This window comes from Lagenorhynchus albirostris, chromosome 11 (genome assembly GCF_949774975.1).
Source record: "Lagenorhynchus albirostris chromosome 11, mLagAlb1.1, whole genome shotgun sequence".
NCBI classification, from domain to species: domain Eukaryota; kingdom Metazoa; phylum Chordata; class Mammalia; order Artiodactyla; family Delphinidae; genus Lagenorhynchus; species Lagenorhynchus albirostris.
The window spans coordinates 26,215,261-26,359,439 of NC_083105.1; the positions used below are offsets into that span (position 1 = coordinate 26,215,261).

At 43.8% G+C, this 144,179-nt stretch overlaps 1 protein-coding gene and 1 non-coding gene across 3 annotated transcripts; both read left to right on the forward strand.

Moving 5' to 3' along the window:
- The first annotated feature begins 36,744 nt into the window (after window positions 1-36,744).
- On the forward strand, window positions 36,745-106,042 carry TMCC3 (transmembrane and coiled-coil domain family 3). 2 transcript variants are annotated; one of them, XM_060165025.1, is made up of 4 exons: window positions 36,745-37,005; window positions 95,102-96,018; window positions 98,791-98,926; window positions 104,022-106,042. In XM_060165025.1, exons 1-4 carry the CDS (start codon window positions 36,928-36,930, stop codon window positions 104,322-104,324), a joined length of 1,434 nt encoding a protein of 477 aa, XP_060021008.1. In that variant the 5' UTR covers window positions 36,745-36,927; the 3' UTR covers window positions 104,325-106,042. The 2 variants fall into 2 exon arrangements, with proteins under 2 accessions (XP_060021008.1, XP_060021009.1); XM_060165026.1 differs by lacking the exon at window positions 36,745-37,005 and adding an exon at window positions 68,041-68,105.
- Window positions 83,520-83,626, forward strand: LOC132530132 (U6 spliceosomal RNA). The gene has a single exon (XR_009543689.1). It is a non-coding gene; the product is annotated as a U6 spliceosomal RNA (small nuclear RNA).
- Window positions 106,043-144,179: the final 38,137 nt, after the last annotated feature.

Sequence of the window (144,179 nt, forward strand, 5' to 3'; positions counted from 1 at the left end):
GCAGGAGGATTATTAACCACTGTGCCACCAGGGAAGCCCCAACATTCGTTTTTTTTTAAAAATGTAGATAGTTAGAAAATTAAAAGAAGTTTTTCTGTCTTTTTCTAATGCAGGAAATAAACTTACCCATGTTAAGTATTTCTAAGGTGTCAGTTACTTCGCACCACTGTTATTGGAATCACCTGGGATGCTCTTTATTAAATCATAATGCTTGGGCTTCCCTGGTGGCACAGTGGTTGAGAGTCCGCCTGCCGATGCAGGGGACACGGGTTCGTGCCCCGGTCTGGGAAGATCCCACATGCCGTGGAGCAGCTGGGCCCGTGAGCCATGGCCGCTGAGCCTGCGCGTCCGGAGCCTGTGCTCCGCAACGGGAGAGGCCACAGCAGTGAGAGGCCCGAATACCGCAAAAAAAAAAAAAAAAAAAAAAAATCATAATGCTTTGTGGTGGGCCTGGGAATATGCATTTGTTAAACACCCTAAGTGATTCTTGTGGCCTCTAAAGTTTGAGAATCAGCATTGTAAGTAGCTGGGGAAAGTGGCTAGGCTCTTAAAAGTAGGACCTTAGGGGGCTGAAGTTGAACCAAAGGCAACATCCATATGAGGCATCTTCCCTTGGGTACAGAAAGGGGGGCTGCTAACAGTCTCAGATTTCAAGCAGCTTTAATTGTTAGATGGTCCTGCTACAGTTTATCTCTCCTCATTCTTTATGTTCAGAGGTGTGGGTGTCTATATTCACTGTTAGCTCTGTAGAGCAGAAAAAAATCACACTAACCAATAAACTTCAGTGAGGAATTTTTCAGATGAAAAAAGTGTTCCTGTGAGCTATAAACCATGACTTCCAACAGTAGCCATTTAATATTAATAATAGTAATTGCTAAATAATAAGAGCTAACGTTTCCTGACTATACAGTGCTGGGTGTTCTATAGGCATTATCCCATTCTGTCCTCCAGTCACCTTACGGATGAATAGGTGCTGATGTTACCTCCGTTATCAGACAGGGAGACCCAGGCACAAATGTTAAGTCGCAAAAGTGGGGCAGACTTGGGACTGATGGGGTTCAGGACACGCTACCCCAAAATATGGCACTTGGCATATTGAATATTTTTAGCTGAAGGAATTTGAGAAAACAGCACAAGCAGGAGGGTCACCCTGACCTTTCCTCTGTGTTCTCCCCTGACACAGGTTCTAAAACCCTCAGGGGAGAGGTGTCTTCCCTACACCTGGAGGAAAGGAGCATCCTTATCTCCAAAGACAAAGGGACCTCGGAGAGAACCTGAACAAACAGGATTTGCCAGGTTTCCCCCAGTTTATTGCAGTTACCTCACACTCCTTAACCTATCATATTCCTCCACCACTGTACAATCTCCACCAAACCTGGCGTAAGCATACTCAGGCTTAATTGTTTTGTAGGGCCTTCATTTCCATATGAAGGCTCTCGTGTCATGTAAAACTTATGTTAAATAAACATGTATGCTTTTCTCCTGTCAGTTTACTTTTCAGGCCCAGCCAGGGACCCTAAGAGGGTCGAGGAAGACTTTTTCCTTCTCCACAGAACATTCAGACCAAGTCCACTTAACATGAAAGCCCATCTGCTGTTTGAGCCATATTGGCATGTGCTCTCAACAAGAATTTATTTTTCTCCACGAGACTGAAAACAGAGAATATGAAGAAACATTGACTGCAACACACATACATTTATAATAAACTTACCTGCAAAGAAAGACCGTCCTAGGACTCGCCATTCTAAGAGTTCTTATATGTCTCAGATACCTGGTCACTAAAATTAGGAAACAGTGGTACCCATGCCCTGTGGGCCCCTTTGACGCTGCTTGAAAGTTTCAAGGGTCGTATTTCTCCTACTTCCCTAGGTCTTGGATTCTTGACTTTGGACGGCCAGTTATAATTGCTGCTCTTGACTTGTCCTAAAGCCTTTATGCTGGATGCAGTCGAGAGGGATCATATGCCTGGGAAAATCAGGCCCAGTGATCTATCTAGAGATGCATAAAACCACACCAAATTACTTTGGCTCAAATTCAGGCACCCACTTTGAGCCAGGCCCTGAGTTAATATAATGGGATATCCAAAGATATATGACCTCAGAAATTCATAGAGCAGGTGGGACACGTGCACAAATCATTACAATACAAGGCAAGATGCAGTAGAACATGTGAGCTCTGGAGTCAAACCGGCCCCAGTCCAGTGCCCCCACTGCCCTTTTAAAGTACCTAACCTTTCTCTGCCTCAGTTTTCTCATCTACAAAAGGGAACAATAGTAATAACGGTGTGTCCTCATGGAGGTCATTGTGAGGATTAAAGGAAATAAAATGTATAAAGTGCGTCGCATGATTCCTGTCCCCTAGTGTGTGCTCAGTAAGTAAGCTTATTACCAACTTTACTTACTGATGTAGGCAAAATGTTATTTGGTGTGAGAGGAAGAAGTTATTGCTTCTAATAATTGAGGAAGACTTCTTTGGGGAGGAGCATTTGATCTGGGCCCAGAGGGTGGGGTTTCTGTGAGAGAGGAGGGGTTATCCCATCAGCGGGAGTGCAAAGCGCGGAGATGGGGCAGGGTAGCACGTGTAGGGAATGGTGAGCGATGCAGGATGGCTGAGGCACGGAGGGTGGGCCAGTTGCAGAAAGGGAGGAGGGAAAGTCTGGTGAGAGGCAGTTTGTGGAAGTTCACCGATGGTGATAATCATCATGTGACCGAGCAAAGGGCTTGTGTGCCCGCAGCGCGGAAAGCCAAACTGACAGCAGGAGTTTGCAGCAAAGTAAGGACTTCGTGCAGGGCGCCAAGCCAGGGAGTGGGAGACAAGCCTCAGATACACTCCAGCTTGGTCTTTGAGGTAGGAGTCATTTTAAGGAGAAGAACAAAGAACCTGGTCGTCATTGTCTTGTGACATTTCTTAATGGTGCTTTCGGAAGTCAGTATGTCTCTGGTTTACCATTCTCTGTCCGGGTGGTCCATGGCTTGGGGGTGTGTGAGCTCATCTTGCCCTAGAGAAACAACCTGAGTTTGTACGTTAAAGATGACATCTAGAATAGCAATTTTAGTACATTAACAATGTTATTGACAACAGCAATCTTAGTCGTCGGACTGGTTGATTAGTGTTCAGTTAGCACAGAATTGAGGTCAGAGGGGACAAGAATGGGACTACAGTTTTGGAGAGAGTGTTTAATCATCAACTTGGTAAGGGAACTTTGTTTTAGGGGGACTTGGTTTCAATTATATTTATTTCCTAGTCCAACTTCAGTCTCGGGTGCCAAACACCCAGTAAAGCAGAATTGTACTGCCTTCTTTTTCCTCTCCCACCCGACTCCTCCCTTTTTTTTTTTTTTTGCGGTACGTGGGCCTCTCACTGTCGTGGCCTCTCCCGTTGCGGAGCACAGGCTCCGGACGCGCAGGCTCAGCGGCCATGGCTCACGGGCCCAGCCGCTCCGCGGCATGTGGGATCTTCCCGGACCGGGGCACGAACCCGTGTCCCTTGCATCGGCAGGCGGACTCTCAACCACTGCGCCACCAGGGAAGCCCTCCTCCCATTTTTTCCATTGAAAATACTCAATATCCTAGTCAGGGCCGATTTGGAGGCAAGGAGAATTCCCTGGCAGCCTTAGAAGGCAACTCTTTTAGAAGTCACCAGTGCATCACCGAAGTTCTACTCTCCCCAGCCCCACCTTGGCTGTTGCTAGCTACAGCCGCAGGAGCCCAGATGGTGCAATTTGAGTGTTACTATCATTGGGCAGCAGAGGACCCCAGGCTCTGGGGGTCCGGGAAAGGAAGGAGAACCAATCTTGTTTTGCAGAGAGAGAGGAGGATGCCGGGAAGAATTGTGTGGAAAGGGTGACTTAGCTGGTATCTGCTTGAATGTGGGATTGATTCACTCCTACTCAGAGGTTCTTGGAGCCCAGAATGTTACATAAGTGAAACGCCTGATGCATTTGGTCTCTGTAACACTTAATCCACCATCTCCACCCCCCCACCCCGTTCAACATTTTCAATGTTTGTAACATACAGTGATAGCTAAAGGGCAGGACTTGATGTTTCACATTTTAAAAATTAAAAGTAAAGCCCTAACCGTTCTCTTCTTTGTCCCTCTAATTGGAGGTGGCCATGGCCATGTCTCCATAAGAAATGAACGCATTCAGGGAGTTGGTACAGGGCTGGAGTCATGTGTGATCTTGCCCTAAGTAAGGCCTCAATTGGGAAGTGTTTAGGAGAGAGGCTGGAAGCTTGTTTAGTCTATAATTAGACTGGCTGTACTGGTTTTTCTTTGGTTAGTAAATGCACAGGCATTTAGATGTGCCAGGATCTGGGTACAGAATTGCTACATTGTCAGATTCAGAGCAAACTGAAAGTAAGTATGTCACAGTCAGCATTTTCAGAGAGCAGACAGCACTTCAAGCTTAGGCCTGGTTTAACCTGATTCACAGTCAGTCAGCTTCCACAGCACCAGTTGTAGGAATGAAAAGTAAATATGCAGGTCTAAATAAATGACCTTGTGGAATTGTTAAGAAACCGCTGAATTTTTTTTTTTTGTTCCCTTGAATCAGTTGGTGAATGTTTGTACACATATCCAAACAGGTTGCTTCCAGGCTGCATACATTATAGTAAGTATCATTTGATGCTTACTTACCTTCAGTCACAGGAAATACTGGCAATACCTTGCATTTGTTTAAAGCCTTTACTGGCTCCCCTCATCTGATTCTGCCCAGAGCCAAGAGAGCCATAATAAACATTATCCTGACACTGAAGTTGGGCAGATTGCACAGGGTGACAAAGTTCAACGGTGGCTAGCCCAGAAGGACCAGCCAGCTGGGTTTTCTGCCTCGGAGGTCCAGTGTGTGGGCCTCTCCTGCGCGTTGTCACAGAATAGTATGGCTCCATTGAGTCTTCTAAAGCCCTGATTTTTCAGCTTCCCAAGAGAACTGGAGCAGGTCTTTTTGTTTCTTTTTTATGTTGACCTAATTACACATCTTTTCTATAGATTTCTCCATCCTGTAGGATGTGGCAAGCAATTTTTATGCATAGCCAAGGATTTTTAAAAACCAACTTTGTAAGCAAAAATCTGAATTTCTTTGGAGCAGGAAACAGGGAAAACAAATACCTTATCTATGCTGATCACTCCCATAGAGTTGCTAAGCAAAACTCTAAAAGGGATTGTGTTTTAGCAATTCAAAGTATCTTGTTGTCACCTAAAATAAAACCCACCTTGATTCTAAATTAGTGTAGCTACTGTGGAAAACAGTATGGAGGTTTTGCAAAAAACTAAAAATAGAACTCCCATATACCCACTCCTGGGTACATCTCCGGAAAAAAAAACAAAACACTAATTCAAAAAGATACATGCACCCCAATGTTCATAGCAGCATTATTTTCAATAGCCAAGATATGGAAACAACCTAAATGTCCATCAACAGATGAATGGATAAAGAAGATGGTATATATATATATATATATATATATAGATAGATAGATAGATAGATAGATACACACACACACACACACACACACACACAGTGGAATACTACTCAGCCATAAAAAAGAATGAAATTTTCCCATTTGCAGCAACACGGAAGGACTTGGAGGGTGTTATGCTATGTGAAATAAGTCAGAGAAGGACAAATGCCGTATGATACCACTTATATGTGGAATCTAAAAAATACAACAAACTAGTGAATGTAACAAAACAGAAGCAGACTCTCAGATACAGAGAACAAACTAGTGGTTACCAGTGGGGAGATGGAAGGGAGGAGGGGCAAGATAGGGGTGGGGGAGTAAGAAGAACAAACTCTTTTGTATAAAATAAGCTACAAGGATATATTGTACAGCACAGGGAATAGAGCCATTATTTTATAATTATAAATGGAGTATAATCTTTTAAAATTGTGAATCACTATATTGTACACCTGTAACTTACATAATATTGTATATTAACTATACTTCAATTTAAAAAAGAACAGAAAAAAACCCACCTTCCCTTTAACTGTAGCCCTAGCTCTCTCTCCATCCTCTCCTTCACAGGCCAACTTTGGGGAGACCTGGCTGCTTCCCTGTCCTCGTTTCCTCCTCTCCCTCTCACCTCTCACTCTTCTCCAGTCTGGACACTGCCAGGTTTTTCTTAAGCTCACCAGTGGTCTCCATGTGAATCAATTCAGTGGGCAGTTTTTAGGACACAATTTAATTCCTCTCTCAGCAGGATTTAGTATACATAGTGACCTTGGGAAATTTACTTCCTCATAGGATTGTAGCGGGGTCTAAATGAGATAGTTCATGAGAAGTAGTTAGCACAGTGTCTGCTACAGCGATAAGCAATAATAAATGTTAACCATTGCTTTTAGCAGTACACTCTTCCTTGGTTTCAGTGACACTGTTTTCTTGTTTTCCTCTTAACACCTTCAATCCCTTCTACTTTTCTATGGTATCATGAAATGTTGGAATTTATTCCACAAATCATTTAGCAAGTGCATATTTCTTGCCAGGAAATTTTCTTGGCTCTCGGAATCCAGCAGTGAATAAAATTAAGTTGCTGGCTTCGTGGAGTTACATTTGGAGCTGGGAAATTATAAAAATTAATATATACTATACCAGATGGTGATTGACATATAGTAAATATAAATATAGTATATAGCATATACTACTATGTTATATAATACTATATTATATATAATGAACTATATGTCAAGTGGTTATATATCAGATATTAATAAGCTTTAGAAAGCAGCGAAAGGGGAATGGATGAATGCTTCAATTTAGGATAGGCCGCTCAGGGAAGTCCTCACTGGTTGGCTTATATTTAACTAGAGATCTCAGGAAGTGGGAAGTAATACACGTAGAATATCTAGAAGATCATTCAGGCAAAGGGAACAGCAAGTGCAAAGGCCCTGAGGCGGGAAGTACTTGGTACATTTGAGGAACAGCAAGAAATCGGTGAGGCTGGAGCAGAGTGAGGCCAGCAGGAGAGGGTAGACACGGAGATGAAGTCGGAGAAGCAGCCTGGGGTGAAGAGAGGGGAAGAGCAGATCCTGAGGCATTTTTCAGGCATTGTAAGGACTTTGCTTTACTTCGAGTGAACTTAGAGGCCATTGGAGGGTTTTGAGCAAAAGAATGACTTTAGTTTTAAAATAATCACCCTGGATTCTGTTTGGAGAATAGACTATTGGGGGCAAGGGTGGAGGCAGGGAGCTGGTTAGGAGGCTATCGAGATAGTCCAGCATCTCTCTGGGTCTGTTGCAGACCCTTCCCCTCTCATCTTGCTCTCTCTTCTAGACCACGCTTGGCTTCAAAGAGCATCGAAGTGCCTACAGCTCCCGCACTCAACTCTCTTGTTCCTCCCTTTCTTCTGACCTCCAGTCTTACTTATCCATCTGTTTACTTCCGTCTGCACTCGATGGCCACTCAGTCTGTCCGAATGTACCTACACTCCTGCACGTCCCCTCTGGCTCCTCTGGGGTTGCACCTGTCACCCAACCAATTGCTCGGGAGTCCTTCTCCAACCCTTTAGAACACCATATCTGAGGAATCAGTAAGTCCTATTCTTTCTATCCCACAGCATTTCTCAGCTGAATTCTCCACTCTATTCCAAGCCTAGTAGAGAGCAGTAGCCTCCTAGCTGGTAACTGAATCTACTCAGCCCCTCCAGCTACCACTGGCTTGTTAAATGATATTTTCCACAAAAATGTAGAACTCTATGAGAAGCAGCAGAAATTTTTTTTTTCTGTAAAGATGTGCCTTTCTCACAGTGGAACAGCCTTTTCAGTTAGTAAAGGGGAAACAATAACATCTGAAGCGTTTGCTTTTGGATTATGTTACTGGCTTGGAGAGCTACCCAAGGACAGTACGTATGCCACTAACATTTGCATGACTAGAATGCTACTTCTCAGAATAAAGAATGCTTTTCTTTATTATCATACCTGGGCAAACCCCAGATATGAATTGTAACGTTTTCCCTTGACCACAGGAAGCTTATTAACATCTGGTTTTGAATAATAGTTTTGTACCTACATCCTGCTACTCAGAGGACCCTGCTACGTAATTAGAGATTTTTTTAATTAAAAAAAGGAGGTGGAGTGGGTGTGGTACCTACGCATGTTCTCTTCTTTATTTAGTTTTATCAGAAGAAAGAAACTAGATTCTCTACTTCCACCCCAACTGTAGCAGGAGTGATCTAAAATGACCACAAACAATAATAACAATCAGATCATATGACTTCTCTGCTTAGAATGGATCAGTGGTTTCTAATTGCCCTGGCAATCAATTCTAGATTCCCTCCTCTGGCCCACCAGGCTCTATATGATCTGGTACTTGCCTTCTCTCCAGCTTTATCCCTTACTTTTTCCAGCTGCGATAGATTTATCTCCATTTCTCAAATATACACCACTCTCCTCTCAGCTGTCTTTCTCTATTCCTTGTGCACCCCCTTGAAAGCTGTTCTTTCTTTAAGCTTCGACTTAAATGTCTCTTTATCTGGGAATCCTTCTCAGCTGCTAGATCTGGTTAGGTCTCCTGGTCATAGGCCCCCGTCACAGCTCTGTTTCTTGCCTGGAGCCCACAGCATACTGTACTTACTTGCTTAGCGTCGTTCTGCCCCATCAGTGCTTTGCTCTTCTCGTCCAGGTGCTGCTGGTGGTCTCATTCTGCTGCTGTCTCCCTACAGCCAGGCCAAAGCCTGACACACAGTGGGCCCTCAAAAAATATCAACTGGCTGGTTTGCTTGGCATGTCAGGGTGTTTCATAAAACAAAGTGTTTTCCAAGCGAGGATTGCAATTGCCACTCTCATTAATTTGGTGATTCATTTTATTCACAGGAGAAAGGTGCAGTAGTTGTTTCAAGTGTACCTCTTAAAAAAATGGAAACAAACAAACAAAAAAAAAATAGAAACAGATTTTCCAAGGGGGATGGTGAACTAAGAAAGCAGGAAAGCTGGGATAATCCTGTGGCCGTTTATCCGCCTTGTTTTGGGTTTCATTTCACTTGGTTCTGTTTCATAAACTGTAATGACTTTCTATGCCTAATCCAGTAAAATAAGATTCCTCACACTCTAGATTTGAATTGATAAATGGAATATTTATAAATGGAATATTTCCTGCCATATCAATAAACAAAGGATTTCATAGTCACCAAAGATTGCAGCCCTCCAACATGAGCTGGTGAGCTCTGAGGAAACTCAGGGCTGAAAAGAATACCTGCCATCTAGCAGCCATCAGACTGCAGCCACTCCGGGCGGTGAGCCCTGAGGAAACTCAGGATGCGTCAGGATCCTGGCCCCGGATAGCTGCGGTGCATATCAAAGGAAGGATTTCAGTGAGCCCAGACTCTTGCATCTTCCCATACGTAGAAAGGCGCTAAATTCCTTAACTTGAGATATCTGGTTTTCTTTGACTAACAGTAATCCTTTGACGTTCCCGACTACCTGTCCTTTGTTGCAAAACTCCTATATATCCGGGCTCCTCCCCTCCCCTCCTGGGAGCAGTTTCTCAGAGTTATCTGAAACGCTGTCTCCTGGACCGCAGTCCGCATTTTGCCCCAAATAAAACTTAACTGGCAACTCTCATGTTGTGCATTTTTTTAAGTCAACTGAATGAATATGCATAATGTGCTCTCCCTGAGGTGAAGGTCTAGGGAAGTCTGGGATAGTGAAGATCGAAAGTATCCTCACAAACGCCCAAATCCAAAATTGTTACTTTTGGAGTGGGAAGGGGGGAGGGGCAATTTAGGGGTAGGGAAATAAGAGGTACAAACTATTATGTATGAAATAAGCTACCAGGGTATATTGTACAACACAGGGAATATAGCCAATATTTTACAATAACATAAATGGAGTATAACCTTTAACAGTTGTGAATCACTGTATTGTATACCTGTAACTGATATAATATCCTACATCAACTATACTTTCATTGAAAAAACAAGTTACTTTTCCCTCCCCCTGCCCAGGTTGCTATCAGAAACTGCAGATACACTCTGTGGAGTTCGTTGCTTGTGGTACCAGTATGTTTTATAATTTGTATAGTAATGTCCATGAAATAAGGGATGCTTTCCCCATTTCCATTGGTGTAGGAGGCGCTCAAATCCTGCCTGGATTTTTGGAAAAGTTTTTTCCATTTTAGAAGAGTTAACCCAAGCTTAAAGACTTCAGCTTCCTTTTTAAAACGTTGGCCCTTTTCTTCAGGAAATGTGTGTTCCTACCGGGATGCAAATGGGATTTCAAATACTGAAGGAAGTAGGTTTGATTTACTGAATATACTCTTGGCAACTGAGAGAAGGCTATCTGAGATTTAAAAAGAATAATTACCAGGTTTGTCAGTATACCACTTTGGGTTACAAAACTGCACAAGGTTACAAGGGTATCGTGCCTGGAACTTATTGATTCTTTTCTTTTTAAAAATACCACCTAATTATGGACGTGGTGACATAAAAACAAAAGCAATCATTCCCTTCCCAATTTCCATTCTAGTGAGGCTGACCCAAGGGCAGATTTAGATTTTCAACGTGTTCTGAAAGAAAATTGAGTATTTTAAGGAAAAACAGCTTTAACCTTAGGCTGTAACCTCATGCATTAAATGTGAGCAGAAGGACACAAAAAGTCTGCTAATGAATATTACTTGCCATCTGTTGAAAAATAATATTACGCCACGGGGCTCCTACAGTAGTAAAAGTACATGCTCTTTGAGTCGTTTTTTATTACAGTAATAGGTAATGGGTCACACTCTTACCTAATCACTCATGCAATTCAGATTTACCAAACGGAGATTTAAGGATGACCTTTGTGCTCACAGCACTTTGAGTCAACAGGTGTGAAGCATCAGGTCTCATTAGCCCTGGGGTTCAAGAGTGTTGAGTTGTAGGTACGTAGTTACCAAACTATTTTAAATAAATATAAATTATTTATTCTGTCTGCCAAATAAAACTATTTCCAATTAACAGGACCACAGAAATTGAGCACCAGGACTCAGTTTGATGAAACGTTTCCCAACAAGACTATAAGTTCTGTGAAACAAATACGAAGTTCTAAGAAGCTTTCACATTTAAATATGCTTGGTATATTTTAAATGTACATTCTGCCTTCCTTGGCTTGGTTTCTGGTGCCAGGTAGTCTTGAGTTTACATCAGTTACTAGCTAATTCTTGTACCTTTTTGTGTCTCTCACCATGAACATCAGGTGATGGGTATGTAAGATGTACTCAGTAAATTTCCCATTCAGGTAAGACATGCTGAAGTGTCTGCATTGCATTTCTTTCGAATAATTCAAGTAATACTTCAAAAGATTATGGAATTTTTCATCACTGACTAATTAAGGTCAGACAGCCAGGATTTCACTTGGTTTATACCTAGAGATTTTTTGTTTTTGTTTTTTGGCTGTATTGGGTCTTCGTTGTGGTGCGCCGGCTTCTCATTGCGGTGGCTTCTCTTGTTGCAGAGCACAGGCTCTACGCACGCGGAGTTCAGCAGTTGTCGCACGCAGGCTCTGTAATTTTGGCTCGCAGGCTTTAGAGCGCCAGCTCAGTAGTTGTGGAGCATGGGCTTAGTGGCTCTGCGGCATATGAGATCTTCTCGGACCAGGTCTCGAACCCGTGTTCCCAACATTGGCAGGCGGATTCTTTTTTTTTTTTTTTTTTTTTTTTGCGGTACGCGGACCTCTCACTGTTGTGGCCTCTTCTGTTGCGGAGCACAGGCTCCGGACGCGCAGGCTCAGCGGACATGGCTCACGGGCCCAGCCGCTCCGCAGCATGTGGGATCTTCCCAGACCAGGGCACGAACCTGTGTCCCCTGCATCGCCAGGCGGACTCTCAACCACTGCGCCACCAGCGAAGCCCAGCAGGCAGATTCTTAACCACTACACTACCAGGGAAGTCCTATACCTAAAGATGTATTAATTCGTACTTTCTTAAGTAAATGTCAATTATGCTGCCAAAACAGAAACCAGTAACAATCCAGAGATTGAATAGTAGGAAATAAACCCAAGGTTTGAGAAGCTCTTGAATCTAATTTTATATAATGCCATTATAAGTATCAGTTTTGAACTAAATATAACTTGGTCTGTTTATTTTCTTTGAAAGTGTAGGGAAATGGGGGAGCATTGGTGTGTGGTATCAGACAGACTTGGGTTTAAATCAGTCACTTCACGTGACAGTGGGCATCTCTCAGTCTCAAGCCCCCTGTCCCAGGACTATGACAAGGATGCTGTGAGGTATGTGTGTAAAAGTGTGTGGACATTGACCTGACCAGTGCCCACAGTAACCGCAGTCTCTCTTCTCTCTCTTCTCCCACTTCTTCCTCCAGCCCCCTCACTGATTTAGCGAGTCATTTTACACATCTGTGCCTCAGTTTCCTCATCAAAAAAAAAAGGCTAGACCATACACTCTTGAAGATTCTGAAAAGTTCTACAATTCTAGGCTTTAAATGTATAAATACTTAAAAAAAGTGTTCCTACCTGGAAAAAAAATATTGGTACCGTACTGAGAATTATGACTGATCTGTAAATGAAAGAATCTACAGACCATGAACTGTATTTACGCTAAAAGTAAATTCTTCTGAGAGGAAGTTAATTGGAAAATCCAGAAAGCATCAATAATTTCTTGCATTCACCTTAAAAGAGCAATGAACTTCCATATTCTGCAGTCTTGAAATGAGTAAAATGGAAGGATATAAATATTTATTGGAATGAGAGTGGAGCAAGAGAAGATCTGCTTTGTCTGCTGGTGGGTGGTAACACATCTATGGGTCATTGTTTGCACTAAGTATTTAATAATCCCATCTGTTGAAAATGTATATTCGGAGGTACTTTGAAATTGCTATAAGCTACCTAGAAATTGGCAGGGAAGTACTCCTGGAGAGATTCCAAACTCTGCAGCAGACCAAGAAGTCCAATATAAATCAGTATGTAATTATAAAATCCCATCTTTGGCCACAGCTCTTTAAATATATTTACTTAGGCCTGGTATAGACTTTTAACACCAGAATCTGGGACTGTAGAGTCCTTTGCTAACCTCAGCTTCAGTTCTGTTTATTTGACCTGAAAAATCCACTCCTCATTTGACCCAGCAATGGCAGAACTTCCTCCTGCCCCACCCCCCAGTGGTTGCTATGTCATCATCTCCTCTGATACCTCCATGCTCTCCTTATCTCCTGGGTCCTTTTAAGTAGATCATATCTCATTTCGAAAGTGAATTCCTGAGTTTTATAGCAACTTTATATTTCTTTTTCCTTCCCGTTACCTCTTTTTCACACCTGAAATTCACTTGGTCCATCCTGACCTAGCTTTTCATTCAGAGAAGCGCCATTGCCGTACATTCTTACCTCTCAATAGTGTATTTTATTTTTCTTACTGTACTTCTTTCTTTAAAAATCTCAATTCACCGGTTTCCCTTTTCTCCCATCTCTTCTGTTTCTCACCCCACACTCTTGCTTTCTGCCCATTTATCACTAGGCCCTACACATATGTCTTACACAGAAGGATGGCATATTGAGAATTGGGCTGGCTCAGAAGGAGAAAAGGCTGGATACTTTGCAGGAGCTGCTAAAGGCATTTAATGGACCGTTACCTCTTTGGGTGAAATCCTTTATGTGACTCTCTCTCTATGCGAAGTAGGAGTTTAAGAGAGTACCTAATGAGAATGAGCAGTTTTCTACAAAAGAAATCAGGATTTTATTTTCCAGGCTGTGGAGTTTCTCTGTGGGTTTAGAGATCCCTTCTCTTTCACTTCCCAGCTGCTGTTCCTCCTGGCCTCACAGCACAGCTGCTTACATATATTTACCAAATTAATCATACCGTAAGTGGTGTTTGGGGCTGCATTGTGTCCCCCTAAAATTCACGTGTTGAAGCCCTGAACTTTTGAACTTCAGGATGTGACTGTGTTGGGGAATTCCCTGGTGGTCCAGTGGTTAGGACTCTGCGCTCTCACTGCCAAGGGTCTGGGTTCGATCCCTGGTCAGGGAACTAAAATCCCACAAGCTGCGCAGCCAAAAAAAAAAAAAAAAAAAAGAATGTGACTGTGTTGGAAGATAGGGTCTTCAATGAGGTGATTAAGTTGAGGCCGTTAGGTTGGGCCCTGTTCCAATCTGACTGGTGTCCTTCTAAGAAGAGGAAGTTTGAACACACCGAGACACCAGGGGTGCGAGTGCACAGGGGAATGACCGTGGGGAAAGGCAAAGCAGCAAGGGGGCTGCCATCTGGAGGCCAAGGAGATTCGCCTCAGAGGAAACCAGCCCTGTTGGTCCCTTGATCTTGGACTTCGAGCCTCCAGAACTGGGAGAAAATAAGTTTCTATTATTGAAGCCACTCTATCATTGAAGGTATTGTGTCATGACAGCCCCACAAACTACTATAAATGGTTATAGTAACACCACATCTGTGTTATGAGGTCACTGCAGGATCAAACAGGAGAATCCAAGATATGAGATCTAGAAAACAGGGTGAAACACCTCTCCAGCAGGAAATAAACTCACTGGAGAGGGGATCTGGAGCATATGTGATACTGATGTGAAACGTGTTTGGAAGATTCTTTTTCTTTCCAAGCCCAGTTTTGGGGTTTGGGCCTCCCTGGAAGTCAGGGAAGAAATTCCACGCCAGGCTCAGAACTACAGAAGTGTAAGCAAACCTAGCAGTGTGCTGCCTCCACACTGATGCTCTGAATGTCTGCTGCATGGAGTTACTCTGAGAGTAACCGGCTTAGATCTGGGTGAGAGTGAGGGTCACACTGAGCTTGCCTCAGTGAACCAACCCAGATGGGGGTGAGTCAAGAGGTGCTGTTCAAGAGCGTGGCGCACTGTCACTGTGCAGCTGGATTTTGGTTCCAGCTTTATGGAGTTAGCTTCAAACAAGTCTTTAGAAGTACTTTATACAGTAACTGAGTCCCTCCATGGATTTACTGGCCTCCACCTCAGTTCTGCAGTTTGGACTTGCATAAAGCCACAGTGACTGCTGGCTTGATTCAGTATATTAAAGAAGAAACAAATGTGTTTTACGTACCCTGTTTTGTGGGCGTCTTTAAAATATGTCCTTACAAAACCTTCATTTTGGGCTTCCCTGGTGGCGCAGTGGTTGAGAGTCCGCCTGCCGATGCAGGGGACACAGGTTCGTGCCCCGGTCCGGGAAGATCCCACATGCCGCGGAGCAGCTGGGCCCGTGAGCCATGGCCGTTGAGCCTGCGCGTCCGGAGCCTGTGCTCCGCAACGGGAGAGGCCACAACAGTGAGAGGCCCGCATACTGCAAAAAACAAAACAAACAAAAAAAACTTCATTTTTGTTCCTTTTTATTTCCAACGGGTAGGAACAGTGTATTAATATAACTCATATGTTGCATAGTTCGCTTGGAATTGTCAGTGAATCATCACAGAAAATATGACATAATTTTCAGAGATGAATTGCACCAGAATTTTTTATTTTGGTGTGAGATAGGGATCTACTGCTGCTTTACTTTTCTCCACGTGAACTGCCGATACTTTCCTTTCCCTATTGATTTATAATGCTGCCTCTGCCATGGATTATGCTTCCAAATATGCTTGGGTCTCTTTCTGAGCTCTCTCTCTGTTGGTCTTTTTCCTGGTCATGGTAACTGAATACTACTGCTTATAAAATGAATTGATACCTAGAAAGGAGAATTCACCCTGTGTTTCCCCCACTCACCATATTTTTTCCCCAAAGTTGGATGTTTTCTTCCACTGAATTTTAAAGTAACCTTGTCAAGTTTAGGAAAAAACCCTTTTTGATCAGGTTCTGTTTCATTTCTCAATTGATTTAGGGGAAATTGACATCTAGTTGATATGGCATCTTTCCCTCCATGAGCATGGAATACCTCAATATTAGTTTTAGGCTTTCTTTTATAGAAGAATGAATTTTTTAAAAACCCACTCGTGTATACTATATTCAAGTTCCCAAACGTTTATGAAAGGATTTCCATTGTAAGAACCACATTGGGTACTGATGGATTTTTATAATGAGCAAGTTAGCCCTCCTATTTCAAAAAGCTCACAGTCTAGTAGAGAGGGGTGTGGTAGACATATAGACAATTTATTTAATATAAATTAGATTGTCAGAAATTCCCTGGTGGTCCAGTGGTTAAGGCTCCATACTTTCACTGCCGAGGGCCCAGGTTCAATCCCTGGTCCGGGAACTAAGATTCCACAAGCCACATGGTGCGCTGCCCCACCCCCCTCAAAAAAGGAGGCTGTCATAAATACTATAGTAAAATTATACATAACATGTTAGCAGGGAAGGAAGATTAATTTTGACCTAAGAGATCATTTGGGGGGAAAGAGCTATGCATAATATGAGTATTAGTATGTTTATATTTGTCTCATATTTTCTGTAATGAGATATAGAGAATACGTGTCAGCCTCTATGTTTTCATATTTTGGCAGCTAAATAAAAGTGGCCTTTGTAGTTTATGTTGGCATGTAGTCAGTATAAAAAATATTAATGAATATTTTGCATTTTGGGGGTCCTAAGTCTTCAAAATGTAATTTAATTAAAGTTAAATAAAATTAAGAATTCATTTCCTCAGTCCCAGTAGGCACATTTCAAGTGCTCACTGGCCACATGTGGCTAGTGTCTGCTGTATTAGACAGTCATTTGTTATACAATTAATCTTTATCTAAATAAGAGAGGGCTTCCCTGGTGGCGCAGTAGTTGAGAGTCTGCCTGCCGATGCAGGGGACACAGGTTTGTGCCCCGGTCCGGGAAGATCCCACATGCCACGGAGCGGCTGGGCCCGTGAGCCATGGCCGCTGAGCCTGTGCGTCCGGAGCCTGCGCTCCGCGACAGGAGAGGACACAACAGTGAGAGGCCCACCTACCACAAAAAAAAAAAAAAACCCACAAAAAATAAATAAGGGAAAATATTTAAAGCACAGTAATTTAAATAGGTGTTTCTGGGCTGGAATTTTATGATAATATACATTCTAATTGATAACGTGTATTCTAATGGGTTATATCTAAAACATTCTGCTATTTTTAGATTGAAGAAAATGCAATTCTGTTTGTAAAAGGATCAGATGGAGCTAATCAATAATGGGAAAAGCCTCATCTCAGTAGGGCTTTGTCTAGAGAATAGTTTTGCAATTAGGAGTGTCAGGAGGCTACAGTGAAATTTATGGATTTTCTCCTTCTTTGGGTGGAGCAGAAATTCTAAATCAACCTTTATAAGCTTGTTGGTCTCTTCTCTTGTGTTTTATTTGTTTGTTTTTCCTCTTATTACCTGCAAGGGTCCCGTTCTACAGTTGAAAGGATTATTGTTTTTAACTCCAAATGACCAAACCCTGAAAAACCGACATGTTGCATTTTTGGTAACTTCTGATAGTTCCTGTATATGTGTGTGTAAGTGCATGCTCATGCCTGTAAGCAGGGGTGCCTGCCTGCTGGGTACCTGCATGATGTTATTATATATTATATATATATATATATATATATTTTGTGTATGTGTGTGTGTGTGTGGTACACGGGCCTCTCACTGTTGTGGCCTCTCCTGTTGCAGAGCACAGGCTCCAGACGCACAGGCCCAGCGGCCATGGCTCACGGGCCCAGCTGCTCTGCGGCATGTGGGATCTTCCCGGACTGGGGCATGAACCCGTGTCCCCTGCATCGGCAGGCGGACTCTCAACCACTGCGCCACCAGGGAAGCCCCATATTAGATACTTTAAATCTTGTGCCTGGGGTAGCAGTTTCTTCCTTTAGTGAAAGACATTCCTTCAATGGAATGTCAGAAATATTAACTAGAAGTACATCAGCCCCAGCTGATCTGGCAAGGAGCAATGAGAAATAATAGAACTATAGGATACCTTTCAAAACTGTCAGCTAGGATGGTGAGTACTTCAAAATACTGGTAGGAAATTTACCCTTCATTCCACAGTGATATGAGAATTGAGTTCTCACTTTGTGAAACTTGAAATGCAAAACTGGACATATAGAAGTGCTTGGAAATTATTAAAAAAAAAAGAGGAAGATTTACAGGAGCCTTCAGATAAAGTAAAAATTATGTAATTTTGAATTTCAAAAGCCCTGTTCATTTTCTTTCATCAAGGAAAGAACAGGAAACATGAAGAATATAGAAATCATCTTCATGGGGCTCTTAGGAATGCCGCTGTTCATTAAACTGTTTGGGAGAAGCAGGAAAAGGTCAAGCAGGGGGTGGGGGCAGGTCAAGTTCATATGAGCTAAGTGTTAAGTGAGGGGCCATGCAACAGTGGAGTTTCCAGATGCACTGAGGTTCTTCCCTGTTCCTAGTCTCAGTGATGCCAGCATAAGCCTTTTGTTAAGAGACAGTTATTGTTTAATGGGTGCAATTATCCCCATTCTACAGGTGAGGAAACTGAGGCCTATAAAGGTTAAATAAATTGTTCAAGGACATATACTTAGTAAGTGAGCTTTGGCATCAAATGGGCCTGGAATTTGGACTCCACTTTTGCAATTTACTAGCTGAGTACCCTTGGTCAAATAACTTAACGTAATCAGAGACCCTATTGCTACTCAGTAAAATGAAAAACGAATAGCACCTACTATCACAGAGGTGGGGCAGGAAAGGGGTTTGGCATAACTCGGAGTTGATGTACTTAAAGTTCTGGTGCAGATGGAGTAGGCTAAATAAATAACTGTTGTCCTTTGCTGACTCCGTACAGAGTACGAGAGAGATGCTGCAGGAAGACACAAAAGAAATGGAGGAAGATTGTTTTCTTACTCTTCAGTAGCAAAATATTTTGGGGCTTCTGCTGACCATTTTGCTCTGAACATTTGAGGGGTGGAGTGGGGGTGGTGGGTCAGGGAGTGTTAGCATTTGTGATACTTTATACCAGGCATTTTGTTAGGCTCTGGGTCAGTCAGTATTAGGTTCGGCTACATATAACAGAAAAACCTAACATTGTAAAATGAGTTAAGACAATGGGAAATAGGCTCTAGTTAGCATGTTCATGCATTTGATTTTCAGAAACAGATGACTGACATTAACTGGAAAATAAATACAATTTCCAAATACAAGTACCACAGTTTATTTATCCATTTGTTGATGACAGCTGGGTTGTTTCCCCATGGGGACTCTTACCACCGTGAACATCCTTGTCTGTGTGTCCTGGTTGACTTGTGTCCTCTAGGACAGTGGTCCCCAACCTTTTTGGCAACAGGGACCGGTTTTGTGGAAGACTATTTTTCCCCGAACGGGGGTCGGGGTGGGTGAGCAGGGATGGTTTAGGCAGCAATGCGAGTGATGGGAGGGACGGTTCAGGAGGAAATGCGAGCGTTGGGGAGTGGCAGATGAAGCCTTGCTCGCTCGCCCGCCCGCTGTTCACCGCCTGCTGTGCGCCCGTTCCTAACGGGACAGTACTGGTCCTCGGACAGGGGGTTGGGGACCTCTGCTCTAGGATATATACCGAGGAGTGGAGAGTTTGGGTGATAGGGTAGGCATGGCTTCAGCTTTATGAGATGATGCCTGATCGTGCTTCAGAGGGGTCCTACCTGTTTATGTTCCCACCTCCAATGTGTGAGAGTTCCTGCTGCTTCAGATCTTTGCCAGCACTAAATACTATAATACTTCTAATTTCTGTCATTCTGGTAGGGTTATCCTGATTTTTTTGGTATAGTATTATTAAGTAAACATTTCCCCATATGATTACACACTCTTTCTAAGTATAATTTGCAATAGGTATACTGTATTTTTTGTATGACTATCATAATTTACATAATTAACCCTTTATTTTTTATAAACAATAAACAACTGTTTCATAAACAATCCTTTAGATTGCTTCAAACTTTTCAGAATGATAAAACACTGTGATGGGCAATCTTCATCTGTAAAACCTTTCCTGTATTTACTTTTTTTTTTAGGATAGAGTCCTAGACTTGGAATTATTTAGTCAAAGTGTACAAGCAAAAAGGAACTGTTTTAAGTGGGCATAGGTGCCTTGAGGACAAAGGGAATCAAAGATTAGTGTAAAGGGAAGAAGTTTGCCTTTCTTGGTCCAGAGCTTAGCCAGAGGCTCCTAGTTTCTTCTTAGTTCTGTTACTGAAATTTGTGAAGGTGAGGTGTGACATTGGAATGTACCCTCTTCCTTAATAGGACACTTTCCAGGAAAACAGCAATCCTTGAAGTCTTACTGATAAGGAGAAAAATATATCACGTGAAGACAGATTTTAGGTTTTATTTTGTTTTCTGTAGGCATTTATTGAGCTGTTATTTGGAAATGCTTTATTTCCAAATGTTATTTGGAAATCTGTTAATCCTCAGCAACAATGAGGTGGATTCTCTTATTATTCTCAGCTTACGAATGAGAGGACCAAAGATTTATAGCTAAGTAGGTAGCAACGTCAAGATTTGAATCCAGGCAATGTGTCTCCAGTGTACCATACCGTCTCCCTGCAACAGTATAAGAGCATTTCTACTTAATGTTTATGTGACTAATAGGAGCAATAGATACCGTCAGAATTCAGAGAAGGGATAGATGAGTGTGGACTGGAGTGCACGAGGAAGGCTTCAGCAAGCAGCATCTTCCCTTTTGGTTGGACTGTGACTTGGAGTGTTTTTTAGACATCACATCAGATTTCTCTGGCAGTATCATCTCTCAGCATCCTTATCTTGCAAAGTGAATTGATCAAATGCAAAGTGAATTCACAGACACTGCGTTCCTTCTGAAGTGCAGCTAGCTCATCCTTCAGGCTCGGTATGTGTTTGATGAGAAAGAAGTCTCTTTGGCTGGTCATGCATAGGGTGGAATCAGCTAGAAATCTCCAAAACACTGCTGCCCCTGTGGTGGAGGACAGTAGGAACCTTCAGCATCACAGCTCCGGTTAAAGACTCAACCGAACGGAACACTCTGTGCCGAGTACAAAGTGAGGCATTTTCCTCTATGTTTGTTTTCTGTCATTGTTGTGACTTCTGGGAAACTGCAGGAGCAGACAGCCAAGAGTCATACACAATGATCACACAGTGCAACCCTTTCCTAGTAAATGGTAGGGTCAAGAGGTTAGAAATAACATAGCGCTCATGTTATCATCTGTGTGTTACATGATGCAATACAAAGACTCAAGCCAATATGGGAACCCCACTGCAGAACAGGGAATTTGTGGAATTCTCTATTCAATTACATTCAATGTAGAGAATGTAAATGTTTGCATTTTACTAACAATGTACATTTTTACTAAACAACTCAGTATGTAATGAGTCTTTTTGAACGTGAACCAAATCTATGACCTTTGATATACACTCTTCCAACCAAATCAGGACTTGTCAGTCATTTATTCAACAAAAACCTTATAGAATGACAGCTCTGTGCCAGGTGTGATGCTCAGCACTGGCTGGCCCAGGATAAAGACTCTGCCCTTGGCCTCAAAGTCTTCACGGTTGACTAGAGCTTTCAGATACGGCATCGCTGCAGCCAGGTGCTGATATGGGTGGTCGCGTAATGAGCACCACCCACAGTCTTGCCCTTGCCCCTCGATTTCTACAGCTGGTCCCCTCTTCTGGTGCAGCGAGGGGCCAGAACCTGAAAGAACTCTGCTCTGTGGACCATTTCTCCAGAGAAAAAATTCCCTGTACCACCCACTCCTACTTGCTGTGTTTTCTCCCCCTCCCCAAACCCAAAGATTTTCCTGTGAAAATTATCCCAATTGCACCTACATTTAAAATTAAATTTTTAGTTAAATTTTAATTAAAATTTTTTTTTAATTTTTAATTGTACAGTCACATGCAGTTGTGGGAATAATACAGAGAGATCCCATGTATATTTTACCTAGTTTCCCCAAAGGTAACATCTTGCAAAACTAGTAGTACAGATAACATGTTAACATTGACACAATTCACAGTCTTACTCAGAGTTTTTCAGAGTTGCTTGTATAGTTGATCATTGAACAACACGGGTTTGAACTGCATGGGTCCACTTTATGCAGATTTTTTTCAATGAACACATTCAGTACTACACAACCTGCAGTTGGTTGAATCCGAGGATGTGGAACTGCAGATACTAGGGGCTGACTGGGACTTGAGCATCTCTGGATTTTGGTATCTGCAGCGGGTCCTGGAAGCAATGCCCTGTGGATACGGAGGGATGACTGTGTGTGTGTGTGTGTGTGTGTGTGTGTGTGTGTGTGTGTGTGTGTGTGTGTGTGTGTGTGTGTGTGTGTGTGTGTTAGTTCCCTGCAGTTTTATCATACGGGTGAGTACTGTCCACCACTGCACTCAAGATACAGAAGACTTCCATCACCACAGGATCCCTGGTGGCGTTGCCCTTTTATCACCATATCCACCTCCTCCTGCAACCCCCTCCCTCCAGGCCCAGTTCCTAATCCTTGGCAATCACCAATCTCGTCTCCATTTCTATCATTTTGTCATTTCAAGAATGCTAAATGAATGAAATCACATGGTATATAACCTTTGGAGTGTAGCTTTTCTCACACAGCATAATTCCCTCAGCACTCACCCAAGTTGTTGTATATCAGTAGTGTGTACTTTTTATGGCTGAATAGTATTCCATAGCATGGACGTCCAACAGTTTGTTGAACTGTTCACCTGCTGAAGGCCATCTGGGCCATTTCTAGTTTTTGGCTTTTATGAATAAAGCTACTATGAACATTTTTGTGCAGGTTTTGTTTTTGGTTTTTTTTGCGGTACGCAGGCCTCTCACTCTTGTGGCCTCTCCTGTTGCGGAGCACAGGCTCCGGACGCGCAGGGTCAGCGGCCATGGCTCACGGGCCCAGCTGCTCCGCGGCATGTGGGATCTTCCCGGACCGGGGCACGAACCCGTGTCCCCTGCATCAGCAGGCGGACTCTCAACCACTGCGCCACCAGGGAAGCCCTGCAGGTTTTTATGTGAACATAAGTATTCTTTTCTCTGGGATAAATGCCCACGAGTGCAATTGCTGAGTCAAATGGTATTTGCGTGTTTAGTTTTATAGGAAAATGCCAAAGTATTTTCCAGAGAGGCTGTACCATTTTGCAATGCTGCGAGAACTGTATGAATTATCTAGTTTTTCCATATCCTTGCCAGCGTTTAGTGCTATCACTATTTTTTATTTTAACCATTCTGATAAGTTCTGACAAGTATGTAGTGATGTCTCATTGAGGTTTTAATTTGCATTTCCGTAATGGTTAATGACATTGAACATCTTTTCATGTGTTGCTTGCCATCTGTTATCTTCTTTGATGAAACGTGTTTTCATGTCTTTTGCCCATTTTTCAGTTGGATTGTTTATTTTTTTACTACTGAGATTTGAGAGTTCTTTATATATTCTGGATACTAATCCAACTAATTTGTTGGATTGTGGTTTTGCAAATATTTTTCCCCATCTGTATCTTGTCTTTTCATCCTCTTAACAAGGTCTTCACAAAGTAAAAGTTTTTCATTTTGATGAGATAAAATACATTTTTGTACTTCTTTTTTTTTGCGGTACGTGGGCCTCTCACTGTCGTGGCCCCTCCCGTTGCGGAGCACAGGCTCCGGATGCGCAGGCTTAGCGGCCATGGCTCACTGGCCTAGCCGCTCTGCGGCATGTGGGATCTTCCCAGACCGGGGCACGAACCCGTGTCCCCTGCAGCGGCAGGCGGACTCTCAACCACTGCGCCACCAGGGAAGCCCCATTTTTGTACTTCTTAATGTAGTTTCATGTCTACAGGGAAGATAAATGTTAGAGACCAGTTTCCTGAACACTTGAAGTTTCCCTGTAGAATCCTCTTTGATTCATTGCTCTTGAGAAATCAATTGCATGAAATTGTTGCGTTTGCTAAAAAAGGAATTTTAGAAGGCAAGTTCACTAGCCTGCAGAGTTTGAGTCTTTCTACTTTCCTGTTTTCATCAAAATCTTGGCAAGTGAAAGTTTTGAGCTTCTGTGCCAGATGATTGCTAATGCTAAATAAATAGCAGTGATTGTTTTCTTACAGTCATATAGAACATGTTATCTTAAAAATTAAATATAAACATCAGGAGTGCTCATTTCCAGTTGGCTGTAAATCAGGCAGTTAAAATTAGAAATTCATATTCGCCTCAGCCCTGGAAGCTTCTGACCTGCAGTATAAACAAATTTTTATATAGATATAAATTTTAAATTAATTAATTAATTAACTTTTGGCTGTGTTGGGTCTTTGTTGCTGTGCACGGGCTTTCTCTAGTTGCTGAGAGCGGGGGCTACTCTTTGTTGCGGTGCCTGACCTTCTCATTGCAGTGGCTTCTCTTGTTGAGGAGTGTGGGCTCTAGGCGTGCAGGCTTCAGTAGTTGTGGCATGCAGGCTGAGCACTTGTTGCACACGGGCTTAGTTGCTCCACGGCATGTGGGATCTTCCCAGACCCGGGCTTGAACCCGTGTCCCCTGCATTGGCAGGCGGATTCTTAACCACTGTGCCACCAGGGAAGTCCCTGAATAAATGTTTAAAATCTGATTTATTCTTCTCTTTCCACGCTCTGTCCTTAAATCCTTTGGGGGAAAAAAAAAAGCTTGCTGTATTTTTTGTCCTATAAATTTTCCCTGCAGAAGGAACACTTTTCCTATATTATTAAATAAAAATGGAATATGAAAGGAAATTCACTATCCTTTACTTTATAAGAGGCTTACATTTTCATCTTTAAAGTCAGACTTTCCTTTATGTTTATTTCCTTCTCCCTGCTATAATGACATGAAGCCTAACATACCTAAGGAGCTGACTTTCACCAGGAGACCATTTTCTTCCTTTGCCCTACCACTGTACCAAGGATGTAACTATCCTTGCATCTCTAGCAACTTTTTTTTGGCAGTCTGTCTCCCTGTCTAAATGGGATGGCCTTTCAGGATCGGACCATGTCTTATTTGTTTTTATAATCCCCAGCACCAAGAACAGAGCCCATCACATCAAAGGTGCTCACTAAGTAATTTCAGAGTTCACAAACTTCAGTAACCAGTCAGTATCTGAAAAATGGCAGCATTCATCGTTCAGCAAATTTTCATCCCTACATATTGTTTGCTCCAACCCCTTGAGGGCAAAAGCTATCTTTTGCTTACGTCTTACTCGTTTCTTAAAACCCTATTGCTTGGAAAATAACTAGGCATTTCATAAATGTTGAATCTATCCATTCACTCAGCAAGTATGGACTGAATACATGATACTATGTTAGGAACCAGGAATATACACACTTACCTAGAAGGTATCGTCTTTTCCTTCAGGTAACCTACAATCTAGTTGGGGGGAGGGCACATATAAATTACCACATAAAATATTTAAATAGCATGATAAGATATTATAACTTTTGTGTTAAAATGAGAGGTACAGAATATAATTAGCTAAAGAGTCTGCAGGAGGTCATCTGGCATGGACTGACCAAGGAAGGCTCTCTACCTAGTGGTCTGAGAAACTCCTCTGCCCCCACTAGAATTTTCTGCTCACTTTCTCTCTATTCATGCTTTCCACATTTCCTGCTTTCTCTTGAAATGCCACCCTTTTCATTGTTTTCTTTCTACCCAGACCCAGCATTGAATGTTGTATTAGGATTTTTAAAACGGGTTTAAGTAAAAAGAGGAATGCCTTGCCTCCTATAACCAGAAAGGGGGGTCTAGCCACATCTGACGTGGTGGGTCGTCTGCCATGATGGCAGCCAACGATTCTCCCATCCCTGTATGTGCACACTACTCCCTACTCCTTCCATCAAGTGGTAGATACTGTTTCTCTTCCCCTTGAGTGTGGGCTGGACTTTTGACTCATTTTGACCAATAGAATGTGACAGAAGTGGTATTCTGCCAGCTCCAGGCTAGGCCTTAAAGAGGTTTGGCACCTTTTATTTTTAATCTCTCGGAAACCAGTCACCATGTAACGAAGTCCAACTACCCTGGTAGAGAGGGGGGAGCCCTGGAAGAAGAGACTATAAAATATAAAATATTTTGTTTACATGTATAAACATATACAAATAGAGACAGAGACCTGGCCAGCCCCATGCATTCCAGCCACCCCCATTCCTGTAGGTGCTGACATATGAGGGAAGCCATCTTGGATACTCCTGCCCCAGACAGTGTTAGAAGAGCAGAGAAAAGCCATCCCCCTTGGAGGCTTGCTCAAAATGCAGAATCATGAGCAAATGAATGGTAGTCATTGTAAGTCAGTATGTTTTAGGGTGATTTGTCATGCAGCAATAGATGGTGGAAAAAGCTGGATCTAGTGCTCTCACAATTCAGTAATGAGTCTTTCTCCTTCCATGGCTCTGTTTTCTTCTTGGAGGAGGCTGTCTTTGTATGTCTACCACATACAGCAGGGCCGCCCACCATAGCAGCAGGCTTATAGTCTACCAGCTTAACCATGCCTACTGGAAGGGCATAGTTCTTTCCCAGTAGTTACAGCAAAAGTCTCAGGGGAAACTCTGATTGGCTCTGACTGGGTCACATGTCTATTTCTGCACAACTTACAGTGACTCTGATTGGCCAAGGCTGGATCACATGCCTCTTCCTGGAGCCAGGGGTCGTGCATGGTCAGCCTCACCTAAACCTCTTGGACTAAGGGATGGGTCCCAAAAGAAAAATCCAGGCAGTATTTTGAGAATAATGGACTGGATGCTAGGCAGACAAAAACAACAAATATGTACTATAAGAGTCAAGTATAATCCTACCTCTTTTTTTTTTTTTTAAACATCTTTACTAGAGTATAATTGCTTTACAATGTTGTGTTAGTTTCTGCTGTATAGCAAAGTGAATCAACTATACGTATACATATATCCCCATATCTGTTCCCTCTTGCGTCTCCCTCCCACCCTCCCTATCTCATCCCTCTAGGTGGTCACAGAGCACTGAGCTGATCTCCCTGTGCTATGCAGCTGCTTCCCACTAGCTATCTGTTTTACATTTGGTAGTGTATATATGTCCATGCCACTCTCTCACTTCGTCCCAGTTACCCTTCCCCCTCCCCATGTCCTCAAGTCCATTCTATACATCTGTGTCTTTATTCCTGTCCTGCCCGTAGGTTCTTCAGAACCATTTTCTTTTTTTAGATTCCATATATATGTGTTAGCAAAGGGTATTTGTTTTTCTCTTTCTGACTTACGTCACTCTGTATGACAGGCTCTAGGTCCATCCACCTCACTACAAATAACTCAATTTCGTTTCTTTTTATGGCTGAGTAATATTCCATTGTATATATGTGCCACATCTCCTTTATCCATTCATCTGTTGATGGACACTTAGGTTGCTTCCATGTCCTGGCTATTGTAAATAGTGCTGCAATGGGCATTGTGGTACATGACTCTTTCTGAATTATGGTTTTCTCAGGGTATATGCCCAGTAGTGGGATTGCTGGGCTGTATGGTAGTTCTATTTTTGGTTTTTTAAGGAACCGCCATACTGTTCTCCATAGTGGCTGTATCAATTTACATTCCCACCAACAGTGCAAGAGGGTTTCCTTTTCTCCACACCTTCTCCAGCATTTATTGTTTGTAGATTTTTTGATGATGGCCATTCTGACCGGAGCGAGGTGATACCTCATTGTAGTTTTGATTTGCATTTCTCTAATGATTAGTGATGTTGAACATCCTTTCATGTGTTCGTTGGCAATCTGTATATCTTCTTTGGAGAAATGTCTATTTAGATCTTCTGCCTGTTTTTGGATTGGCTTGTTTGTTTTTTTGATATTGAGCTGCATGAGCTGCTTGTATATTTTTTATTTCCATTTCTCTAGGAGGTGGGTCAGAAATGATCTTGCTTTGATTTATATCATAGAGTGTTCTGCCAAAATGTTTTCCTCTAAGAGTTTTATAGTGTCTGGTCTTACATTTAGGTCTTTAATCCATTGTGAGTTTATTTTTCTGTATGGTGTCAGTGAGTGTTCTAATTTCATTCTTTTACATGTACCTGTCCAGTCTGCCCAGCACCACTTATTGGAGAGGCTGCCTTTTCTCCGTTGTATGTTCTTGCCTCCTTTATCAAAGATAATGTGACCATATGTGCATGGGTTTATCTCTGGGCTTTCTATCCTGTTCCATTGATCTATATTTCTGTTTCTGTGCCAGTACCATACTGTCTTGATTACTGTAGCTTTGAAGTATAGTCTGAAGTCTGGGAGCCTCATTCCTCTAGCTCCGTTTTTCTTTCTCAAGATTGCTTTGGCTATTCCGGGTCTTTGTGTTTCCATATGAAGTGTGAAATTTTTTGTTCTAGTTCTCTGAAAAATGCCATTGGTAGTTTGATAGGGAGTGCATTGAATCTGAAGATTGCTTGGGGTAGTATAGTCATTTTCACAGTATTGATTCTTCCAATCCAAGAACATGGTATATCTCTCCATCTGTTTGTATCATCTTTAATTTCTTTCATCAGTGTCTTATAGTTTTCTGAATACAGGTCTTTTGTCTCCTTAGATAGGTTTATTCCTAGGTATTTTATCTTTTTGTTGCAATGGTAAATGGGAGTGTTTCCTTCATTCCTCTTTCAGAATTTTCATCATTAGTGTATAAGAATGCAAGAGATTTCTGTGCATTAATTTTGTATCCTGCTACTTTACCAAATTCATTGATTAGCTCTAGTAGTTTTCTGGTAGCATCTTTAGGATTCTCTATGTATAGTATCATGTCCTGCAAACAGTGACAGTGTTACTTCTTCTTCTCCAGTTTGGATTCCTTTTATTTCTTTTTCTTCTCTCATTGCTGTGGCTAAAACTTCCAAAACTATGTTGAATAATAGTGGTGAGAGTGGGCACCCTTGTCTTGTTCCTGATCTTAGAGGAAACGCTTTCAGTTTTTCACCATTGAAAATGATGTTGGCTGTGGGTTTGTCATATATGGCCTTTATTATGTTGAGGGAGGTTCCCTCTGTGCCTACTTTCTGGAGGGTTTTTATAAATGGGTGTTGAATTTTGTCAAAAGCTTTTTCTGCATCTATTGAGATTATCATATGGTTTTTATCCTTCAATTTGTGAATATGGTGTATCACATTGATTGATTTACGTATATTGAAGAATCCTTGCATTACTGGGGTAAATCCTGCTTGATCATGGTGTATGATCCTTTTAATGTGCTATTGGATTCTGTTTGCCAGTATTTTGTTGAGGATTTCTGCATCTATGTTCATCAGTGATATTAGCCTGTAATTTTCTTTTTTTGTGACATCTTTCTCTGGTTTTGGTGTCAGGGTGATGGTGGACTCGTAGAATGAGTTTGGGAGTGTTCCTCCGTCTGCTACATTTTGGAAGAGTTTGAGAAGGATAGGTGTTAGCTCTTCTCTAAATGTTTGATAGAATTCGCCTGTGAAGCCATCTGGTCCTGGGCTTTTGTTTGTTGGAAGATTTTTAATCACAGTTTCAATTTCAGTGCTTGTGATTGTTATGTTTATATTTTCTATTTCTTCCTTGTTCAGTCTCAGAAGGTTGTGCTTTTCTAAGAATTTGTCCATTTCTTCCAGGTTTTCTATTTATTGGTATATGGTTGCTTGTAGTAATCTCTAATGATCCTTTGTATTTCTGCAGTGTCAGCTGTTACTTCTCCTTTTTCATTTCTTTTTTTTTTTTTTTTTTGTGGTACGCGGGCCTCTCACTGTTGTGGCTTCTCCCATTGCGGAGCACAGGCTCCGGATGCGCAGGCTCAGTGGCCATGGCTCACGGGCCCAGCCACTCCGCGGCATGTAGGATCCTCCCGGACCAGGGCACGAACCCATGTCCCCTGCGTCGGTAGGTGGACTCTCAACCACTGTGCCACCAGAGAAGCCCATCCTTTTTCATTTCTAATTCTATTGATTTGAGTCTTCTCCCTTTTTTTCTTGATGAGTCTGGCTAATAGTTTATTGACTTTGTTTATCTTCTCAAAGAACCAGCTTTTAGTTTTATTGATCTTTGCTATTGTTTCCTTCATTTCTTTTTCATTTCTGATCTTTATGATGATTTCTCTCCTTCTGCTAACTTTGGGTTTTTTTGGTTCTTCTTTCTTAATTGCTTTAGGTGTAAGGTTAGGTTGTTTATTTGAGATGTTTCTTGTTTCTTGAGTTAGGATTGTATTGCTCTAAACTTCCCTCTTAGAACTGCTTTTGCTGCCTCCCATAGGTTTTGGGTTGTCGTGTTTTCATTGTCATTTGTTTCTAAGTATTCTTTTATTTCCTCTTTGATTTATTCAGTGATCTCTTGGTTATTTAGTAGTGTATTATATAGCCTCCATGCGTTTGTAATTTTTACAGTTTTTTTCCCTGTAATTGATGTCTAGTCTCATAGTGTTGTGGTCGGAAAATATACTTGATACGATTTTAATTTTCTTAAATTTACCAAGGCTTGATTTGTGACCCAAGATATGATCTATTCTGGAGAATGTTCCATGAGCAGTTGAGAATAAAGTGTATTCCGTTGTTTTTGGATGCAATGTCCTATAATATCAGTTAAGTCCATCTTGTTCAATGTGTCATTTAAAGCTTGTGTTTCCATATTTTCATTTTGGATGATCTGTCCATTGGTGAAAGTGAGGTGTTAAAGTCTCCTACTATGATTGTGTTACTGTCAATTTCCCCTTTTATGATTGTTAGCATTTGCCTTATGTATTGAAGTGCTCCTGTGTTGGGTGCATAAATATTTAAAATTGTTTTATCTACTTCTTGGATTGATCCCTTCATCATCCAAGATCATCCATCATCCCTTCATTATTATGGAGTGTCCTTCTTTGTCTCTTGTAATAGCCTTTATTTTAAAATCTGTTTTGTCTGATATGAGAATTGCTCCTGCAGCTTTCTTTTGATTTCCATTTGCATGGAATATCACTTTCAGTTTGTATGTGTCTCTAGGTCTGAAGTGGGTCTCTTGTAGACAGCATATATATGGGTCTTGTTTTTGTATCCATTCAGCCAGTCTGTGTCTTTTGGATGGAGCATTTAATCCATTTACATTTAAGGTAATTATTGATATGTATGTTCCTATTACCATTTTGTTAATTGTTTTGGGTTTATTTTTGTAGGCTGTTTCCTTCTCTTGTGTTTCATGCCTAGAGAAGTTCCTTTAGCATTTGTAGTAAAGCTGGATTGGTGGTGCTGAATTCTCTTAACTTTTGTTTTGCTTGTCTGTAAACATTTTAATTTCTTCATCAAATCTGGAATCTGAATGAGATCCTTGCTGGGTAGAGTAATCTTGGTTGTAGGTTTTTCCCTTTCAGCACTTTAAATATGTCTTGCCACTCCCTTCTGGCTTGCAGAGTTTCTGCTGAAAGATTAGCTGTTAACCTTATGGGGATTCCCTTGTATGTTACTTGTTGCTTTTCCCTTGCTACTTTTAAGATTTTTTTTTGTATTTAATTTTTGATAGTTTGATTTTATGTGTCTCAGTGTGTTTCTCCTTGGATTTATCCTGTATGGGACTCTCTGTGCTTCCTGGACTTGACTGACTCTGCTTTCCCATTTTAGGGAAGTTTTCAACTATAATCTCTTAAAATATTTTTTGAGTCCCTTTCTTTTTCTCTTCTTCTTCTGGGACCCCTATAATTCGAATGCTGGTGCGTTTAATGTTGTTCCAGAAGTCTCTGAGACTGTCCTCAATTCTTTTCATTCTTTTTTCTTTATTCTGCTCTGCAGTAGTTATTTCCCCTCTTTTATCTTCCAGGTCACTTATCCATTCTTCTGCCTCAATTATTCTGCTATTGATTCTTTCTAGAGAATTTTTAATTTCATTTAGTGTGTTGTTCATCATTGTTTGTTTGCTCTTTAGTTCTTCTAGGTCCTTGTTAAACGTTTCTTGTATTTTCTCCATTCTATTTCCAAGATTTTGGCATCATCTTTACTATCATTACTCTGAATTCTTTTTCAGGTAGGCTGCCTATTTCCTCTTCATTTGTTTGGTCTGGTGGGTTTTTACCTTGCTCCTTCATCTGCTGGGTATTTCTCTGTCTTCTCATTTTGCTTAACTTACTGTGTTTGGCGTCTCCTTTTTGCAGCCTGCAGGTTCATAGTTCCCATTGTTTTTGGTGTCTGCCCCCAGCGGGTAAGGTTGGTACAGTGGGTTGTGTAGGCTTCCTGGTGGAGGGGACTGGTGCCTGTGTTCTGGTGGATAAGCCTGGATCTTGTCTTTCTGGTGGTCAGGACTGCATCCGGTGGTGTGTTTTGGCGTGTCTGTGACCTTATTATGATTTTTGGCAGGCTCTCTGCTAACGGGTGGGGTGTGTTCCTGACTTATTAGTTGTTTGCCATGGGGTGTCCAGCACTGGAGCTTGCTGGTTGTTGATTGGAGCTGGGTCTTAACGTTGAGACAGAGATCTCTGGGAGATCTCTCACTGATTGATATTATGTGGGGCCAGGAGGTCTCTGGTGGTCCAATGTCCTGAACTCGGCTCTCCCACCTCAGAGGCTCAGGCCTGACACCTGGCCGGAGCCCCAAGACCTTGTCAGCCACACGGCCAGGTATGTGGGAGAGTTTCTTGGCTTTTGGGAAGTCTGAGGTCTTCTGCCAGCATTCAGTAGGTGTTCTGTAGGAGCTGTTCCACATGTAGATGTATTTTTGATGTATTTGTGGGGAGGAAGGTGATCTCCACGTCTTACTCCTCCACCATCTTGAAGGTCCTCTCTGAGCCTCAGGGTCCTGGGCCTCCTGCGGCCTGTTCCCGGCTCCCGCCCACCTAGCCCTGTGCTGATGGCAGCATTGCGGCCACTGAAGTCTGGGCACCTGGACAGGTGCCTGCCAAGCCTGGCCTCTCCGGGTCTGAGGTTGTCTGCAAGGCCCCCGGCCATCCTCAGCCCGCTTCCCACCACGGTGGCTGCGGCCAAGGTTCCAGAAACGCCATACATCTTTTATGAACCTTTTCTCATCATTCCAAACTTTAAACTCTTACAGCTCAAAAGACCTGTTCCAATCCTTTTGTGCTTAGCCTGTGCCGCCTTATTGTACCACTTACACTTTGGAAGTAAATTCTTATTTCACACGCTAGATTTTGTACTTTTGTCTTCCTTATTGTTCTGACTGCATTCGCTACTTTAAAAATTGTGATTGTTTTAAAAATTACTTTTTTCATAGAGGCTTTTGGAGGTTATTATCAGAGGCACAGACAATTTCTTACATTGAAGAAGAATTTAAGTGTTCTGTCTGTCTCTGTCTCTCTGTCTCTCTCTCTCTCTATGGGTCTGACAAAATCCTGGGCATTGCCTCCAAAAGAAGGTGCATGGTCTCTTTTCCCCATGGATCCTAATTCCAAATAGGAGAGCCAAATGGTGATCAGCACTGCTTGTTTTCTTTCTTTTCTGGGGAACTTGCTCTTGTGCTGTTTAATTTGGGCTTTTAAAAACATTATTTTGTATGAGTGCCCAGTAGAGCAGCTTTTGGGCAACTAGCTTATAAAATAGATCTAAATGATCTAAAAAACAACATCCTCTGTTAATTAAAACTGAAGTGAGCCTAATAAAATTTTAATTCATCCTTTTTACGGAGGGTCAGCATTTCCGGAATGGAGCTCTTCTAAGCAATACCAGGACAGTAATAGAAATGGAAAGTAGATGACTGTTGTCACACCAACCAATGCCCAACCTTGATTTGTCAGGGACCTTACTTAGGTCTGCCCTCTCGAAAGTTACACACAGACACAGTTACACACACATTTACACACATACACTTGAGCAATATAATTTCTGTAGTCCTAAGTACCTGGAATAAATGAGGTATCAGGCAAATGGGGGAGGGGAACCCAGAGATAGACTCCTATAGATCTCAGAATGGATCTTTATAAGATTAAATTGACATAAAGACTTAATAATAACAGACTGTCTTGCCTTTGTATCAAAATTTATACCTGTAAAAGTGCTATTACATTTGTGTATTTGAGATTATACCACCACCACTGGTGACTTAAATCCAGGATTAAGAATACCATCATTGCATGTGTCCTTTGAGTCTTTGTTGTCTTTAAAATTTTAAATTATGAAATATTGTGTATGTGTGTAGGAGTGAATACATAGCCAGTATACCAGTAGTCTTTCATTAGGGAATTTCCTGGTGGTCCCAGTGGTTAAGACTCCATACTTCCAATGCAGGGGGCCCAGGTTCTATCCCTGGTCGGGGAACTAAGATCCCACATGCTGCACAGTGTGGCCGAAAAATAAAAAATAAATACATACAATAAAATAATATTCAAAAAAATAGCCATTCATTAAATATGGCAGTATTTATAATCTTGTATTCCTCTCCTACTGTATCCTTCTTTATCCCCCCACCAGAGGTAAATACTGTTCTGAAATTTGTGTATATGATGTTCTTACGTTTCTTAATAGTTTCTATATCTTAGGTCTCCTAAAAATTGTCATTTATCCTTCATATTTTAACTTTATCTGACTAGAATCTCACAACAGGTAATTTTACGTGGCTTGCTTTTTTTGTTTCTCAGTATCGTTGGTGAAATTCATCCATATTGATTTTCTTAGCTCAAGTTTTGTTTGTGGCTTATCTTTTCACTTTATTATTATTTCTTTTCATAAGCAGAAGTTTTAAAACGTTAATGTTGTTGAATCTTTATGCTTTTTTGTGAACTGCTTTTTATGACTTGAGATCATAATGATATTCTTCCATTTTCTTCTGGCAGTTTTAAAAATTGTGTTTTCTCCTTTAGGTCTCTAACCTATCTGGCATTGATTTTTTGTGTATGCCTTGAGGTAGGGATCCATTTTTTTTTTCCCCCAAGTGAAAAGGCAGAGCACGTCACTCCATTCCTTTGCTTAAAAATTTCCAAATCTTCCCATTTTCCTCAGAGTTCTTAAAATGGCCTAAATGGCCCTATGTGATCTAGTCCTTTGAAATGTCTCTGATTTCATCTACTGTTGTTCCAGAGAACACTAGCCTCCTTGCTCTTTCTTGAACACTCCCAAATGTTCCTGCTTCAGGGCCTTTGTACTTGCTGTTCCTTCTTTCTGCAGTGTTCAGATATCTACATGGCTGGCTTTCTTTTTCCCAAGTCTCTGCTCAGATGTCACCTTATCAGGGAGGCCTTCCCTGGCCACCCTAGCTAAAATCACACACGCGCACTCACATTTCATATCTCTCTTCTCTGCTTTGGAGTAACTTACCTGAAACACTCCCTGGGCCTGGTGCAGTTGTATCATATACGGTGGGGGGTGGGGGGAGTATTTTAAAGTGTTGATTTAATGTTTTGAACGGTTTTAGGATTGTATGGGCTTTTCTATTTCTTCTTAAATTAGTTTTAATAAGTTTATCCTTTTTATTTAAAAATATATCTTTTTATTTTACTTTTTGACTGGTTAATATATGTACACAGTTCAAGCATTCAAGTTTAAAAAACATATACAGTGAGAAATTAATCCCCAACCCTCCTTTTAGCTACCTAGTTCCTCTCTCCTTCCATCAGTTTCTTGTCTATTTCCCTAGTTTCATGTTAATCCTCCCAGAAATATGCTATGCATATTTAAGCATATACATATATTGTTTTTATATAAATGGTGGAATACCACATATATTATTCTGCACATTGCTTTTTTCACTTAATTGTATATGTTAGAGATATTTCTGTAGCTATACATAGAGAGCTGCCATTCTATTACAGGTACCTAACACTCCACTGGATGCCTGTATCATAATTTATTTATTGCGGTGCGCGGGCCTCTCACTGTTGTGGCCTCTCCCGTTGCGGAGCACAGGCTCCGGACGCGCAGGCTCAGCGGCCATGGCTCACGGGCCTAGCCGCTCCGCGGCATGTGGGATCTTCCCGGGGCACGGGGCACAAACCCGTGTCCCCTGCATCGGCAGGCGGGCTCTCAACCACTGCGCCACCAGGGAAACCCTATCATAATTTATTGATACTTAGTCTCCTTCTGAAGGACATTGAGGTTGTTCTCAATTTTTGCAGTGGCCTTCTAACCAGTGTCCCTTACCCATCTTTAATCAGTGTTTCACACAGTTATCAGATATTTCCTCTTCTTAAATTTCCATCCTGATACTGTCATGTCCCCATTCAGAAACCTCCAGCAGCTGCCCAATACCCAAGAATAGGGCTGAACTTCTTAGCCTTGAAAGTAGAGCCCTGCACCACATGGTGTCCACCTACTTTTTCGTCTTTCTGTTCCTGAAGAGACTCCCTAAACTGATGACTTGAGGTTTTCCAAATGTACCCTTGTTTTTATGCTCAGTATTTTTCTTCTGCCTGCACTTCCCTCCCTGCTCAACGCATTGAAGGGGAGGAGCACATCCCTCCTTCCTTCTAGACTGGTCATGTGCACTGCACTTTAAATATTTCAACTCAGTCTCCCACTAGTACACCCTTCATAACCAGACCAGGTGTTCTGAATGTCTCTTCTAGACGCCATATTTCTTGTGGGCAGGGACTCTTCCCTGGAAATAGGGAATACTAAACTGAAAAGATGTCTTGACTTTTAAGTAGCTTCCAACATAAAGGTGAGCCAGACATGCAAAATTAAAATACACACCACCACAGATCGTTGTTTAGGGGGGAAGTGTATTCTTTGCTCAGTGGAATCAGAAGAAGAAAAATATGTGCTTAAAAAACCCCCCAAAAACCAAAAAAACCCAACTCTGGTCCCTACTCCAGGGCCTGGCACATAGAAGATGTCCCGTAAGTGCATTTGGAATAAGAGTAACACGAAAGGAAGCATTTAAGGCAAGCCTCACAACATCTTGCCAAAAATCCATCTTTTATCATAAACATACAGATTAAGTCAACAAGTAGTGGAGATGTCGCTCATCTCTTGAGGAAAAAGGGCAGTGTGGGAGGGGGTGGAATCAAGTTTCAGCCAGGGAGGGAGGCAAACAGCAGCACCTGGAGAGTAGTCTCGTGCGGGCGGGGCGCGCAGGGGGAGGGGCGGAGAGGGGAAGGGGGAGGAGACTCTCGCGTCCCTGCCCCGCCTTCCACCCCCACCCCAAGGCGGCGGCGGCGGCGGTGGCGGCGCAGGGCGGCAGCGAGGCTGTCTGTAGCATCTGCGGTAGCCCGCGCCGCCCCCTGGCCGAGGCTCACCCCCGGCGAGCCCGAGCCCGAGCACGGCAGGCAGCTCGCGGCGCGGCGGCACGGGGCCCCGGGAAAGTTCCCAGCGCGAGCGCCGAGATGCCGGGCAGCGACACGGCGCTCACCGTGGACCGGACCTACTCCGACCCGGGCCGGCACCACCGCTGCAAGAGCCGGGTGAGAGGCGCGCGCGGAGTGGCGGTGGGGGCGCCCGGCCGAGGGGCGAGGCCGGGTGGGCTTGGGCTCCCGCGGGAACGACGTCGCCCTGCGCGTTTCTCCGCCTCCCTCCCTCTCTTCCCGGCGGCCCCGAGTCCGGGCTTCCCCGCTCAGTTCGAGCTGACGGGCTTGGGAAGTGGGGAGTGGGAGCCCGGCCCGCGGTTCCGAGATCCCAGGTCCCCCTCCCGGGCGGGAGTGGCGCAAAGCACCGCCCGCCGTCCTCTTCCGCTCGTCGGTCCCAGCGCGCCCGGGTCTCCCCGACGGCCGGCGCTCCGCCGCCCTCTCTGCCAGGCAGCGCCCGCCGCGCGGTGGGGGACGCGAGGGGATCCCGCCATCCGCGGCACGGGGTTCGCGGAGGACGGCCTCCTTCCCTCTTTGTAAGCTCCGGTGCTGCCGCCGCGTCTCCGCTGCCGTCGGGGATTTCGGGCTCGGGGCTGGTGGCCGGAGCCCGCGCGCTGCGCGCGGCCGGAGCGCGGAGGGGCGGCGGACCAGCTTCCCGGTTTCCCGCGGCCGCTCCTCCCGGCTCTGCCCCAGTGAAAAGTCATTCTGCGCGCTGCCTCTTCAGAGTTTTTAGCAGTGCGGAGCCGGCGCCCTCTCCATTGTTTGCAGGGTAATTTGCTGTTGCTGATTTTGGCTGTGGGCGAAAATAGCTTTTCAGAGTATGCAGCGGAGACGAGCCGTACAGTGCTTGAACGTAGAGGGAGGCCTCAGCCTGAGCGCTGGTCCCTCGGGGATACCTTTATTCTCCTGAGGTGTTCAATCGTCCAGGCTCAACACTTCGCTCTCCCCTTGGCTGATTGAAGTGCCATTTAGAATAGCAGCTCCTCCACCCTGGCATTTGTTCGGGCGGGGGATACCAGGGGGTGTTCTTTGCTCTGACCGCTCACTTGTCCGATCTCAGCCTTTGAGTGCCAGCCTCCCTGCATCAAGTTCACGGAGGTAGGGTCGTGCTCGCATCGGTTAATCAATTTAACGGAATGATTTAAATTTTTTCGGTTTAAATATATTTAGTGGAATAATACTTACCTCCTGCATCCAGTTCACTCTACCCTCCCCCCAAATAATTCTCTTAATCTTTTAAACTTTCTTCAAAAGTTCCATACAGTTTGTCATGAAAATAACTAGAAACTCCATTTGGAAGAAAACATTGATAAAAGATCTTTGGTTACCTACAGTTAGAAGTTTTTGGAGGGATGGCTGCTGGTGAATACAGTGTTAAATGCGAAGAAAGGTGAAGATCTTTTTCTAACGCGTTTGTAATTGGGAGGGGTGGCTCATAATGTTGTAGCTGACAGAAGAAATTTCAGATTTGAAAAAAATGTGGAAGCTGGTTTCTCTTGTCACAACTGTGGTGATCTTCGCGTAAACAACAGGATTAGTAATCTTTGAGGGATGGATGGCTCACTGAGCCCATTTAAGCAATTTGGCAAAACTCACGGAACTTTCCAAAACTCACTCTTTTTACTACTGAGATGGAAAGTGGCAAAGCAGATGTGTAAGTCAGCTGAAGACTTTATCTCTCCTGTATCTGCCATTGTTCCATTTCCACAGCCATTTTTTCTGTTAAAGGACCGCAACCTTATGTGAAGGGTGTTTCTTATTTTGTTTAAAATTCTACCCACAGTATCAAACTACTACATTGTTTTGTTAGCATGGAGATACCTGGTTTTTATATAGACCGTGTATTAAAACTGAGTTAGACATTATATGTACTGATTATTCTAAATGAGCTTATTGGGCACATGAAATCTGGTGAGGGCTGGAAGAAATTGGATCAAAGAAGGCTAGAGCTTCAGTGGACAGGGATCACAGATTCTACAGCACTGATGATGCTGAGATCCCCGTTTAAACTTCTTGACTGTCTGCTTTTAGGGTATTTATTGTTGAGACAGTGGGGAATAGAAAGAATGAGTGGCATTTTTGAAAACTCCTAAGAGCCTTTCTCAAGTGGGGCTGATGTAATTTTGATCTGTCCTGAAGGCAGCAATAAGTCTGCTGTAATGAAGGAAAGGTAGCAGTAAGTTTCCTGTGCAGCAGGTAGCCCATTAGATGATTCTAATTCCTCTTTTGTGGAACTCACTTAGATGTAGCTATAAAGATTTATTTTCTTTACACTTAGAATGTGTATAATGCCGAGGGAAAACATCAAGTGGCACTAAGGTTTAATTTCTTGATGTCACCTTCTTGACTTAGCAATAAACCATCTAGTACAGGATTTAAAAATAACTTTTTTAGGGACTCATTTGGTAAATGAGCTCCCCTAAAAACACTATAATGAGAACTGGAGGTGCATGTGAAGAGCTGATAAACTTTCAGAGATATGCAGATTCCTCCCAGGCAGGGGCTAAGACTATGAGATCAAGTTCTTGGTTACCGAACGGTCATTTTTTGAGTTCAAAATTGATACTTTGTTGAGAAAACAGGGAACATACACATCTCTCTTGCTGAGCTTGTTTAAGCCTTTGAGACTGGAATAATAATGAGGCAGTGTACTATTTTAACAGTGTACAAGTCTATTTTTACAGCCAGGTGGATTAACCTAAATTTTTCCCCCCTTAGTGAAAATTTAATATAACTGATGAATTCTGTGGTTGTCTCTAAGCTGACAAGTCAGGATCGTTCACATTTTTAAACTTCATCTGGGTAAAACTCAGAAATGGTACATGTTAAAACTCAATGCACTCAATGTAATATCCCTCTGCTTTAAAATAAAGAGCATCTGTAATTAGAATCCTGCTTTCTTTTTTTATGTCCTAGATAGTTAAAGCCTATTATCTTTTTATTTATTTATATTTTAAAAATATTTATTGGCTGCACTGGGTCTTAGTTGCCGCACACGGGATCTTTAGTTGCGGCATGCGAACTCTTTGTTGCGGCATGTGGGATCTAGTTCCCTGACCAGGGATCAAACCCAGGCCCCCTGCATTGGGAGCATGGAGTCTTAGCCACTGGACTACCAGGGAAGTCCCCTATTATATTTTTAAGAATATAGGCAGTCTGCTTTCTAGACAGCAACTGGTCTTTATTCATCAATTATGTCTGAATCAAGTTTTTGTTAGTCCTAATTTTAAATGTCCTAAAATACCATCTTCAGCCACTTGGGTATCAGTGGTGAACAGCTGTGGCTCTGGGAGCAGAAGACTTGGATCGTATTCTGGCTCTTCACACTTCCCAGCTGGGTGACGGCTGGAGCAGGGTCTCACCTTTCTGAGCCTCCAGTTCCCCATCTATAAAAGGTGATAATAATCCCTACTTTGGGGAGTGATTATGAGTCTTCAATAAGAGAATTTGTAAAAACAATGGTTGTGTATACTCAGGTATTAGCTGTTTTTCTCCATATATGTAAGGTGGATAATTTTTTTTTTTCTTGCTCTGTTGATACCACTAATCAGAACTGCTAGTTGTCCTGAGTGCCTGCCTTCCCCCCATCTCTAGTCTGTCAACCATGCCATTGGATCTTTGACATTTCTCTGGAATTGGTTCCTTCCATGTTCCCCAGTTATCCCACCTTAGTTTAGCCACTTAAGACCTCAGGAAGAGGTAACTGGTACGTTAGCTTCCTCTTTGGTCTCTGATGTCATCAACTTCTATTCCATCTAGCCTGCAAGGACCAGACTGTTCTGTCTACAGAAGCACTTTCATTGGGCTAGCCCGCAGAAGACAGATTCTGTGCTAGCAGTGCTGCTTCCTAACCGTGTCACCTTGGACCTTATAGTCATGCTAAGTCTTAGTTTCCTCTTTCACACCATAGAGGTGTTGTGAGTAATAAATGAGTAATGTCTAAAAATGCCAGGTCCACAGTGACAACTCAATAGATAGTGGCCAGTTGTTGTTATTACTATGTAAGACATATTCATAAGCTTGGAAATGAAAAGACTCTCATTTTGTGAATATAGAGACTTTTCTGGCACTTTTAGCATTTGGTACCTCCCTCCATTGCACATTCCTCATCAATTGATTGTTTACATGTTTATAAACTATAGACCCTGGCACTTGGAGAGCAAGAAGTTTCATTCAGCAAATATTTGTGAGCACCTTCTCTGGGCTAGCTGCAGGCATCAGGAATATAAGGGTGAATGAAACAGTCTGGCCCCTCTGGAAACTTAGTATCTGGTGAGTGTATCTTATTTATACTTGTGGCCCCAGGAAATACCCTTCTCTTTTACAGGAGGAAGTGATGATAGTAAGTAGCCTCTAGCATCTGAAGTAAAACCTGTGTTGGGCATGGTTGCTACTTGCAGTACATCTTTACACATGCTGAGGTTTGGAAATTGATCCAGAATTGCAGGACGAGTAATGGCCAGAGGCAGTCAGGAAGAAGCGGATGTCAGATCCCTTCTCACCATGGAAATGGTTGGGCAGTGGTGTAGTAAGTTGAGTAATGGCCAGAGGCAGTCAGGAAGAAGCGGATGTCAGATCCCTTCTCACCATGGAAATGGTTGGGCAGTGGTGTAGTAAGTTGATGATCGCATGCTTACTCCCTGGGCAGGAACCAGAGTGAGTGGAAGCTGAACTTCTGTTGTAGGTGACACTGACCTGGTAAAGTGGTAAGCTGAGTAAGTGTTGTGTGAGTACACTTTTAATCAGTGATTTGTTTTATTCTCAAGAGTTAATTAAAGGAACGGTGAATAGATGAATGTCCAAGTCAGAATTTTCTTAAGTGCAACACGAACGATTGATGCGGTGCATGTTTTTTGAGCGATGCTTTGCTGCAGTCTCACCGGTTCTCCCTTTAGATCGGAGCGTACTGCAGTCCACCAGCATGCTTGCTTGTCACATCCACTGTAGAACACCAAAACAGCTCCTACCAAGTTGGATCGCAGGACTTCTTTGCTTCAGATCCACCGCCTGGATTTCCAGGGCTGCTCTTAAGGTCAGAAATCAGCCTCATCTTTCTAGGTGGATATTGCCCAAGTCTTAACTTAGGAGAGGCTGTAGCTTTCAGCCCTGCTGTTTCTTAACTGTGTTTTCATGTTGTCAGCGGAGAGGCGGGTGGTGAGAGAGAAGAGAACCATAGATCACTGTACTGTGAATCAGAATGAGGACTTCACATTCCTCAGAAAAGGAACATCATAGTTGTGCATGATCTGTGCATAATCCAGCTGCTTCCACTGACCTGGGGGAGGGAAATGCTACCTGAAGGAGAATGTAGTGTGTGTGTTGATTATTCCTCTGTAAGAAGGCAAAAAACAAGTAAATGAAGAAAAGAATGCAGCAATGGTGATAATAGCCAACGTGTACCAATTCCTTACTATACACCAGGCACAATATTAAGCACTTTAAATGCACTACCTCCTTAATCCTCACAATATCCTATTTATAGTTCCATTTTACGGATGAGGAAGTTAAGGCCCAGATGGGTTAAGTAAATTGTCCAAGGCCCTGTGGCTATTAGGAAATGGTGGAACCAGGGTTTGATGAACCCAGATCTAATAACAGAGCTGGCATTTTAACCGCTTCCCAATCTTGTGCTTTTGAGCTGAGTATTGGAGAGCAGCTCAGTCTTATTTTATTTTATTTTTTTGTCTGCGTTCGGTCTTCATTGCTGCATGCGGGCTTTCTCTAGTTGCGGCGAGCTGGGGCTACTCTTCTCACTGCGGTGGCTTCTCTTGTTGCGGAGCGTGGGCTCTAGGCGCGCGGGCTTCAGTAGTTGCAGCACGTGGGCTCAGCAGTTGGGGCACACAGGCCCTAGAGCGCAGGCTCAGTAGTTGTGGCACGCAGGCTCAGTTGCTCTGCAGCATGTGGGATCTTCCCGACCAGGGATCAGACCCGTGTCCCCTGCATTGGCAGGTGGACTCCTAACCACTGCGCCACCAGGGAAGTACGAGCAGTTCAGTCCTAATAAGCCTGCTGATTGCTTGGGGATGGATTGCTCAACTTCCACAGGGTGCCCAGCCAAAATTGTGCGCTCGGGATTCCTGGACACAGCACTTTGCCAGTGCTTTGCAGATAGTTGTATGTTCCCAGTAAGCATTTGGAGAATGCACGATTTATGAACTTTTTATAATGCCTAAGATGTAAGAATTTTGACAGTAGTTGGGGCCATCTTCAAGGCTGTTAAATAAGCTTATGATTTAAAGACATTGTCAAGGAATCTTCTACCTGGTCTTTGGTCTCTGGAGGATGAGCAGTTGAAGTACACAACGAGGGTCGTTCCTCCTTGTGACAACTGAGTCACGTTCTGGCCTCACAGGATCTCCCTGTAGGACTTGAACTTCACTGAGCTGAAGGCATACGCTTCTCATACTTAAGGCAGAGGGTTGGTAACTTAGACTCAAAGGTTTCACCGTGTTAGAACTGAAGGAGAATTCAGACATTAACTCCAGACCATTCCACTTGCAGAAGTAGGAAAGGGACATCCAGCCAGACTGTAACAGGTGAAATTACGTAACTAATACAGACTGATTAGGACTAACCATTATATCAGCTTCCCTCTTAGAAGAGAATTTCTTTAAAGAAAACTGCTTAAAACATTGTTAAATACCAAGTTAATTGCTAAGTTACGTGTGATAAACATCTCAAAATTGAACTCGGGTGAAATGGGAATTTCTAACTATTTTCAGTAGAGAATTAATTGATGAACAGATTTAAAATTTTGTGATTTTTAGATGAAAAAGGCTGACTTTGAATGATTTAGTGTTGGGCCATTATCCTTCTGAATTTATTTCCAGATTTTTGGTGGGGCTGGAGTGAAGAGGAGGGGTAACAGTTCATATATCAAACTACTTAGCTGCACTGGATCTGCTGCTGCTTTTTAAAAATTATCTTTTCTGAGGTCACTTTTATTGTCTTTTTTTTTTTTTTCAAAATAAAGTTTTGAGAAGTGAGTTCATCTTTGTCTGACCTTCTACCTGTTGGGTAAGGGTACTGGGAAAAAACATATACCACATGCAGAAGTCTTGGAATATATCATATACGGACTTCACTTAGAATTCATCCCCAGTCTTCTGTCACCTCTGAAGCTCTCCGTTCCTGTGAGTCTCTTTTGAGAGCATCTTCCAGCACCAAGTGGCTTTGGTATATATAATTTCCATATAACAGAGCCTGTAAACACAAACCGAAAACATCATCTGGTTCTTCGCTGAAGAAATAGTCATGTGCTGCAACCCCGGGGGAAGACAGGGATGGGGTCCATCGGCCTTTTGAGAGATGGCACGTCCAGTGCCCATCCGAGGGACATGCCTCCCTGAGTGAAAGTGTGTGTGGTTCCTGTCTTAACATGCTGACTTGAGAGCCCAACCTAGGTGCGGCTTTACCCCAGCGTACCCAGATGTTCCACAGGCACCTCGAAGTCTGTGTGTCAGACTTAACTCGTTCTCTCCAATCCCCCGCAATTCCTGATGAATACTTTTCCCATACAGCCAGCCCCCAAACTGGATGCATGGGAAGCCCTGTCAATCAGCCCCCCTCGTCCACCACATCCAGTGGTTTACTTCTTAAATTTTCTCAACCACTTTTTCCTTTTTATCCCCAACCTCACTTAACACAGTTTACTTCTCGATTTGAGGGCTGGAGTGAAGGGTTCAGAGTCTGGACTTTGGAGCCAAGCTGGAATGTCAGCTTCTCCACCTACCAGCTGTGTGAATGACTGTGAGAAGTGGCATTGGGAAACCCATCACAGCGTTTGTTGTTCTGACATTGAGTCATTCTTTGTCTACCGCAGAGTTCCCCAGACTTCACTCATTCCCACGCCTCCTACTAACAGCTTCGGGCCACCTGTACCCTTATTTACTTAATATTTCTAAATCCATTCACTCCTTAAAATTTTATCTTTACAGTATCCATGTGACTACTCTAGCTGAATACTGTCTGGGCCTCTGAGGCCTGCAGCACCAGATGAAAAAGATTAGCAAATGCGGGAGCTTTGTCAGGGAGCTGTTAGTGCAGAACAAGACTTTCTCCTGGACTGAAGCAGCTGTGTTGGATTGAGGACTGTTTTCAAGGGACTGACTCGCTCCCGGTGATTCTGTGTGTTTAACGCTTTCATTTTTGTCCTCCTAAAATGATTCAGAATCATTGAGGAAAACACTGGTGTTCATGTATCATCTCCCTTCCTTTATGAAACAGTTCTCTTAGACCGTTTGCCTAGAAAATGCTTAGAAATATATTTCTTTTCTTCTCATGGATTGTGAAAATTTGAATAATTGAATGTTTTGGGATGAACAAAAGTGCACCCTGTTGAGTTGAAGGCAGTCTTGTCTGCGTAGGGATACTTGGGGGAGGTTGGGAAAACAAGAGTTGTGTTCCAGGCTGTGTTTCTAGTCTTCCCATGACCCAGGGAAGGCCTGAGGCTAAAGAATGGATATCCAGAAGATGCGGATTCTTTGGGAGATTCAGGCAAGGACAGAAAGTGGGTGGAGAAGAAATTTAAGCTCTGTGTTTCTCTGAAGTAAAGTTGAATCTAATTAAGCTGTATCTGTAGGCATGTTGTAACGTAAGGAAACTAAATGATGCCTTGAGCTGCATCCTTTCTCAGAAAATCTGATATAAGCACTTGTCCAAAAATAAAGTCTGCCCTTAGTGAAAGCTATGCTTCAACACCTCGGTATATTTACTCATGTGTGTGCAAGTGTGTGTTGGGACCAAAAGTCCCTCTTTCTCTGTCTTTGTAAAGATGTTGTCATAATCCAGAAGGCTTGGAACTCGGCTTCAGTGGCGTACTATTTTAATCTCACTAATTGGAACAGGTGGCCTCGATTTGAGACTGAATCACTAGTTGGCATCGATTTTAATTTATCTGAACATATGAGGCCCATTCAGTAAGAGCTGTTCAGGCTGTGCATTGGCATCAGGCAAAGTGCTCGAAAGCTTCAACCATTAAAAGCACAGGAGACAGAGGAAGGTTGAAGAAATGCAGTCGAATAGTTTGCTGCTTTGACTCCGTTCTTAAATATTGGGTGAAGAGCTGTAAAGGAACGTGGTTAAGGAAAGCTTGTCTGGATGCTTGAGACATCTACTTGTAAATATTTCTCCAAGTGAGGAAGATGTCTTATGTACGTCCTTTGAATCCACCCCACAAGCTGGCATGTTTCAAGAGGACTTCATGCTGTCCTCCTGGCTCTGTAGGTCTCAGCACATCGACAGGCGTGAGGTGAAGGGGTGTGCCTGGGCGACTCAGCTTACCGCAAGTGCTCAAGTTGAGGTACCTTAAGACGCCTCTCGTGAAATCATGCATGGTCTCCTGATCATGAGCTTCTCCAGCTGGACCACTGCTTTATTTTTAGAGTAACTGTATGCTTTGCATAGTGTCTTGTCAATATCTTGCTTTAAATCCTTCAGCTTCTTACCCTGACACCAGAGCCTCTTCATCTGACCTTTGTCTTTCACCCTCTCTCTGCCCTTGAGCTCTGGTCTCCTTTCTTTGTGGGCTCCCATGCCTCCCCTTTCTGCCTTGGGCACTTGCTTCATTCTCTCACATGGGGATGGTTATGTTTTTTATCCAGACATGGAGGCTGGTACATAGTTGGGGCTTGTGAATACTGACCGAATGAGTGGGTGTGGGTATGCTCTACAGGACTTCAGAAGCTGGAAAGTGTATTCTACTCTTGATCCGTATCAATGCAGATTAATCGACCTTGTTATAATTGCTGTACAGGACTCCACTATATGGGTATTCCATAATTTATTTAACCATTTCCTTACTAAAGGATACTTGTATTACTTCCAATCTTTGATTATTATAGGCACCTCATTGACTGCCCTTGGCATGCTTCTTTTCCCACGCGTGAAGAATATGTTAATAGGCTAAATACTTAAACGTGGGATTGTTCATCAAAGGGTGTGTGCATTTTAAATCATGCTGTTGTGAAGTTGAACACCGCCCCTGTGCAGCAGAGAGCGAAACTGATACAGTTTATGTTACGGTCAGTGTATGAACATGCCTCAGCTCACATCTTTCCAACACACAGTGTACTGTAAAGTTTGTTGATCTTCACCAATCTGGTAGGTGAAAACTGGTACCTCATTTTAATTTATATTTTTCCTGATACGAATGAGGTTGATTGTAGTTTTAAATTTTTATTTTGAAATAATTACAGACCCACAGGAAGTTGCAAAAAAATAGTACAGAAATGTCCGTGTACCACCCCTCTACCCAACCCGTATTCTCCCAAGGGTTACATCTTATGTAATTGTAGTACAATGTGTTAATTATATTTTCACACACTTAAAAAACATTTGTCTTTATTGTGAACTACCTGTTTATGTATTCTGGCCATTTATCTATTGGGTTATTCATCTCTTAGTTTGATTTGTAGAAGTTTCTTATTAAATAGGTTGTTTGCACCTACATTTTTTCCAGTTTGTCATTTCTGACTGTTAATTTTCTGTTGCATAACAAATTACTACAAATCTAGCAACTTAAAACAACACCCATTTATCATCTCATGGTTTCCATGGGCCAAGAGTCCAGACCCAGCTTACCTGCATCCTCTGGTCAGTTTCATCAGCCTAAAATCAAGGTGTCAACCAGGCCCACAGTTTTGTCTGAGGCTTGGAATACTTTTCCAAGCTCACTGGTTGTTTACCCAGTTAAGTTCCTTGCAGTTGTAGGACTGAGGCCCTCAGCCCCCAGAGGCTGCCTACTATTCCCTGCCATGTGGCCCTCTCCACAACATGGTAGGCTGTTTCTTCAAGGCCAATAGGAGAGCGTCTCTGTTGCACTACCTCCAGACAAGGGCTCTTTTAGAGGGCTCACCTGATAGGCCAGGCCCACTCAGTTATTCCATCTTTTGATGAACTAAAATCAACTGATTAGGAACCTTAATTAAATCTGCAAAATTCTTTCACCCTTGCCATGTAATGTAACCTAATTATGGGAGTAAAATGCCATCATAGTCATACGTCTTGCTCATATACAAGGAGAGGTTATCTGACAGGGTGTATACACCAGTGGGTAGGAATCTTGGGGGCTCTCTTAGAATTCTGCCTTCCACACTGATTTAATGACACGTTGTGTGCGTATAGAGCTAGCATATACCGAACACCAAATAAATATTAACCAGACTTTGCCATGAAGAAATTTAAAAATTTTAGGGCTTACAGGTTTGTGTCATTCTTAGAATGGCCTTCCAGATTTTAAGAGCCTTTAAAAAACCAAAACAGCATGTTTTTTAAATACGTTTTATGATTTTTGTTTTTATGTATTTTAATCTTGATCCAGTTAGAATTTGATTCTCTTTAAGATGTCTACACATAAATGACATAGTTAGCCCTGCACCATTTTTTGCATAGTTACTTCTCTTTAAAAATACACTGCTGTCCATATGTAGAGTTTCATTTTTATAAATTTCTTTCTCCTGTTTTAAAAGTATTGAATCAAAGGTTATAATTTTGGTTCATTTATTCTGGGTTGATATCCCCCCTCCCTCCCACACCTTCATCCAGGATTTGAAATGAGCATTTTGAGAACTGTAGCTCATGCATTTAGAAACTTTCAACAGGCATGATTCCAGTATCACCTACTGTAAGGAAAGACCAAAAGGTAAAGGAGAAGAGATGGTAAAGTTTGTCATTTAAAAAAAAAATTTGCTTTCAATTCTTTTGAAGTAGATGTTACCTCTCAACAAGTTCTACATATTCTTTACAGTATAAAGAGTATGTGTTGTTTCCTAAGCCCTCTGTGCTGCCTTAATCATTGTGGTCCACCATCCTAGCTCTGGAGATGAAAGAGCAGGAATGACTTTCAGCAGACTACTTTCAAGCTTGTGGCCCTCTCACTTAGTAAGCATATATAGCACCCTTATGCTGTCCTCGGTACTAGGAATTTAAGTTGGTTTATGACGCATGTTAAAATAAATAAAACAAGATTTCATGTTTGTAGGTAATGAGCTGTTGCTTTGTTTGGCTTAATTATCCTTATTTGTAGGTTACTCCTGTGGCTTGTTAATATCAGTAGATGTTTAGGGGTTGTTCTGTGCACCTAAGTTAATTATTGAGAGGTTCACATGGCTTATAATCCCTGTGTCTGACACAGAGGGAGGTTGAAACTGTTGATTGTGCCTCGAAATGAACACTTTAACATTTCTTAAGCTGACCCAAGAGCGTGTTAATGGTGGAATGAGTGTGCTTTTATTACGTGTATTTTCATTTTGGAAAGGCACTGTGCTTGTCAGAACCTCCTGACTGAAGCAAATTATCAAGTACTATTTGTTGTATAAAGCCAGCCAAAATTTACCTCATGTGCTGAGCAGTTTAGAGGTACTCACTGAATTGGCATCTGTTGGTTATGTGGGCACCAGAATTAAAGTGAGAGTCTTCTTTCATTCAGGTGGCTCATTTATGTCCTGTTACAACCTGGGGAGCCATGAGGGCTCTTACTTAACACCAAATCATTTTCTGTTTCTAATATCCCGAAGTGTTCCTACTGTTTGGGTAGGTGGGAACATTAAGTTCTGTCGAGAAATTTGACTAGCACTCTGGCCATTTAAAATGGTCTAATAGCAAGAAAGTTTTTTAAGTACTCAGGGCTCGAATTAAGCTCTTATTTTTTTTTTCTTTTTTTTTTTTTTTTTTGCGGTACGCGGGCCTCTCACTGTTGTGGCCTCTCCCATTGCGGAGCACAGGCTCCGGACACGCAGGCTCAGCAGCCATGGCTCACGGGCCCAGCCGCTCCGCGGCATGTGGGATCTTCCCGGACCGGGGCACGAACCCATGTCCCCTGCATCGGCAGGTGGACTCTCAACCACTGCGCCACCAGGGAAGCCCTAAGCTCTTATTTTTTAAAAATATTTATTTGTTTATTTGGTTGCGCTGGGTCTTAGTTGTGGCAGACGGGCTCCTTAGTTGCGGCAGGTGGGCTCCTTAGTTGTGGGTCACCAGCTCCTTAGTTGTGGCATGTATGTGGGTTCTAGTTCCCTGACCAGGGATTGAACCTGGGCCCCCTGCATTGGGAACGCAGAGTCTTAACCACTGTGCCACCAGAGAAGTCCCTAAGCTCTTATTTTTAAAGAAGGAGTTAAAAGGAGAACTCTTCAGCCTTGTGCTGTTTAAAGGATGGTTTTGCAACTGAGCCCACCATTCCAACAGACATACTTTGAAACTTTGCTTTGGGCAAATAGATGAATGAAATAATCTTGTATTTATGTAGCTTCCTTTAAATTAACGTTGATGCCTTCTCAGCCTTCATTTTTGAAATAATTTGTTGCAAATTTGGGGTGATTTTAATGGTAACAGATTTGCTAAATAAGAATAATACATATATTGTTGAAAGACAGAGATACTAAATCTGTATACAAAGATTATTTTATTTTGTGATACTTTGGACATTTCAGAAATCACAATTACTTTGTTAGTAAATAATTCTTTAAAGTAATTGCTCCTTAGTTTATTTGTACAGTAGCCTAAAATGAGCCTGGATGTTTTTCTAGGGCAGCTAGCTTATTAAACTCTCAGTGGATTTTAATTTTCTTAAGTTTATGCTTGCTTTGCTTGTTAAATTTAATTTAAGGTTGAAGTTAATGTCCTGTGGAAGTAAATGCAGTGACATCAGATTCCAAAATTATAAGGTAATGAAATGGCCCATCAGAAACAGCAACTTACACCATATTTTAAAAGTAAACCAGGGAAGGATGTTCTGAGCATGAGGAAAACCTGTGTCAAATCATTAACCAAAGTTGTGGTTAAATAGTAGACAACTTTATTTTTAATTACTAAATGCTTCGGATATGGAGAAGACCTTTTTTTAAAGTGTGGTGCTCATAGACCTACCTCCTAGATGTAACAGGTGTTAACATTTTGCCATGTTTACACCAGATTTCTGTCACTTGTTTTTGTTTTTTTTTTTTCTGTACGCGGGCCTCTCACTGCTGTGGCCTCTCCCGTTGCGGAGCGCAGGCTCCGGACGCGCAGGCTCAGCGGCCATGGCTCACGGGCCCAGCCGCTCCGCAACACGTGGGATCTTCCCGGACCGGGGCACGAACCCGTGTCCCCTGCATCGGCATGCGGACTCCCAACCACTGCGCCACCAGGGAAGCCCTGTCACTTGTTTTTAAGAGATAAATGGTCCCAGATACAACGTCTGGATGGCTTCTCCCTTCCTATTTCCTCAGAGGTCTCTGTAAGCTGAATTTGTTGTGTTTCATTCCTTTGTATGTTTTTATACATTGCGAGAATCCGTAAGCAATGTATAGTTTGTATTTTGGATTAAATATTATATAATTGCATTTATATATAAATGCAATCTTTTGTAACTGGTTATTTTTTCCAACATGGTGTTTATACACTTATTCAACTTCATTTCCATTTTTTACTGCTGTACATTATTTCAGTGTATGAGTAAACCAGAGTCTGTTGATAGCCATTCTCCTAATGGTGGACAGGCAGGTTGATTCTGAGAAGGTCTGTATACTTGTGGGAGGATTTCTCTAGGAAAGATAACTTAGAAGTGACATTCCTGGGGCAGAGGAAAAAGAATATCTTCAGCCTTACCATCTATTCTTAAATAGCTTTGTCAAGTAACTTTATTTACAGGAGTGATTTCTTAAAGTCATGTTTTAATATTTGTCATAGAAGATTTTCATAATGATGTTAGATTTTATGTAGATGTTGAATAGTATTTGTTTAAAGTTTGTACGCATTTTAATTTTTTCTGAAAGCACATATAAAGTTATTTTGAGTTTGCTAGTAGGCAGTTTTTTGGACCATGCCAAGAACTTAAGCATCTATACTCTCGTTAATGTCTGTCAAAGCTCTTGTTTTAGAATTAAAGCCATCAGTTTATAGAAGTATATTCATTGACATGTCAAGAGGTCATGCTTTTACGTTGATTGAAAAAGTTTTCAAAATATGTGCACAGAAGATACCATTTTTGTTTGTGAAGTGGCACATACAAATAGAATGTGAATAAAGCTAGCAGAAGTGAGTAGTTCTGCTGGCAGTGTGACAAGGGCTTACGTGGGTTACGATAATTTTTACAACAGTACCAAAAAGTAGGTACAGTTATCCTCATTTTATGGATGAAGAACTGAGGCTCAAACAGGGGTAAATAACTCAAGCATGATCATACCAGTAAGAAATGGAAAGGCTGGAACTTGAACCCCGATTGGTCTGCCTTCATGAGCCTTTGCCTTGAACCATTAGGCAGAACTGCAACAACCGCTGAAAGGATAGTGACATAGAAACCCAAATCTAGACACTGGTTACCTCTGGGTAAGTAGAGCGTTGGGTGCTTTATTTTTCTTCCGCTGGCTTTTTGGTATTTTCATAGCTTTTCTAAAACAAACATTGTTTTGCAGTTAAATCTAGCTAAATGATGAGCAGCCTTTGTCCTGAAAAGGAGAAGATACATCACAGTAATGCTATAACTTTCTCATTTACTCTTTGTTTTGCCCCAGGTCTGGGGAAGGGTCAGTGGTCAAGACTTGTGACCCCAGTGACAGAAACCAGTAGCAGCGCTGCATTGTAGGTCCCACGCTGCACACCCTAGAGCATGGATCTAGAATTCCCTGGCTTTCTTCCTAGGCAGGGATGATTTGAAGCAGGATGTGTTCCAACTCGAGGTCTCCGTAGAAAATATGAGGAGAGGCTCCCTTATTCCAGTTCCCCCTTCATTGTCCTAAGAGCTTCACTGGGTGCTCAGCGCTGGGCTGGGCCCTAAGACCGGTCAGACGTGGGCACTGCCCTGGAGGTGCTCAGGCTCAGGAGGACAGACTTGTACACAGAAAATGGAAGTGCTCCAGGGAGCCCTGACCTCACATGGGCCCTTCTGGAAAGAATTGACCCAGAGTCCACCCTGAGAGGCTCTAGACGGGAAGGAGTAGGTGTCCGCTGTTAAGGCTTCCTGGCCCACCTCCTTCATGCTCACACTCTCCTGCATGAGTGTCTCCTGATAGATGTTTGTAGGATGTGACTGAGAGAAGGACAGGTGGTACCCATTTTTGAGGTTTTGGTTCCCCTCTGATTAGCCCTTTGATGATGTGCTTTGTATATGAGTATATGTGTGTGTATGTATCGTTACATCCTCGTGCAAAGGAAATACTAAACCCTGGGCACCACAGATAGGTCCTTTGATTTGACTCAGATGTAAGCAGAATGCTGCCGAAAAGGGAGGAACAGAGTTGTTCGTTGTCATGGCAACCAGCAGGTTTTTATAGTGGAACACTGCCTTTGTAACCCAAACCAGACACGCTTAGTTCCTAACTACAGAAAACAGACTGATGCAAACTCCAGAAATTATAGTCCCATCTCTCAGTGAGGTTTTGTTTGCTTTTTGGAAACTGTCTTGCAGTGGTTTGGGTTCCTTTGTAGAATTTCACTTATGAAAGTCACCCTTTAAGTGCCTTAGGATTTTGTGAAGTCAGTACTTAGGGCTTTCGCATTATTATTACGCATCACCCTCGTTTCCACCCCCACCTCACCCCAGTTTAATCTACGTGGCCAGGATTTTTACTGATACGAGGGATTAGCCTGAGGTTGCATTTGGAGTTTGGGAGACGTTATACACTCTGTGGCACGAGCTCCTCCCTGATGAAAAGTGTACACTCTCCCTCCCCTTGAATGCGTTTGCTGTTTGACCTTGTGCGATCTTTTTTGTGCTTCGGTCTTCACCATTTATCCTTCTCTAGACTCAGCAGACACCAAGATGCTTAGAACATCTCACTCCTGCAGTCACTCTGTAGGCAGGTTGAGAGTCCACCCTTTGCTGTCTGAGAACTCCTGGAGGATTGAACTGTTATGGTTTTCTTTCGGTAGCTTTGGTGAGGTTTCCTAAACCTGGGGTACAAAAGGCCAGTGTAAGAAGAGAGCCCTTCTGCAAACAGGTGGAGCTTAACTTGGGAGAATAAGGACCTCCTTGAGTGGCTAGGCAGAGTTTTTTGTTTTTTAGCACTTTGGGAGAAGGCAGAAACATAGGCTACACTTTACTTCCCCTAACTTCTCGGTCTGAGGTGTCCCCTTCACCCAGGACCACACCTTGAGATCGAGAGCCCTGATGGGCCTCCTTAGGTAGTAGCATCCAGGTGGGTAGTGTCTGCGTCTCCTCAGCACGTGCCAGGGAAGAGGACTCACTCGGGCACCTTTGCATGGCACTGATTTAAGAATGAGCTCCCTGTAGCCCCTGGGCTGGCTTCTTCTGACCCCCTTCCACCAAGTCGGCAGCATCTCATGTGGGAGATGTCGGGCCACTGTCCACGCATAAGCAGTACAGGTATGGGTCATGCCTGCAACAATTCTGCTTTCAGCCTAATTCAACACATACGTGTTGAGTACCTTGCTCCGTGCCCGGCATCCCAGGGAACAGAAGAAATTTCCCTACTCTCACCAAGCTTATATTCAGGTAGGTCGAGGCAGAGAGCCCAGACCAATAGGTAAATTACACGATATGTTAAGTGGTGATAAATGCAATGTTGAGAAAGAAAGCATGGAAGAGAGGGCTGGGGAGGCCCAAGGTGTGTGTGTGTGTGGTGGGGTGCGGGTGGGATAGAGGAAAGCAGTTTCAAGTAGGAGGCTCAAGGTCAGCTCTACTCAGAGATGCCGCTGAGGATGGGCCCGAGGAAGAAAGCTATTCAGCTGTGCAGGGGATGAGCTCTCCAGGGAGAGAGAACAGCAAATGCAGACTCCCTGCAACAAGCGTGCGCCTGTTGTGTTTGAGGCACATCAAAGAGACCACGTGGCCGGACAGGGCGAGCAAGGAGTTGAGGAATCATTTAGAACATGAGGTCCAAGAGGCAGGGGCAGGCCAGTTCACAGGGCAGTTCATGTTTAACAAGGATCACCTGGGCTGCTAGATTCAGAACAGGCCATTTTCAAGCCCTTCTTTGGCGTGTTAGAGCTCAGAGGGGCAGCTCAGTGTCAGGGCTCTGGGGACCACGGGCCTGGTTTTTAAATCCTGGTTCTGCCACTTACAAACTGTGTGGACTCATCGTAGGCAGTTTGCCCAACCCATCTGAGCATCAGTTTCCTCATGTGAAAAAATAAGTGTAATTCTTGTCTTATAAAGATGTTGAAGGCTTCTGTAAGATCCTGAACTGAAGGGGTCTTCCCTGACTCCCCTTCTCAGCTCATCCCCAGCCTGGGTGCTCCCTGACCAGACTGGTACCCAAGTCTGTTGTGAGCCTTCTTCGTGTTCTTCTCATGTGTGGTTCGCTTGTCTCTCTCCCCCTGGAAAGCAGGCAGGGATTGTATCTCCAGGGCTTCACACATAATGCACAGTATATGTTTGGATGGATAGAGAAATAGAAGGATGCAAGGAAGGAAAGAATGAATTAAGATTTCATGCATAGGTATTAGTGTAATATTTGAGTTCACACGTTCCAACAGAACGTAGGACTTTTTCTGTTCAGAGGTCAGTGTTTGAGGACATCAAATGTTTAAGGCTTTGGCTACATTTCTTATTTAAATAGGTCTCATTAGGGAAGACAAGTAATGTACTCTTATTTCCATATTTTAAAATTTAAGGGACTTCCCTGATGGCACAGTGGTTAAGAATCCGCCTGCCAATGCAGGGGACACAGGTTCGAGCCCTGGTCTGGGATCCCACATGCTGTGGAGCAACTAAGCCTGTGTGCCACAACTACTGAGCCTGCGGTCTAGAGCCCGTGAGCCACAACTACTGAGCCTATGTGTCACAACTACTGAAACCCACGTGCCTAGAGCCCATGCTCCACATCAGAAGCCACCACAATATGAAGCCCGCACACCGCAACAAAGAGTAGCCCCCGCTTGTGGCAACTAGAGGAAGCGCTTGCACAGCAGCGAAGACCCAATGCAGCCAAAAATAAATAAATAAATAAGTTTATTTAAAAAAAAAAATTATCTTCTCTCCACTTGTGTAGAGAAATGCTTATTCGAAGATCCTAACTGGTGTTTTTACTTAGGTGTTCTCTAAGAAGAAATGTTTTGTTAACAGGTTTCATCAAGAGTCTAAGGAAGTTTTCCTCCAACGTTTTATTGTGAAAAATTTCAAACAAATACGTACAAAATACAAAGGTAGTACTTGCTTCAGCAGCACATACACTAAAAAATCGGAATGATACAGAGAAAAAAATACAAAGGTAATAGCAGTTTCCATTAACATTAACTTAATATACAGATGATCTGAGTCACTCACAATGTTGGTATAGTAGTGACTTCAGGGCAGGTTTTTTTTGTTTTTGTTGTTTGAGTTTGGATGACTCTATTACCTATATCATTTTCCATGATATGGAAAGGCTTAATCTGTAACTTCTTTGTGAGAAGAATTCTGTGTGACACCTTTGTTTATTGTGAGATTGTTTGACTTTCATCTGGGATTTCTGCATCATTTATATGTAAAGTCAGTGTTGAATAGGTTGAATTCTGTCCCCTCAAAGAGATGTGTTGAAGTCTGTGATAATTGTGATTTACAATAAGAAATATATATATTTGGTCTTCATCCCCATTTCTGTCACAAAGCTCCTAAAACCTTAGGAATTTCCTAAGTGATAAGAGTGATAAAGGTGAAATGGGTGTCTTTTGTTAATTCATATAACAAACCTCTTTCAACCACACCTGAGTTTATGTTAACTTTGGAAAGCCCCTAAAGATGGGGGCAGGTTGCCAGGGGAACTTTTAAGTCCCACTTGTGGGGAGGGGAGAAGGGCTGGAGGTTGCATTCATCACCTATGGCCAATGATTCAATCTGTCATGACTTTGTAATGAAGTCTCCATAGAGACCCAAAAGAATGGGGTTCAGAGCGTCCCTGGGTTGGTGAACACGTGGAGGTTCTGGGAGAGTGGTGCCCAGAGAGCATGGAATATCCTTGCCCTTTCCACATGCGTTGCCCGGTACATCTCTTCCATCTGGCTGTTCTGAGTTACATCCTTTTATTATAAACTGGTGATCCATTAAGTAAATGTTTTCCTGAGTTCTGTGAGCCTCTCGAGCAAATTAATCAACCCGAAAAGAGGGCTGTGGGAACCTCCAGTTTAGAGCTAGTCATTCAGAAGCACAGGTAACAGTGTGGACTTGAGCCTGGTGTCTGAAGTGGGGGGAGGAGACAGTTCCGGGGACTGAGTCCTTAAGCTGTGGGATCTGATGCCGTCTCCGGGTAGATAGTGTCAGAAGGAGTTGATTTGTAGGACACTCTGCTGATGGAGAAGAACTGTTTGGTGTGGGAACCTCCCCCCACCCCCAGCTGCAACACTAGGTGACCAGAAGTGTGGTAGTCCTTGTGAGTGTTTCCTGTATAATGTCCTAGCCCCCGGCTCCTCAGAACATGACCTTCCTTGGAAATAGGGTCTTTACAGAGACAATGATGTGTCAACTGAAGAAAAATGCACAGCCTGAAAGTTGAGAATTATGTTTTATTCAGTGGACTTTCTGAGGACTCAAGCCCAGGAGGCAGCCTCTCAGATAGCCCTGAGGGACTGCTGCGAGCCAGGAGGTATAGGAGTTTTTGCAACAAAAACTCGAGAATTGGAACATCAAGAGATCATAGTTAAAGAAAACCAGACATGTCAAGTTAATGAATTTAGCACTTTTCTCTTTTGGGGAAGATGGAAGAGGCTGGGCTGGTTGAAATCATTCCTTTGATATGCACTTTATCTGGGACTAGTATCCTGTTTTTCTCCATCCTGGATCCCCTCAGGGTGCAAAGTTGGGGGAGGCTGCGGTGGCTGATGGCTCACTGGCCTCTAGGTGCCCCCATCCTTTGTTTACCGATGTGGCAGTTGACATTCTTCGTCCACACATGTTAAAAGGAAGTCAGTTGTTAGGGTGGGCCTTAATCCACCATGACTGGTGTTCTTTGAAATGGGGGGATTTGGAGACAGACATGCACAGAGGAAAGATGATGTGAAGACAGAGGATTAGTGGAGGAAACTACAAGTCAAGGAATGTCTGAGAAGCTGGGAGAGAGACATGCAATGGCTCCTTCCCCAGGACCTGCAGAAGGAGCATGGCCTTGCTGACGCCTTGATTTCAGGCCTCCATAACCGTGAGACAATACGTATCTGTTGTTTTAAGCCACCCAGTTTGGGGTACCTTGTTACGGCAGCCCTAGAAAACCAATACAGTTAGCCGACACGTTTCCTATCCACCCACGACAACTAAAGAAGTACTAATACCTGGACCCAGCGTGAGTAGAAATACAGAAAGCCTTGAAACCCCAGGATTTCGAGGTACTTGGTTAGCAGATGGTTATCTCTGTGATCGTCCAAATTATATAAATATTTTTTACCATCTAAATAAGCACATTCTTCTAAATTGTCTGTAGCAAACTCATGGAACCCCAAGAATACGTCTGTGGACCCAGTTTGGAAAACTCAGGTGTAGGAATAAGAGAAGCAGCTCAGACTTTGGTTCTGAGTTCAAATCTCATCTCTGCTACTGTGCAGCTGTGCAACCCTGATCACCTCGCATAATCTACCTGAGTCTGTTCTTGAACCTTGAACATGGCACATGTTCAGGAATCAGCTGGGGCACGGAGCCTGGGGTGAAGGGAAGAACCCGGAGAGGGAACTTGAAGAGAGTCGGTGAGACTGGGATGGATCTTGGCCTGGCTGACAGATGGGGTCTGATTCCCCTGTTTGAACACTACCTGAGAGGTTTCAGCCAAGTGGTTTTTCCCCTCAGAAAGTCAGATTCTTTTGCTCATGGGGCAGCAGAAGAGAACACCGGGTTCAGGCATGAGCCTTGTTTCCTTGAAAAGGTACAGAGACTCCAGAGACAAAGTAACCTGTCCAGGGTCAGGTGGTCTTGTCAGTTGGGTTATTTTTTATTTAATAGGACAACCAAAAACCAAAAAGGAGTTGTGTTGGTTTTTCCTTTTTTAAAAAAAATAACAGCTTTATTGAGATATAATTCATATACCGTACAATTGACCCATTTTAAAGTGTACAAGTGAATGACTTATGTATACTCACAGAGTTGTGAAATCACCACTACAGTCAATTTTAGAACATTTTCATCACCCCCAAAAGAAACTCCGTATCCGTTAGCAGTCATTCTCCATTTCCTCCCTCCCCAAACCCCCCAAGCCAAGGCAACCACTAATTTACGTTTTGTCTCTATGGTTTGCCTGTTTTGGACATTTTTTGTAAATGGAATGAGATATAATGCGGTCTTTGTGTCCGGCTTCTTTCAGTCAGGCTAATGTCAAGGTTCTTCCATGGTGTAGCATGTGTCAGTACTTCATATCTTTTTATTGCCAAATAATATTTCATTGCATGGATGTATCACATTTTATTTATCCAGTTGATGGACATTTGGGTTGCGCCCATTTTTTGGCTGTTACGATTAGTGCTGCTCTACACGTGTGTACAAGTTTTTGTGTAGGCGTTTGTTTTCATTCCTCTTGAGAACATACCTAAGGGTGGAATTGCTGGGTTATATGCTAATTCTATATTTAACCTTTTGAGGAACTGCTAGAGTGTTTTCCACAGCAGCTGCGCCATCTTTTGTTCCTGCCAGCAGTTTATGAGGGTTCTGTTTTCTCCCTATCTCTGCTAACACTTGTTATTATATATCTTTTGATTGCGGTCATCCTAGTGGTTGTGAAGTGGTATCTCATTATGGTTTTGTGTTGGTTTTTGAAATTTCTTTTAATGAACGTAGTTGTATTCATTATATGAGGAGATGGATAAAATACCTTTAGCTGCAAGGCTGCTATGATTAACAATACAACTTCGAAATTAACTTCCATGCTTTACCACATTCCTTCTTACTAGTCATTTCTCGAAGCTGTGTATCCAAAACCAGAGTTGGATAGAATAATTGTCGTTGAGTTTTCATGGCTTGACTTTTACTTCGTTGCTGAAATTGCACAAGCACAAGTACCTAGAGCTTCCTGGTCCTCCCCATGCCACAGAGTCCAGGGTTGGAAGGCCTTGTCAGCAGCCAGCCTTTTGAGGGATGTAGTAGGTGTCTGGCCCATGTCAACTTAGGTAAGTGACCAGGGAGGGCATTTGCTCATGATTCTCCCAAGGGTTAGCTGCTGCTGGGCAGATGTGGTGGCTATTATAAGTGGGGACAGCCAGAACTGGCCCCTTGCTCCAGTAAAGAGGGACTCCATGCCCTCTTTACAGACAAGCTTTGTAGGCTGCAGATTTTATTGTAAAGAACAAGGAACGGAACAAAATGCAAAACACTTACGAGGCCAGAAATAGATGTTGGGTGAACAAATGATTGGCTTTGGGCTCCAGACAACATTCTAATATGGCAGCTTGGAGCAAGCTGTTGAAGCTCTCTGAGCCTTGGTCCCTTAGCTGCAAAACAGAGACAGGGAAATGCCTCTGCTGCTGGGTTCTCGGGATGACCTAAAAAGTGCACAGCTCATGGTAGGCACTCAACAAATGTTAATTCTCTCTCAAGTAGCTCTGCTATTAGTCTCAGGTATTTTTTTCCTACAGGTTTCGTCCAGCTCCAGATACAACAGAACACAGGGTTGGTTGTACTGTTTAGCTTATCTCTTCTTTACAGAGAAATCATGAGCTCTTGGCAAAAATTAATTATTGGTGGAAATGAATATTGCAATTTGGTAGCTGCTGATTGACACATTATTTGCTAAATAGCTACTCAAATTTCAGGAAACTTACCTGGAAGGGAAAAAAAAGGAAGAAATCCTAAGAATATTTTCATCCTCTTTGCCAGGTACTTATTTATAAAACCATCTTCTTGGGAAGGTCCCAGCGGACAAATTTTTATGAAACACTGTTTAGCTTTGGCTCAGGAGTTCAAGTTAACCTGCCTGAAATAAAAGGGTTGGGTCCTTTTTGGCGCTCTTTGCCTTAGAAATTTTTTTTTTTTTTAAAGGACTGTTCTTTTGGTCACTAGATCTTTTTTTAGACCTTCGGGGCAGTCATAGTAACAGGCTCCATGTCTGATTGGGTTCCATGGCAACAAAGGGTTGTGACTTTATTAGGGGAGGATGGAGCATGCCAAGAAAGATAAAAATCAGAGTATGGAAAATGTCTGACCAGATGAATGTGTTTTTTGGATCCTGTGCCCTGGAACAGAAAGGTTTCCCAAAGTGGCATCAGTCTCCATTACAAATTTCAATCTCATTGGGTTATCATTAGGTCAGAGGGGTCAGTGCTTATTTCCAAAAGATCTGTCTGCATCTTTGCTTTTTATTCACTCATTCATCCTTTTCTGTATCTTGGTTTGTTTTGTTTTGTTTTGTTTTTTGAATCAAAACAGCAATGTTGTAAGAACCTAGCGGAGATAATTCTGACTTCAAAGGTAGAAAAGAAATTTAGCACATTCTTTGTGGAACTGATTACAGCTGTAAATTGTGAGACCTGTGGGAGGACCAATTAGAGGCAATTATAACTTGATTGAACCCTCCCTGAATTAAAGCTTGCTGTGTGCTTTCCAAGCTGGGGGTTTAGTTTCCCATCATTGTTTCTTGTTGATGGGTTTAGAGATACTGGTTTCAGGGCAAGGTTGTGGAATCTCTGTAGGAGCTGTCTTCTTCTCTCTCCCAACAGCAAGGTGCAGGCTGTTGCTATAAATGAAAGTGTGATTATTAGACTTCTTTTGCTAAAGTTTCTAATATTTGATCAAGAAGTAGTGAGATCGGAGGACTTTGAATCTCCCTCACCTGGTTATAAATGTGTGGGACTGTATTTCCTTTTCTATCAGATGTGCTGTTTTATGTGTCCCCTCATCCTGATACTGAAAGTGAAAGAACCCTAAGCGGCAGGTAGCTAGATGTTGGACAGCCTTATAGCAATAGTTATTCTTTAAACCAGTGGCATGTAATGACACACCCTCTGCCTTCAGACTTCATTAGTCACTTCCTTGGGGCTTCATCATGGTGAATCAGAAATTTCATAGATACTCATGATAAACATAATAATAAGTAATATTGATATAAGAGGCGAGAAATAGATCACCAGGTTTCAGGTGTCCCAGCTATGATTAATCAGCTGGTAAGTCCTTGGGAAACTTATTTAACACCTTGAGCCTTGACTTCCTTATCTTAAAATGAGTTTGACTGGAATTGGTGATTCCCAGAATTCCCTGTTTATGAGAACAACCTGGGTCACTGGTTTAACATCTAGAACCTCTATTAGAGATTCTGATTCACTAGGTCTAGGGTGGGGCAAGGATAGCAGGGGCCCTAGGTGATCTTACAGTTGGATGTTCAGGAAATACCAGAAGAGCTCGGTAGTTGTCAGACTTTATTTGGACATGAGAATGGGGTGGGGGTGGGAGGGAGAAAGGAGGATGTGTGATCAGGTGATCGAAGCCACGATCTGAGAAACATCAATCAGTCTACACTACGCGAGGTCCCTTCCAGCCCCAAAGGTGGCTTTTCTACATGTTCCCCCCCGCCGTACCCCACCTCAGATAAGCCAGAAGCTTTGATGGGAGGGCCTGGTGGGTTCTGCTTACAGCCAGCGCTGGCTCCAAACTCCATATCAGTGTTCGAAAAAAATTGTTTTAAAATCGTGGCGTGATGCAATAGTGAACACCTTTGTTTATAGAATTTTCTACTCTGTCGTGTGTAGTTTCGTTTGGATAAGACACAGTGTTTGCTAAGCATGGTTACTTCTGGTGTGCGTGAGGTAGGACCAGCAGTGTAGAAATTACCTGGAGAGCTGGTTAAAAAATACAGGAATTGGACTCCCAGACCCAGAGAGTCAGTAAACCCTATCTGGAGCTTGAGCATCAGTCTTTTTTTTTTTTTTTTTTTTTTTTCTTCCCAAGGTTTTGACAAAAGTTGTGGGCTCCTCCCAACCTCACCCCAATTTCCAGAATAAAACTAAGTTTAAGTGTCAGCACACATGTTTAGCACAAGGGTGATGGTTAAATCGAGCCACTTAGATTATGGAAGAGTCTATAACACATACAGCAGGTACTTTGGAGAAAAGAAGCCTGGTCTTCTGAGAGGCTAAGACAAGGGTTCCTAAAGTGTAATGATGAGATTACCTGCTGGAGCAAACACATTTTAATGTATATCCGCTCTATAGAGTTTCTGTTTGTTCCTCGTTCTATTTCCTTTTTAACGAAGATTGAATGACATTGTTAAATGAAGTGTCTTGTAGATCATCCATGTAAGCCCAAATTATGAAGGTTCACTTTGTTTTCCTATTAACTAGCTACACTTAAAAAGTGCAAGTTCATAGGAAAAAAACCCATAGTACTAAAGGGCACATGGTAGAAAATGCAGTCTCTTTCCAACGTCTCATCCTCATCCCCAGAGATAAGTGATGTTAAGTTTCTTATGTATCTTTACAGAAATGTTCTCTCAAACAATGTTCTCACAAAACCTATATATATCATTTATTTAACCAGTCTCCTACTGATAATACAATTTAAGTTCCTTCTAGAGTGCTTTTTTCCATGTTTGTTTTGCCTCGTAATACTGTACTGAGTATTTTTGTACATCTGTTTTTCTGTAACCGTATATGGATAAATTTCTAAAAGCAAAATTGTTGGGTTAAAGGGCATGTGTCTTTTAAATAGGGATAGATGGGAACAAGATGTCCTTCCAGAGGGTTGTACCAGTTTACCAGGGAAATCTTTTATTTTCAAAAGGCTTTCCTGCCCCAGTTGGTTCTGATGCAGCAGATAAGCAGCTAACTCTCCTTGTTTACTCAAAACCTGTGTCACCAGGGCCTCTGGTTGAAGGAATTAAATGAGATATTTCTTGAGAAAGAGAATAATTAAAAAGATATCTCGGGTTTTCAGAGGGAGAAGAGAATAGAGAAAGGCTTGGCAAAGCAAGTGACTAACCCTCCATTTGCCAGGAGAGGGGCTTTGGATCACACGAGCTCACAGAACCTGAACTGGGTTGGGAAGCGAGTCAGGCAGCCCTGCAGCAGAATGTGATAATGAGAAAATCATGCTCTAGATTATGGTAAACCATTTCCTGGATCTGACCTGCTCCTTCAGTAGATGCCGTAGGGCAGTTTTGGGTGAAGCATTGTGATGAGATGCTCTTCATTTTAAACACGTCTATTGGCAGTCATGGTGTAGTAGTTAGGTGTGTGTAATGTGTGTTTCAAAGTAACGTCTAAGTGGAAAGAATTACATCTCAGTAGTCTGTCAGTCAGATGTGTGTGCATCTCCTTAATGCAGGTCAGGAGCCAGGTGGCAGGGGGATTGTGCTGGTTTAGTGGCAGTTGCCATACGGCCTGGCTGTGTCTCTCTGCCTTCATTTTGCCTCCTAGTGACAGCGAGATAGGAGAGGATCTTATAGACACACAGAAAATTAGTTGAGTCTATTCAAGTCTGGGAGGTTCAAGTCCATTCGAGGCAGGGAAGGATTGGGGGGTATCTCGGAGGGGGTCGGTATGTCAGTGAGGAGTCAGAATCTTAGATATTGTCTAAAGAGGGATGGCCGGCTGTATTGTATGACTTTAAAGGTAGCCATCCGGAGTCCAGACAATCTAAGAGCAGCAAGAACCTCGGGTTAGGGCTGGGCATGTTGGGGAGAGGGATACATGTTCTTCCTCAGCGCGTAGGTACCCAGGTGCCCTCTAAAATTGGTCATGCTTGAGCCGTACCACCTGTGGCCGAGTCGAAGGCAGCTGGGAATTAAACAAGTCCCGAAGACCGTAGCTGTGAATTGGATCATTCTCTGTCTTGAATCAGAATAGTTAAATGAGCCAAACAACTAGAGAACTTTGAGACAATCGTAAAACAAATTTATATTGGAAACCTGTGAGAATTTTTTGGAGATATTTATGACTAGACACAGAACATGAAGTAGGTATGCTAAACTAGGCTGTCGATGAAAGAATGAGAATATCTGAAGCTACCAGGGAAGGATCAGGAAGCAAGGAAGAGGTGATCGTTAATGTGTTTCAGCCAAGTAAGTTGGAGATGAAATAAAATATCCAGTGACCAAGATGTTTTCAGACTAGGGAGGCAGCCATAAAAATGGGTAAGACAGGGCTTCCCTGGTGGTTCAGTGGTTAAGAATCCGCCTGCCAATGCAGGGGACACGGGTTCGAGCCCTGGTCCGGGAAGATCCCACATGCTGCAGAGCAACTAAGCCCGTGCGCCAAAACTACTGAGCCTGTGCTCTAGAGCCCGCAAGCCACAACTGCTGAAGCCCTTGTGCCACAACTGCTGAAGCCCGCACGCCTAGAGCCTGTGCTCTGCAACAAGAGAAGCCACCACAATGAGAAGCCTGCGCCCCGCAACAAAGAGTAGCCCCCGCTCACTGCAACTAGTGAAAGCCTGCGTGCAGCAGCGAAGACCCAATGCAGCCAAAAATTAAATAAATGAATAAATAAAATTTTAAAAAATGGGTAAGGCAAATTAGAGCCTAAATTTGAAGGCAAAACCAGGAGAAAACTGAACAAGCTTGGCTATGTGGAGTTGAATTCTGTGTGCCTTAGTGGTCAGTATGATTTTTAAATCTTATTGTAGTTTTTTTTTTTTTTGTTAATATTTATTTAGGCTGCTCTGGGTCTTAGTTGCGGTATGCAGGATCTTCATTGCAGCCCGTGGGATCCTTAGTTGAGGCATGTGGGGGTCTTTTTTTTTCCTTTTAATTGCGGCATGCATGCGGGATCTAGTTCCCCGACCAGGGATCAAACCCGGGTCCCCTGCATTGGGAGCACAGTCTTACCCACTGGACCACCAGGGAAGTCCCTTATTGTAGTTTTTTTCTGTTTGTTTAATTTGGCTGTGTCGGGTCTTAGTTGTGGCACATGGGATCTTTGTTGCGGCACACGGGCTCTTCGTTGTGGTGCACAGGCTTCTCTCTAGTTGTGGCACACGGGCTCAGTAGTTGCGGCGTGCAGGCTTAGTTGCCCTGTGGCATGTGAGATCTTAGTTCCCTGACCAGAGATCGAACCTGAGTCCCCTGCATTGGAAGGCAGATTCTTAACCACTGGACCAGCAAGGAAGTCCCCCTTATTGTAGTTTTTAAATGTCCATTTAAGAGTTATAAATAAAGCAAAATGAGCCTAACAAAGAAAGTATATATTTTTTGTTATATACAGAGTATACTGTTGATTTAAAATTTGGTTTAAGGCAAGACCCATTTGCTAGAATTCATTATTTAAAATTTAATTTAAGACCTTTACTTGAACTGAGCCAGAGGATAGAGGCTGTGTAAATACTAACATCAGTAGACACTCTTCCTCTTAAACATTACGGTATAGTTTTACGCAAAGAGTAAAGTTCTGTTACTTTGACAGGGCTTTATTAGACCCGACAAAATTTTCTTTCTTTTGCGAACCCCCATTGCCCTTTTCTCCCCCCATCACACCCCCAACACAGAATTAAATCAGTACCGTATAAACCACATAACCATTTTGAGATCTTTGCGTTAGTTATTTAATGTCAAGGGCAAGAAACCCTGGTCTCCTAGACTCATTCTGGCCTGAGTTTTTCATTTGACTTATGGCAGTTCAAATATTTGAGAATCTCTTCATGCCAGGAAGGTCAAAGGGGATTCAAAGACGGGTGACTGACAGCAAGGCAACTTGTAATCTGTTGCAGAGGTTAGTACTCAAATTATTATAATAAAAAGCAGTATATGATCACAAAAGGGCAAGAGAAAAATATTTAATATTTGTGTCTGGCCTGACATAAGGTTCTTTACTGATCTTATTACATTCCAGGAGGAATTTCCTCATATGAGACTACAGTTTCAAAAAGGTTAATTTACTTGCCGGAGGTCATACAGCTGCTAAGTGGCAGACTGGGGATTTGATCAGGTCTGCCTGACACGGAAGTATCGGTGAGCTGCCCCGAGGCACTGTCACTGATGGGCTCCAGTTCTCTTTCTTAAGCCCCTGTCTCTCTGAGTGCCCCTCTGGACACCTGTGCTTAAATGTCCCACAGGAGCCTCGGATTCATTATGTCTGATGCTGAATCCTCCGCTACCCCAAATCTCTTCCTTCTCCTACCTCTCCTCAGTTGCCTGCCTTGTGCTTGGCTTGATCTTTTGGCCACCAGAAGGGATGAAACAAGTGGGGTTTTCCGTGACTCTGCCGTTCACCCCCCATCCGATTGGTATCACGCCCTTTTGATGCTGCCTCCTTTGTCTGCCTCAGACGCTGTTCTCTCCTTTCCCAGGACCACCCTGCATCCAGCCGTCACCAGCTCTCGCCTTAGATGACTACAGCTGGCTCCAGTCCGCTCCACTGAGATGCATTTGCTCTCCTGCTTTTTCAGAAGGACTTGTCTGAAACAGGGATCTGATTATCCTAATCCCTTTAGCGGCTGCCACCTGTCCTATCAGCTGAAATCTAAACGCCTTGGCGTGATGTAACTGGAGCCCTCAAAATGTCATCCCTGTCTGCTGACCCAGTTCTTCTCCTGCCTCCTTGGCCGTGCCCAGTACCCTTCACATCTTCACCTGCCGTCTGGCCGAATGAATCAGAGCGCACTACCTGAAGCACCTTCTGACTGACAAGTCTCTTTCTTCCTGCCTTGCACCAGCCTTGTTTCCTCTCCTGCCTTCCTCCCCCTCCTCTGCGCCCCCCACCCTGGCTACCCCTCCCAAGTGCTGCCTTCTAGCACCGTGTACACCTCCTATGGCACTCATCCCTTTGCAACTCCAGCACGCCTCGCTGCGTCTGAGACTCGAAGGCACCGGCGAGCATGTGTCTCATGAATGAAGCAACAGAGGAAAGAGTCTCCTGACCCCACTCACTGCCCTTCCCTACGCGCTTGGACCGCTTACCGCTCGCCCTGCCTTCATCCATGTTGGGGTTTCCTGTGCTCGGTTCACTGCTTTGCATTGGCTCTGCCCAACTGGAGTTTGTTGAATTGAGCCTGTTTCCTAGTCGGTAAATCAGGAGTGCCAGGCTGGACATCCTCTAAGGTCCTCTCCCACCCCCAGAGTTGTGTGACAACAGGACTTTGTTCTAGTCTGCCTCTCTCCAAATATACAGAATGCATATCTTTTCTTCTGACAGTACCAAGAGCCCGTTTGTCAGCAGTGGGTTGAATACAGTGTATTATTGCGGGCAGTAGCATTGGTTACAGTGCAGGGTGTGGAGTTTCTCGGAGACAAACACGGGAATACCCAGAGATACGTGAGCAGTATCTCCAAAGCTCAGGGTGAGTCATGGTAGGAGCTGTTTGACTATCCAGCCTGCCTGCCTTACAGGCTCAGATGCCTCTCAGACAGGGTGGGGAGTGAACTGTTTGCTGATCCCAGTCTGCTTCCTGATTTGTGGTGCGACGTTTGGTAAGTCTCCTCCCCGCTCTGCGGTTTCAACCAGGCTGTGTAAATATGTATCGTAGAGCTGTGTAGTAATTCGTATCCTATGAGATGCTTGAAAGACATACAGGTTATTTGGGGGCTTTTAATAGTTGTCTTTATGCTTGGCCGAGTCCTTCCGTAATCTCTCACTGGATTTCTAGATACTTAAACTGCTGAAACTCCTAATGAGCTACCAAAATCCTTATCGTTTGGTCCTTTAAAAATGTAAATTCAGTGAGTTTGATTTAAGAGGTGAGCAAGTATCTGACTGAGTAGGAGCCTGCCGGTTACTGGCTGGAAAAGAGCCAGTTCTCCTCTTACTTCCCTGTCATTTTGAAAGTGATCCCGGGTCTGACCAGGCGGAGTTGGAGTCTAACGTTGTACTTTAACACCCGGTCTGTTGACAAGCGGACATCCCTCCTTGAAACTTCAGACTCCACAGAACTGACTGCGAGACCGCGTGTGGTGTGGTGGCTGTGGTTGGGAGAGCAAGCAGCGGAGGGGGAGCGTCGTGATCTGAAGAATCAGGGCTCCCCCGCCGGCTGTCCTCAGCCACCCCGTGGTGGTGGATGCAGTGCCCCCTGTGGGACAGAGAAGGTTCCATATCACCTGAACTCTGCCTATAAGAGCTGCTTGAGCTCATGGGAAATCCGTATTCAATTTGTGGTTGTGTGTGTGCATCTGTGTCAGCGAAGACTTTGGGATATTGCTGCAAAATAAATAGTCTTTCATTTCCTGGACGTTAAAATATTTTGAACACTTTTATGAATTCAGGTCATTTTTCCACCAGTTAGTTCTGTATTAAATGTTTACCTGGAATGTCACAAAGGTGGGCTTGTTGTTGATAATGATCCCCAACCTTTGGAAACAAACAGCTTGGGTGGGTGGGGGGTGAGGGGTGTGGAGAGTTGGAGGAGTTTGCTGCTTATTGTGTGATCCTTTGAATCTTGGAGATTAAATTTCTGTTGTTAAAAAAAAATTGGAGGGCTAGTTGCAAAAATAATTGGAGGGCTAGTTGTTCTGACAGCAGAGCATCTTAATAGCCTCATAGCATTGTGAGCGCAGTGATTGACAGAGATTGATGTGCACGGTTTCAGTTGGAATGAAAGGGAGAAATTACCACCCAAACTGCTAGAGCACAGCTTGTGAAACAACTATAGCTGCCGTCTGTGCAAGGCTAGGAATGGGTCTCTTCTTGCCAGCCGCCGGTTGACGGGCTCTTCTGGAGAAGCCCTTGCAACGCCGGCCAGCCGCTCCCCCCAGGCTCTTCCTCCTCTCTGTTCCCCTGTTGCGGCCACTGAAGAGCTCAGTCGGTTACCTAAAGTACAAACATGGGTTGTTTGCAGGCTGCCTGGCGGTTGCTTTGTAGCCTGGGGGGAATTTGGGGCTCTCTCCTGACTACATCCTTCACATTCCAGGGTGTGAGCCACTGAGGATAATGACCCAGGGAGACTTAAGTCTGGACCTATTTATTGCAGGAGGTGGCCTGAGGGCCTTTGAATCCAGGTCACAATTTAAGTAGGGCCTCAAATTTAGATTTTAACATTATTACCCAAAGAGTTAAGTATAGACCCAGAGATAAAAGCAATGGGATTAAAAGAAGATGTTATTTATCATATAACTTAAACGTGTACACACACGCACACACGCACACTCAGTTTATTTTACTGTGTAATTTATTCCATAGTTTTTATTTTTAAGTGTTTGTAAAATATTATATATAGAAGATATTCTATTTTAGAAAGTAACATGAAACACCCCTGCACCTAAAACCCAGGGCAGGAAATCAGACTTGACCCTCTGACCTTTTCCCTGATTCATATCCCGCTATCACAAGCCTCCTCACCCAGGAGGTGATGCTGTCCCCAGGTTTGTGTTAACCGTCCCCTTGCTTTTTCTCTATCGTTTACTACCTGCGTGTTTATACCTAAACAAGAGTTTGCCAGCATTTGAACTTTATAAAGTGGAGTTCATACTGCATGTGTTCTTCTTTGACTTGCTGCTTTTAAAACTTATCCACTTTAAGTCTTGAAGCTCTGGTTCATTTCATTCCACTGTACAAAGGCACACAAGGTACGTGTATCCATTCTATTGCCTGTAGACCTTTGGGTTATTTTGGGTGGTCGTTACTGTTGTTTTCTGTTGTGGACATTGCTGCTATGAATATTTTTCATGCACTGTCCTAACGTGGGCACTTGTTCTTAGGAATGGAATTTCTGGGTCTCTAGAGCTTGTGTATGTTCAAATGCCAAACAATTTTTCATGTTTTAAGAAGTCAGTAAATGTAAACATTTCAGATATATCTTGGAATCCAATTCCATTGCTTCATTTAAAAATAAATGCTAGGACCATCAAAAAAGTTTTTAATGGAAGTAGTCCTGCCTTGTTTTGGGTCCTGAGCAACTTCAACCTTAAGGAGATAGCTTTAATGCTTTTCGTAGATGTTACAGAAACCATTTTTGAAGGGCAAAAATCAACCTTTAGAACCTGAGAATCACAAATAAAACAATCTAGCCCTCCAGAGTCACATGAGCCACATGTAAACTGTCGCTCGATGGACCCTGTGAGTCTGTTCGGCTACCACAGATGAGTGAATACGTAGAGTTGGCTCTCCAACCCTGTGAATGCAAAACCATTTAACATACGGGACTTGGGCATCATGAGGGGTGCCCCTGGAACCATTCCTTACGATGCCAAGGGACACCTGTATATGCCTGTCACACACTGGTGTCATCCGCGTCTGTGGTGTTCTCAGTGAAGACCCTCTGTGGGAAAAATCATTGCCCACATGGAATAGATTCGAAGCTGTGAGCATTAGGAAACTGAGTTCTCAATAGAAATGTTTCAGTAGGATTTGTCCCTTGAAGAGATGGTATTTTGGTTACATCATATAAAAGTGGTGTAACATTAGTATACATTATTTTTTATGGGATTTTCGTTTGAAACCTGCTAATTATGACTTGGTAATTCCAGCTTAGTTCCACAACTTTTTTTAAAGAACTACCTTTTGAGACGTGGTCTTACTTCCTTGGGAAATTGGATTTAAAAGCCCTCTTTTCAGTAGGGAGTAAAAGTAATTACGTAAACTAAATCAAGTTAGTTTGAGTTACAAAAATACTATCCTGAATATTGAGGCCAGTTATTTTGCTATTATTATTAAAATCACAGGTCCTAAGAGGAAACAAAGAAGTATGTTAAGTGAGCTAATGAAATTTTGTAGGTATTTGCTTTGAGGTTGCAGACTCAACCTCAAAGTGGGTTTAAAAAAAATATGACATGGGCTTCCCTGGTGGCGCAGTGGTTGAGAGTCCGCCTGCCGATGCAGGGGATACGGGTTCGTGCCCCGGTCCGGGAAGATCCCGCATGCTGCAGAGCGGCTGGGCCCATGAGCAATGGCCGCTGAGCCTGCGCGTCCGGAGCCTGTGCTCCGCAACAGGAGAGGCCACAACAGTGAGAGGCCTTCCTACTGCAAAAAATAAATAAATAAATAAATAAATAATAAAAATAAAAAATATATGACAATACAAGGTGGGGAAAAACCAAACTATACCAAAAAGAGAATATAAAACAAAAAGTATCTCTGGTCCCAGATTCCCAATCCTATTCCCCAGAGGTAATTACCATCCACAATTCCTAAGACATCCTTCTAGAAATTTCTCTACAAATAGAGTACACTTGTATCACATTTATATAGACCCCACCACTGCCCCTCTTTTAAAGCACAAATGAGTGTGTACTATAGATATATAGCTCTGTATCTTTCTTGCTTAACAATTTAGTTTGGACAGCTTCCCTTAGTAGCCAGTTGAGATCCACCTCTATTTTAGCGTCTGCATTGTTTTCCATTGTAATAGTTTTTTAAGTGGCTCTCCATTAATGGATATCTAAGCTGATTCCAGAATTGGAAACGTAATGGTGGTGGTAGTGGTGATGGTGGTGATTAAGGCAGACTGTCCTGTTAGAAGAAGCAAAGAATAGGAGAAGGAGAAAAAGACATAAATATTTTCATCTTCACTTCTGTTCTTTAAATCTCTCAAAATTTTTTTTTTTTTACCTGTTTTAATGTGTTTGGAGAACTATATGGAAGCTGAAGAGAACAAGTTTTTTTTCTGCTTGCCTTTCCTTCCTTGTGATGGTCATAGTGCTGGAAGAGATTGCGATATTTAAGGATATGAGGGAAAGGAATGTGTTTACAATTTGTTGGCTAAAGAGCTGGGAGATTCCAGTCCTCTTCTCTCCTACTTCTAGTGCAAACAGCACCTTATTGTAACAGGAGTATTTCTCATAACCTGATTAGCAAACCTTTCTTAAGATAATTAATCTCTTGGGACCGTGGAGGACTTTCATTAAACAGAGCTTATCATTGCATTAATATTTCTCTAAAGGTGTTGGTTGCCTATCCAAACACCATTTTCCTTCCCTTTCTGCCTGGCTGGCAGAGCCCATACAGTAGAGGCTGAAAATGTTAGATACTGCTTCCACAGCCTCCCTTGCAGCTAGCGCATGGACGTATGACTCAGGCCCGGCCAGAGGGACCTAAGGAGAAATCTGCTGAGGAGTTTCTGGAAAATATTTTCCTTCCTAACAAAATATGAAAGAAGAGCAGTATTCTCATATATAGCCAGAAATTGTCTACATGTGATTCTTAAAACTGCAGTAGCTCACTTGCCTCCATGAGAGAACTTGCAAATGCCCTGAAGATAGTATAATGAAGAATTGACAAGAGCTTGGATCTTTGATAACATTCTTTATTTATTTATTTATTTTAATTTATTTTTGGCTGAGTTTGGTCTTCATTGCTGCACGCGGGCTTTCTCTAGTTGCTGCGTGTGGGCTTTCTCTAGTTGTGGCGAGCGGGGGCTACTCTTTGTTGCGGTGCGCGGGCTTCTCATTGCGATGCCTTCTCTTGTTGTGGAGCACGGGCTCTAGGTGCATGGGCTTCAGTCGTTGTGGCCCACAGGCTCAGTAGTTGTGGCTCTCGGGCTGTAGAGTGCAGGCTCAGTAGTCGTGGTGCGCAAGCTTAGTTGCTCTGCAGCATGTGGGATCTTCCCGGTCCAGGGCTCCAACCCAGTATCCCCTGCATTGGCAGGCGGATTCTCAACCACTGCACCACCAGGGAAGCCCCCTGATAACATTTTTAAGCCACCAAATTAGCCCTGTCCGCTGATCTTCTTAGTTTGTGACATCATAAGTGCCCTTATTATTGAACGTCTTTTATCCAGTTACTGAAATTATCCTACCTGATGTGGAATTTTATCCATAGGAAATGCTGTCAAAGTAGAGAACTCAGTTATAGGACAGTTGAGTGCCTACTGTGTTCAAGAGGCAATATGAGGCTGTGGGACTGCAAACAAGGGGGAAAAAGAATAAGGCAACTAATGATATGAGGCAGTAATGAATTTAGTGCAACCAGAGGGACTCAGACAGTAAGAGCAGCAGGGGTTCTGAGTAAGCACTGTTTACTAGATTGGAGGTGATAAGAAACACCTCTGTGTGGAAGAGGTTAAACTGAGTCAGACTCTGAAGGAATCCCAAGGTTTTGGTAAGTAGAGAGTTGGGGATGGTATTCCAGGAAGCCTGAAGTTTTAGAAAGAACATAGGCTATGGAATCAGACCTGAGCTGGAGCTTAGGCTCATCACTCACTAGTTTGTGAACTTGTCAAAGTCTCTGATTTCTTTGATACTCATCATGATAGACTAAACATAACTTGTAGGATTGGGGTGGGGATTAGAGACAAAATATGTCAAACATCTGTCATGCTGACGGGCACGTGGCAGGCACCAGGTAGATGGTGGAGGTGGAAGGTGTGGCTGGACTGCATGTTGTGGGGTGCGCATGAACAAAGGTAAGGTGAGTTAGTAGAAGTGATCTGGGTATGTTGTTCTTGATCTGGTCAGAGATCACTGGATCAGGTCATTTGGTCTAGGAAAGAAGGTGTGTGTACAAAATCTGGAGAGAGACAGGATTGGGTCAAGACATGGAAGACCTTGACTTTTCAAGTAATGGAATTTGGACCTCATCCTATAGACAACTGCGGTGACCATTGACGGCGGGGCAGCCTGGAGACAGTGAGATGAGTTAAGAGATGGTTACAGGAGTCCAGATATGCAGTATAGAGGACCTGAACCGAGCAGGTATCAGATGTTGGAAAGAAAGGAAGGGTTAGGTGTTAGAACATCAAAAAAGAAAGAGAACTTAGTGATGTGTGAGGCAAGGGGGAGGAAAGACTTAGTAGTGAGCCTCAAAAACCTGAATGCCTGTCAGTTGTTCAGTGTGAAATTCAGAACTGACTTGGAACACTTTCAGATAATCATATCCTAGGTTGGGGCAAGAACATTTGGCAAGATTTATCGAAATTTTCAATGAAAGATGCTATATTAGTGGTAAAAAAATGATAATGCCCAACTCTGCTTGTCATTTAATTCTTGCCTAATTATGTTCATCACTTTCCCACTGTTTATATATAATATTTGGTTTCTTTGAAGGATGTGATACTTAATAAAATAAACATACCCTTGCCTCTGATTAGATATGATTGAACACTTTGAGTCAGCCCTGTAATATGAAGTATACGTTCAGTAATTGTTGACTGCATGTTAACCTAGTATGAAAAGCAGTTGAGCAAAATTTTCTGACACAGGGATTATGGTCCTTGCAGATACATTTACAGTGGCCTTATTAATAAAACATCAGTCAAAGGAACATCTAAAGTAAGGATGACATCACAGGCATCATCAAGTATAGAAATCAAAGAAGTTTCAGTTCATCAAATTCAATAACGTCTTGGGCTGAATGAGGTTTCATAGTGTTCTCAGTTGGTGAATCTTGAACAGATGGTTCTCTAACATTTTGGAATGCTGAATAAGGTAGATGGACTGAGTCAAATTAATAAAGTGTACCACACTGGAGTATTAGTGTGTAGTTAGCAGCCCTTGGAGTCTTATTAGTTCATCAGCTTTCCCAAAGTAAGGCAAAAGAAAACCCTACCATTCATATATCTTAGGGAAGTAGGCACTCTTCCATTTGGGCACAAAGTTAATGTTTTCCAATGGTAATTCTGCACAAGGCAGTTCTGTAATCAGCTCAGAGCAGGTGTCCTGTCTGAGAGTTTTTGCAGTCTCGTTGGGAAGTTAGGGCACTAAGCCAGGTACAGGCCTGTGATTTGGTTCCAGTTCCCAGTAAAGAGAGAAAAAAAGAATCTGTCATTGAAGCTTTCCCAAACTACCTTCTATCCTTCACAGGCTTTTTTTTTTCCCCTTTTACAAATCTAATTTGGATTTTTAAATATTTTTCCTACAGAATTTGAGTCATAATAGATAACACAGTGTAGATTAGGTGTACTGTGGTGCCTTCCTACAGTCAGAAGAATCTTGAGTTGTTTTCTGTAACTGTGGCTTACAGAGAGGAGAATATGATTTGCAACATGCATATGTTGAAGGATTTCTTTTTTCAATCCGTAAATAAAAGACAAAAAGAAGTGTATCCTTCAGGGGAGTTGTTTTATAATTCTTGCCTTTTCTTTCACCCTAGGTAAAAATTTTGCCCTTTGTCATCTGTCCGACCCTTCTGATAAAAAGCACCGGGCACTGTGATAATTAGTTTAGCATTTCAGATGAGTAGAGATGGAATAAATAATCAATCATGTATTTCTGAGACAAAATGTCTGATCTTCCATCATGTGATGGATACGGTTACTTCAGGTGAGAATTCAACAGCCCTTAACTTCACATGATTTTTTTAATAGTAGATCTGGTTACCTGATCCCTGCATCCCAGACAGAGACCCACTTAGTGTTGCTGTGCAGTGCAGTGTGAGTGTACAGGCACATAATGATGAAGTCTTCCAAATTCATTAATAAATCCTTATGTGACTATGCGCAGTACATGAACCAAGTCTGAAATCCCTATATGTACAGTATAGTCATGGTTCTGTGTTGTTAAAAAATTAATAAGAATCTAAGCAGTGTCTATATTTAAGGGGGGTTATGGGTGATTTTCCCCCTACTCATTTTGCTATTTCAACTTCTCCGTTTCTCAATATTTTATTTTTATGATTAAAAAAATTTCCCCTTGCCTGCATGATAAAGTGTCAAGTCTAGCATGGTTTACATAGAGCCTGCCACAGGCTGTCTGTATTCTTCAGAGTTTCATGCCTCCTCCCTTTAGAAATACTTGCCCTGTACCTCTTTCTTGCCCCAGCCCTCGATCAAACCCTGACTTAGGATGACCCATTTAGCTCTAAATTCTAGACACCCAAAGAAACTTTTCGTTTCCTAAATATTCTACTGTTTGCCTCTGTGGATACGGTTCTCTTGGCTGGTTTTTGAGCCTCCTCTTCTAAGGCCACGTCAAATATCATCTTCTTAGCAGGTGTCTCACTGAAGCCTTACTTATTTCCACTTCTTTGTTTCCTGTAGTCCATATTACATTTTTCAACAGTTGTATAGTTCTGTATGTCTCCCAGCCCAACAACTCCTAGACTAAAATTTAGCATATTCATCTTTCTGACTCCAGTGCTTTTAGGATACTGCCTGGCTCACAAAAAATGCCCAGAAAAACATTTTTTAAGTGTCAGTTCTGTATCTTAGGGTGCCTGGCTTGGAACCTAAATTAATCAGTTCCTTTAACTGTCATAAAAACAATTGGGGCTCAGTGAGTAAGCCTTAGTCGTACTTTGTGTGCTTTTAGTTAAATTCAGCCTCTTTGAGAAGCATTGGCTTTCTAAATAACTATTATGTAATGAACCAGGTCATTTTCAATCTGCATCAACATGGTATTTAGGATTTTGCTGCCTTTTGCAGAATGTAAGATTAAATATTTTCGTGACTAAATCTAATGTATTTAGTTACACCATAGGTATTAGTGCCCTGCTAGTATACCATACAGATTTCTACTCCTTTTCTGTATTTTGTACATTTGCTCTTCTATATTCTGGTACTGAAAACAAATATTTATTAGAGAGTATCATGAAAATTTCCGAAACTTTAAATATGTTAAAGAGCTGACAAAGTGCAATATGAATTGACACACCATTGAAATTAAAGTTCTTTTCCTGCTAGAACTGAACAAGTTTGTATGTTAATCAACATGCATTTATTGAGTACTTATATGTTATAGGTACTGTAAAGATAAAATAGTAGTTTCGACAGCTCCTGAATTTGTATTTTCTATGATTTTTTTGTATTTTATTTACTTAATTTTTTAAACTATTTTGTGGAATAACTTGTAGTAACATGCATACATCTTAAATGTACAGTTGGATGATTTTTACCTGTGTTGCACCATGTAACTGTCCCCTGTGTCAGTGTTGTCCGTACCCAGCACTCCCTTGTGCCACCTTCTGGCAGATCATTCTCCCTTCCCCTGCTTCCCCATGAGCGTAACCAGTTCTGATCTCCCTATCCTTGGAATCATAGAGCATGTCCTTTTGGGAATGTAGTTTCTTTCATTAAGAATGACATTACTGAGATTCACTTATGTTGTGTGTTAATAATTGTTCCTTCTTTTTGCTTGCTGAATATTATTTTTAACTGCTTTTTGCTTCATTTTCATTTTGGTGAATAAGATTCATTATACGGAAGTGTAAATATTCAATATGTGTTAATTGGTATGTGCTGAGGGCTGCCAGCTTTACAGACCTAGTAGCGATAGAACTGTCGAGAAGAAGAGCTGCAAAGGCTTAGAGGTTGCAGAGTTCAGCCACTTCATTTTCTCAGATGAGGGACCTAAGACTGGAGGGTTAACTAGACCCCAGGCCCCGCGTGGATCTAGACCAGGTTTCTTCCTGAGGTCAACATGCTGCGTCACAATTCAGACTTGGTCATATGGATGATCCCAGTTAAGAGGAAAGCAGTCTTGGGAAGCTAGTAATTTAGAAATCAGTCATCAGCAAGACTTAATACGTTGGCCCATAAATGGTAAGAATTTCAGTTATCTGGACATTTCTTTCATTCATCTATAATATTGTACTTCCCTCTTTGTGTCAATTAAATTGAGGGGTTACTGATTCTGTTTATGGAACTTCTTCTTTTATTAGAAGCAGTGCTTAAAGGAGAAGGAAGGGGCATGTTTAAACCAATGTGCGTGTTTATTGTGATGTTTTCAGTTTCAATGCATCGTCTTGAACTTCTGCCGTTCCCGGATGTTGTTCTTTTAAAGCCTCAATGAAAACCACAAAGATGATTTTTAGGATGAGAAGTCTTAGGGTAAATTCTGATTCTGTGATCTCTGTAAGTAAAAAAGTAGTCCTTGGGCTTCCCTGGTGGCGCAGTGGTTGAGAGTCCGCCTACCGATGCAGGGGACACAGGTTCGTGCCCCGGTCCGGGAAGATCCCACATGCCGCGGAGCGGCTGGGCCCGTGAGCCATGGCCGCTGGGCCTGCGCGTCTGGAGCCTGTGCTCCACAACGGGAGAGGCCACAGCAGTGAGAGGCCCGCGTACCGCAAAAAAAAAAAAAAAAAAAAAGTAGTCCTTAATCTTACACCTTTCTGCTAAGGTAGTAGTGATTCATAGAAAGTTCCATAGGAAGGCTTTTAAAGAAGAGATTAGTGGACTCAAAGCAATGGAAGATTAAATCCCTTACTGTAACATTCTTCAGAATGCTAGAGCCTCCTTCAATATAATCAGTAAACATAGAAACAAGTGGCTTATCATTTTTCCTAAATATAAAGCACTGGTTTTCAAACAGAATTGAAACCCATTAGTTGGTTATGAAATAGATTTAATGAATAGCAACTATCATTTTATATTTTTAGACGGAAAGGCAGAAGGAAGAGTACGGCAGATACCCATCTGTGTTACCCAGATTCAACAAACATTTTCACATTTGCTTTGTGTCTGCGTGTATGTATGTTACATTCAGATATCAGGGCATATCTTTTCTGATATGTATCTAAAAATAAGGACTTTTCCTATATAATAAAATTAACATGCCTAACAAAATTAATTGTAATTTCCTAATACGCAGTTGTCTAAAAAATGAGCTAACCAACTGTGTTTTTTTAAAATACTGTTGCATGTATAAAGATAAGTGTTTGATAAGATTTGTGTTTCAGTTATGTATGTGTGTATACATGTGCACATATGTATGTATGTAGTGGTACATATGTATTTCTTACTATGGGTCTCATTCAGAATTGGGAGTAGACTGCTTTATAGCATAGGAAAGTTGGTTATAATAAGTATTTGCTACCCAGTGATACTGCTAGTTCTGTGCTGAGTATTGTGTGGTGTCTAAAAAAATGAATACTTCTAGTAATCTAAAAATCCAACAAGGAAGATAAAACAAGTAGGGACCCCCACTCAACAGTATAAATAAGAGCCAAAATGGATCAGGAAGGATAGGAAGTGACATGGGCCTCAAGGAAGAGATTTTTGAAGGAATGGTAGGATTTGGATAAGACAGAGAGGCCTTGGAAATGTTGTGTCCAAAGGGAACGATGTAACTACTGAGGTTAAAAAAAAAAGTACAGAAATGTATTGTGTTCTACAATGCTGGGATCTGTCTGGTGGAGGTTGGAAGAAAGGAGGAAGACATTGGAGAACTGGAATGGGAAAAATTACTCAGATTAAATACCAACAGGAGGAAGAACCCAATTCCTTTATTAAAAAGAAGAATCGTACATCTTGAGCATTTTGTAACATGATGTAAGTGGAAGTTTAGAAGACGAGTGTAAGGATTCGCCATGGACTAGATAGATAGAAGTAAAATGTTGAAAGCAATGAAACCCGATTAAACCATTGCCCTTTGTATATGTGAGGTAGGGAGTTGGGGGCGGGATTCAGGTAGATGGACCTGGAAATAGCAAGGAAGTGTCAATCTAGAGAGAAATTGCTAGACAAAGAAATAACAGAATTTGGTGGCAGCTTGAATAAGGGATGAAGGAGAGAGAACCTGGTAAAATTAGAGAATGAAGCCATTGATAGATAAGGTCATGGGATTAACTATAGCCTGATTGAAAAAAAATCTCACACTTTATATAAAGACAAGCTTCCATGACATAATACTCTCAAGAAATAATTTAGGAGGTTTTTTAGAGAAAGTAGCAAGTTATAATCATTAGATAAGCTTTTCTAATACAATTTCCCCTTGTTTTGCCTAAAGACTTAGAGATAGGAAATGTTAGACATCTGTCTTTAGGGTCTTAATTTAGAGTTCTGGTTTTACTGAAAATAGCAACCTAGAAGATTAATGACACTTATTTAAAAATTAAGGACCAGATATTGAGATTTAAAATTTTAGTCATTAGAGGTACTGTACCTTTTTAAAAGTTAGATTAAATCACTCGAATACTAGGTCGTCTGCTTTTGGGTTGGTGGGCAGTTTTAAGAAGTATTAGCTTTGCTGTTCAGGTTCATCGAAACTTGATCCTTAAGGCACTTCCTGGCGTGCGTTTGAGACTCCTCCCTCTCTGCGGCAAGATGCAGATGCACGCACAGGCAGATTCCATGGGGTGGCAGTGCTCAGCTTCCACTGGAAGAGCTTAATCATGACAACAGCAGCACCATTGTTCTTGTCTCTGGACTTTTCTGAAGTTCCCACCTATTGGGGGTATGTTGTGTTTCATAAACGATAGCTCACACTTACAGCACTTATTCTGTACAAGGCCCTGTTCCAAGCACTTCATAAATATTAATTCATTTCATACTCACAGTCACCCTGTGAAGTCGACACCTGCCCCTGCTTCACAGACGAGGAAACTGAGTCATAGAGTAAGTAACTACTTGCCCAAGGGGATACAATTAACATGGCAGAGCTGGGATTTGAACCTGCATAGTCTGGCTCTGAATCTGTGCTCTTAAACCACTAGCTTAGGCTACCACTGTGCCACAGTTAAGCTCTGTTTAGGACACACGGCTTTGGAATCAGGGCTTTTCCTGTGAATCTGAGCTGGCTAGTTGCTGCAAGTATTGTGAGTGGCCCTAGAAGGCTGTTGCCTCCGTTTGGAAATACAGTCAACCCAAATACAGACTTGGATTCTAAGAAGGGTCATGGTATAGTGTTTATCTTTAAAAATCACAATCCACAATTCAATTCATTTCTTGCAGTTTCCTTCCTCCCAGATTACAAAACAATAAGTTCCTAGAGGACTATTGTCTCTCCGAAACATGACTCTTTGGTGCTTGTGAACTGCTGTAGCTGTGGGAGAAGGAAGCCTCCTCTTATCTGCATCTTGGTAGCAGAGCCTCTAATGATTACAGTATCCACTAGAGCTTTAGCCAAAAGAGGGAGTTGATGTGTAAGCTGGCATGTTCCCCTGGCATTGAGAATCATTTTTAAAATGGTTAAAACAGAAGCAGCCTACATTTTTTATTACACAAGATATCTTGGGATTTAAGCTAGTGTTTCATTTTACTTATTAGATGTCAAATTTGGAATATCTCCAGTAATTGCCTTATAGCACCAAGAACTGTCCAAAGCCGTCCGTTAGTATTCTCCCTTCTGGTTTCTCTACCATGCATACTTTTTACTTTGTAATATTTAACGGTAGCACAGTGATTTAAGTAAAGGAAATTTTAGGCATTGTAAGGGTTATGGAAAACATGTTCATGTCTAGGAAAGGGTCTGGTATATGCAGTAGGATCTCAGTAGAGGTTGGAAATATTATGAAAGCCCAGCCCTTGGAGCCAGGTGGAGTCACAGCTCTTCTACATGCGAGCTTTATGACTTCAGATAAGTCCCTTACTTTTTCGATCTGGAAATGAGAATAATTGTTGTAATCTCAGATTCTTAAAAGGAAAAATAAAATAATGTATGTGAAGCATTTAGAAAATTATACGATACTTAATACGTCCTTCGTAACTAGTAGCTTCTCTTTTTAAAATAAATTTGAACTGTCTTGCCAAGATCCTGTCCTCTTTTGGACGATTCTTCTTGATGCCTGCTTTTGGCCTTAAACAAGTCATTGCCTTCTTAGACTTCAGAGGATAAAAGGGCTCCTTTACTTTTGTGTTCCTATTCTATTGAACTGTGATTTCCTAAGGCACAAGGAGCTATAATCGTCCCTTGGTATCCCTGGGGCGTTGTTTCCAGGACCCGCCTTGAATACCAAAATCCTTGGATGATCAAGTCCTGTAGTCGGCCCCAGCTTCCGCAGGTTCAGCCACAGGTTGTGTAGTGCCCTAGTATTGATTGAAAACAAATCTGTGTGTAAGTGGACCTGTGCATTTCAAACCCATGTTGTTCAGGGATCATCTGTACCCTTGACATTCTTGCTGGTGTATTGGCTAAATTATTTTTTAAAGTTTTTCATCTAATGCAATACAAGACTGCTTCCTTATATGCTACCACAAATAATGGATTGAGCTCAGACATGGATGTGTTAGAAGGAGCAGGCACCTAGTTCTCTGCAACAGTTAGGATGGTAACCGCAGCGGAAATGTCACTTAGGAAGGGAGTACACCTGCATGTTCTGTACATTGTGGGTCTTAGAATCTGTCGTTTGATAATTGGTTGCCTGTATTCTGCTTGGAGCAGCTAAGAGCCGTGAGACACATTAGTCTCCTGAATATCTGATCTCTTGCATGAATCACAGCCATTAATTAACAGTCCAAAGTCCACTCTGTCTTGAAAGCAGTCCAGCACCACCTCAGCTGTAGGTTCTTCTTGATCTCGTTGCAAGCAGCTGAGAGGATGTTAAACATGTGGGACAACTGGCTGCCCCAGTTGGTTCTGTCAACCATTGATTCACGCAACAGATAACAAGGTCCTATTGAGGAAGGAATGTGGGGCAGGACACAGGTGGCTTAGGAGACATTCCCTCCCCTCCAGGCTTCAAGACAGTGGGGGAACAAATGTTACACAAATGCTTACCAGACCTAGAGAAGAAGTACTGGAAAAGGGGAACATGCAGATTTGGGGGAGAGTATAAAGGAAGCTGGGCATGGGAATGGGGGAGGCTTTGTGGAAGAGACAGTGTTTGGGTTGGTCCTTGGAAGGTACCTGGGGATGGAGGTATGGAAGGCCAGGGTGAGGTGCTTAACACGGAGATTTAGGAGAGTGCGTGAAGCATTCTGGGGTTTATTGTACTAATGGAATGCAGTGAAGGTTAAAAGCTTTAGAGCTTGGTACAAATCTTGGTTCTGTGTCTTATTAGCTGTAACCATGACTTATCTGATGGCTCCTCACTTCCAAATCTGTAAAGCAAAGCTAATGGCGCCTACTTCATGGAGCTGCGGGGAGTAAAGGAGAGCGTGTATCAAGCTGCATCCTTACTCTGGTGCTGGTGCGTAGATGTGCTCACCGTAGCATTACGGATGAGTCTGCTGGTATAGGGTAAGACGGGACCCTGATCAAGAGCATTTTAAATTCTTCGCTAAGGATTTCACACTTTAGGGAACTTAAAAGATTTTTGAGAAGGAACAGGACGTGGTCTGTTTTATCTTTTAAAAAGATAATTTTGTGCTCGCTTCGGCAGCACATATACTAAAATTGAAACGATACAGAGAAGATTAGCACGGCCCCTGCGCAAGGATGACACGCAAATTCATGAAGCGTTCCGTATTTTAAAAAACTAAAAAATAAAAAGATAATTTTATTCAGTCCAAAGAAGTCAGAGTTGTTACATTGATTGTCTCATTTGAAGGTCCAGCATGGCTTCAAAGTAAGGTTGTTTTTCCATACTAATAAATATCAAAATGTTGATTGAATGCATTTTTCATGGACATCTAAAGGTTTTTTCTTTAAATGTAATGCTGTTCATAATTTTGGTAGAACTGAAAGCAGCTTTTTATTTCCAATTGCTATTTGGTGAAAATGCTGCTGGCTTACATTAGAAAAAATAAAGTTGCTCAAGGGAAATAACTTAAGTATTGCAAAAGGGAAAGAAATGAATATAGATCAGTTTTCCTTTGCTCCCTCATAACTTAGCTATGTTATTTCTAAGCCCTGTGTGATGTCTAGTAGTGTTCTGATCCATTTAAAACAGAATTCTATACTACAGGTCATCCAGTACATATGCCCCTACCCCGTATTTGTTATAGTACCAAAAACAAATTAAACCCCTGGTCTGCAGGGAATAGTTCAATTATGAGGCTTCGGTTTGCTTAGGGAATGTGCTTTAGGGCCTGAGTACCAAATGCCATTTTCTGGCTCAGTCTTAATATAGCATCTTTTCAAAGGACATGGACCAAGTTGTGACCCTACTTTCTCTGGGTGCCCTGGGAAAGGAGGATGGAAGGAGCTGTGCCAACTTACAAGCTCAGTGTGTTTGACCACATTCCCCCAATTACATTTGGGAGTGAGTCTAGTTTCATCTCCAGGCAGCCTGACGTACCTAGCATCTTTAGATTAAAGTTCACTTACCTCTTTCCAATGAGAATCAGGTTATGATAGGCACATGGAAAATATACGTGGAGTAGCAATAATACCCAAAAGTTCTAAAAAAGGAAGGAAAAGCAAATAGGCTCATTGTCAAGTCTAACAGTTACTCTCAGTTTGGTTCTGAACTTCCTAGTATCCACAGCAAAAAGGGAAACATGATTATTGGTATCTGATAGACACCCCTATCATATTTACTGTTATATCCACTTTATGTATTGATCCAAGAAGCTATACTTTAGTAGACAAATTGCCTTCCCTTTTATATAGGGCACCTGTAATGAACAGAGCATAGATTGAAATGAAAAGTTACTCGGGTATGTATTCAGGCTGCTTCTTTTAAAAGCAGGCATTAGGCCAAGTGAGATCTCTAAGGATTCTTCCACCTCTGAAAGTAACTTCTGTTGCAGGTGACTGCCACTCATACGAAGTTATCCATCATTGTGTATCTAAGAGAGCGATACGTGTCCTTCAGACACCTTGTTCAGATTGGAGATGCCGAAAGACAGCAGGACAGGCCTGGGATTCGTAGTTATCGCTCAGAAGCTTAGCTTAAGCACATGTCCCTGCCAAGAACACTCACCCTCCATGTTTCGGGGGTAGGGGAGGCAGTGAATAAATGCTATAGGAAAAGGAGAAGGTTAGGCCTCGGCCCTGGGGGGAGGCAGGCCTTCTGCCCGCAGGCTTCCTTTCCAGCCATTCTGCTCTGCCCACTGGATCAGGGCCTTGGGAACCATTTTTTGCCCCTTAGAGCTGCCTCTGCTCCCTCAGTTCCTGGGGGTGCTTCTCCTGGAGCAGAACATCCCTTCTCCCTTAACCCTCAAAGCAAGTGCTCAGGTCCCTTTCCTGGGAAGGTTTCGCTGACAGACGCTGCTAGGAACGGACGGGGAATAACCATGGTGGGGACGGATCCCAGAACCCCTCCGAAGTTGTTAGGTTAGTGCCCAGGGGTTCTCACTCACGCCTTCCCTTGGTTTGTTCTGGGTATAGGAACTAAAAGCCTCCATGACGCTTATTCTAGTTTACTCCTAAGTTTGGGGCTTCCTGTTTCCCCTTCTTTAGGACTCACTGTCCCGCGTCTCCCCGCAAGAAGGAACTGTGACCCCTTCCATCAGGAAGGCGGAGTTCTTGGTAGAGGTGAGGGGCTGGCGTTAGGGGCTCACTTCCCGTCCCTAAACTTGCCTGTTTTTGAGGTACATGGGGTTCCCAGAGAGTCCTTCCTCCTCTCAGTAGCACCCTTTTCTCAGGTCTCCTCACAGCCTCCACCGCTCCCTCCGTCGGGGACATGGCTGTCCTTTAGCTGCCCGTGGTTCTCAGTGTAGACTGGTGTTTTCATTACCATACCCTTCCCCTTCTGCTCTTCAAGGCACAGTCTGTTTTAATCTGGCCTCCCCCCTCCTTTAATTTAATTCTTGTGTAGATTATAAAGTACACAGTAAATCCTTACCAGGTAAGGGATTAGTTTGCATTAATTGAAAGCTCTTTTGAAGAAATAGGTATTTTTCCTAGTGTGTGTAACTCAAAGTAGTTTCCCTACCACTGTTGCCTGGTAGAGGTTAAATGAGAAGATAATTATTTCTAATTACAGTATCAAGTGTTTGTAAGTGCTTGAAGATATTTGAAGAATTTGTTTTTGAGAACCCTGAACACTTTGCCTAATCTCCCTTACACTGTTAATTAGCAGTATCTGTGGATAAAGGATTGGGCTTTCAAAAGTACGTGTATTCCAGCCCGGGTTCCAAAGGATCCTTGATTCCAGGTTTACTTTACCTGCAGTCAAGAAAGAGAACTTCTGATGCTACAGATTTTCTTTTTTCAGGGCTACCAAGAGGAAGAGGTGGGGAGAAATAAAACCTTTACGGTAAAAACTAGTGACTCAATTCCTGTTCCGTACACCGTGAACAGAATGTACCACTGTCAGAAATGGACTATGAAAGGAAGTGCTCTTTGTCTAAACAAATTAGAACAAACATTGTACTAAGACACTTTACTAATAACATATCCTTTTGGATACCACATGAGGGTCTTTTCGGCTTTTTCATTTTGAGCATGTAGTGTGGAGAAGTAGCTTTCTTCTCAAATATAGGTCTTGAATATTGTGTATAGGTATCTGGAGTAATGACGTCTTGATAAGGATGCTTATTGAGCCTTCAGAGTTATTCTTCCAGTACAGATTGGCTCAATTAGCAAGAAAACCAAATGTTTGATGCTAGGGTCCCGTGAATGGGTTGGCTTCCCTGGGTTCCATATTCACTGAGTGGCTAGACATTTTGCAAGTGCATATCAGGTGACCACGGTGTAGCAAGAGGGAAGATGGCTTGGTAGCATCATGTATATTACCAGTAAGGAAGTGATATAGGGACTTCCCTGGTGGCACAGTGGTTAAGAATCCACCTGCCAGTGCAGGGGACATGAGTTCGAGCCCTGGTCCAGGAAGATCCCACATGCCGCGAAGCAACTAAGCCCATGCGCCACAACTACTGAGCCTGCGTGCCTAGAGCCCGTGCTCCGCGACAAGAGAAGCCACCGCAATAAGAAGCCCGCACACCGCAACAGAGTAGCCCCCGCTCGCAGCCGTTAGAGAGAGCCCACGCTCAGCAACGAAGACCCAACGTAGTCAAAAGTAATAAATACATTAAAAAAAGAAAAAGAAAGTGATATAAAGCTCACATTCTTCTGATAGAACGTACAAAGTTTCACCCTTCAGGGCCATGCTGAGCAGTGCCTTGTTTTCTCAGCTCTGTCACCCAGCCTAGGGAAGGGTGTCTTCCCTTCTCTCCGGGCAAGTCCATGGCTTATCTGCTGAGCGCCTGTTCCTGTATATATCTAGATATCAACTCTTCACTTGTAAGGCCCCAGCATCTTCTTTATAGGCTCCTTGTCTTACTTGCTTTTCTGGTTTTTACCATTTTTCTCCTTCTCCTTCTTCTCTTTGTGATTGTAAATGCATGGGCATGATTCTGATAAAAGCAATAGCTTTTTTATCCTCATAAAATTATTTTGCCTCAGTCACTGTCTGCCTTTTAGAGCATGGATGAAGTGGAATGGACTTTACAGGCCGTGCCAAACCCGAGAGGGGTGTGGCTTCAGGTGGCAACACCAGGGCCTTGGTAGGAAGTCGCGTGGATGAAGATTTCAAGCTCAGCCTGAGGGTTGGGTCTGGACCGAACCCGGAGTGCCCACAGAAGTCCGGGTGACCATGTGAGGGACACTACAGAACGGGTGCTCACGCGGTTGGTGGCTTGTACAGATCTCCCAGAGTCTTGCATAGTTCATATAAACCGAGTGGAGCCCCAGCTAAGCTGTTTATTTTCTGGGGATTTCGAGAAACATACATATTCTTTATGAGGCTGGCTTTTCTCGTAAAATAGGGCTGGTGTGAAGAATATGTGAATACATAAAAAATATTTAGCATAATGCCTGACTCATAATCAAAGTACTCGGTCAGTATTGTCAGGGAAGCATGCTCTGAAGACAGACGGCCTGGATTTCAGTCCTATCTCTGATGTTTACTAGGCAATTTACTTAGCTTCTCTGCATCTAGTTTTCTCATTTGTAAAATGGTACTAATAGTAGAACCTGTCTCAGATTTTTTAGCCAATAGGATATAGCACGTGTCACTAACAGGATACTTTTTCCTCCCGGGCGTGTGGTAGGATTGAAGTTAGGTAGGGCCAGTGCAGTGAGTTCAGGAAGCCCAGGAGTCCCTTCTGGGGCAATCTTTAGGAACCCGTGGACGATTCGCCAAGTTCCCTGCCCCTGCCGTGGCCACCAGCAGCGTTCCTGATGGCAGGGGCTCCATCACAGCCTGGGTCCCTCAGCCTACTAGCAGCAGGCTCGTTAGCATGAGCGAGAGAAAAGCCTTTCCCTTTTTTCAAGCCCCTGGGATTTCGACGTCGATGGTTACCCCGGCAAAGCCTAGCGCATTCTGACCGGCACACCAGAGGAACAGCCTTGATGCGACACCTGAAGTTAGATTTCAGCTGAAATGAGTAAGACTACAGAATGTCAGCTGTGTTGGCTCGGACACTTAGGCCACAACAACCTGCAAAAGCCTTTGGGTCCTGAACCTGGAGCTCCTTTGTGGGCCTGTCTGTAACACCGCTCTCGTGTGTGCTCTGAAATACCTGCTGCCTGGGCAGTGACCACCGGTTTGAAGGACCTGACCCTTTCCTTACATGACCGAGCTCAAGCAGCTTTTCTTTAGGCAAAAGTTTACCATATCTGGCCTTGGGACTAAGCAGGTGGTTGTTATCTGGCCTCGGGACTAAGCAGCTGGTTGTTATCTGTCCGCTGGTCCTGATCTCTCGGCCCCTGCACCCTCTGGCCACTCTGTGACCCCAGAGCCCCAGGCTCTCCTGCCGCAGTCCACGCCCTCCCGGTGTCCCCAGGAGCCTGCATTCCCCTTTCCAGTTCTCCTGGTTTGGATGGTGTGCCTCTGCTTGGCTATGCTGCCCTTTTTGTTCATGTCTCCCTGGAGCTTCAGGGGGCACACATGACATGTCACGGGGGGCAGCCCTCTCTTGAAGCTTGAACCATGTGTCTGAGCAGCACTGATAACGACCGAGATGTGCTTGGCATCCCAGTGAGGAAGGTGAGCTCCGGGGGTAATGGTGCTGGAGTCTTGGGTTGGAGCAGAGATGATTCAGTGTCAGGTTTTGACATCTGTCCAGGGCTTAAAGCTTTTCCTTGCCTTTGTTCCAGAACACTGAGATGACAGTGGAAATGTTTCTGCTGCCAGAAGGAAAACACCATTAGGAATGGCTTTTCGCTAGAACGCTGGTGGTCTGCTTTTCACGTAAGGTAATAATAGACAGGTAATTCGGAGAGAACTGAAGGAGGTTAGCAGTCATTTTTAAAGACAGCATCTTTTCTGCCAAAATGGTAATTCAACTTCCTTTTTTTATTTTATTATTTTTAAAATTTTTTGGCCGTGCTATAAAGCATCTTACTTCCCCGACCAGGGATGGAACCCGTTCCCCCTGCAGTGGAAGCGCGGAGTCTTAACCACTGGACCGCCAGGGAAGTCTAGCTTCCTTATTTTTTTAAAATTGGAAAATACAACAGCATAATAAAAAGAATGACTCCTTACAATCCCACAGTGCAAAGACAGCCATTGTTAACAATTTGGAGCTTGTTTTTCTGTTAGTTTTTTCATACAGGTACATTTTTTAAATGAGATCGGGATGATAAACAATAGCAAACCTCTACTGAAACCATTTTCTGTGCCAGGAAGTCTTTAAGTACTTCATGCGCATTATCTCATTTATTTCTCACGACTCTTCAAAGAATCATTATCTCCATTTTACAGAAGAGGAAACTGAAGCACAGAGAGGCTAAGTCATTTTTCCAAGGTCACACAGCTCATAAGAGTGCTGCCAAGATGGAAACCAAAGCAGTCTGTCTCCTGAGCCCAGGGTTTTGACTATCCTGTGTGTGGCACTGTCTCACAGTCAAGATAGCTTGGAGTACACTTCATGGCATTTTGCAGTGTTAGCTTTGAGTTGTCTGGTTCTGTCTCTTCATTCTATAGATTAGGAAATCAAAGACCACACAGGTGATTAGATATACCCGAGGACATATAGCTGGTAAATGTTAGTGCCAAAACTGGAGCACGTGTCCCACGATCCACCTGCTGATTGACTCTGGGCGATCTGTGGACCTTTGTCTTCCTCCCTGGGCCCCAGCCCTGAAGCAGCTGCGTTGTACTGGTGACCTCCATGCCGAGTCCAGATGAAATGGAGGATGGAGGACTCCCACAGCTTTCTTCCAGCATATACCTGAAATCCCAGTTTGAGTTCAGGGAAATGGATGGGCAGCTAGTGGTACGTGTTAGCTGGATCTTGATTATCCTGCAGAGCTAGGGCTGCAAAAGGCTGAAGCGTGCAGCCCAGCAATAGTTCCGGCTTTCCACCCTCATCAGACATTTCTAACTGAGATTTGCCAACCAGCAGTAAGATTGATTGATTGATTGAGCTTTAAACGCTCTTGCTTTCCTCCACCTGGACTCTCGGGGACATGCCAGGCATTGTTGTAGCTTGAAAGTAAGCCAGAAGTCAGCCAGCCATCCGTGCGTAAACATTCCTGCGTACACGGCTGGCCTGGCCCAGCATCTGTGAGAGAACTGGGCCCTTGCCCTGAGATGTTGCGGCTGGGTGGCCAGCTGCCATGGGCTTGAGAATTAAAGGAAGAGGAACAGGTGATGCGGTGATGCCTTCTTGCTGTGTTTGGTAAGGTAAGATTTAAAAGCCTCTGTATCTTCAGAGGTTTGGTGGACTTCCTAATAGGGGCTATCAAGCAGGTGGGTTTTTTTTAAACAACCTGATCTGATCTTATCAGAGCTCCAGGAGGGCAGGAGCCCTCCTTCTTATGACTCTTACAATGTGGAGCAAAAGAAAGACAAGAGGAACACATGATACATTAATCAAAACTAGTGTATTCTGGGCTTCCCTGGCGGCACAGTGGTTGAGAGTCCGCCTGCCAATGCAGGGGACACGGGTTCGTGCCCCGGTCCGGGAAGATCCCACATGCCGCGGAGTGGCTGGGCCCGTGAGCCATGGCCCCTGAGCCTGCGCGTCCGGAGCCTGTGCTCCACAACGGGAGAGGCCACAAGGGTGAGAGGCCCGCGTACCGCAAAAAAAACAAAAACAAAACCAAAAAAAAACTAGTGTATTCTGTTAGAAGTCAAGTTCGTGGTTACCTCTGGAGATGGGGGTGATGTTGTTATGACTGAAGGGGGCACAAGGGGAGCTTCTGTTCTTTTTTTTTAAAACTGGGTCCTGGTTACACTAGTTTCACAGTTTGTGAAGATTTGAGTTTTATTCTTTTTAGATGTGCTCTTTTCTGCATGTAAATGAAACTTCAATTAAAGTTTAAGTCTTTATTTGTGTATCAAGTTGCTCATTGATACTAAAAAAAATCTGTTTAGTTGAATCGGGTTGAAATGACGTAGAACTAACTTACTACCTAGGTATTAAGAAAACATCTTTACCTGGAATGGTCGTGTCTATGTGGACTGAACTGCTATGGTCATTTTTTTATTCTCCTCAAATGTATCTTAAATGATTTCAGTGTAGATTCTCCTGGAAATAAAGAATGATGTCGCTTTAGTTCAGCAAACATTTAATTGACAGCTTCCTGTGAATAAGGGGCAGTGCTAGCTCTACTAGCTGGGTGCAGGTGTGGTACCACCTCTCCCCTGAAGGAGCAGATGAGCGATAAAAGGAGGGATAAAGTGCCACAAGAGCACCATGGGGGAATCACAGAGAGGACAGGCAGCTTTCTGGCGGGACTAGGAAAAGATTCATGGAAAAAGTAGCACTTGAAATGGATTGTGAAGAGTATGTTGGATTTTGGGACCTTCCAATACAGGGGACGTGGGTTCGATGCCTGGTCGGGGAGCTAAGATCCTACATGTCTTGGGGCAGCTAAGCCCGCATGCCACAACTAGGGAGAAGCCCACGTGCCGCAACTAAGATCCGATGCAGCCATAAATAAATAGATAGATAGATAGTATGTTGGAGTTTGATAAACAAGTGGATGGATGGCCGGCATTGTGAATATCATGCATGTGAACTTTAGGTTGCGTGGCTCCCTTAAGATGACTGGCATCCATCAGGTGCAAGGTGAGGCCTGAAAGGTAAGCTGTGGACTGAACAGTGACCAAGTTGTATTACATAATTTGGGAGGCACTAGGGAGCCAAAGAGATTTTCTGTGAAGTAGAGTAGCACAATCAGATTGGATATCTTCAGTGAAATCGAATTTCCAGCCTCGTGGTTGTACCGTTACCGTTAATTACCCTGTCTGCCCAAAACAAACATTTCCTGGGCTTAGTGCATCCTTCGTTACTGTAATTTGAGCCCATTCCTGTTTGGGTCCCCTGGTGAGCCATAGCTGCTTGGCTTCCATGAACTTCCTGCGGTCATCTCTCCAGGACCTGAAGGTGATGATTATGTGCCTTCTTTAGTCTCTGCACCCGTCCTCCCCCTGACCAGGTGAAGTCACAATTCCTTTATCCCTTTTTCTAGTCTTACACTGATTTGGCATTTATTTCCTTCCAGCCTTTCCTATGTGATGCTCTTCTGCAAGATAAAGCAACCAGGGTCTCTCATGACAAAGCTGTGTGTGGGAAGAGAGGGGTCGAGAAATAACGCTAACAAACTTTTGTAAGTTGTGAAAGAGGCCTGACCCACCGACCTGGGATTGTGTCCCACTGTACCGTTGGGCTCCCCCCTTTCGGAAAAAGCCCTGGGTAGCCTTTTTCATATGGCAGAATGTTAATGCTCACTGTTGGAAATGGTCCACATTTGAGCCTGAGTCACTTTGGCAGTATGAGGTCTGTTATTATCTTAGCGATTTTTTACTATGTCAGCCTCTTCTCTCCTTAAAAAAAGCTAACTTGAGGGCTTCCCTGGTGGCGCAGTGGTTGAGAGTCCACCTGCCAAAGCAGGGGACACGGGTTCGTGCCCCGGTCCGGGAAGATCCCACATGTCGCAGAGCAGCTGGGCCCGGGAGCCATGGCCGCTGAGCCTGCGCGTCCGGAGCCTGTGCTCCGCAACGGGAGAGGCCACAACAGTGAGAGGCCCGCGTACCGCAAAAAAAAAAAAAAAAAAAAAAAAAGCTAACTTGAGCTGAATATTGTCCTGTCTCCCATTTTTTCTGTCAAGACTCTATACCAAGGCACTTTGCTAATCAAAGGGTTGTTAACTTGAAAAATAAGATGCTTCAGTTTAGATCTTAAGTATTTTTGTTTAGAGATTGTGTTCAGACTCTATAAAGACCTGTTTTTAGTCCTCTGGGGACAAGAGTAGTAGAGTGTCCTGAGGTGGAAAAAGGACCAGCGTTAGGGTGACTTGGATTCAAATCCTAGCTCTTTAAGTCTCTGTTTCTACATGTTATATGGATGTAACACATTCTTTGCCTGCCATGGTGGTGAGGCTCAGGCAAGGCAAACCCTGTGGACATTCAGTGCCTGGCGCGCAGACCACATTTGCCTTTCCCATTCATTCATTCATTCATTCATTCATTCATTATTGTCAGCAACAATACCTCACTCAACAATACCTCATGGAAATCCTTCCAAGTTTCCTAGTATGGTTTTTTTTTTAATTTTTGAATTTTATTTTATTTATTTTTTTATACAGCAGGTTCTTATTAGTCATTAATTTTATACACATCAGTGTATACATATCAATCCCAGTCGCCCAATTCATCACACCACCACCCCCACCCCCCGCCGCTTTCCCCGCTTGGTGTCCATACGTTTGTCCTCTGCATCTGTGTCTCAATTTCTGCCCTGCAAACCAGTTCATCTGTACCATTTTTCTAGGTTCCACATACATGCGTTAATATACGGTATTTGTTTTTCTCTTTCTGACTTACTTCACTCTGTATGACAGTCTCTAGATCCATCCACACCTCAACAAATGACCCAATTTTGTTCCTTTTTATGGCTGAGTAATATTCCATTGTATATATGTACCAAAACTTCTTTATCCATTTGTCTGTCAATGGGCATTTAGGTTGCTTCCATGCCCTGGCTATTGTAAATAGTGCTGCAGTAAACATTGGGGTGCATGCCTTTCCCTTTTAGAGCACAATCTAGCCACCCCCTTTGCCAGGGTGCTCAATGATGCTTTGCAATTCCTTTTTTCCAGGTGGCCCTTGAGTGAGAAAGCTATTTCACATGGTCTTAATATTGTCACTGTTGTTGTTGTTTTTAACATCTTTATTGGAGTATAGTTGCTTTACATGTGTGTTAGTTTCTGCTGTACAACAGAGTGAATCAGCTATACGTATACATATATCCCCATATCCCCTCCCTCTTTCATCTCCCTCCCACCTTCCCTATCCTACCCCTCTACGTGGTCACAAAGCACCGAGCTGATTTCCCTGTGCTATGCGGCTGCTTCCCACTAGCTATCGGTTTTACATTTGGTAGTGTATATATGTCAGTGCTACTCTCTCACTTCGTCCCAGCTTCCCCTTCCCCCTCCCCATTGTTGTTTTTAATCACTTTGGTTGAGTTTTGGGTTATTTGTTTCCATATCTGAATACTGTTGTTTTATTACTCAATTATTAAAATTAATCTTGCTCCATATTATTCCATCATATCTGTTTAATCATTCCATTAAGAAAATAATTTCTTGTGTTGACGAATGTACCTACTGGGACTTTGCTTCCTTCCTTCCTTCCTTCCCTCCCTCCCTCCCTCCCTCCCTCCCTTCCTTTTTTTTTTTTTTCCATTTTCCTTTTAAATGATTGAGTACCGAATTGGGTTCATTTCCCATAATGGTGAAGTTCACTGTGAATGGGGCATGGCAGGCATCCCAGTTACCTGGGCACTTTGGGAAACCAGAACAGACTTGATAACCTCATCTCATTATGTATTTTCTATCCTGGCAACCAAGAGTTACTATCTAATCAGGCAGAAAGTCAGATACCCTGGCAGAGGTGAATCTCATCGTTCGTATACATGGGTGCAGGAGGAGTTGGGTTGTTCTGCATTCAACTTGAGAGGATAGTAGGGAGTTTTTATCTTTCGAATACTTGCAGTTTGAAAATCTGGGGCGTAAAGTATGTCTGTTGTGTGTGCACAGATTCCATCACAGCGACTGTCTCTTCGACTTCTAGTCTGAAAGTGCTTCTTCCCTGTCTCCTCCAGGTAGAACGTCATGACATGAATACCCTAAGCCTTCCCCTGAACATCCGCCGAGGCGGGTCGGACACCAACCTCAACTTTGATGTACCAGATGGCATCCTGGACTTCCACAAGGTCAAACTCAGCGCGGACAGCCTGAAGCAGAAAATTCTAAAGGTCACAGAGCAGATAAGAATCGAGCAAACATCCCGCGATGGGAATGTCGCAGAGTATCTGGAACTAGTCAGCAGCGCAGACAAGCAGCAGGCTGGCCGCATCAAGCAGGTCTTTGAGAAGAAGAATCAGAAGTCGGCTCAATCCATTGCCCAGCTGCAGAAGAAGTTAGAGCAGTATCACAGAAAGCTCCGGGAGCTCGAGCAGAATGGGGCCCCCAGGAGCTCAAAGGACATTGCCAAGGACAACCTGAAGGACATCCAGTCCCCTCTGAAGGATGCCCAGGCCAAGGCTCGCACCGCTCCCCACAGCCTGGAGAGCAGTAAGTCGGGCCTGCCGGGGGTGTCCCTCACCCCACCCGTGTTCGTCTTCAGCAAGCCCAGAGAGTTCGCCAACTTGATCCGGAATAAGTTTGGCAGTGCCGACAATATCGCTCACCTAAGAAACTCCTTGGAGGAGTTCCGGCCCGAGACCAGCGCCAGGGCCTACGGGGGCAGCGCCACCATCGTGAACAAGCCCAAGTACGGCAGCGACGACGAGTGCTCGAGCGGCACGTCAGGCTCCGCCGATAGCAACGGGAACCAGTCGTTTGGGGCCGGGGGCACTGGCGCACTGGACAGCCAGGGCAAGCTCACGGCCATCCTGGAGGAGCTCAGGGAGATCAAGGACACCCAGGCGCAGCTGGCTGAGGACATCGAGGCACTGAAGGCGCAGTTCAAGAGGGAGTATGGCTTCATCTCTCAGACCCTGCAAGAGGAGACATACAGGTATTTCATGCTCTTCTCTTCACATTCTTTCAGGAGTACGAGTTACTGCCTGTGGAGAGATTGCTCGAAGGTGATATGCTAGTGGTTGTATTTTCTGTAAATATGGATATAGGTCAAAAGGCATTTAGGAATCGGTAGTTCTTGCCATACCTTGTGATTCTTAGTTTTGTAATTTGTGACTTGAAGCCTGACAGCTTAGAGAAAGACCTTATACATGTGGGTCTGTTAAAATATCACTATATAGTCGATGACTCGTGCATATTGAGCTCCTGACGCAGTAGGCTGCTGTTATGAGGTCTCGGTACACCAATTCGTAGATCTGTATTTGATTTCCCTCCATAATAACTGTCAAGTAAAAAACGAATTCATTGTCCAGCTAGGTAGCTTTTATTTGGTACATAAATCTTGAAGTCTTTATATAGTGTATTTTTTTATGATATTGTATTTTGCTCAGTAAACTTTCGCCCTAAATGAAGAGCTTTCAAAAGGAATCTTAAGATTATAAGTATAATCAATAATAAATTCAAATCTTGTGGATTATATTAGCTAATTTTTAAAGTCCGGTGTTGTGTAGGCTGGCTTTTAGGTGCCTCTAGCTTAACTAGTGTGTATGCCCAAGTATGAGGTGATTTTCCACCATTTTCCCAATAAAAATATGCACCCCCAAGTTTTTTTGTCAAATAAATGTTAACTTCTAAAAATGTAGATTAAAAAGTGAATGCCTAGGGCTTCCCTGGTGGCGCAGTGGTTGAGAGTCCGCCTGCCGATGCAGGGGACACGGGTTCGTGCCCCAGTCTGGGAAGATCCCACATGCCGTGGAGTGGCTGGGCCCGTGAGCCATGGCCGCTGAGCCTGCGTGTCTGGAGCCTGTGCTCCGCAACGGGAGAGGCCACAACAGTGAGAGGCCCGCGTACTGCAAAAAAAAAAAAGTGAATGCCTATTACATATGGTAAGAGTTAAAATTTAAATTTACTTTACACGTTTTTTATGTGATATATGATTTTATATATGTGTTAATTTAGAGATGTGGCTTTTTTCGGCTGTCATATTTTATGAAATGATTTTTTAAAAACTTTCCACCTACATCTTTGACTTTGGATTCTTTGTCACATAAGAAGTGTTTCTGCGTCACAGTTTTTCCAGATAATATTGACTTTAATTCCATTCAGATAGTTTGGGATACAGCACCCTTTGGATCCCTTTATTTCAAGTCACAAGCATCCGTTAGGACAGCTTTGGCTCTCATTTGTTATATAACATGTTTGTGATCTCCATGATTTGGTCACTCACTGTATTACTTCCTTTAAGAGATTTTTTTTTTTTTTTTAGTTTTTATTTTACATTGGAGTATAGATGACTAATAATGTTGTGTTAGTTTCAGGTATACAGCAAAGTGATTCAGTTATACATATATCTATTCTTTTTCAGCTTCTTTTCCTATATAGGTTATTAAGAGTATTGAGTAGAGTTCCCTGTGCCATATAGTAGGTCCTTGTTGATTATCTATTTTATGTATAGTAGTGTGTAGACATTAATCCCAAACTCCTAATTCATCCCTCCCTGCCACCTTTCCCCTTTGGAAATCATCAGTTTGTTTTCTAAGTCTGTGAGTCTGTTTCTGTTTTATAAGTAAGTTCATTTGTATCATTTTTTTTTAGAGTCCACATATAAGTGATAGCATATGATGTTTGTCTTTCTCAGTCTGACTTATTACTTCACTTAGTATGGTAATCTCTAGGTCCATCCATGTTGCTGCAAATGTCATTATTTCATACTTTTTTTATGGCTGAGTAATATTCCTTTGTATATATGTACCCTGTCTTCTTTATCCATTCATCTGTCAAGAGATTTTTTTAAAGGCTTGCTTACAAAACACCAACATTGGGCACCTGTGAAATCCTACCTGAGAAAAATCATTAAATCTATATCAAAGTGTTTTTTAAAATGATTCTATGAGGTGACTAAGCGTCTAAAACTGGCGTTGATCGAAGTCATCCAGGCTAATGCACCTTCCCCAAATAGTCCTTCCTGTTTCCAAATAAATATTACAGGGTTTCAAATACAATACAAAATTCCCCTTCTCTGAGGGGATTGGGGGTGGGAATGGGAATCTTTGTGGTTCTGTTACTTTAGATTTGGACTTTCGGAAGTGCCACCTGATAAGCCATCTTTAATTTGCAAGAAGCATGATTTTTTAATTGACACTTAAGTCCTAAGCGCTGACACATGTATTCGGAATCACTGTGTGCACTGGGAAATAAGTGGAATTGGCTCCAGCGTAGAAATCGGTCGTTTCCTTACAGCCTCTCTGGTGCATGAGAGCTGTGGCCGTGAACCATTAGGCACTGTGGGGTCAGAAGAGGGAAGAGCACCAGGATGCCAGTGGGTCCTCGCCTTTAGCAGGAGGATTGACAGCCCTGTCTCCTGACCAGCCCTGGTGAATGTGCCAGTGATAAGGCCTGTCCTGTTGTCCCCACAGCCAGGTGTTGGTCTGATGTGGGTGGAAAAGCCAGGTTTGGTTTGCATGAACCCTCAGCGGTGCGGACAGAGTTAAGACTGCAGAGACCAGTCCTTTCTGGAGCTAGAGTTCAGTGTTTTCCAAAAGCATGTTCCCCACAGCTTGACTTACTTTTTTGGAAGCACAGTCTGCCTGGGGATGAGAGCAAGCCAAGGGGCACTGGTGACAGTGAGACACAAAGGATGCCGTTTTCTAAGTGCTGTCAGAACACCTTTGAAATGTCACGTTCAGAATCACCTCCTCTCTTTGGAAAGGTACGAGCGACTGGAAGACCAGCTGCATGACCTCACGGACCTGCATCAGCACGAGACGTCCAACCTGAAGCAGGAGCTGGCCAGCATCGAGGAGAAGGTGGCCTACCAGGCCCACGAGCGGTCACGGGACATCCAGGTGCCTTTCCTCTCCCCACTAGAGCTCACGTGGGCTCTTCCCAGCCTTTCATTCATTTAACAAACTAAGTGCATTATCCCCAAGCCTGAAGGGATTTCTGGCATGTGGAGCAAACATTTATTCTTCACCATATTAACCCCATTAGCTCATGTTATAGACATTAAGCTATGTTCTGTTTACTTTCTGCCTAAATTAGTTAGCAAATATTTATTATCTACCCCAAGCCTATCACTGATACTCTACTCTCCCCACCATCACCACAGTTTTTACAAATTTTAAAACATTGGATAAATCTTGCCTTCGGCATGCTCGCCTAGGTGGAGGGTCAGAAGTAACACAACTGCCACTTGGCTCAAGACAATGTGACCAAGGGCCAAATCACGTGACGCAGACTCTGAAAGCCTCAGAAATTTAGGCGTGCAGTGCCCAGCAAGCTATGGACAAGTGGGGCAGGGGTCCACTTAGTGGTCAGACACTGGACTTCAGTCCCAGCCATTTACCAGCTTCATGGTCCTGAGCAAGCCTTAAGTCTATTTGCTCATCTCTAAAATAATAGCTTTCATATTTGTGGGAATTTCAAGCAGTTGAGTGCATACCGTGTTCCAAGCACTATCAAAGCACTTTACATGTCTAATTTCCCCATCTGTTCCTCACAACAGCCCTTTGAGGTAGTTTTTGTTATTCTCTTAATTTCTCAGATGTAGAGACCAAGGCACAGAGAGGTTAAGTGACTTGACCAAGGTCTTGCAGATAATCCTTGAGTAATGAATGTGAATAAATGTCTTGGAGGAGGTGGGACTTGAAGGTGGGTGGGATCCTGATGGATGGAGGGAAGGGGTAACTGGATCAGTATAAACAAAGGCATGCTCCAGTATTAATATGATACTAACGCTGTAGTGAAGCAACCCTAGGCTTCTTGAGCTCCTTTTTTTAGGGGTACTAGAGGGTCTCTTTTCCCCCCAGTTTTTATTCTGATATCATTGACATATATAATGGTATTAGTTTAAGGTGTACAATATAATATTTGGTATGTGTACATATTGCAAAATTATCACCACAATAAGTTTAGTTAACATTCATCACCTCACATAGTTACAAATTTGTTCTCTTATGATGAGAACTTTTAAGGCTTACTCCCTTAGCAAGTTTCACATATACAATACAGTGTTGTTAACTATAGTGACCAAGCTGTACAGTACATTCCCCGGGACTTATTCACCTTATCACTGGAAGTTTGTGCCTTTTGACCCCTTTCATCCATTTTACCTCCCTTCCCCTTTTAGATTCTGCCAGATAAGTGAGATCATACAGTAGTTGTTTGTCTCTGTCTGACCCATTTCACTTAGCAAAATACCCTTTAGGTCCGTCCATGTTGCTGCACATGGAACTATTTCTTTCTTTCTCACGGCTGCATAGTGTGCCTGTGTGTGTCTGTGTGTGTGTGTATGTGTACCTCATTTTCTTTATTCGTCCATCAGTGGACACTTGGGTTGTTTCCATGTCTTGGCTATTGTCAATAATGCTGCAATAAATATGAGGGTGTGGATTTCTCTTCTAGGTACTGATTTAATTTCCTTCAGGTATATACAGAGAAGTGGGATTGCTGTGTCATATTGTAGTTCTATTTTTAATTTTTGGAGGAACCTCTATAGTGTTTTCCATAATGGCTGCAGTGATTTACATGCCCATTGATCACCTCTTTAAAGAAAAAAACAAAAAAGTATACTCTCGCAGTCATGCTCAGCTTCACTTTTACACATTTTCTTCGTAGGCAGTGCTTACTTCCTCCAGCCCCACTTTACAAGGGGCTGAAACAGAAGGAGAGATTTCTCCCACAATGTGTAAGCCGACTTTTAGCCACCCACGTTTTGTTCCACACTGTGTCTGGGGCTGAGCCTGTGCTAATCCCAGACGTCTACTTGGACACTTCTGGGAGCCACAGATCAGACTTGTTTGCCTCTGAGGACCCTGGTGCAGAAGACACTTGGGGGATTTCTGCCACTGCTCTGGGCTAGGAGACTTAACTTCACTGCTGACTGGTTTAAAAAATGGGAAGCCATTTAAATGTGAAGTGTTGCCAGGTGAACAGTGCAGTCTGTTTTATTAGAGCATTTTGTTTTAGAATATGTCTGGGATGCCACTAGCTGATGTCTAAATATATGGTTTTCTTATTTAGGGGATGGTTTGGGTTTATATTATTATTCCTTTTTTTAAAGAAACATACTTTAGAGATGGAGGGGTAAGATAAAGGGAGGGACTTCACAAAGAGAGCTTAAAAATTTAGAAGAGTTCATCTCAGCATTTTCTAGTTTCACCTTGTAGCTCAGAAGTGCAAAGAGGATGCCTGTGTGAGTGACTGGAGGGTCTTTCTTGTTAGGATAGTTAGAATCCTGGCTCTGCCTCTTACCGTAAACCTGCACACATCAACGCTGTGCCTCAGTTTCCTCCTCTATATAATGGAAATATTAATGAGCTCTACCTCAAAAGGCTGTCAGGAGGATTAAATGGGATAAGACATGTAAGTACTTAAATCTTTACCTGACACGTAATAAGCGGATAAAAATAAATATTGGCCAATTTTTGTATTTATTATGTATGAGTAGCCATATTTCTTGAGGCTTTTGGCAGTTGGACCTGCTCAGCTTCCTCTTTATTTCTTGTTTCTTTTGTTCTTATAGGCAGGGTTATACAAGATGATGGAGTCGTATAGGTGAGGGTGACTGTTGCCTATAGGGATGCAAGGGTTTTGTTGTTGTTTTAAAACGCAAATGAGTTTTTTAACCCTGAATTCTCAATTAGAAGAGTTTAAAGACAATCCTGTCCTCTGTCCTTATCCCCAATAAGTTAAATACTGGGCCTGAGGAAGTACTAAAGATTGTGGGGCTGTATATCTCTTAGTGGGTGCTGTGACCAAAATTCCTTACAAATTCACTGCTTAATTTTCTTGGATTTTCCTTTTGGTAAAAAATTTGACAGAAGTTCTAAGGCAGTTCTAGGATTAGTCTATTTGTATATGTAATTCATCAACCCAATCACAGATGAATGAATTTGCCTAAAATGTTGATCTTTTATCCTGTCCTATCACCTTTTCCATGCCATGCCTAAAAGAGAGGACACCATGGGCCTAAGTGTTTGAAAAGAATGCATGATATTGGGGGCACTCGCCTGTCATTGTAGAAAGCCGGAACTTTTTAGAATGTGAGATCTGAAGAAGTTGTACCTTTTTTGTTGGTAGCCTGTGTAATGGAAGTTCCTATAGTAACAGAGAACCCTTGGCCCATAGAGTATGTTCAGCAGAAGGAAAGTAAATAAGTTTTGGAGCCATTATGCTTGTTTAAAACCTGAAAACATGACTGAATTTTAACTGAGCAAACACATATTGGTAAATGAGTTGGAAAACAGGCTCGTGAACTAAAAGGAGCTCCTTGTACCACCTCTACTTCAATCCTTTTCTCCCGAGAGGTGTAAGGTTTTTCTCTCTCAAGCCTCATATCCCATTACTGGCATCCAGTCTGGAGCATTCAGCCAGCACGTACCTCCTGCTGCGGATAACGGCGCGGTGCAGGTGTGGTCCCTTGGTTAGGGACAAGGGCCAGAGGGAGACTTGACATAGTCTGGTACGTCCAGGAAGGTGTCCCTCAGGATGTGACCATCAATGTGGGACCTGAAAGATAGAGGGGAATGGTGTGTGGGGAGGCAAACCTTTCGGCCACAGCACACTGCGTGTGCAAAGGCCCTGAACATGGTCCTTTTCAGAACTTCAAAAAGCCGGTATGGCCAGAACACAGTGAGGGGGGAGGAGGCTTACCAGGTAAGCAAGGCAGGAGACAGTGGCTGGGCCTGGACCACGTTAAAGATTTAAAAGTTTCTACAAGAAGGAGTGACATCAGATATGCGTCCTTCAAAGATCCCTTGGGCTGCTGTGTGGAAAGTGGATTCATGAGGTTGAAGACCAAGAGGGTGTGAAGAGAAATGAGTGGAAAGTTACTGCAGGTGGAGACCCTGATGACTGACGTGGGGGGTTACTGTGGGAGGAGAGAGAAATGGACCAGTTAAGCTAAATACCAGATGTTGCATCGGAGGGGCCGGGTGCTGGATTAGATGAGAGGGGTGTCGAGGCATGCCTCTCACGTTTCTCACATGACAACTTGGTGCTGTTTTCTGAGAAGAGGAATTGGAAGGGACACGGTTGATGGCAGGAACAGGGAAGGTGCAGATATGAAGCCACAACTGGCCATGGTGCGTTTGAAGTGCTTTTAAGAAGCTCAAAGTGGAGATGTCCAGGACGCATGTAGACACATGAGTCAATCTCAAGAGAGACAGCTGGGCTGGAGATACTTGGAGTCGTCCGTGTCTAGTAATCAAAGCCTTGGCAAGAATGAGATCTGGGGAGAAGCTGTAGCTTCAGATAGTGCCCTGGTAACGGAGCGTTCGAAGAGCAGCCATGAGAGCCCCACAGTCAGCCGGGCCCCATCCCTTCCTCCGTCCTCCACTGGTCTGTAACAGGTGCACATGGACTGAGCAGTGGAATAAGGACTAGCAGTTGGTGGGACTTCCCTGGCAGTCCAGTGGTTAGGACTCTGTGCTTCCACTGCAGGGAGCCCCAGTTCGATCCCTGGTCAGGGAACTAAGATCCCACATGCCGTGTGGCACAGCCAAAAAGAAAACAACAAAAGGACTAGCTGTTGGAGATGTCACCTGCCCCGTGACTGGAGTTAGTCACCTGTCACAAAATGGAATCCCACCCCTCTTCTGGTTTGTCCCTGATGGTTCCACCAGATGCCAGTATTTTATGCACTTTATTTTAAATATAGGTGGAGTCAAAAATACCTAACCGTAATTCCTCATTCATGGCATTTCATGGCTGTAGATACATGCGCGTTCTGTCTGTGAAGGACAGGATAAAGTGAGCCTTGGGATTCTTGTCTGTCTTCTCTGTCTGTCATCACCGTCGTCATCGTCATCATCGTCAGTTCGAAGCTGCACAGGCAGCAGCATCCTGAGCTGGGTGGCCCTCGCGCACGTCCCAGCTCACGCTCACGTGTTGCTGGTGATCTCAACCACATTTGATCCTCGCTCTCCCTCTCGCCCACAGGAAGCCTTGGAGTCCTGCCAGACTCGCATTTCTAAGTTGGAGCTCCACCAGCAGGAGCAGCAAGCCCTGCAGACAGACACCGTGAACGCCAAGGTCCTCCTGGGGAAATGCATCAATGTGGTCCTGGCCTTCATGACTGTCATCCTGGTGTGTGTGTCCACCATCGCCAAGTTCATCTCGCCCATGATGAAGAGCCGCTTCCACATTCTCGGCACCTTCTTCGCTGTGACTCTCCTGGCAATATTCTGTAAAAACTGGGACCATATTCTCTGTGCCATAGAAAGGATAATAATACCAAGATGAAGCCGCTGGTTCCTGTCCTCATGTTCTTTCAAGTTTTTATTTTGGAGAAAATTCTCTGCATACTACCAGATTTTAAAATGAACGTTTGTGCCGACGGAAGATTACAAGGGCCACGGCTGCGCGTTGTAAATAACTGCAGTTCTCTTCTCTCGGTAGCACTTGCCAGCTGGGTCCCTGTACGTGGTTACCGTGAATCTGTTTCCATGCTCTCACCACGTTGCTCACTGCCTTAATCAGACCAGGCTTCCTGCCCACCTGCCTAGTCCAGCATGGTCAGCCTCTGGTTGCTGAGCACTTGGTGTGATTAGTGACCCAGAAGGGATTTTAAATCTCTCTCTCTTAAGTCTCTGTCAAAATTGAGCTGCACTCTTGCTGGCGGTTGTGTTTTCCCCGCGTCCTATAAGCAGCGAGGGTGTGGCATGACTTGGGGAGGTGAAGAAGCATAGGCGTTGCCCATGTGAGCACGTGTGGCCCGTGGAAGCACAGTAAATCCCGTGTAATCCGCCCCACTGTTCACTGATGACCATAGGTCCCATGTGTGCCCAGTGTCCACAGTGGTCAACTGTTCGTGACTCTCTATCACATGGAAATCTAATAACACACCTGTTGATCCATCAAAAGTCTAACTTAAGTGTTCGGTTTCTCTTTAAATGGTAAGACATGAATATTTATGAATGCGCCTTACCTTCTTATACCCAGGGAGCCGCACTCCTGATTTCACATTCACTGGTTGTCTTATGCACCACCTTCAAGGCATGTAGAGATGCTTCCAAAGCATCTTTAACATGAAATTGGTGTCTGATAAGCACTGCACTGGAGGTTTGTGTTTGGGCACATCTTCACTGTGATGCGCCCCTCTGCGATGTGATTCACTTTATTCAGTCTGTGAGGGATAGCAAAGCTTACTCAGTAAAAGGAAAAGGATGCTCACGTTGCAGTGTTTCTGTTTCTCTTCAAGGACAACAGCATCGTAGCTTATAAAGCTAAAGTGCCCTGAGGTAGGTACACTGGAAAAGGGGAAGAAAATATGACGCGTGATCTAACTGGGTGGCAGCTAGATGAGTGGGTGCAGGTCACCCGGATGAAGATTGAGGGAGGGTCCTCGTCAGACCTTGAAAGACCAGCAGGAATAAAATAAATTAGATCCAGTGTCTGAGCCAAGGTTGCCATCTCTCTCTTAGGATAAGTTCTGAGGTAATACGTGGAGTGGCCACACTTTCACTCCATGGAAAGTCAACGTCTTTGGTCTGTTTGGGGGATGCCATTCACTACGTTGAGCCTAGATAATATTTTCCTTTAGATCTGTTTCTCTGCGTATATAACAAAAAGGAAGTCCTAGAGAATCTAATGGAAACTGTTGTTCAGCCCCTTCTCACACCAGCTGTTTTGTTATCTGAAGGCATAAAGAAGCATGTTAGTGTACATTTTCTTCCAGAAAGCATCAAATTGTCTGGATTTAAATTTTAAGTGTAATAATTTGCAAATAGCTGCTCTTGGGGAAATCTCCTGAAAAAAATGTGACATAAGCCATGGTTTGAGGGAACGGAATAGTCAGGCGTTTGGTACAAGTCCAGTGTGGGTGAGTCTCATACAACTTAAGCTTGCTTTTTTTTAAGTTTACAATTCAGTGGTTTTAGTCAATTCACACTTAAGCAACTATCATTACTATCTAATTCCAGACTTGAGCTTTTTAAAACAATAAACATCATTTCACAAAATCTTTGGCTTAAAGTATCTTGCATTCAGGGAAGAGGGAGTCCCACCCCATCTCATGGCTGTGTCCCCTTTCACTGCCAGGCTCTCCCCTGGTCTCCCAAGTTGGCTGTAAATACACTGTGGTCCATCCAGTCCAGGGGACAGAAACAGGTTGCAGATCCAGGGAAGGGAGAGAGGAGCAATGTTGTGCTTCTTTTTGCTTTTCCGTTTTCATGACCAGCATTCCCTGTTGTCTGTGGGCTTCAGTCTCCATGTGGGCTGAGGGCCGGGTGTAACTTAGGCCCTTGAATCAAGATGGCTCCTGGATGGGCTCCTCTTGATTTCTGTGAACATTTCTGAGGCACTTTGGAGGTGCCAGGCAGTAGGGTAGGTGTAGATGCCGCTGGTGGTTTAGAGAGAAAGAGTGAGATCCCTGGCCCTTCCCTCCCGGTAGGCATGGGCCTCCTTCTCACGCCCCAACACTCTGCTCCGTCGCTCAGCCAGACCTGTGATCAGTGTGTCTCCTCCCCGGGGAGAAAGATGGAGAAGAAAGCAACACAATTCACCCCCTCCAGGCTGGAGCTGTTAATAGAAGCTGCTTGAAACTGACTCTCTTCTGAAATACTGTAGGATCTAAATCATCCCACCTGATCATGAATTTTTTTTGATTTTTAAAGAATTCATATTTCTGGTGACTTTCATTAGATTTCAGAAACCTTGTTTTCACTTGGAGATGCTCAACCTACACAGTGTATTTATTTTAGAGTCTCATTGAAAGTTCATGAAGCTTTTCAATAAGATGATATCCTCCAAGGAGACTTTCACTCTCCGTAGTTTATTATTTTCTTCTTAAAGAATAAACTTTCCCACTGTTGCTGCTTTTCACTCCAAGGAGATTAAATAAAATGTTATAAATATACAATGAAAATAGTGCTCTAGCTATGACATACCCTGGAGTTGGATATTCAATATACATTTAACGAATCCTCTTCCCCACCTTTCGTTGGCAGTCAGCATCATGTGCGTACCTAGAGATGAAAGCCAGCGGAGGGGTGGGTAAGCGCCGGCTCCTTCAGCGAACTTAACTGAGTGGTTGAAGATGCTGGACATTGGGTTCTAGCACTGGATTGTTTGGTGCATGTCATTTTCATGATCACCAGGATAATGATAGTTTGCTGAGGACAAAACAAAAACCTAAGAATACTCTTGTGGGTTTTGAATTGGTTATTCCAGCTTATACTTTGAGTATGATTGAGTCGGAACAAAACATCCCCCCCACTCATTCCCCCCCTACCAAAAAAATTTAAACCCATAATGTAGCAGTAAATAAAAGTATTCCATTGCTGATTCTTTTTTTTAATAGATCTTTATTGGAGTATAAGTGCTTCACAGTACTGTATTACTTCACAATACCATGTTAGTTTCTGTTGTACAAAAAAGCAAATCAGCCATATGCATACACATGTCCCCATATCCCCTCCCTCTTGAGCCTCCCTCCCACCCTCCCTATCCCACCCCTCTAGGTCATCGCAAAGCACCGAGCCGACCTCCCCGTGCTATGCTGCTGCTTCCCACCAGCCAACTATTTTACATTCAGTAGTGTATATATGTCAATGCTACTCTCACTTCGCCCCAGCTTCGCGCTCCCACCCCACGTCCTCAAGTCCATTCTCTATGTCTACCTCTTTATTCCTGCCCTGCAACTAGGTTCATCTGTACCATTTCTCTTTTTTTTTTTAGATTCCATATATATGTGTTAGCATACTGTATTTGTTTTTCTGACTTCACTCTGTATGACAGACTCTAGGTCCATCCACCTCACTACAAATAACTCAATTTCGTTTCTTTTTATGGCTGAGTAATATTCCATTGTATATATGTACCACATCTTTTTTTTTTGTTTTGCGGTACGCAGGCCTCTCACTGTTGTGGCCTCTCCCGTTGCGGAGCACAGCCTCCAGACGCACAGGCTCAGCAGCCATGGCTCACGGGCCCAGCCGCTCCGCGGCATGTGGGATCCTCCCAGACCGGGGCACGAACCCTTTTCCCCTGCATCGGCAGGCGGACTCTCAACCACTGAGCCACCAGGGAAGCCCCCACATCTTCTTTATACATTCATCTGTCAATGGACATTTAAGTTGGTTCCATGTCCTGGCTATTGTAAATAGTGCTGCAATGAACATTGTGGTACATGCCTCTTTTTGAATTATGGTTTTCTCTGGGTATATGCCCAGTAGTGGGATTGCTGGGTCATATGGTAGTTCTATTTTTAGTTTTTTAAGGAACCTCCATACTGTTCTCCATAGTGGCTGTATCAATTTACATTCCCACCAACAGTGCAAGAGGGTTCCCTTTTCAGCACACTCTTTCCAGCATTTATTGTTTCTAGATTTTTTGATAATGGCCATTCTGACTGGTGTGAGGTAATACCGCATTGTAGTTTTGATTTGCCTTTCTCTAATAGTTAGTGATGTTAAGCATCTTTTCGTGTGCCTCTTGACCATCTGTATGTCTTCCTTGGTGAAAAGTCTATTTAGGTCTTCCACCCATTTTTTAACTGGATTGTTTGTTTTTTTGATATTGAGCTCCATGAGCTGTTTGTATATTCTGGAGATTAATCCTTTGTTGTTTCATTTGCAAATATTTTCTCCCATTCTGAGGGTTGTCTTTTTGTCTTATTTATGGTTTCCTTTGCTGTGCAAAAGATTTTAAGTCCCATTTGTTTATTTTTGTTTTTATTTTCATTACTCTAGGAGGTGGGTCAAAAAAGATCTTGCTGTGGTTTATGTCAAAGAGTGCTTTTCCTATGTTTTCCTCTAAGAGTTTGATAATGTCTGGTGTTACATTTAAGTCTTAAATCCATTTGGAGTTTATTTTTGTGTATGGTGTCAGGGAGTGTTCTAATTTCATTCTTTTACATGTAGCTGTCCAGTTTTCCCAGCCCCACGTATTGAAGAGGCTGTCTTCTCTCCATTGTATTTTCTTGCCTCCTTTGTCGTAAATGAGGTGCCCATATATGTGTGGGTTTATCTCTGGGCATTCTGTCCTGTACCACTGATCTATATTTCTGTTTTTGTGCCAGTACCATACTGTCTTGATTACTGTGGCTTTGTGGCATAGTTTGAAGTCGGGGAGCCTGATTCCTCCAACTCCGTTTTTCTTTCTCAAGATTGCTTTGTCTATGCAGGGTCTTTTGTGTTTCCATATGAATTGTAAAATTATTTGTTCTAATTCTGTGAAGAATGCCACTGGTAGTTTGATAGGGAGTTCATTGAATCTGTAGATTGCTTTGGGTAGTATAGTTATTTTCACAGTATTGATTCTTCCCATCCAAGAACATGGTGTATTTCTCCATCTGTTTATGTCATCTTTGATTTCTTTCATCAGTGTTTTATAGTTTTCTGAGGACAAGTCTTTCACCTCCTTAGGCAGGTTTATTCCTAGGTATTTTATTCTTTTTGTTGCAATGGCAAATGGGATTGTTTCCTTAATTTCTCTTTCTGATTTTTCGTTGTTGGTGTATAGGAACGCCAGAGATTTCTGTGCATTAATTTTGTATCCTGCAGCCTTACCAAATTCATTGATTAGTTCTAGTAGTTTTCTGGTGGCATCTTTTGGATTCTCTATGTATAATATCATGTCATCAGCAAACAGTGACAGTTTTACTTCTTTTCCAATTTGTATTCCTTTTATTTCTTTTTCTTTTCTGATTACCGTGGCTAGGACTGCCAAAACTGTGTTGAATAAGAGTGGCGAGAGTGGACATCCTTGTCTTGTTCCTGATCTTAGTGGAAATGCTTTCAGTTTTTCATCATTGAGTATGATGCTTGCTGTGGGTTTGTCATATATGGCCTTTATTATGTTGAGGTAGGTTCCCTCTGTGCCCATTTTCTGGAGAGTTTTTATCATAAATGGATGTTGAATTTTGTCAAAAGCTTTTTCTGCATGTATTCAGATGATCATATGGTTTTTATTCCTTAATTTGTTAAAGTGGTGTATCACATTGATTGTTTTACATGTATTGAAGAATCCTTGCATCCCTGGGATAAATCCCACTTGATCATGGTGTATGATCCTTTTAATGTGCTGTTGGATTCTGTTTGCTAGTATTTTGTTCCGGATTTTTGCATCTATGTTCATCAGTGATATTGGTCTATAATATTCTTTTTTTGTAATATCTTTTTCTGGCTTTGGTATCAGGGTGATGGTGGCTTCGTAGAATGAATATGAGAGTGTTTCTCCCTCTGCAATTTTTTGGAAGAGTTTCAGAAGGATCAGTGTTAGCTCTTCTCTAAATGTTTGATAAATTCACCTGTGAAGCCATCTAGTCCTGGACTTTTGTCTATTGGAAGATTTTTAGTTACGATTTCAATTTCATTACTTGCGATAGGTCTGTCTATATTTTCTAATTCTTCCTGGTTCAGTCTGGGAAAATTGTATCGTTCCAAGAATTTGTCCATTTCTTCCAGGTTGTCCATTTTATTGGCCTATAGTTGTTTGTAGTAGTCTCTTATAATCCTTTGTATTTCTGCAGTGTCAGTTGTGATTTCTCCTTTTTCATTTCTAATTTTATTGATTTGTGTCCTCTCCCTTTTTTTTCTTGATGAGTCTGGCTAAGGGTTTATCAATTTTGTTTATCTTCTCAAAGAACCAGCTTTTAGTTTTATTGATCTTTGCTATTGTTCTCTTCGTTTCTATTTCATTTATTTCTGCTCTGATCTTATGATTTCTTTCCTTCTACTGACTTTGGGTTTTCTTTGTTCTTCTTTCTCTAGTTGTTTTAAGTGTAGGAATAGATTGTTTATTTGAGATTTTTCTTGTTTCTTGAGGTGAGATTGAATTGCTATAAACTTCCCTCTTAGAACTACTTCTGCTGCGTCCCATAGGTTTTGGGTTGTCGTGTTTTTGCTATCATTTGTTTCTATGTATTTTTTAATTTCTTCTTTGATTTCTTCAGTGATCTCTTGGTTATTTTGTAGTGCACTGTTATCCTCCATGTATTTGTGTTTTTTACAGTTTTTTTTTCCTGTAATTGATTTCCAATCTCATAGCATTGTGGTCAGAAAAGATGCTTGATACGATTTCAATTTTTTTAAATTTTCCGATGCGTGATTTGTGACCCAAGATGTGATCTATCCTGGAGAATGTTCCATGTGCGCTTGAGAAGAAAGTGTATTCTGCCACTTTTAGGTGGAATGTTCTATAAATATCAGTTAGATCTATCTGGTCTATTGTGTCATTTAAAGCTTGTATTTCCTTATTTATTTTCTGTTTGGATGATCTGTCCATGGTTGTAAGTGGGGTGTTCAAGTTCCCTACTATTACTGTGTTACTGTAGATTTCTCCTTTCATGGTTGTTAGCATTTGCCTTATGGATTGAGGTGCTCCTATGCTGGGTGCATAAGCATTTATAATTGTTATATCTTCTTCTTGGATTGATCCTTTGATCATTAGGTAGTGTCTCTCCTTATCTCTTATAACAGTCTTTATTTTAAAGTCTATTTTATCTGCTATGAGTATTGCTACCCCAGCTGTCTTTTGATCTACATTTGCATGGAATATCTTTTTCTATCCCTTCACTTTCAGTCTGTATGTGTCCCTAGGTCTGAAATGGGTCTTTTGTAGACAGCATATATATGGGTCTTGTTTTTGTATCCATTCAACCAGTCTGTGTCTTTTGGTTGGTGCATTTAATCCATTTACTTTCAAGGTTATTATCAATATATATGTTCCTATTACCACTTTCTTAATTGTTTTGGGTTTGCTTTTGTGGGTCTTTTGTGTTTCCCGCTTAGAGAAGTTTCTTTAGCATTTTTTGTAAAGCTGGTTTGGTGATGCTGAATTTGCTTAGCTTTTGCTTGTCTGAAAAGCTTTTGACTTCTCCATCAAATCTGAATGAGATCCTTGCTGGGTAGATCAATCTTGGTTGTAGGTTTTTTTCTTTCATCACTTTAAGTATATCCTGCCACTCCCTTCTGGCCTGCAGAGTTTCCACTGAAAAATCAGCTGATAACCTTATGGGGATTCCTTTGTATGTTATTTTTTGTTTTTCCCTTGCTGCTTTTCATATTTTTTCTTAGAATTTAATTTTTGTTACTTTGATTAATATGCGTATTGGTGTGTTTTTCCTGTATGGGACTCTCTGTGCTTCCTGGACTTAGATGACTATTTCCTTTCCCATGTTAGGGAAATTTTCAACCTAATCTCTTCAAATATTTTCTCAGACCCTTTCTTTTTCTCTTCTTCTGGGACCCCTATAATTCCAATGTTGGTGCGTTTAGTGTTGTCCCAGAGGTCTCTGAGACTGTCCTCAATTCTTTTCATTATTTTTTCTTTATTCTGCTCCTCCGCAGTTATTTCCACCATTTTGTCTTCCAGCTCACTTATTCGTTCTTCTGCCTCCGTTATTCTGTTATTGATTCCTTCTAGTGTATTTTTCATTTCAGTTATTGTGTTGTTCATTTCTGTTTGTTCTTTAGTTCTTCTAGATCTTGGTTAACCATTTCTTGTATTTCCTCAGTCCATGCCTCCATTCTGTTTCTGAGATTCTGAATCAGCTTTGCTGTCATTACTCTGAATTCTTTTTCATGTAGATTGCCTATTTCCTCTTCATTTATTTGGTGGTGTAGGTTTTACCTTGCTCCTTCATCTGTGATATATTTTTTTGCCATCTCATTTTTTTTTTTTTATGAGTAGGATTGTGTTCCTATCTTCCTGGTTGTTTTGCCGGAGGCTTCGAGCACTGGAGTTTGTAGGCTATTGGGTAGACCTGGGTCTTGGTGCTGAGATGAGGAACTCTGTGAGACCTCACTCCGACGAATATTCCCTGGCATGTGAGGTTCTCTGTTAGTCCAGTGGTTTGGACTCGGAGCTCCCACCACAGGAGCTTTGGCCCAACCCCCGGCTCATGAAACAAGATCCTGTAAGCCATGTGGGGCAGCCAAAAAAAAAAAAAACTAAACTAAAAGAACAATAACAAAGTAAAAAATAAAATTATACTAGGAAACTAACAGATATGTTAGAAAGAATATAAAAATAAAAATATAGATGGATCAGCAACCAGAAGGTACATCAATACCACAATAGTAAAAAAGGAGGAGGAGGGAAAAGAAAAAAACAAAGGGTAGGGGCGGGGGAAGGCCTTGGCTGTGGAGGGCGGGGCCTAAGCAAGGGTGAGGTTTGGGCAGTGGGCGGGGCCACTGCTCAGGACCCACAGAGATGGAAAAGGCCCTGGGGGACATGGCGGAGTGGGGCTTAGGCTCAAGAAACAGAAGGGGCCCAGATGTGCCCCCCACCCCTGGGCTCAGAGGGCAGGGGACCTCACCTGGGAGCCCAGCAAGCTTCCTGGGCTAGAGTGGGTGGGGCAAACGCCCTCCTCTCCTCTCCTGCTCCTCCGCTCTGGGAGGGCCCCTCCTGCTTGCCTCTCATGATATCCGCAGCCTCAGGGGCGCTGATCCTGTCTGGCCTCCGCTTCTCCTCCCCCCTCAGTCCCCCTGCATCCTACAGTTTCACTCTGGGGTTCCTCCCATCTCCTTGGGCGTCCGAGTCTTCCACCAGTGGCTGGCAGGCACCTTAGTTGTGGGGAGATGCTAATTCCGTGTCTTCCCATACCACCATCTTGACCCCGTCTCTCTATGTTGCTGATTTTGGACAGTGAAAGTAGCATTTGTTATTTAAATATATTAAGTATCAGTACATACAGCTGTCTTATTCTTTTTGTTTTTTAAATTTATTTATTTTTGGCTGTGTTGGGTCTTTGTTGCTGCACATGGACTTTCTCTAGTTGTGTCGAGCAGAGGCTCCTCTTCGTTGTGGTACGTGGGCTTCTCATTGCGGTGGCTTCTCTTGTTGCCGAGCACAGGCTCTAGGCGTGTGGGCTTCAGTAGTTGTGGCACATGGGCTCAGTAGTTGTGGCTCACGGGCTCTAGAGCACAGGCTCAGTAGTTATGTTGCATGGGCTTAGTTGCTCCGCAACATGTGGGATCTTCCTGGACCAGGGCTCGAACCTGTGTCCCCTGCATTGGCAGGCAGATTCTTAACCACTGCGCCACCTGGGAAGTCCTGTTTTATTCTTTCTAATAGCTACATTTTATTATGTAAAGAAATTATTGTAAATCTTTCACCTACTTATAGTAAAAGCATAGAAATTCCTGTTCAAAAGAAAAAAAAAAGTAGCATTCGTCCCAAGTTTACAGCATGTATAGTTAGTTGTTCTGCTTATATGGTTGCTGTGATCTATTGATAAATTGAAATCGTCTGAAACTCCTCCCCTTTCCATTGCAGCCCATAATGCTACTATTATCCTTCTCTGTCAGTTAGCATCCATGTGATTTTAGCCCTTCTCCTGATTTGTCACTCTTGTATTCATTTAAATATTTCCCCACTATGTATGTTTCTCACCCTGTCATTTTTCTAGTGTATCAGGTTTAATTATGGGTTCAATAATAGTGAGAAGAACTAGCTTCCCTCGGGCAACTACTCACTTAGATCCTTTTTCTTTGTTTCTTAAATACCAAATTATTTTGCCTCACATGGAACATTTTTGCATTGAATTCAAATATAGTTGTATTGGTTTGGGAAAACATTCAAATATACTTACTAATATGAACATGCATGATTAAAGAACCTATTATGCATATTGCTATAATTTTGAGAAACCGGGGGTAGGATGAAATGGCATTATTTAAAATTCAAGACTTTATCTGGAGAGAGGTGTATAAGAAGTTTAGCACATGTGCTAAGGAAAGAGTTGGTCTAAAAAGATAAATCACTGAAAAGAATGAAATTGGCCTATTTTTATTAAAAGTAGTTAAGAAGCTTTTTTAAAAAGAAAGGTACATTTAACAGGAGTGATAACCCAGAGGGTATAAAAGCAGATGTATAATTTTCTAAAGTCAGTACAATTCTCTGTTTATAAGAAGCTGGGAAGTAAGTACTTTGATTGTTTTAGGAATGATTTATGTGTTGCAACTTTATTTAAAGCTTGTCTGCTGTATTTGTCCTTAGAGAAAACAAAACGTGCTCGCTGTTTAAGATGTGGTTAGGCAGTAGTTAGTGGCTCCGAGCATAGAAACTGGAAATGTTCATTGTGAGGTCTGTTGTAGAATTTCTGTTTTGTGGGATATCATATAGTTTCCTGTCAGCCTAACATTGTAAATTCCCTGTAGGCCTTCACAACATTCAAAGCGGGTGCCATCATTTTTTTAAATAAACACGATGTTGGCTTTGATGTTAAACCAAGAGCTAGAGGCTTCCCTGGTGGCGCAGTGGTTGGGAGTCCGCCTGCCAATGCAGGGGACACGCGTTCAAGCCCTGGTCCAGGAATATCTCCCATGCCGCGAAGCAGCTAAGCCCGTGCGCCACAACTACTGAGCCTTCGCTCCGGAGCCTGTGAACCACAACTACTGAGCCCGCGTGCCACAACTACTGAAGCCCGTGCACCTAGAGCCCGTGCTCCACAAGAAGAGAAGCCACCGCAGTGAGAAGCCCGCGCACCGCAACGAAGAGCAGCCCCCGCTCCCCTCAACTAGAGAAAAGCCCATGTGCAGCAATGAAGACCCAACGCAGCCAAAAAATAAAAATAAACAAACAGATAAATAAATTTATAAAAAAAAAAAAGAGCTAGATTTCTTAAATTTTCACATTTGTCAGAGCCCATCTCAGTAGCAGATCTGTTTGTGTGTCTGTATAATCATTTTTTAAAATAGACTATTTTAGGGCAGTTTTAGGCTCACAAAAAACTTCATTGGAAGGTACAGAGATTTCCATACACCCCCTGTCCCCACACATGTACAGCCTCCCCTGCTGTCAACATCCCCCAACAGGGGGTACAATGTAGGGGGAACCTACACTGATACGTCATTATCACCCGAAGTCCCTAGTTTACATTAGGGTTCACTCTTGTATATTCTATGGCTTTGGACAAGTGTGTAATGACATGCATCCACCATTAATTATAGTGTCATACAGAATAGTGACACTGCCCTAAAAATCCTCTGCCTATTCATCCTTCCCTCTCCCCACCCATCCCCAATCAATGTTTAAACTAATTTCAAGTCTACCCTGTGCAAAGTTGTCCATGTGCCCATTCCTTGAGCCTGGTGGGAGAGGGAAGGACGGTTTGTCACAGTACCTGGAATTCTAGGAGATGTTCCCTGGTGTTGTGGGAAGAGGTGTGGTAGGATGTTGAGGGCAAGGCAGAGCCGTCCTGAGCTGGAGCAAGACAGAAAAGAAGGAGGGCAACACCAGGACAGGTGTGGGCACAGGAGTGAGCAGACCCTCTGAAGAAGCAGCCTGTTTAGTGGCATCTCTCTTCATTGTATGGTGCTTTCGCGCTGACGAAGCACTTTATTTTCCTAGTGCGGTAACTTATCTGAGCCAGTCCTATGCCATAGGCATCGTTATCCCCCTGGTATATGGGTCGAATTGAAGCTCAGACACTTTTCCCAAGGTCACAGCTAGTGAAGGAGGGAGCTGAGCTCTCTTTGCCTTTGCCTTCTCCTGCCTTTTTATCTACTTCCACTCAGCTCGGTGTCCTAAGCAGTTTCTCCTCTGGTCATCCAGCACTCACGCCCCCTGTACTAACAAAATAACTAGCACGTTTAGGTGATGGAGACATTCATAAATAAGTCAGCTCATTCCTTGCCCTGGTTATTTGCATATTTGAATCTTTGGAAATCTTATGGGACCCTGTTGTTATTTTGCACACCCATTGTTATTTGATGTCTGAAGATGTACATACAGAAAATAGACCTGATTATATTAAATGTGTGACCAATCCGGCATATTCCCAAGTGTCAGTTTAGGGAAAACACCAAGTCTGTATTTCCTTAAAAAGAGAGATGGAGAAAAATTTTGATGAGTTAGATTATAGCTGATAATGAAAGATACTGCCACACAATAAAGCAGTGCTTTCCGATTTTTAATCATACATGGACCTCTAATAGAAAAAATTATCGTGGACACCTGAGAACACCCATAGTCACAATTTAACCAAGTAACTTCAAATCTTCATAGCAGTTCATAATAGTAGCTTTTGTTAATTTACAATCAAAAGGTTGCAGATTACCTGCAGCCCTGCATACAGAGTTACCTTCTGTTAGGTATGACCATGAGATGTAGGAATTTATAGGACACAGAAGGACCATGGCAGTGCCAAACAGCACCTTCTGGGCTTTCATCGCTGTGGAATGACAGCTAACATTTTTTGAGCATTTACTGTGTACTATGCTATGTGCCAAATGCTTTGCATTCACTGTCAAACATAATTGTTCCAACACCCAGTAAGACAGACACTATTGTCCCTGCTTAACAGATGAGGAAACTGAGGTTCAGAGTGACTAAAAAACTAGCAGCATCATGAAGTGGGTAATTGTGGGCTGTTTGTTCAGCCCCAAGCTTGTATGACTCGAGCCTACACTGGTAACCACTCCCCTGTGCTGTAATGGAAGGACTGAGCGATTGCCTTCTAGTTACTCGGTAGCTCCCAGCTCCTGCGAGGCAGATGACTCTCCTGGAGCCCTAAAAGGGGTCACTTAGCCCCAGGACTGGAACAGTCAGTACCGCAGTTGCAGATTACCACAGTTGCAAATCGTGCGTTTACATCTTTGCTCTTTGGACGTATTATGGTGAGGATGGTTACCTGAAGCCGATCTCCTAGATCTTTGAAAACACATGGGCTGACAGATTTGTGGTTGAACAGAATGGAAAGCTGTTAACTAAAGAAACTTCTACACCCTCCCTGGCTGCCTGAGCTTCTTGGGCTGTATAATCGGCAGTTGGTTTGGCTGAGTATTTGTCAGCTTTTATGCTTAGCTCTGAGACGGTGAGGTCCCTGGTGGCTTCTGCCCTGTGCTCTGGAGTATCTGCTACCAACCGTCTGTGATGGCTACTCTCAAATTCCTCTCCTTGCTCAGCCAGCCAGAATTTCTCCCCTGCCAGGCCTTTAACTTGACTAAAGAAGTTAACGGGAGCGAGTATCAGCCATGTGTTGGTGGTGGTTACACCACTCTGGGCCAGGTATGGGAATTGGATTTTTTTTCTTCTGTTCTGCTTAAAAATAGCTACCAAGTAGTAGAAAAGAAGCAAAGTCATGCCTCAGTCTCTACTCATAGTTAAGGGACTCCATTTACTAAAGAAACTCTCAGAGGCCTGGATTCTACTCTGATCTCAGACGGTCCACATTACAAACAGTGGTGCTCTCCAAGCTGGGTGTTTCCTCCCCAGAGTGGTTTTGATTGCTCTTCCATCATCACACTTCCCTGTGGTTTGAAGCCCAGGCCCTCTTAGCTGCAGGGAACAGAGAACTATAAGACAGACCCCCAACATTCGGGCCACAGGCAGGACATAAACACCCCCAGTGGCTCAAGCCAGCAGGAAGTCAAACAGAGGCCTGGATTCACAGAGAGATGGCTTTCCCCAGACACGGGAGTCAGAATTTTTCCCAGGTGATTTCCTGTTATGCGTAGGGTTTCCCCTTATCAACAAGAAGCAGTCACCTAAGAGTTGATGAAAACCGTATATAGAGCTGGAAGGGAGGAGGCCCATTCATCGTTCAACAAGCACTTCTCAAAGGAGAAGCTGGGAAGGACCCAAGGAGGCTGAAGGCTGGCGGCTGGCTCTCCTGGCTAGTGGAGGGCGGGCAGCAGCGTGTCGCTGGTCCTTGAGAAGGAAGGATCCTGACCGGTCAGCCCAGTGGGTCTCCTGGTGTCCAGTTCCCAGAGTGGGCTCACGGTCTCCCTGAGAGCACTGGACTCCGCCCAGGCTCCTGGCCAAGCTGGGGGATGTTCCTCTGGCTCCGTCAGTCACAGACCTGTCCTACAGGGGATGGACTGAGCCATGCAGCTGGTCAGAGCATTTCAGCTCCTGGGCAGCTCTCTATATTTGAATGGAAATCAGCACATTTGCTGCTTCTTGTCAGCATGTCTTGTCGGAGTTGGGTTAGCATGAATCATTTTCACAGGCGCGGTCACCTAATAGACTAATCAAGCAGAGTCTGAGTGACTGCGTGACGTGTGGGCAGGCCAGCCTGAAACTCTGGGGGCTTTCTTCCTACCCGCAATCTGATGAACCCGGGGAAAATGTTTAACCTCTCTGAACTTCCCTGTCCTAACCTGGAACATGCCTAGGGTGGTAAGGCTTAGATAAAGTGCTTGGAACAGGGTCTTCAGTCATTTAATGTATTTATTGAGCACCTACCATGTGTCAGGCACTGTTCTAGGCACAGAGATATGAAACAATGTCCCTCTCCTCGCGGGGGTTACACTCTAGTGGGAGGAGACGATGACAAACAAAAATAGAATATTTGGCAGCAGTAATGGCCGTGCACTGAGCATTTAACCTAAAATTAAAACTTACCTTGATACTCTTAGAGAGGAAATGAACTTTAAAAAAAAAAAAAAATTATTTATTTATTTATTTATGGCTGTGTTGGGTCTTCGTTGCTGCCCGCGGGCTTTCTCTAGTTGCGGAGTGGGGGCTACTCTTTGTTGCGGTGCGCGGACTTCTCATTACGGTGGCTTCTCTTTTTTTTATTTTTTTTCGGTACGTGGGCCTCTCACTGTTCTGGCCTCTCCCGTTGCGGAGCACAGGCTCCGGATGTGCAGGCTCAGCGGCCATGGCTCACGGGCCCAGCTGCTCCGCGGCATGTGGGATCTTCCCAGACTGGGGCACGAACCCGTGTCCCCTGCATCGGCAGGTGGACTCTCAACCACTGTGCCACCAGGGAAGCCCAGGTGGCTTCTCTTGTTGCAGAGCACGGGCTCTAGGCGTGCGGGCTTCAGTAGTTGCAGCACTTGGGCTCAGTAGTTGTGGCTCGCGGGCTCTAAAGCGCAGGCTCAGTAGTTGTGGTGCACGGGCTTAGTTGCTCCACAGCATGTGGGATCTTCCCGGACCAGGGCTCGAACCCGTGTCCCCTTAACTGGCAGGCAGATTCTTAACCACTGAGCCACCAGAGAAGCCCAGAAGTGAACTTCTGAGTGCTTTTTTCCCGGCTCAGTTTCATAGACAGCCATGTGGGCTTGACTGAGGAGAGCCCTCCAAAGTGGAAAGATTTCTAGGTCAGTGAAACTCAGCACAACAGCAGGAGTGCTGGGAATATCCGGGGTGGTTCCATTTGGAAGGAGGATGAGATGCTCTTAGTATTCCTGCTCTTTTTTTTTTTCTTTTTGGCTTGAAATGAATAACATGCCAATGAGCACCTGGACCTGAGTCAGCGGTGAGTAACCCGTCTGCGGGATGCTGAGCCCTGAGCAGACACACAGCTCCCCGCTAGCTCCTCCGGACCCCTAGGAGCTTCTCACTGGCAGCCTCTGGGCCCTGACCCCAGGCCCTTACCCATGCCACCCTTCCCCGGGCACAACCCCGGGACGGGCCAGCTGCTCCCTGCACCTGCACCCAGGGGTTCAGCTGATGAACCCGCATCCCCGGAAGCCTGGGGCGTCCTCACCACCTGGGGCCTCAGTGTGCCTACCTGCAGCCGGTGCCAAGGAAAACACTCCCTTCCCTGGTAGCTCTCCCTCCACAGAGCACTGGGACCCCTACTCATTGGGCCTAGACTTGCTCAGCGGTTCCCTCCTCTTCCCGTTCTTTGCTCTCCTCTGTCCCCACACCCCCGCATTGGTCCAAGATGACCCTCCTACCTGTGCCCACTTTCTCCCCGCCCCGCCTCTCCAGAGAGCTTGCTCCTCTGTCATCAAGTCTGGTACCATCCATGCCTGTTTTTCCATGGATTCATTTCAGCCTACACAACTGTCCACACTGCTGCTATCCTGAACCCACTTTTTTGGATCCTGCCTTTCCTCAGCTCACCACTCCTTCTTCTCCCCTCACCATGTTTCTTTCTTTTTAAATTAATTAATTTTTTTTTTGGCTGCGTTGGGTCTTTGTTGCTGCACGCGGGCTTTCTCTAGTTGCGGTGAGCGGGGGCTACACTTGGTTGCGGTGCGTGGGCTTCTCATTGCAGTGGCTTCTCTTGTTGCAGAGCGAGCATGGGCTCTAGACGCGTGGTCTTCAGTAGTTGCAGCACTTGGGCTCAGTAGTTGCGGCTCGCGGGCTCTAGAACGCAGGCTCAGTAGTTGTGGCACACGGGCTTAGTTGCTCCGTGACATGTGGGATCTTCCTGGACCAGGGCTCGAACGCGTGTCCCCTGAACTGGCAGGTGGATTCTTACCCACTGTGCCAACAGGGAAGTCCCCTTACCATGTTTCTTATAGTCTCCACTCCACTCTCCCTGGACTACTTAATCCACTAAAAACTAGTATAAGCCCCCAAACTTACAGAACACTTCTCTCCAATGACCCGTTTGCTTATCTGATGCATCCTTTGCAGCCTGTATCTTTACTTAATTCCTACATCGTTTGCCACTGTGATGCTTACACTTGGCCAAAACGTTTTGCTCTCATTGGGTGTCTCCTTGCTGCCACTCTTCTGCTTCTCCTACCACATCTCGACCATTCGCTAGTCTTCTTTGGCTGCATTATCTACATTTCACCTGCTTTGTACAGACTCCCCGTGACTCAGCCATCATCTCTGACTAATATCTACCAGCTCCATGTAGTGAGTACCTGCCTGTTTTTTTTAGCCACAGACCCCTATTTCCAATGACTCACCCTTCGTCTCTACAGAGATATCCTTAGGGCACCTCAGATCACAAAACCAAGCTCGGTGTTTTGCCGAGTTCCTGTTCACTTCCTAATTTCATAAAGACACCACTACCATCCACTCACCCACCCAAACCAGAAACCTCAGAGCCCTCCTCCTTTTCCTCACCAGCACCACCAAGTCGTATCAATTCCACCTTCTCAATAAACCTGCAAATTGTTCACCTCACTCTATCCCACTTGCTACTACTGTGGTTCAGGGCACCATTATTTCTCCCAGGACAGTTGTAACAGGCTCCTCAGTGGTTCCCCTGGCCTGGTTTTGACCCCCCCCCAACCCATGTGACTGCCAGTGTGATCTTTCTAAAATGCAAATCAGATCACCCTGTTCCACTGTTTAAACCCTTCAGGGGTTCCCACTGCCCACAGGGTCAAGGCTGAACTTCTGAACAAAGATGCATGAGGTCCTTGATGTACTGGAGCCAACCCAACTTCCCAGCCTCCTGCCCCAGCTCCACACATCCGGCCCTGAACCCACTTTGCTATTTCATACCCTCAGGCAATGCCTGAGTGCTTTCTTCTGCCTGTGATCACATTTCTTCTCCTTCCTTTCCTCTTGACCCTCTCACATATCTGCTTTGTGAAGACCTCCTGTGCTTCCCTTCCCCACTCTGTATTCTGTAAAGGAATGCCCTGTTATGATCCCTTTATCCTAGTGATCAGGGAGGGTTTGGTTTATGTCTGTCCCAGTAGTAGACAGTGAGTTCCTTATAGCCCGAGCCATTTTCTCCTCATCTGGTTCTTCCCCTGGACCTCACTGAGTGCCACGCACGTGGGTGGTAATCAATAGATTCAATGAACAAAGAGGCCAGATAATGTAACAATGGAGCTGCCTTCCTTCCCCACTAGATTGTGAGCACTTGGTGGGCTGCATCTCTTTCTTCTGTATCTGCGGTTCCTGGACAATTGGTGTTTAATACATATTACTGAGTATGGAATCAGGGTTACTCACACTTTCTACCAGAAACCCCTCCCAATGCAAAAGGATGAGGATATCTAACGGGAACAATGCCGCTTTTGGAAAGCTTCCCTTCAGCTTGACTTTCCCTGGTCTGACCGTCACCTCACCCTGCCATTCTCCCAGTATCAGAAGGAAGTCTGGGGCCATAAAGCGCGTCTCATAAAACTTCGCTGGGGTCTGAAGTCCACATGGCTGAAAATAGAGCACACCTCGGAGCCCAGCCCTACTGGCGTTTGGTACTGCTGGCTTTTATCGAAATGGTGACCACATTTCTGGAATCTAAACAAGGAAACATGAACTTTTAACTGATAAAGAAAAACAGTTCCTGTCACCAAGCATGTCATTTACCCGGCACAGGGCCTGGGGGTTTATGGATTATGTCACCTCTTCCCCACCACAGCCCTCTTCTCGTCTTACACGTGGAGGAACTGAGGCACAAACTTGGCGGGGCTGGAAGGCAGAGCCTCCTCTGTCTGACTTCACATCATCAGGCCATGATGGGTCCCACCATCAGGGGCGTGAGACTGTCTGGGACGCGCCCTGGGGATCCTGAAATAGAAGAATGTCTGGGATTTCAATGATTTCTCAGGCCAGGAATTATGAATTTCTGATTTCTGAATTTTCTAGGACGTTTGGAAGCCATTATCTCAGAATAGGGGGGCCAGATGTTCTAGGGAGGGGCCCAGCTTCCAGCTATAGTCAGGCGGCCCCCAGAGGCTGGCCCATATCTCCAGAGCCTCTTTGGATCTCCAGGGGCTGCAGCCCCCCATTCAGCACAAGGAGGTCCAGGTCTGCTTGTAGGTCCCAGTGCTCTGTATTTGTATACGTATATGCCCTATTAGTACACAAATAAAATAACTATGTAGTATATAACCACCCTGATTCTATACTTAGGGATATTTAATTCATATGTGTAAATAGAATTTATTGGGTTCTTAAACATTTTTAAATGATCACAAACTTAGAGAAAAGTTGGATGTTTAGTACAAAGAATTTTATTTTTCCTGAACCATTTGGGAGTAAGTTTCCAACCTGAAGTCCTATCACCTACACACCCTTTTTTGTGTGATTCCTAAAAATAAGGACATTCTCCTACATGACCACAATACAACCATCAAAATCAGGAAATTAAATAGATGTGTTACTGACATCCCATCCTCAGACCCCACTCAGGTTTCACCAGTTGTCCCAATAATGTCTTTTGCAGCCAGAGGATCTGGTCCAGAAGTATGAACTGCATTTAGTTGTCTTTTTTGTCTCCTTCTGTCTGAAACAGTTCCTCCATCTTTCCCTGACTTTCATGATCTTGGAGCATTTGAAGTTTACAGTTATTTGTATAATGTCCCCCAAGCTGGTGTTTCCTTATGATTAGATTCAGCGTATCCACCTCTGGCAGGAATATCACAGAAGTGACGCCGTGTTCTCACTGCATCCTATCAGATGGGCTGCAGTTTTGCTGTGTCTCATTATGGATGCTTTTGCTTTGAACTCTTGATTAAGGTGATGTCACTGTAAAGACATTTTTTCCCCTTGGTAATTAATAAGTATTTTGTGGGAAGGTACTTCATACCTCTTGTTCCTCAGCAAACTTTCAATGTATTCATTAATTTACTTCTCTCAGTATGGGATCATGGCTTTCTGTTTTATCCAAAGGGTTATAATCCATGATGATGACTGTTCATTTTAATGACATGTTGTCCCCTGAGTGGCGAGTGGGAACTCATTCACGCTGTCTTTTGTGTCCTTTTGGCGCGTCCTCATCGTTCTCTGAGCACCCTTTGTTTTTTGGCACAAGATGTTCCAGGTTCGTCTTGTGCTTTCCCCACCCTAGACCTGCAACTGGCAGTTTTTTCAAGGAATCCGGATTCCTTTTAGTGGAAAACAGTATGGAAAAGCCAAGCTCTGGGTGCTAGCTTTGCTAGCTTTGCTCTTTGCCATCGGAGTGTCACCACTCGCAGGCCCTCTCAGTGGACAGAAGTAGGGAACACACGCATTTGTGCGTGTCCCCCAAATTCATGTGTCAAAGCCCTAACCTGAGGTGATGGTATTTGGAGATGGGGCCTTTGGGAGGTGATTAGGGTTGGATGAAGTCATTAGAGTGGTTTCCTCATGATGAGATCAGAGGCTTTGTAAGCAGAAGGGGGCGCATGCACCGAGGAAAGGCCAGGTGAGCACACGGTGAGGAGGTGGCCATCTACAAGCCAGGAAGAGGGCCCTCACCAGACATCAAATCTGTACCCTTGATCTTGGATTTCCTAGTTTCCAAGAACTGGAAAAAACCCCTATTAAGCCACGCAATTTATGGTATTTTATTGCGGCAGGCTGAGCTGACTAAGACAGCATCTATATTTGCTTATATACGTATATTCACATAGATATACATTTAGATCTCTGCTTATTTCTGTATCTATCTGTACGTTGAAGACCATGAGTTTACACCAACCCTTCTGACCCCAGTCCAACCCCACGAGCGCATTCAAATTGTCTTCCTTTCTGTATTTGCACACCCTTCTCCAACAGTGAAACACTGCCTTCCATTGTCTCTAATATAGCTACTCACTTGCCCAACCCCCATGTGTAACTGACTCCCCATCTCTGCTTCCCACCCCTCCCAGATGTGGGTGGGTTTGGGGTGCTGGCACTCAGCGCCAGGCTGCCTCTTCACTGGGTCTCTCTCCTCACCCTGCTGCAGTCTCAGGCACACTGACCGGGTCACCCCAGTGCATGGATGTCCTCCCCACCCTGCTCTGGCTGTGACGCACGAGGAAGCCCTCCTCACCCTCCGGGGCTCTGATTGCCTCCGCCAGGCTACCCCCGCACCCGGTCCTGTCCGCCTGCTTGAGCTGTGCCGCCTTGGTCTAGGCCATCCCCTCCCCCCACGGAGCCCGACCTTCTGTGTCCACTCATCACTCATGGCTTTGGAACCAAACTGTTCAGGGAGGGAAGGGCAGGAAACAGGGAGAGGGAGGGCATTTTACTGTGTGTGTGTGTGTGTGTGTGTGTGTGTGTGTGTGTGTGTGCGTGTGTGTGTGTTTTCCTGGTTATTTTAGTAATACATGGTGATTTGGAAAGACAGAATAAACAAACAAAAAGATGTTTTAAATCCCCATTAAATCTTCCATCCAGAGAAAACTATTATTATCCTTTTCCCTCTAAAAGTGTCAAACAAACAAAAAATAACAACAACACTATTCAGTTTCTCTGGCTGAAAAAGGAACACATGCATATGGCTGGAAACTTCAGGAATCACGCCCCCTGCCGCCTCCTCCATGCCCAGGGCCCCTCCCCAGAGGCAGCTGCTGATACCCATGTCTTGTGTATCCACCCAGCTATTTTCTATGCATATATAACATGTGTGTGTTTTATTTTCTTTCAGCTGTATTGGACTTTGACCTTTCTGACATTTCCTGTTAGTCTTCTTCCTCTGCATATATATAATTTAACAAAATATGAACATTTTCCTATGTTCCTATATTTGTATTCTTCCAAAGTATCATTTTTAAAAAATATTTATTTATTTATTTGTTTATCTATTTTTGGCCACGTTGGGTCTTAGTTGTGGCACGTGGGATTTTTCGTTGCAGCATGTGGGCTTCTCTCTAGTTGTGGAGAGCAGGCTACAGAGAACATGGGCTCAGTAGTTGTGGCACGCAGAATTAGTTGTCCCGCGACATGTGGGATCTTTTTTCCCCAACCAGGGATTGAACCCGCATCCCCTGCATTGGAAGGCGGATTCTTAACCACTGGGCCACTAGGGAAGTCCCTCAAAGTATCATTTTAAAAGGCTGTATAATTTTCCATCGTATGCATGTTTCACGTGTTGGATCTCCTGTGGTTGGACGTTTCTAATTTTTTACTGTTATAAATCACCAGCTTTGACTTTATTGTGTCAGGAGAGTCATGAAGCCAGCTGAAGTGGTTCAGCTGCTTTCCATGCCTGGTGATAGACTACTGAGCTGAAACAATAGAGGTTTATTTTTCTCACTAAGAAGCATCTCAGAGGTGGGCAGCTAAACCAAAGTTTTGAGCAAGTTGTCAGAATACAAAAGATGAAATTCCAAAGCCAGGTCACTCTAGTAGAACCTCCAAAGGGAGTGATTGGGAACCTCTCCTTGTGCTCCTGAGCCCCTCACCAATTCCAGAACAAAAAAAGGATTGAGAGAGGGGCAAGAAAGAGGGTGTTCTTGAGTTCTTTCTTTCCTTGGATTTCTTCTGACGTGTCTGTGGTGGGTGTTCTACTGCCCTCACCTGAAAGCAGGTCCCCAAGAGGACTTTGACTGACAAGTAAGAAGGCTGAAGTAGCCTGTGGCTGCCCGGGAGAGGAGGGCTGTGTCGGGGTCAGCTACAGAGACGCCCAGCGTTTCCCATGGGCCTGGCGTGGCCACGCCACAGACAAATCTGCATGGCATGAGTCGGATTGAACCAGTGGGTGGGGCTGGGGGGCAGCACAGCAGAAGGAAGCTAGAGGTGGGTACAGCCTTCCTGTGGCTGAGGAAGGAGCCCTCAGGTCAAGGGAACTGCAGGCATCCCCAGGGATGGGAAGCTTCTAAGAGCACACAGAAAGCACCCACAAGAAGGTCAGCTTTCACCTCTGCCAGGACCAGAGAGCCACAGCTGGCTGACAGCAGGACCTGTTCAGTGGCCTTAGCATTCATCACCCCATACCCTGACCCTAGGCAGGTAGAGGTAAGCGTTGGGTGAAGGAGGAAGAGCATGAGGTGGAGAAAGAGAGAAGCCAGCCTTGTGGCCCCTCCACCTCGGGCTTTGGGCCTGACACAGGCCTGGTGATGGAGGGGAGATTTGATGCAAAATCAGGTTCAGATTTAGTCTTTGGCCATTTTAATTCCAAAATTACAACCATGTTTACTGTAGGAGGAGACTTTAGACCGTTACCTAAGGGTGAGGACAAAAGTCATGGGTCTGCCAGAGTTTTCATCTAGGAATAGGGAGATATTATCCCCACTGAAGAGTTTCCAGGGATGGTGGGAAACAGTAGTAGAGTTCATTTTTATCACATTTTATCACATCTCATGAGCAGTGTGCTCAACATGCCAGTTAGAAGCAGAGTAAAAGTGGCTTCAGCAACAAGGATTTATTTTCCTCACCTAAAAAGAAGTTGGGAGGTAGGTGGCTGCAGGGATAGTTCATCAGCTCAGTGAAGGCCAAGGGCCAAGCTCATCCCATCCTTCTGCTCTGCTGAGCCTCAGTTATGGCAATGATGTCTGCCCTCCTGACCATAAGATGGCTGCCCCAGACCCAGCCATCACATCCTAACACAGTAGAACACGACAGGAGTTGCAGGCTCTCCTCACTCCTTGCCTTGTACAGATGAGAGGAAAATCTCATCTTGTAGAGATGAGAGGAAAATCTCATCTCTAGGCCCCCAACAAGACCAACCTTATAACTCCTGGGCCAGAGTCAGTCATATGGCCACACCTCACAACATGTTTCCTGAGGGAATAGTCTCCACTTCCTTGTTTCCTAAGTCTCCTCAAACCACGATAAAGTACAATCAGTGCCTCCCTCCCATAAACTGCTTTCAGTGAGGTCATCAATTGCCTAATTGCCAAAACCAGTACATATATTTCACAGCCCTGGTCTTACTTGATTTCTAGTTCATTTGACAGTGCAGATCTCTCCCTGCTCTTTGATGCTGTCTCCTCCCTTAGGGGGTCTCCTTAACACCATGCTCCTGGATGTCCTTTTACTTCTCCACCACTCTTCAGAGTTCTGGGGCTCCATTATCTCCACTCTACCTGCTTTCTACACACTGTCTACGATTTCAGCATCACCTGTTTGACAGGTACTACCCCAATTACATAGTTAGTGCTTACCTCTTTTCTGAGCCATGGATCCAATTTTAGGTTTCCTATAAAATATCTGTATGTATATAGATGTCCCTAGAGCACCTCAAACTAAAAAAACTAAGGTCATTGTTCTTCCCTTATACCAGATCTATTCTTTCTGTACTCCTTGCTTCCACTGAAGTCACCACCACCACTACCACCTACCTAGTCACCCAAACTAGAAACCTCTGATCCGTCTTCCTCATCATTGCTACCATAGAGTCATGTCAATTCTACCTTCTAAATATGTCTCAGATTTGTCATGTTTCCATCTCAGCTGCCACTAGGTTGGTTATGGTTCAGTTCGTCCCAGGGCAGTTGTAATAGCCTCTTTAACTACTGTCCCTTTCTCTTTATTCCCTGCCTTGTATGAGGATACGATGCCTGGAACTGTGGCAGCCATATCGTGACCGTGAGGTGATGAGAGTGAGAACTGATAGCCAGCGTAAGGATGGCAGTAGAAATACGGAAAGAGGTTGTGTCCCTGTCAGCTCTGTTGAGCATCTGAGTCAATGCCAGGAATCATCTACCTGCAGACTTCTTGTGGTGTGAGGTCATAAATGTCTTTCCTGCTTAAGCTCTCTTAGTGGCTGCTAATTACATCATAAGGCATTCCTAACTGACACAGACAGTGGGAGGATAGAGGAAGCAGTATGAGCAAACTTGTGCCATGTTGTCATAGTGATCCTAAAGCGGCTATTTTAGTGTGAAGTGTATTTTTAGGTAGCTGGGGGGAGAAACAAATGATTAAATATTTAGTTTTTTATTGTTATCACTGAGTAATGTCTTTAACAGATATCATGTGCTTCTATCTATATGAACCCACACCCTGTCCTTTGTTGGTTTCCTTTCAGTTAGGACTGCAATTTTTAAGATAAAGTAGTGTTTTGAGTACCTTTGTGGAGGGTATTTTAATCTGGTCACATCAAACATCTGGGTCAAAATGGTCACATGAAATAGGCCTCCATCACATGTGCATTTTGGGTAAAGACGTGTAGAGGCAGGAATATGTGGAGGAGGGTAAGGCTGCAGCAAGTGGTCCAGTTTGGCTGAGTGTGTGGGAACTGCCTGGAGCCTGGGTTGGGCTAACGTGGGAGTCAACTGAACGCAGAGAACGGGTGATGTGAGAGTAAGATGGGAGCAAGATATGTCAAATGCCTGGCTTAGGGAAGATGGGAACACTTCTTTCCCAGATTGAGCTGGGGAGCGCCATTTAGCTGGGGCATTCCTAATCTCCTTCTCAACTAGCCTCTTTGCTCCCAGGGCACCTCTGAGACCTCTCTTAGGTCACCTATAACATGAAGCCCATAACATGACTGCCTCCCCATCATACAGGGATCATGGCCATCTCCTGCGCTGAGCTCCAAAGACCATCTTGGGGTGTAGGAGTGGTAGTCTGGTTGGAGGCCGGGGCTGGGGAACTGGTCTTGGAACTATAGGCGCTTCTAGTGGCTGCTCTTGTTTGCTTAGGGGAAGCACCAGGCAGAATCCCTACTGTGCCAGGGGCAGAGGCGACAAGGATGAGATCCAGCGTGTAGGGGGCCCAGAGGCTAAGGGGGGCTCCGCAGAACTCTAGCCCCTTTGGAAGCATCCCTGTTCATATTCAGAAGTGCACATTGATTTGAGGATGTGTTGATGACTATCAGTTGAGCAATCGTGGGCATCCTGGCATCTTTACCACTGGTCAAGTTTGGGAATGAAGAATGACGCCTCCGTTACTAAGTTCAAAATCCCTGGGGCCAGCAGTCCAGACGTCACCCAGTTCTTAGTAACTACACCTCTGACGAAAGTGGTCCCATCCCTGTGCCCCCAGCTTCCCCAGACTGCCCCTTCAATGCGGCTCTTCTGACCACTGTATTTTCCAGGCTTTATGAGGCAACACTAATTGTGGCTGGGTAATTATTTCTGAAGAAATTGTTTCAAGTCCCAGTGGTGAAGAGCTGCCCTTGAGCAACCAGAGAGAAATACACTTAATAAACATTCAGTCACTGTTGGCCGCCAGAGAACCACCCGAGAAGTATCCTCTTTTGTTCATATCATTTCTTCTAAGATTCTTCTTTCCCTCAGAGAAGGGTGTTAGGGGACTGGGCCTTTGCCCCTTCAGACCTCGTCAGCATGAGAGTTCCGTGCACGTTTAGACTGCCGGTGGTCACCAGGGCTCAGTCATTTCTGCATCTGGGGAACCAGTAAGTTCCCTGCATACGGTCCTCCTCATTGCTGAGGTTGTAGCAGCCTCTAGGGGTTGCCACGGGTTACTGAGTGCGTGGGACCGTGTCTGGGATCAGTTTAAAGTGAGAGCACTTATTATTTCCTCTGTCCCCAGGGGGCAAAGATGATCTGATGGCTGGACCTCAGGACACCATCCTTTTCTGATCAGGGCCTGGAACTGGTTAGCAAGCATGTAAAGGAAGTGGAGGGGAGCAAAATTTGTCCCCCCAGAGTGTCTCTTTCCTATGCAAATTATCTCGAGCTGAAAACAATCATGACCCAAAAGACTCAGGAAGAAATGTTGACCTTCCCCCTCACTGGGGCCCGTCCCAGGAAGGGAGCCATACTGTAGATAACTGCAGTGTGAACCAGGGGTGGAGGAGGGAGGAACCTAGCAATGCCTGTTAAAATCCCCCTCTTGGCCCACCTTCTCTGCCTACCCAGGAAATGTTAGTTTACCAAACATCTGCTTTCCATCTCCATGTCAATTATCTGCTTCCCCTTTGAGGTTCCAAACCACTACCCCCAACATCCTCTTATGTCTTTAGCTGAAGATGGCATTTAAGGTGAGGGTTTTAGCCATTTTGGTGAGTTACACAGTTTTCCTGGCTCTCTCCCATGTATACTTTTTTTTTTTTTTTTTGCGCGATACGTGGACCTCTCACTGTGTGGCCTCTCCCGTTGCGGAGCACAGGCTCCGGACACCCAGGCTCAGCGGCCATGGCTCACAGGCCCAGCCACTCCGCGGCATGTGGGATCCTCCCGGACCGGGGCACGAACCCGTGTCCCCCCAATCGGCAGGCGGACTCTCAACCACTGCACCACCAGGGAAGCCCCCATGTATACATTTTTAAGTTTTGTTTGATTTTCTCCTGTTCATCGGTCTCATGTCAATTTAATTCTTAGACAAGCCAGAAGAACCTGGAAAAGTAGAGGAAAATGTCTTCTTCCCTGACAGAGGGAAACAGGTTGAACCTGTGGGCAGTCGGCTTGCCCAGATCCACCTGAGAATTACTCCAGCTATTGGTGTGCACACGCACGTGTATACACACACACACACACACACACACACACACACACACACACACACACACAAACACGGCAATTCGCTCTGAATGGGGCACGCAGCCAAGTCATCACCCCTCTCACTGAAGCCCCCCGAGCTCCCCCAGTGCTCCCCGGGGTCCCAGTCTCCTCATTCTTCCCACACACGTGCGAGGCCCCAGAGATCTGTTGGGGACACAGCTTTGTCCTGAGTCCCTCAGCCAGGGTGTTCCAGGCTCTAGTTTTTAGGATTTATCCCAAAATCAGCTCCAATCTTGTCACTGTCTGCTTAAGAGCCTGCAGTGCTTTCCCATCACCACTGCGATGAGGGTGAACCTCCAGAAACACGGCTGCCAAGGCCCACTTCCCCCACTTGCCCACCCTCAGCCTGTCTTTACTGACACAGCATCTCCACCTTCTTGTCTGGTGACGTCCTTTCAGTGCTCCCAACGCGGTGCCCCCTCTCGCTCCTGAGCTGCTATGACGCAGCCCCCTGGGCTCACAGCTCCACGTACCGCACGGCTTTTTAATAATTAGTTGCTAGTGGAGTGTGTGAGTTGAGTGTGTGTGTATGTGTGTGAGTGTGTGTGTCATCAGATACTTGGCAGGGCACCTGTGATTTGCCGGCTGCAGAGCCCAGAGCTCCTGCCTGCAGGACATCAAAGGAGGTTAAGACACAGCTCCTACTTTGATAGCATTTTACTTCCTAGTTGAGTGAATGAGACATAAACACACAAAACAACTCGAAAAATTAAGTGTTAAACAATAGGTTGCAAACTGGTGGCTTGTGGGCTGAATGGAGCCCTTAAGTGTGTCTTGTTTGGCAATAACGATTTTAGCTAGCACGGGTTTTTTTCTCCCAGTTTTTTTTTTTTTCCTCCCAGTTTTTTTACTGTGGCAAAATGTACCTAACACAAAATTTACTATCTTGATCATTTTTACATGTACAGTTCAGTGACATTAAGTACATTCATATTGTGCAACCATCACCACTGTCCAGAATTCTTTTCATCTTGCAGAACTGAAACTCTGTTCCCATGAAACAGTAACTCCCCAACCCCCCTTCCCAGCTCCAGCCCCTGGCAACCACCATTCTATTCTCTATCTGTATGATTTAACTACTCTGGGTACCTCATATGAATTGAATCATGCAGTATTTGTCTTTTTGTCTCACCAACTGTGCACAGGGTTCCAGTTTCTCCACATCCTTGTCAACAATTAATGTTCTGGTTTTTTTGATGGTAGTCATCCTAATCAAGTGGCCAGCACAATTAAGAAAAAAAAATTTTTTTTTTTTGTGGTACGCGGGCCTCTCACCATTGTGGCCTCTCCCGTTGCGGAGCACAGGCTCCGGATGCGCAGGCTCAGCGGCCATGGCTCACGGGCCCAGCCGCTCTGCGGCATGTGGGATCCTCCCAGACCGGGGCACGGACCCATGTCTCCTGCGTCGGCAGGCAGACTCTCAACCACTGCGCCACCAGGGAAGCCCAAGAAAAAATTTTTAATCGGTTGCCAATGCTTAAAAATCAGCTTTCTTATCTTTTTAATCTAAATTTCCAATTTCTTTTGAAAATTTGCAAAGTTCTAGCAGCCCTGGGGCCTGGACTTGGCCCTGGTGACAACTGGCTGGAGCTGGGCTGCAGCTGCCCCTTTACACAGGGCAGGGCTGTACCCAGCTCCCTTGGCCCCTGCCCTCATGGGCTCCTGGACATGTAGAATGAGGGCCGAGGGCCAGTGCCTCTCTCCCCGTGTACTGCCACCTCAACCCATAGCGCTGCCAGGGAGAGAGGAGAATGTTTCCCATCCTCTATTAAAGGTGGGAAAGCAAAAGGCAGACCTGGGAGTGGGCCTATTTTTGTGATGGTGTATATCACTTACGTGTAATTTACAGGCACTATGTTCCTTACACTTAGCCAGTTCCCTCATGTCAGTTCTCTTCCTGGCCGCGTAGGGATTTGGTTTGTGACCCTTGCATTAAACTGAGGTGACAGACACTCAGTTGTTTCCTTTTTAAGCTTGATACACATTGATATATTTTAATGTGATTGCCATTGTAGTGATAATTAGCACCTCGATCACATTACATAATTTTCCTTTCTTTTTAGTGGTTGGAATAATTAAGTTCTAGTCTCTTAGCAAGTTTGATGATTATAATACAGTATTGGTGTCTATATTCACCATACTGTACATGACATTTCTAGGCGTTTATTTACTACTGGTTGTAACTTTGTACCCTTAAACATCATCTGTCCTTTCCCCAACTCCTCATTCCCGGGTAACCACCATTTTACTCTCTGTTTTTATGAGTTTGACTCTTTTAGATTCTACGTATAAGTGCAATCTTACAGGACTTGTCTTTCTCTGTCTGACTTACCTCGCTTAGCATAATGTGCTCAAGGTCCATCCATGTTGTTGCAAATGGCAGGCTGTCCTTCCTTCTCAGCCACTAGGTTTCCCAAGACCATGGTTACACTGTTGCTAGTCTAATCAAGACAGTTGGAGAAAGGAGGTAGAATTTCACTTCTGCCTTGAAGGATGGTGTATTCATTTGCTAGAGCTGCCATAACACAGTATCACAGAATGGGTGACTTAAACAACAGAAGTTTAGTTTCTCACAATTCTGGAGGCTGCAAGTCAGAGATCAAGGTGTCTGCAAGGTTTGTTTCTTTTGAAGCCTCTCTCCTTGGTGATATTCTTCTCCCTGTGTCTTTACATCATCTTCCTTTTGTGTGTGTCTGTGCCCCTAATCGCCTTTTCTCATAAGTCATATTGTATTAGGGCCCACTCATAGCACCTCATTTTACCTTAATTACCTCTTTAAAGACCCTATCTCCAAATATTCTGAGGCATGGGGGGTTAGGACCTCAACGTATGAATTTGGAGGGGGCACAGTTCAGCCTATAACAGATGGGTAGGTCTAGGAAGGAAGAGAGAAAGGGTACAGTGGGCTTATATTTTGTTATCTTCTCAGCACGTGTATTAGTTTGCTGTTGCTACTGTAATAAATTGCCACAAATTTATTAGCTTAAACAACACACATTCGTTTTCTTACAGTTCTGTAAGTCCTAAAACCAAACCTTGGCAAAGCTACAATCCTTCCATTGGCAATATGGGAGAATCTGTTCCCTGGCTTTTTTTTTTTTTTTTTTTTTTTTTTGCGGTACACGGACCTCTCACTGTTGTGGCCTCTGCCGTTGCGGAGCACAGGCTCCGGACGCGCAGGCTCAGCGGCCATGGCTCACGGGCCCATCTGCTCCGCGGCATGTGGGATCTTCCTGGACCGGGGCACGAACCCGTGTCCCCTGCATCAGCAGGCGGACTCTCAACCACTGCGCCACCAGGGAAGCCCATCCCTGGCTTTTTCCAGTATATGGAGGCTGCCAGCATTCCTTGGCTCGTGGCCCCCATTACTCTGTTTCTCTCATCACATCAACTTCTCTGTCTCTAAGTCTCCTGCCTCCTTCTTATAAGGACCTTGTGTTTACACTGGGCCCATCAAGGTAATCCAGGATAATCTCCCCATTTCAAGATCCTTAACCTAATCACATTTGCAAAGTCCTTTTGCCACGTAAGGTAACACAGTCACTGTTCCAAGGATTAGGACATGGACATCTTTGGGGGGCGCCCCACTAGAGTGGTCACGTGACCCCAGCTGGCCCAATCTGAGTTTTTTGAGGGTTTCTCTTAAATGGCAAAGCAATGCAATGTGAGTGTGGAGTTGGTGGAGAGGAAACCTCCTGTGAGGTAGAAGTTTTAGTCTGCATTTGTAGAGCTAGAAACCAAGGTGTGGAGAGGACAGATAGAGAGTCCTGGCAGTGTTTCCAGCACTGGTCCCAGTTGTTCTTAAGACCAGCAGTTTGGAAATCGATATATCCTCCATTCGGTTTGTTTCAGTCGGGTTTCTGTCCCTAGAAATCAAAATCATCTTGACATTTACAGAGGCTATTTTGTTTTATTTTATATATTTTATTGCGGTACGCGGGCCTCTCACTGTTGTGGCCTCTCCCGTTGCGGAGCACAGGCTCCGGACGCGCAGGCTCAGCGGCCATGGCTCACGGGCCCAGCCGCTCCGCGGCATGTGGGATCTTCCCGGACCGGGGCACGAACCCGTGTCCCCTGCATCGGCAGGCGGACTCTCAACCACTGCGCCACCAGGGAAGCCCCTCAGAACCTATTTTAAATGAAGGCTAGGGGCCTCCCTGGTGGTCCAATGGTTAAGACTTCGTGCTTCCAATGCAGGGGACGCGGGTTCGATCTCTGGTCGGGGAACTAAGATCCCACATGCCGCGGGACGTGGCCAAGAAGAAAATAAAATAAATGAAGGCTAGGCAGTGGGGGAGGGGTGGGGAGACAGTGTGAGCAGAGGGGAATCTATCTCGAGGCTAATGACGCTTAAGTTTCAAGGCTACTCACTCACGAGTTCCTCCACCACTCTGGGTGGGAGTCATGTTCATAGATTTTTGCAGAGTTTTTAGGAGATGCATTAGCTGCAGTTATTAAGACCACATCAGTCTCTTTCCATTTCAACTTCCCCTCGATTAAATCCTCCCTCCCCCCAGTTTTGACATGACCGTGGGCATTTTTGAAAACCAACTAGGGGGAAATTGAGCTGAGGATACATTTACAGTGTGTTAAATGGATATTTTTATGTGACTTCCAATTGTTTCATTAAGTTTACTCGTTGGCTGGGTGTAGGAATGGTTTTAGGAGTACTCCCACTGCCTGACTCACCCTGCCAGGTGACAAGAAGGTGCAGGGCTAGTGGTCATGTCACGATAAGACTGTGTCCCACGGTGCTCACCTCCAGAAGTTTGTGGGAAGTGTAGGAGAAACAAGTTGGAAACGTACAGAGCTGAAGATTGGTCTGTTAAAAACTTCTTCCAATTATCAGATGTGGAAAATTGTGAAATGGAGGACTGAATTCTTGACTTCTGATCAAAATTGAAACTGTCCCCTGCAGGAATATACCAGATAAAGCTACAGAAACATATTATACATTTTTTTTCTTTTTTGACGCAAATTGTGGCAAATGGAATTTAATTCTGTGGGAGGTAAACAATAGTGGACATGTCTGTATGGGAAGTCGCATGATTCATGTCTCCTAATGTATCAGACTACGTCTTACCAAGACATTACCAATAACAGGTTGTGAAGCTAAAATCAACCTTTCTGATCAACCACGCTGATAAAAACCTGAACTCTCTTTCCATTCCCCCTCTGGACAATGGTATTTCCAGCTTACTGTCATATGAAGAGACAATCAAAGAGCATGCAGCCAAAAAGGAAGAAAACTAGTATTTTAGAAGGGTGCCAGACAGCTCATTAACACTAACGAATAGCTTATTTTTCTATATTTTGTATTTTCCCACTTTTCAAAGTTTGTAATGATTTATTTTCTCCTATTCATTTTTGCGTTTAGTTTTGTACTTGTCATTTTGCATTCACGTTCTTTCAAAGAGTGAACCCGATTCAGGCCCCAGTAAACCTGGATCAGCCCCCATGCTCAGGCTGCAGTGACGAGGTGGGAATGAGTGGCCTGCCTGGAGCAGAGGTGGAGAAGAGGGGTGTCGGGGCTGGAAGTGGAGCAGGAAGGAGGTGACGGTGCTGATGATGGAGGACGGGGATCTGGGTGAGGGGAGGGCAGGTCTGTCGAGGTTGACGGTGCCTGGTGGGTTCTGGTCAAGCAGAGTGACGTTGAGAGAGGGGCTCCTTCTCTCGGGGAACAGACGCTTTGCAGCTGCTTCCACCTCCTGTACCTGTAATGAGTGGAGAGATGATTAAAGACTAAGACAGGTGGTAGGTTCTGGAATCCTGAAAAAGTCAAAAATTTGTCAACATCTCTGAAACAGACTTATAAGAGCTGACATGGAACAGATGAAGGTTCTCGCAGTTTGAGTGCTTTCCAAATCTCTCAGGATTCCTCAAGGAACAGGGTAGCCTCCCAATTCATCAAGAGTTGAGAGTGGATCCTAAAAGCCCCATCAGGGAAGCATCAACTTAAATGAAACTGGAAAAGGTGCATTTTCCAAGAATACTGGCAAACATATGATGACATAAGATAAAGTGCAAATTAAAAGGTGGCAGTCACACACATACATACACAGATGCAGAAATTAGACTAAAAATATAAAAGGCAGAAAACATACAATGGTTTTATCCAAAGACAAATGACATATAGGGGAAAATATCTGTAACTTATATCACAGCCAGAGATTAATTTTCCTAATATAGCAGAGTTACTATACATCGATTTTTGAAAAAAACCAACCATCTACTAGAAAAATAGGCAGTTCATGAGAAAGGAGATACAGATGCCGCTGAGACATATGGAGAGATGTTCAACCTTATTCACAATAAGAAAATGCAAAATAAGACAGCACTGCAATATCACTTTCCAGCGATCAGATTGGCAGAGATAAAAGAAAGTCTGTAAAGATGCAGGGAAACAAACTTTCTCATAAGTTGTTGGTAGGAGTGTAGATGCGATTTCTGTGGAGAGCAGTTTGGCAATATCTCCCCAAATTACAAGCACATATATACCCTTTGACTCAGGAATCTGACTTCTAAGAATTTATCCAGTAGATGTGGTCACATACCCATGATATGACATATAGACAAGATTATGTGCAGCACCCTTTGCAATAACAAAAGATGGGAGACAACCCACATGTCCATCTAGAAGGGACCAAAGAAATAAATTACTGTATACCTGTACCTCGGAATATTACTCAGCTGTAGAAAAAGATAAAGAAGTTTGTTTTGTCAGCTGACATGAAATTGTCATCAAGCTATATAAAGTGAAAAAAGCAAGATGTAGAAGAAATATAAAGTACTCAATCTACTATTACTGTTTTAAAAAGGATGGGTGGGAAAAAAAAAAAAAAAGGACGGGTGGGAGGAAGGTATCCCTGTGTGTATTGTTAGAACAAGCATAACATGTCAATAAAGTTACATTGGAAACTCATATATTAGTTGCCTCCAGAGGAAAGCTGTGGGTACCTGAGGGATGAGGATGGAAGTAAAGAGCCTTGTGCCTTCCCGAAAAAGAGTGGAGTCACAGTAATTGGCGTCAACTCAGCAAATGTTAATTGAGGGCTGGCCTTATGGGAGGCACGGTGGCAGGTGCCAGGGACCCAGCAGTTAGTAAGACAGACAAGTGCCCTGCCCTCACAGAACTTACACCCTAGTGAAGGAAACAGGCAACGAACAAATAAAATATAAAGATGGACAGACAGATGGAGGGGGAGAAAGGGAGAGACAGACAGATGGAAAGAGAGAGAAAGGGAGAAAGAGGAAGAGAGAGAGAGGAAGGCACTTTGTAGAAAATTAAAAATGGCATTGGAGAGTACATACAGGTGGGAGATCTATTATCTTAGACAGGATGGTGGTCAGAGAAGGTCTCCTGTCATCCAGGTATCGGGCTGAGCATCCAGGGGCCGCGTGTAAAGGCCTGAAGGAGGTAGTTCTGAGCAGGCAGCAGGGAGGCCAGTGTGGCTCAAGCCGAGAGAGGGAGGGACTGTGACAGGTGGCTGAGCTGTGTCCCCGCATTGCACAGCCCTTCTCCAGGAGCTGTGCAGCCTGCCTGGGCACTGGTGGTGGTGTCAACTCCTCAGGGTTCCTGGGAAAGACCAGCCCCCTTTCTGACTTTAGCACAGGACAGCTCCAGCTTTAGAACTGTGCAAGGTAAACGGGTTAGTCCATTCTACATTGTGCAATGACGTCTGTCTTTTTAGCTGATGCCTGTAATGACGTTTCTCTGAAATAACCTTCCAGGACCAAGGGATCCCTCTGATAACTCCAGTGCCACATCCCAAATGTAGCATTTGCTCCCATAGCACAAAAGCAGCCCTCCGTTCTCCTAGGGAGCCTGTGTATCTTGGAAGGAAACAGATGCAAACACCTCTTCCATTTTTGGCTATTCCTGAGCCTGTGCGTTCTGGAAGGAGTTGCAGATGAAGCAGCCTTCTGTGCTTCTCTTCTGAATGATGGCTGGCCCCATGGGACTGCAGCTGCCCCAGTGGGTGCATCTTCTCTGTATGACACGTGCTATGTAAACTCTCTGATCACACCGGGTCCTCGCTTTTTAAGACAACAAATCCCCAGGGGAAGAGGGTTGCATCTTGCATAATTGGACAGTTGGCTGTATCCAGAGACAAGTGTTTACAGAGCACATTGAAAGCCAGCCCAGGGACCCACATGTTTGCTCAGCATCCACATGGCAAACAGCGAGGGCCTCCCTTGAATGCAGGGGTCAGAAAGGGATTTTCTCAAATCTAAACCAGCCTCTGGGGTGATGGCTCATTCAAAGGCTGCAGTGGAGGAAAGGGTATTCTGGAATATTGGTGCCAGGGCTTAGCTCATCTGAGATGGACATAAAGAGTCTTTTCTGGGGCTTCCCTGGTGGCGCAGTGGTTGGGAGTCCGCCTGCCGATGCAGGGGACACGGGTTCGTGCCCCGGTCCGGGAAGATCCCACATGCCGCGGAGCGGCTGGGCCCGTGAGCCATGGCCGCTGAGCCTGCGCATCCGGAGCCTGTGCTCCGCAACAGGAGAGTCCACAGCAGTGAGAGGCCTGCATACCGCAAAAAAAAAAAAAAAAAAAAAGAGTCTTTTCTATGTCATTTTGGTTTTTTAGCAGCAGAATTGACCCTGGAATACTGAGGGGGCCCTGGGCCTGTTTCAGGGTCCAGGTGTCTGGAACAAGAGCCCAGAGGACAACTGTCAGAAGCAGGGGGGTGGGAGAAGGCGGGAGGCCCACTGGCTGTGCTGAGAACAGGACCCCAGGCTTTATGCACATGATTAGTGATGAGGAGCTCGTTGCCTAGCAACAGCAACCCCTTCCCCCTTCTATCCAGACCCCTCAGGCTGCTTGTAATGTTTGGTGACATTTTTCTTTTCAGAGCAGAGACACACAGTCGTCCCCTTAATTAGCTGAAGATGGTGCCTACCGCTCCCCCCCTTTACTGGCTTATTGATCAGATCCTGATTAGAAATCATCCCCCCAAAGCGTTTAATTATTAATTGCACATTAATAATTGCTGTGTCAAGATAACCCCACAGATAACTGTTCCTGTAAGTGGAAAGCTTAGACCAAGACCTGACACACAGGAAGTGCTGTATAAAAAGTACCTGTTCAAAGAATTAACAGGATCTCTTCTAGGAGATTCGAGGACTAATACCCACACTGAGCAGACGTGACTCTTTTCAAAGAGCTTCTCTTTATTTTCTTTCAGACCCTCAGAATGCTCCTGCCAGAAGAATACTTAGACAGCATCCCCCCAAACTGCCCCCTTTTACAGATGGGGAAACCAAGGCTCAGCAACCTTGCCAAAGTCACACAGCTAATGACACCAGAGCTAGACCGAATCCAGACCTCCTGGTCCCCAGCCTCTTCCCACCACACTTCTGGTTTCTAAATTTAGTGTTCCACAAAGATCTCACCAAGGGGTCTGTGAAAAATGCAGATTTATGATACTGACTGCCCGCCCAACCCCCTATTAGTGTCCTAAGGCTGATGTAACTAATTACCACAAACGTAGTGGCTTAAGACAGCACAAGTTTATTATCTAAAGCTCTGGAGGTAAGAAGTCCTCAAGTGGGTCTTACAGACGTAAAAGCAGGGTGTTAGCAGAGCTGAGTTCCTTCTGGAGGCTCTTGGGGAGAATCCGTTTCTTGTCTCTTCCGGCTTCTCAAGGCTGCCGGCTTTCCTTTGCTCATGGCTGCATCGCTTGGATCCCTGCTTCTGTCATCACATCTTCTCTGCCTCCCCTGCCTCCTTCTTTCCCTTCTAAGGACCCTTGTGATTACATGGGGCCCCTCTGAATAGTCCAGGTTAATCTCCCATCTCAAGATCCTAAATCTAGTCACACCTGAAAAGTCCCTTTTGCCATGTAAGGTCACATAGTCACATGTCCTGGGGATTGGGACATAGACATCTTTGGGGGTTCGGTATTCTGCACCCCAAGGTTCTGAGTCTGTCTCCTGGGGTGGAGCGCAGGAATCTGTGCCGTGAAGAACCCTGTGACTATTCACCGGGGGCTCCTAGAGCACACATAGGGGAGCCCCTGCTGCCCCTCTCTCTCTCTCTTCACAAGAAGATGATGCCATTGGCAGGACGAAGTCCTTGTTTCCATTTAGTAAGATGAAAAGCTCAAGGCTGAGAAAGGTGAATTTCTAATTCAAGGTCCCACAGCTTTAGCCACGTGCCCTTGTCCCCACTCCCAGTAAATATCCTTTTCACGACAGCCCAGGCATCCGCGGTTCTCCTTCTACGTGGTGGCGCTTGCTCTGCTCCTCTTGCACTCGAGGGAACCAAGGTCCGAGACGGGTCACGTGGCCTGGCCGAGGCTCCACTTCCTGGGCACGCCTTAACCCGGCTCCCCCGGGAGGTCTAGGAGACCTCAGACACCCCCTCTGCAATCCCGCCCGCACGGAGACGTATCCTTAGCAATCTGCGGAGAAACACTTTCTACCACAGAGTGAGATTGATGGGCTACATTAATTTCAAACACGCGAGACAGAAATGACATCTAAGCCTTTTCGTGGATTATCTACACAGAGCAGGCTGATGGGAGGCAGGGGTGTGGTGGTGACAGGCCTCTTCTGTTCCAGTCCCAGGAGGAAAAAATAACAAAGGAGACGCTGCGTTGCTGGTGCGCACGTGTGCGAATGAACACTAGGGGGCAGAGTTTGTCCAGGAATGGGAGCGCCCGTGCCGCTTTCCTGTGCTTTTAAGGACGATTTTAGAGGGGCGAGCTGATAGCAGGAAGGAGGGTCATTGCCTTTAATAGCTTCTTAGTCAATAGGTTTCTAATTGGGCTGTTAATCTGGAAATAAGTATAAAATAAGAAACCCAGGGGGTGGATTGAGAGCGGATGCAATGTGAATAATGAACATCCCACGAATGACTTTTTTAAAGGGTCAGTTGTCTCATAATCTTTGTTCTTCTCTTGACCGCTACATGGCAATTTGTCGTACGGAAGTAGGTCTCAGTATTGAGAAATGCCAAGTAATATTTTAATGGTTTTCTAGTACATAGTTTCTGCTGCTGAAAAACATTGAGAAATAGATATATATACATTAAATATACATCTGCACATATATATGCAGATTAATGTGATCACGTACTGACCCATAGACACTCCTCCTCACACCCGCTCCCATGCTGTCTCACCACCAGAATGGAACAAGCACTGCAGAGGTGGAAGGACAACAGCTACACGCTGATCCCTTGCTTGGGAGTTAACCCCAATAACACGCGACTCAGCCATCTGTTAAGGCAGTGACATTTAGGCATGTTTGAATCTACAGTGGCCTGAGGAGATTCTCTTGTTTAGAACACTAGTAACTACCATATGACTATAGTTAATAACACTGTACTGCGTGTTTGAAAGTTGCTAAGAGAGTAGATCTTCAAAGTTCTCATCACCAGGGGAAAGAAACTTTTGGGACTATGTGTGGTGATGAATATTAACTAGCCTTATTCCGGTGATCATTTTGAAAAATGTACAAACATTGTATCATTATGTAATGCACCTGAAACTAATATATTGTTATATGTCAATTAGACCTCAATTTAAAAAAAAAGAACCAAAAACAAACAAAACAATAACTACCATAAATGAGAACTCATTAGGTACCAGGCACTGAGGTTTTCTTGCATGATCTCACTTAAGCAATATAACCCTATAAGATAGATACTATTATTATTATCTTTATTTTCCAATTGAGGAAACTGAAACTAAGAGGGGTTAAGTAAGTTGTCCAAGATTAGCTAGCTAGGAAGTGGTTCTTCCAAGACTCAGACTGAGATCTGACACCAAAGCCCAGGTTCTTAGCTCCTGTCATTCTGGAAGCCCGAGCAGTCCTCTACTGATGGAAAAATCCTGGGTCATATGTTCTGACACTTTACATTCTAATCTGAGCATGGTGCTGATTTGGTCCATAGTCTTAGGAAAGTGAGTCCACCTCTCTGTTGAAACCTAAGATCTTATAGTGAGGCAAGTACTGAATAACTCAAGCAGTCAAAATAAATATAGTATAACCTGTATGTTAGAGACTTGGGGCATCAAGAGCCCAGATTAATGTAGAGTCCAGGGCTATCATCGGCCTTGAGATCTGCAGGAACCTGGCACTGGGTTCAGAAGAAGGAAGTTTCTGTAGTACAGAAATGTAACAGGCTGGTGTGACCTGAGTAGGGTTTTCCTGTCAAACTCTGGGTTTAAGAATATGGATGGATCCCTCTCCTGCTCACGGGCCCTAGAGTTTGGGGGCAGTAGACGTGCAGGAGGATGGCCATATGTTGGGCAGACAGACCTGTGCATTGGACAAATGCTGTCCAAGGCTGTCACCTGGGGGTTGGCTGGAAGAAGTCACATGTCCCTTAAAGGACCACCAGAAGCCTACTGGCACCATGCCAGAGCACGCCCCAGGGCCACTTGGCCA

What these genes read in the sequence shown, in the direction of transcription:
- TMCC3 (XM_060165025.1), top strand. Translation starts at nt 36,928, where the DNA reads ATGCCGGGCAGCGACACGGCGCTCACCGTGGACCGGACCTACTCCGAC. An exon ending in ACCACCGCTGCAAGAGCCGG is followed by an intron (nt 37,006 to 95,101) that starts GTGAGAGGCGCG and finishes TGTCTCCTCCAG; the next exon opens with GTAGAACGTCATGACATGAA. An exon ending in AGCGGTCACGGGACATCCAG is followed by an intron (nt 98,927 to 104,021) that starts GTGCCTTTCCTC and finishes TCTCGCCCACAG; the next exon opens with GAAGCCTTGGAGTCCTGCCA.